Source organism: Oxyura jamaicensis, chromosome 17 (assembly GCF_011077185.1).
Source record: "Oxyura jamaicensis isolate SHBP4307 breed ruddy duck chromosome 17, BPBGC_Ojam_1.0, whole genome shotgun sequence".
Classification (NCBI taxonomy): Eukaryota; Metazoa; Chordata; class Aves; order Anseriformes; family Anatidae; genus Oxyura; species Oxyura jamaicensis.
Window position 1 is genome coordinate 7,529,983 of NC_048909.1, and position 128,774 is coordinate 7,658,756.

General features: G+C 48.1%; 12 protein-coding genes and 4 non-coding genes across 31 annotated transcripts in view; 9 read left to right on the forward strand and 7 right to left on the reverse strand.

Moving 5' to 3' along the window:
• The window catches only part of CCDC180 (coiled-coil domain containing 180), a 22,575-nt gene extending 18,547 nt beyond the window's left edge, over positions 1-4,028 (reverse strand). For 2 of the 3 annotated variants that reach the window (XM_035341699.1, XM_035341698.1), the window contains exons 1-8: positions 3,940-4,028; positions 3,215-3,399; positions 2,133-2,215; positions 1,480-1,589; positions 1,255-1,383; positions 977-1,087; positions 350-445; positions 1-92 (exon numbers count right to left, since the gene is read on the reverse strand). The exon at positions 1-92 is cut by the window's left edge and continues 72 nt beyond it. In XM_035341699.1, the coding sequence (XP_035197590.1) occupies positions 1-92; positions 350-445; positions 977-1,087; positions 1,255-1,383; positions 1,480-1,589; positions 2,133-2,215; positions 3,215-3,399; positions 3,940-4,008 (875 nt within the window). In that variant the 5' untranslated portion in view covers positions 4,009-4,028. Of the gene's footprint in view, positions 93-349; positions 446-976; positions 1,088-1,254; positions 1,384-1,479; positions 1,590-2,132; positions 2,216-3,214; positions 3,400-3,939 lie in introns of those variants that run through there. The other variant, XM_035341700.1, reaches the window with a different exon arrangement.
• Positions 4,029-4,361: 333 nt separating this feature from the next.
• SURF6 (surfeit 6) lies at positions 4,362-7,171 on the reverse strand. The gene is made up of 4 exons (XM_035341884.1): positions 7,008-7,171; positions 6,390-6,602; positions 5,694-5,785; positions 4,362-5,253 (listed from the first exon to the last, which is right to left on the reverse strand). The coding sequence occupies exons 1-4, from the start codon at positions 7,099-7,101 to the stop codon at positions 4,585-4,587; spliced, it is 1,068 nt and encodes a 355-aa protein (XP_035197775.1). The 5' UTR covers positions 7,102-7,171; the 3' UTR covers positions 4,362-4,584.
• Positions 7,172-13,955: 6,784 nt separating this feature from the next.
• RPL7A (ribosomal protein L7a) lies at positions 13,956-18,302 on the forward strand. The gene is made up of 8 exons (XM_035341901.1): positions 13,956-14,199; positions 14,618-14,738; positions 15,196-15,345; positions 16,162-16,302; positions 16,621-16,700; positions 17,035-17,165; positions 17,582-17,651; positions 18,135-18,302. The coding sequence occupies exons 1-8, from the start codon at positions 13,963-13,965 to the stop codon at positions 18,237-18,239; spliced, it is 1,035 nt and encodes a 344-aa protein (XP_035197792.1). The 5' UTR covers positions 13,956-13,962; the 3' UTR covers positions 18,240-18,302.
• LOC118175645 lies at positions 15,055-15,129 on the forward strand. The gene has a single exon (XR_004755056.1). It is a non-coding gene; the product is annotated as a small nucleolar RNA SNORD24 (small nucleolar RNA).
• LOC118175646 lies at positions 16,030-16,092 on the forward strand. The gene has a single exon (XR_004755057.1). It is a non-coding gene; the product is annotated as a small nucleolar RNA SNORD24 (small nucleolar RNA).
• On the forward strand, positions 16,381-16,457 carry LOC118175644. The gene has a single exon (XR_004755055.1). It is a non-coding gene; the product is annotated as a small nucleolar RNA SNORD36 (small nucleolar RNA).
• LOC118175643 lies at positions 16,887-16,960 on the forward strand. The gene has a single exon (XR_004755054.1). It is a non-coding gene; the product is annotated as a small nucleolar RNA SNORD36 (small nucleolar RNA).
• A 637-nt stretch (positions 18,303-18,939) lies between the features above and the next one.
• On the reverse strand, positions 18,940-23,465 carry LOC118175548 (surfeit locus protein 1). Its single transcript, XM_035341900.1, has 9 exons — positions 23,387-23,465; positions 22,852-22,933; positions 22,603-22,730; positions 22,145-22,227; positions 21,176-21,367; positions 20,603-20,675; positions 20,260-20,422; positions 19,778-19,859; positions 18,940-19,507 (listed from the first exon to the last, which is right to left on the reverse strand). Exons 1-9 carry the CDS (start codon positions 23,447-23,449, stop codon positions 19,441-19,443), a joined length of 933 nt encoding a protein of 310 aa, XP_035197791.1. The 5' UTR covers positions 23,450-23,465; the 3' UTR covers positions 18,940-19,440.
• A 29-nt stretch (positions 23,466-23,494) lies between these two features.
• SURF2 (surfeit 2) lies at positions 23,495-26,611 on the forward strand. The gene is made up of 6 exons (XM_035341902.1): positions 23,495-23,665; positions 23,923-24,077; positions 24,236-24,339; positions 24,789-24,986; positions 25,581-25,753; positions 26,511-26,611. The coding sequence occupies exons 1-6, from the start codon at positions 23,504-23,506 to the stop codon at positions 26,592-26,594; spliced, it is 876 nt and encodes a 291-aa protein (XP_035197793.1). The 5' UTR covers positions 23,495-23,503; the 3' UTR covers positions 26,595-26,611.
• Positions 26,612-26,925: 314 nt separating this feature from the next.
• On the reverse strand, positions 26,926-40,615 carry SURF4 (surfeit 4). The gene is made up of 6 exons (XM_035341903.1): positions 40,568-40,615; positions 33,153-33,339; positions 31,926-32,002; positions 31,267-31,310; positions 30,139-30,325; positions 26,926-29,845 (listed from the first exon to the last, which is right to left on the reverse strand). The coding sequence occupies exons 1-6, from the start codon at positions 40,613-40,615 to the stop codon at positions 29,579-29,581; spliced, it is 810 nt and encodes a 269-aa protein (XP_035197794.1). The 3' UTR covers positions 26,926-29,578.
• A 572-nt stretch (positions 40,616-41,187) lies between these two features.
• STKLD1 (serine/threonine kinase like domain containing 1) lies at positions 41,188-55,363 on the forward strand. 8 transcript variants are annotated; one of them, XM_035341890.1, is made up of 20 exons: positions 41,188-41,326; positions 41,748-41,843; positions 42,315-42,359; positions 43,681-43,755; positions 44,199-44,303; positions 44,737-44,810; positions 45,376-45,491; positions 45,975-46,087; positions 46,189-46,349; positions 46,876-47,006; positions 47,637-47,720; positions 48,548-48,664; positions 49,241-49,375; positions 50,096-50,224; positions 50,918-51,046; positions 51,453-51,581; positions 52,079-52,216; positions 52,547-52,626; positions 53,710-53,753; positions 54,455-55,363. In XM_035341890.1, exons 1-20 carry the CDS (start codon positions 41,312-41,314, stop codon positions 54,468-54,470), a joined length of 1,932 nt encoding a protein of 643 aa, XP_035197781.1. In that variant the 5' UTR covers positions 41,188-41,311; the 3' UTR covers positions 54,471-55,363. The 8 variants fall into 8 exon arrangements, with proteins under 8 accessions (XP_035197781.1, XP_035197782.1, XP_035197786.1 ...); XM_035341891.1 differs by having other exon boundaries at positions 44,740-44,810; XM_035341892.1 differs by having other exon boundaries at positions 41,206-41,329; positions 44,232-44,303.
• On the reverse strand, positions 53,615-58,814 carry REXO4 (REX4 homolog, 3'-5' exonuclease). Of its 3 annotated transcripts, none has more exons than XM_035341899.1 (8): positions 58,441-58,812; positions 57,717-58,171; positions 57,277-57,432; positions 56,880-57,073; positions 56,375-56,463; positions 55,938-56,012; positions 55,228-55,318; positions 53,615-54,489 (listed from the first exon to the last, which is right to left on the reverse strand). In XM_035341899.1, exons 1-7 carry the CDS (start codon positions 58,624-58,626, stop codon positions 55,271-55,273), a joined length of 1,203 nt encoding a protein of 400 aa, XP_035197790.1. In that variant the 5' UTR covers positions 58,627-58,812; the 3' UTR covers positions 53,615-54,489; positions 55,228-55,270. The 3 variants fall into 3 exon arrangements, with proteins under 3 accessions (XP_035197790.1, XP_035197787.1, XP_035197789.1); XM_035341896.1 differs by having other exon boundaries at positions 55,228-55,302; positions 58,441-58,810; XM_035341898.1 differs by lacking the exon at positions 53,615-54,489 and having other exon boundaries at positions 55,309-55,386; positions 58,441-58,814.
• Positions 58,815-59,170: 356 nt separating this feature from the next.
• On the forward strand, positions 59,171-79,738 carry ADAMTS13 (ADAM metallopeptidase with thrombospondin type 1 motif 13). 4 transcript variants are annotated; one of them, XM_035341675.1, is made up of 30 exons: positions 59,171-59,527; positions 59,853-59,919; positions 60,744-61,024; positions 61,219-61,360; positions 61,734-61,873; positions 62,466-62,549; positions 62,635-62,759; positions 63,513-63,659; positions 63,990-64,124; positions 64,660-64,810; positions 65,138-65,242; positions 65,716-65,867; positions 65,995-66,058; positions 66,616-66,742; positions 66,962-67,110; positions 68,442-68,562; positions 69,066-69,146; positions 69,415-69,596; positions 70,073-70,208; positions 71,890-72,019; positions 72,713-72,902; positions 73,593-73,707; positions 74,069-74,198; positions 74,808-74,987; positions 75,559-75,763; positions 76,385-76,694; positions 77,005-77,151; positions 77,618-77,794; positions 78,140-78,324; positions 78,597-79,738. In XM_035341675.1, exons 1-30 carry the CDS (start codon positions 59,453-59,455, stop codon positions 78,753-78,755), a joined length of 4,392 nt encoding a protein of 1,463 aa, XP_035197566.1. In that variant the 5' UTR covers positions 59,171-59,452; the 3' UTR covers positions 78,756-79,738. The 4 variants fall into 4 exon arrangements, with proteins under 4 accessions (XP_035197566.1, XP_035197567.1, XP_035197564.1 ...); XM_035341673.1 differs by having other exon boundaries at positions 59,173-59,527; positions 73,590-73,707; XM_035341674.1 differs by having other exon boundaries at positions 59,173-59,527; positions 61,737-61,873; positions 73,590-73,707.
• Positions 79,739-81,182: 1,444 nt separating this feature from the next.
• CACFD1 (calcium channel flower domain containing 1) lies at positions 81,183-92,367 on the forward strand. 2 transcript variants are annotated; one of them, XM_035341680.1, is made up of 5 exons: positions 81,186-81,614; positions 86,485-86,557; positions 86,868-86,993; positions 87,079-87,186; positions 87,295-92,367. In XM_035341680.1, exons 1-5 carry the CDS (start codon positions 81,491-81,493, stop codon positions 87,386-87,388), a joined length of 525 nt encoding a protein of 174 aa, XP_035197571.1. In that variant the 5' UTR covers positions 81,186-81,490; the 3' UTR covers positions 87,389-92,367. The 2 variants fall into 2 exon arrangements, with proteins under 2 accessions (XP_035197572.1, XP_035197571.1); XM_035341681.1 differs by lacking the exon at positions 86,868-86,993 and having other exon boundaries at positions 81,183-81,614.
• A 158-nt stretch (positions 92,368-92,525) lies between these two features.
• SLC2A6 (solute carrier family 2 member 6) lies at positions 92,526-97,305 on the reverse strand. Its single transcript, XM_035341677.1, has 12 exons — positions 97,174-97,305; positions 96,795-97,039; positions 96,042-96,204; positions 95,749-95,955; positions 95,081-95,180; positions 94,569-94,780; positions 94,259-94,411; positions 94,064-94,172; positions 93,675-93,848; positions 93,229-93,374; positions 92,985-93,142; positions 92,526-92,921 (listed from the first exon to the last, which is right to left on the reverse strand). The coding sequence occupies exons 2-11, from the start codon at positions 96,893-96,895 to the stop codon at positions 92,987-92,989; spliced, it is 1,521 nt and encodes a 506-aa protein (XP_035197568.1). The 5' UTR covers positions 96,896-97,039; positions 97,174-97,305; the 3' UTR covers positions 92,526-92,921; positions 92,985-92,986.
• Positions 97,306-113,585: 16,280 nt separating this feature from the next.
• MYMK (myomaker, myoblast fusion factor) lies at positions 113,586-121,691 on the reverse strand. Its single transcript, XM_035341694.1, has 5 exons — positions 121,233-121,691; positions 118,849-118,963; positions 116,812-116,960; positions 116,340-116,456; positions 113,586-115,345 (listed from the first exon to the last, which is right to left on the reverse strand). Exons 1-5 carry the CDS (start codon positions 121,365-121,367, stop codon positions 115,199-115,201), a joined length of 663 nt encoding a protein of 220 aa, XP_035197585.1. The 5' UTR covers positions 121,368-121,691; the 3' UTR covers positions 113,586-115,198.
• Between the last annotated feature and the right edge of the window lie 7,083 nt (positions 121,692-128,774).

The window sequence follows — 128,774 nt, forward strand, 5'->3', positions numbered from 1 at the left end:
AGTGATAATTCCCTTTTCATCTCTGATTTCATTAGATTAAAGAACAGCTTGGAAATTGCTCTCTGGTTAGCCAACAGTGCTCTGTTAATCAGCTGCGTATTAAAAAATAAAAATAAAAAAGTAGCATGTGACAGGAAAAAAACTGCCAGCTCTATGTCAAACTAAGGAAAAAAATACAGATGACAAAGAATACCCTGCAAAATAGAAAACACTCTCCTATAAGGCAGTAATTGATTAGTAAAAATGATGAATTTCAGTTTGAAAATGAAGAAACAAAAAAGGACTCTCAGGTAAATTTCAGATTACTGTCTTCTTACAGGTAAAACTGACTCAATATAAAAAGACTTACCATGGCCTCATTGTTCATGAACCTGTAAATATCAGCTGATAAGAAGAAGGAAATTTCCTCCAGCATCACAGTGTACTTCCTTAGTACATCTGTTATCTGCATAATAAAAGAATAAAGAACACACACACACACACTTTGTAATTGCTTACCTTCGGGAACTGACATTTCAATTTCACCAGTCAATTTTTTTTCCTGGAAATAATTTCAATTGGCTGATACTTTTTAAAAGTGATTATTGTTACTGAAACCTAGCTTACCCAAACTAAAATTAACTAAGGCGCATGTGCACATTCTCACCTTCAGAACAGAATCCCAGCAAAATAACGTTAAGCCTGATGACAATTCAACCTAAATAACCCTGCAGAAGCACAAAAGCAACTCAGGCATTCCTTGCATCTTTACTGCAGGTATTTATGGAAAATAACACTTTGTAACTGGAAAATAATTATATTTTCCTGAATATTGAGAGAATGACATATTGTTAAAAAGGCAGTAATCGCCTATACATCAGAACCTGGAGGGCATCCTTGACTCCTGTGAAAATAAGCTACTCTTTGCTTTGTGTCCAGTATTATAAATAAATAATAATCTTATGCTTAGTTAACAGCTATTAAAACTACACCTCACTTTGTCAGTTCGACTCCATTCAACCTTTTTTAGGGTTTCATCCAATTCCCTTACGCACTTCTTTCTGGCCAAGGATTCCTGCTGAATGATAGTCCACAGCTCTTCCAAACCCTGCAAGAAGGATTTACTCTCAATCGCACTGAAAAACTCAATGTGAAAAAATGCTTTCTTACCTTAAAACTACAGCAAGACATAGGAAGGTATGTTACACTGACAAGTAGACAGCAGACAACAGGTACAAATAATTGAAGATGAGATAATGGCAAGAGCTGCCTTACTTCAATTGGGAAGCCTTCCACAGTAGCGTCAAGCTCAATCTTTGTAAACAGAATTTCAATTTTTCTATCAGATTCCATCAGTTTTGTCAAAAACAATTTTCCAGGCTCCAAAATCATGGGTTCTATTTCCTAAAAAAGGAAGGAAGTCAGTCCCATCTTTTGAACATTACACCTGAACCTTAGTATAGTATTCTAGACAGCCTAGATGGCAAAATCTTGCCTTACCCTTGCAATGCAAGCAAGCTCATGATACATTAAGGTTACTGCTTCATCATGACGGCCTTGCCTGCGTTCTGACAGGAGTTCCAAGATATTGCTCCGGGTTTCCTCTGGAACTGCCAAGAAAGAAATTATGAGGATGAAGTTGAAAACTGTTGCTGCATAAAAAGCTCAATACATACACAACAAATCACTAAATCAACACTTTGACCTCTACGGTTGGTGCAGCAATTACCACATGTGAAAGCTCTTCATAGGAAGGGAAACCTATGCAAATCTAGGTTAAAAATAATATAGCATATTCCTAAGTTTCCTTTGACTTTATTGATTTGTGGGTTTCAGAAGGATAAAAGCATGGAACCTATGAACCAAGTTCTGGCATGATGCAAAAAAAAGTGCAATTTCCAAGAAATAAATCTGCTTGTATCATAAATACAATTTACCTTCTAAACAATAATAGTGATTGATTGACAATTTCACTATTTTTTTTTCTTCTGTGAGTAGCCTCTTTGTCTTCAAAATTACATACAAATCATTGAAAAGATGTCAGGTCATTCCTGAGCTTGATTTTTTACCTTATTCAGCTCAAATCACTATACATATAGTGGCTCCTAAAAATGCAAATTAAAATATCTGACATTAAGGAAAATAAACTTTACCAACAAAATCAGGTAGGGCTCTGACTTCCTCAGCTGCAATTACATCTTTGCTTTTCCAAGCCTTTTGAAATGTCGTAGCTTCCCTGAAACAGAGAATAAAACTTGGATTCGTACAAAGTCAGAGTACAGATTTGCAATTCGTCTAATATTCTATTCAATTGTCTTAATGTAACATTCCTAAATGTTCCATTCCAAGCTCCATTCAAACTTCAAAGAACACAGTGCAAAGAATTAACGTTGCTGTCTCTCCAATGATTTGGACCAAGAAATCATCAGTCCTGGGTTCATCACATTAGATCTCATACGTTGGCATAGAAGCAATAAATGGTAGATTTAATTCACGTAAACTACAAAGACATATGTTATCTCTAAAAGGTATAATATATATGAACTGTTATGTAAGAAACAGCAAGAAATGTAGAAACAGACTTTATCTGCCCACTGATCTTCCCATCAGTTAGGGCACTGTGCTTCTTGACAGAAGTGGGAATAAAGGTGTCATCATTCAGCAGAAGAGTTAGGGTGCAAAGGATGGAGGCACTGATTTACTTTTCTTTGCTTATAAATGCAGATCAGAGCAGAGCATTATTAAATGCCAGTAGCAATTCCACTAATACAAGACTCAGGCCAACTAAATTTAGGAAAACTATTCAAACATACAGGAAAAGAATCTACTTAACAGTAAGAAGATCATTACATAATCATTACAGTGCAATCACGTAAGCTATTAACATAGCTTAAAAATATAGTTCAGTAATATGTAATTGGCTGTATCAGATAAACAGTATAATAATATATATAGGTTTATATCCAGATTGATTTGAACAAAAAACTCTATAAAATAGCTTTTAAAAAGAAAAGCCATATAATATGTAGGCCATTACAAATATTAGCATGCTAATCTGTATTTTAACAGGCAGCAACTCAGAAAATTCATTTTACAACTGGCAGAAAGGAGACAAGCTACTACGAGCAGTTAGTGCTGTGACCAAGAATTAGGAAGCATCTAGTTCCCAGGGCGAACCTCAAAACTTCTGACAGTCGTGAACACACGATCAGGTATTTCTGCTTCTGTTCCATACCTGCATGGCAGTGGCTTTTCTGTGAAGTCTTGGTAGGGCACTCCTTCAGCCCCCTTCTGCTGGTTACACGGTAATGACCCTGCCTCAGTAGAAGTTTCTGAATCCCTAACCAGAGAGACACTTTTGCTCTTTATAGAACACCTAGACTTCTTCCTTGCTTCATCCAAAGAGCGTACTAATTGAACCTTCAAAAAACCATGATCAGAACGGTTAGAATTCTTTCCAAAGCTACTGAACAGAGAATAATAAGAAAATAATTGATAAAAACAGTGGGGTAAAGGTGGCAGAAGAGAATGTTAAAATAATAAACGCTATTTAGCACATGCAAAAAAAATTTCCATTCAATACTATTTTCAAAATGAGGAAAAAAAAACAACCTGTCCCTCTCCGGGGAAGATTGGAGCAAACTGAATTGTGTGGCTGGGGAATGGTTAAAACGAAAGCCAGTCACAGACTCAGAAAAACCCATCTTGCTTACTAGGCCTTGTCTTTTAATGTTGCTATGACTATGATTCTGCCTTTAGTTAATGTCCTGATATCCAGTGAAGACACACACTCAGATGCACCAGGACGTGCTGAATATAACAACTATTTTCTGCTAAAGCAAACAAAACCAGCAAGGCTGACATTCACCTCTGGTTCCCCACCAACACTTTACAAGCCAACAAATTGAGCAACACAACTAACTCAGCTTTTGCCAGTTTCTTCCTTTGGCTGTTCTTTACCTCATCTTCAAAGATCTGCGTGTAGACTTCACCGTGGGGAACGAGGCGCACGGCCCCCACCGGCTGCATGGGGTTGGTACTCGGATTTATGCAGAACAACCCTCTCAGCAGCAGATCCTCCTGCCTGTCCCGCTGTCCCAGCCCTTGCTCATGGAGCAGCCCGGCTCCTTGCTCCTTCCCTGGCCGCTCCGTGCACTGGCAGTAGGAGGGAAGGAGCGTCAGGCCCCGTTGTCATGGCAGTGCAGCAACATGGCCGCCAGCCCAGTCAGGAGGAGGCCGCAGCCCCTCACAGGGCACCTCTCCTGAAAAGGAAGAGAGGCTGACAGGTTTCTTCAGGAAAATAATGAAATCAAACCCATTCTGAAAGTGTCTCTGCAGGACAGGACAACTAATTAACAGACACACACGAGTTTGTTTGTTTGTTTTTATTTGACTTGGGTAGCCATGGCACTGACTGGCACGCAGGCTGGTTCCTCAGACACCGCCTCCTCCAGCCCCCAGCTCTGGTTCAGGCACCCACAGCCCAACCAGCATCCGGCAGACACACCAAAACCATTCTATAAAAGTTCGTTATGAAAACCCCACAAGCAGCCCTTCGCCACAACTCCCATGGCCAGGCTGCAAGCGCTAGCTGCCTCTTGCCCACTACAGGCCAGCTTTTTTCAAGTCCTCTGGCAGAACACGGCCTTTCTTCCGAGCCTTCGCTTTTTTGTGCTCTATCTTCTCTTTCTTCTTCTTCTGAATGTTCTTGCGGCGCTTTTCCTGCTGCTGTTGCATCCTTTCTACCACTTTTTCTGTCCGCTTCTGCCACTGCTTTTGGCGTTGTGCTTTACGCTTCTCCTTACGCTTCAGAGCTTCCTTCAGACGCTCCTCGTCGTCACGAATCTTGACACCTTCCGCCTTATAGAGAAGGTTTGTCCATCTCATCTTCTTCTCTAGCTCCTGAGCTTTCTTCTGGTCCTTATCCTTGAGCTCCTCCAACTTATTCTTCCTAGCCTCCAGCCTGGTCAGCAGCTGCTTGTAGTTTTTGCCTGTCAGGGGAGTGATTTTACCTTTCACTCCTTTCCTCTTCTCTTTCTTCTTCTGGATCTTGTTCAAATCACTCTCTTCATGGACTTCAACCCTGTTGAAGACAATCTCAGCTGTACTCTCCTCCTTTTTGCTCTGTGGCTCTACAGGTACATCCTCAGTTTCCTTCTTCTCCATTTTTGCCTTCATCTTCAACTCCTTTCTTCGGCGCTTCTTTCTCTCCTTCTCATACTTTCTTCGCCGCCTCTTCTCCAGAACCGAAGGGGGTAATTCTTTGGCATCATCCTAAGAAGAAGGATGGACATGAATCAGGAGCCTTACAGGAATAATACAAAGCTAAAAGTGGGATGTATTTTAAACCTCTCACTAGAAAAGCAGTACTTAAGAAGCTGTGGGCTCAGCTTTTAGAGATAATAAACACAGTAAATGCATTTCAAAAACCTTTACTCCGTCTGAGCATCCTATAGCTATGTTCCTTGCAGACTTAGTGCCTTTTCTTCCTCAAATATCACCAGAGGCACGCGCTGCTCCAAGCTAAGTGCTACCTTTTCATGTGTTTTTCAGGACCCCAGAACATAAGCAGGACTCCCAGCAACGCTTACAGGCACTTCCTTAAGGAAGGGAATTATCTCAAACCCTAAACCTCATCCCCATGTGCCATGGTAGCCCAGGGAGAATTCACACTGCACACACGCACGTAAGGGTACATATTAGAGTTCTCATACTCGTCCTGAAACTTCTTTAATCTTCTCATGTAGTCTCTGACGCAAGAGATTTATTGCAGAAAAAGAAGTGGAATCGAGTTCACTTTTGCCACCTGAAAGTAAGAGACAGAAAATAAAAATACTTGAAGTACAGCACAAGCTAAACAAAACTATTTTCTATGGCTATGGGAAAAAGCTATGAGAACTCTTTAGAATTTCCTTTCTTCCATTCACAGAGTCTAATGAGAACAAGAGTGTCCACCTTATTGGTTTATTTAGAATTGCCCTTTTTCTATCCACATCATCACTCAGTGCTGCCAGCCCAGAGTAGCTTGGCATGCCCTGTAGGTCCCAAACAAGAAGGGATAAAAATACCAAGTTAATGAAAACAAAGATGCTGAATGCATCTCTCCATTCAGCTGTTTCAGATTCATAATGGAAAGCAGGCATAGGATGATGGAGACTGTATCCATGCGATAATACCCAGAAGCTACTAAATATATAAAAACCCTGCAATTCCTAGGAAGTGCTCATAATTCTAGAGAGCCACCCAGCGGCCACACTACAAGTTTACGCACACAGAAAAAGCTAAAACGCTTTCAATGCAGCTGCATTTCTTAAATGCTTTCCAAGCTATACACATATGAAGCAAGTGAAATGCAGCCACCTCAGCTCAGGTATCTTTAAGCTGACTACAGACTGCTCTGCTATTCTTACCTGTATCTGAACTCTCATTTTTGTTCTGTGTAACACCTGGTGGAGCTGGTTTCTTGGCTTGAGGGGCTGCTTTCTGTCCTGGAGCAAGTTTATTGGCGTTAGAGGCTCCCTGTTTAGCTGAAGGAGCATTTGTCTTCTCTGCTTGCTTCTTGGACTTCCTTCTCTTTTTTTTGGGTGGTCTGCTACCATTCTCTGCCTGGCCTGGCTTAGATACTAGAAGGCAAAGGAAAAAAAGAAAGAAAAGACTGATGGTTGGACCAGGTGATCTTGAAGGTCTTTTCCAACCTTAATGATTATATGATTAAGGAAGACTGCAGTTTCAGCCATGCTGTAAAACATGGTAGCGGCCTATTTCAGTCACGAAAAATGATGCATTTTAGGATTTATTTACACAGAACCATCCACGTTGACCACTTTAGGAGTAACCCCGTTTTCCCACATCGCAGCACCACGTGTAAGGATGAACGGAGACCAACGACGCCGAGAGCAGCGCATTCCAGTAAATCGGTTCTGCTTAAAAACCAGCCCCAAGCCAGCTCCCCCGGCCCGCGCAGCGCCTGACAGCCGAGCCCTGCTCCCCACAACCCGCCCCGAGGCGCCGCCACGTCCCTCCCTCACCCAGCTTCCTCTTCCGCGGCTCGGGGCTGTGCCGCACGCCGACCTTCCTGGCCAGGCCCTGCAGGTAGCAGTCCTGGGCGGCCAGGCTGGCCATGCCGCCGCCGGCCCGCAGCTCCCGCAGCGTGCCCCTTCCTCCGCCGCCCCGCCGGAAGTGACGCCACCACGCACAGCAGGAAGTGCCGGCAGCAAGGCGCGGTTGCCACGGCAACGGCGGACTTCCGGGTTGTGGCTGCCCTCAGGGCCTACTCCCACCCCCTCCCACCTCAGACCCCCTTAAGCCCAGGGCTGGCGGCTCCCTCACGGAGCTGGGGGCGGCTGGGACACAGGGGGCACCGCTGGAGCCCTTCTAGGTCCAAGTTTTGGCACGCATAAAGCAGAGCGCCCGCAGAAAGCTGCTCCTCCATTAGCTCACAGAATTTGGGATGCTTCTGGCAGGGACGGGGCTGCAGCTGGAGGGTGGAGGGGTTTGCTTCAGAACGCTAGTCCTAACGAATGCTTAACGCTGTCATGTTGTCACAGAAGGTGGTGGCTGAAAACACACACTTTTAAAAAAAAAGTATACAAAAGAGTTATTTTATTAAACCACCTGGTTACAAAAAATAAATGGAATGGAAGAGAACAGAAAGTAAACCAAAACTCGCAACCAAAGAATCACGACGGTACAGCGGGATGCTGGGGAAGCTCTGCTACCCTGTGCTGAATGCATCAGCTCCGCAGCCATCACAGCAGTTTTGCAGTGCAACTCATCCCCCTTCGACTGCGCAGTCAGAGCCACCTCACAACAACCACAGGGCAGAAGGAGCTGCCCAGCAGCTGCAGACAGCACCAAAACTGTTTCTTTGGAAGGAAACTGTAACTGAGTCACCCTCTCCACTCCATACGCCTCAGCTGGCTCAAGATTTAATTAAAGAAGCTATCACCACCATAAATGCTAGCTGTACGCTAGCTCACGCTACATTAATTGAAAGCTGCTGTGTAAATAGTGGAACAAGGAATCAGTCTAACAGGAGTGTGCTCCTGCTTCTATCTACAGCCTTAAGCGAGTCCCATCATTTAATACCTCGGTCTGATTCTCAGTTTGCCCTTTTCTTTCCAAAAGGCAGAATACTGCTCGTCAACATAGGCCTCCCAGAGAGCCTCCTCCTAAAGGATTCCTAGCAAAAAGTTCAAGTTTGTGAAGCATTTTGACACTGAAGAATGCTGAGTAAAAATACTATAAGATTCTTAAGGTTCTGTTCTAAGCAGAACAGAAGTTGTCTGATGGCATCCTGAGAAAGCTTTAAATCAGCCAGAATGTTAATAATATTGGGAACGGCGTAAAGCCCCTGAAACACTCACTACTCCCAGATTTGGCTCAAGTTTCCTAGCCCTAACAAGTTCAGCTCCCAGCACTCTAACATGTATTTACTGTGAGATTCACATGGAAATAACTTCTGGATTTCTAACGAACTCTACACATAACTGTCAAGGAAAAGCAAACCTAACTCTAATTTGTTAGAACAATCAGCTTGGTATTTACTTATCACTTCCTCTTAAGCGCGAGGAACACCCATGGCAGTGTCCCAGGCATGGAGAAAGCACTGTGGCTGTCCAGTGAGCAGAATCCTGCAGAGACAGCCGCAGTGCATTCTCCTGACAGCAGGAGATGCTCGCTCAGTACAGCAGTTGGAAGACTTCCAGCAGCTCAGTGCCACCAGGAAGAACGTGGTCAGCAGCAGAGAATCCTCTTCAGGAGTGCTCCGTCGGGCCCGCCCCGTGCCCGTTCACATGAGGGTGCGATGGGGTCGAGCTCTGAGAGGTAGCAACGCTCTGCTCTGCTGTGGCAGTTGTCAGAGGCATGGAGAGGCTTTCGGGGGACAGCGCGGCAAAATCTTGTCTCCAGTAGGCTTCGCACAGCGGTAGATCATTGCTGTCACAGAGACTGTAGCTTTCCAGAACAAACAACCCCAGTAAGGAGAGGCAGCAGGTGCAATAAGAAAGGAGGGGAGGGAGGAAAAGCAAGACAGAAGCAAAGCATTAAGAAAATGGCAAAAAAATGTTCATGGATGTAAGGTCTGTGTTCACAAATTCATCACAAGTCTTGTGGCACTGGCCTTTCCTAAGACACCCCTCAGGAGCTGGTGTTGAATCTCATGGGCCTGGGAAGGATCAGGGAAATTTCAGAGAAAGCTGTTGCTACAAACTGAAGCAGTGGCTCAGTTCTAATCCAGATACTACGAGTCCTTAGAATGATCTGGGCTGAAGTTCTGGCACCCCAAAGATGGGAGTTCTTGAGCGAGGCAAAGACCTCATCCATACTCATTTCTCTTGGAGTCTGATTACAGCCTGTGTGAGGGAGGAAAATCTCAACCCTGCCCTAAACTTAAGTCTATTTCCCTCCTTGTCCCTTCAGTAAAGTACTCCACAGGTCTGCATCTTCTTTTGAAACTTCCCAGCCTATAAAGTGCTGTCAGCTTCTACAGGTTTCAGCAGTACCAGTTAACAGTTCTTGCAAAGCAGCTTGCGGGGTTTAACCACTAGGCTACAGAGTCAGATCAATCGGCAGCATGGGAAAGTAAACAACCGGCTAATTCTTGCCTGTGCTACAAGGCAAACACGACGTGGAAGGGCAAAACCAAAAAATAAAGTGATGGAAGAAACTGGAACAAAAACAAAAAATTCCAAAGAGAGGAAGGAGCTGCACACACAAGAGACACCCAAGACAAAGTGAGTGCTGGAGCAAAAAGCAGCTTGCGATCAGAGTAAAACAAACCCAGTGGGTCCAGTGATTTTGTCGTTGTAGCTTTATTTACATTTTTAATGTATGGACTTGAATAGATGCTTTGGGAAATAGTTTAAGTGCAGAAATATGAGACACTTCAAATTGCACAAACATGAAACATGTTGAGGTCTAAGTCCACGCTCAAGACAGCTCCTGTGATCTCAGAGGAGGGAGCAATGGAACATAAACACAAGTTTTAGGTTTAGGATGAGAGAAGGCAAGCTGGACTTGGAGTTACTGCTTCGAAGAATAAGCACACAAAGCACTAGTTGCAAGCACCTAACGTTTGAGCTTATCTGGCAGCATCGCCCAGCTGGTGGTGCAGTACAAGTGGGAAGGCAGTGGACAGGTTTTATACCCAGGGCCTTTGTTAAACCCCTCGAAAAATTCCTATTGCTGGAGCAGGATCACCCTGCCCTCGAGTCCCCAACACAAAGCAGCTCTGGGTTCACTTAGTGAAAACCTTTGGGACCGACCCAGAGCTACGGTCCCTTTTCTGTCAGTCTTAAACCTCAAGCCATGGTTTCCAAGGAGAATCTGACCATGGCATCCACCACGTCTGTCCTGGCAGGTCAGTTACTAGGAAAATTTTAGCTGCATCAATGCGTAGCTGCTTCTCCTACTGCCCCAGTTAGAACAGCTCCAAAAACCTAACGTTTACCTCTCATGTCCCACTCCCTGAAAGGCTGAGTGGATGAGCAGCAGCTGCATGGCCCACAGCAGCACCACCCAAAGTCCTATCCTGTCCTTTGGCTGAAGGCTTCTTAGTACGTGAAAGAGACTTCGCTGCTCCCCCCAGGGCACACAGCCAGGTCTGTGCACAAAGGAACAGGTCCAGGAGACTGCTCAAACACAGGGACTGAAAGCAGAGAGCCCCTCAGAGCCATCTTCTCAGCTTTAGTCTCATCACCTTGCTTTCAGGTCCCCTCATCAAATCCCCACGTGCACATGAAAAGCTTCACAAGGAAGCCCAACCCTACAGCCAAGGCACATCCTACTGGGTACTGGCAGTGGTGCAAGGGGCTGCCTCCCAGTGCTATTAGCATAAAATAAAGGCAGTGACAATTGCTGGGCAGGACATGCTCCCTCTTACAGGCTTTTCACAGCTGTTAGGAAGCTCACTTTTCTACAGCCTCCCTGCAGGGACAACCTAAAACAAACTCGCCACTGAACTTCAGGAAAACTAGGGTAGTAGAGAACAGTTTGACAGGACAGCTGTATGGAACCCACATCCTGTCCTCAGAGGACTGAGCGCCTCTTTATAAATCCTGGGGGATCAAGCCCCAGGAGAAAGTAACGGAGTACAGACGGGAAACAAACCCCAGCTGGGCTCCCAGGTGAGCACAGAACAACGTCCTAGTGGTGGGCAGGCCAGCTTTTACATTCACAGCCATTTAAACATGATTATAACGCTCTAAGGCTATGTGACATAACAGAAATGCTTTCCCACAGTAGACAATAAAATTTCATTAAAAATATCTTAATATTATAATTATAAAAGGTCTTTGAATAAATCACTACTTCTGTATTTACACACACAATTTCTTTGGTGCAGAAAAAGGCAGGAAAGAGCACAAGAAGGGAGTTAAGTGCTAAAAGCAATGATTAAGTGCTATATGATATGAGGTTTCAGTGGAGGGATCATAGCTCTGTACACTATTCCTCACCTCATGACCACTCTTACAAGAAAGAACGTGAAGGCAGATCCATTTAGTGTACCAGGAAAGAAAAGCATTTGTGTTTAGATGTTAGCTCTGTTACAAAGGCTTGCTTTACACGGCATGTTGTGCCAGGCAGGTAAGAGACCACGCCAGCATGGTCAGAACCCCCCAGCCCAAGAGGGAAAACGACTGACACACAGCCATGGCAGCCCGGTGACAGCGTGAGAGAAGCACCTCTGGCACATGTGAGGCACTGCTGCCCCACACTGGGTCACCCTTATACAGCCCATGCTGTGCTGTGTGCAGTCTACGTAGTGGATACATGCCTGACCCAGTAGGGCCAGGAGTAGTGCTTAGGTTTGTGATCATCGCTCTTCCTTTCTGAGACGTTTCTAGGACCCCTTGCCACCACTCCCCAAAACTGCGTAAAGTTTGAAAAACAACTCTAAACTTTACCTCGAGTTTTCTTAAAGCATCGTAGCAGTTTCTAAACTACGTCGTATCATTTTAGTGTTAAAATATTTATATTACCCATAAACAATGGCCTAACTTCCAAAGATACTGAGCAATTATGGTTTTAGTTAACTTATCTGGGGTTATAGACACTCAGAATTTTCAGAAAGAGGGAAGAGACAAAAATGGAAAACCTGGTCATGAAAATTTTGTGTAAGGTTTAGAAAAGTTTTTGTTCAGAATTCGCACCATTATTGCACTGACTTCACTTAGTTTGGACAGTGCAGCCAACATAATCAGGTTCTCATCTGTTTTTAACTGCTTTCATTTACAAGTGCTGGAGTGCATGACAAAAAAATAAAATTAAAAAAATAAAGTGCCTAAATTCTCTAAAACCTGTTTTCTAAGTAAAAGTTTTTAAAATCTTAAAAATTCCACAAATAAATGAGTTATAAATCTTCCATTAAAAAATCCTATCACAATACTTCATAATTCAATGAAACTGAGCATGTCTTTTTTGCTCATTTCAGATGTTCACCTCGACAGGACTCCAGGCAACTGGAGCAGTGACTACAAGAGAAAAGGCACATTGTGTTACCAGGTCACTTGTGAAAGAACTCACCACAAGGATGGGGGACATAATCATCTCATCTAACATTAGGACCCAGCTCAGCAAGGTAGGCTCTCTAGGGAGAGATAAAGGTTCCTACAGGGGGATATTGAGACATGTCCTCTGTCCCCCAAGGAAATTCATCTCCTTTTTACAATGATTGCAAAGGATCCTATGCAAATTATCTGTCAAATCTAGCCAACTGAAGCAGGCATCTAGATGCTGTGAATATCTCCTTCATCACGACATTTATACCCTGTAGGATATCCGCAAGGAAGTGGCAGTTGTTTTAAGTTGCTGAGAGTCTGACCGAATTATAAATAGAAATAAAATTTTGTTGGGAACATTCTCAAGACCTATAGGCTAAAAACTACTTGTTTGTCTGGACTAACTCCCCCAGAAGGGGTGGAGTCACTAAGGAGAAGTCCACTGCCCTATTTGTACCTGGAAGAGTAATATTCTTCTTCTAGCTCGTACAGGTCGATGGAGATCTCATCCCGTAGTGCAATCAACTTCTTGTCACATTCCTCCTGCAAGCTTCTCAGCTGCTGGTTGCGCTGGTTGATAGCTTCATTCACAGAGGGGAAATCATTGAGGATCAAGAACTGCTTCAAGTCAGACACAAGTTTCATCAGGGACTCACCAGCTCGTACCTCGTAGCAGGGAGAAAAATCATGCAGCATTAGTATATTAAAACAGTGCTTCGCTCCAATTCTAAAACAAGGTCTCCCAAGTTGCTCTGGCAGCTCAAGCCCCAGTTAAGATGAAGCTTCCACACTAGGTGAGGATTCTGACAGAAGCTTGTTGCTGACAACCCAGGCTACCAAGCTAGGGAAGGACTTTATGCCACAGCCACCCCAAATACCAAGTTACTCTTTCAGCAGCAGTCCTTGTGAGTGCTATGAAGGCTGCTCTGAATACACTAATGAACCAAACCTCTCCTGAAGGATGCGCTGCCCAATGATTTGAGCGTGAGAGTGCTACTTACAATGTTTGCAGCTCTGACATGCATCTCATAGTTATCTTGTTCACCCTGCGTTGCTCGAGAGACTTGAGTTTCATCCTCAATCTAAGCAAAAAAAAAAAAAAAGCACACAATGCCACCTTCACACACCAAAACCCTGACACGACTGCCACGCTAGAAGGAATTTCGTTTCAGCCCAGCTCAGCGTACACCCGCAACCCCTGGGGCTGCCTTTGGGTCGCCCACTGCCCGCTTCTGTCAGCCTGCCCCATCCCCTCAGTGGCTGCCCTCACTCAGCAGGCCCTTTAGGCTGCCCCAGGGCAGGAGGGGGAACTGAGAGCCACCCACCCTGAGAGGGGACCCTGCTCCCTCAGGGAAAAGGGGCCCCCGGGGGGGGGGGGGAAAGGGGGTTCCTCAGGGGAAAAAGGGGTCTCTCGGGGGGGAAAGGGATCCCTCGGGGCCACCCCCCGGGCTCTCCCCTCTCCCCTCCCACCTTAGCAGTCTTGATGATCTCGGTGAAGTTGTCCATGATGGATTTGACATCGTCCTTGAGGCGCTTGTTGTACGACTGCAGCAGGGTCTCCTTGCTCTGCGGCAGCACCCGCTGCTGCGCCATGACAGAACGTCGCTCCTGCCCCCCCCCCCCCCGTTCCCTCCCCCCTCCCCTCCTCTCGCGAGACTTCGCAGGGCGCAGAAATCCCGCGGCGCGCCCCGCCCTCCCCTCTCCTCCTGCCTCCAAGATGGTGAGCGGCGGCCGGCGCGGGGATGGCGAGGGGGGGGGGTCGCCGTTATCCGCCGCCATCCGCCCGCTGAGGAGGCGCCGCGGGTGCTCGGCAGCTCGAGGGGGGTGTGGAAAGGGCTCGGGATGGGCTTGTGGTGGCGGATGGCGGGCCGCGGGGCCGAGGAGCTGGATGGCGGAGCGGGGCGGCCCGGCTAGGCCGCAGCGTTTCTATGGTCGGAGGAGGCCGCTCCTGGTTGGGGGGGAGCCCCGATAACGTTTTTTAAGCCTTATCAAAAGGTTTTGGGCTTCCGAAGAGCGAGGCTTCTTGCCTGGCTGGATAAATATCTGGTAATAGGTATTTTGGAGGTGGGCTGTAAGCTCTTAAAGTGCACCAAGTAATCTAGGCAAAAAAGAAGAACGTGCTTATTTTCTGTTTGCAGCCGAAGGGAAAGAAGGCCAAGGGTAAGAAGGTGGCACCTGCCCCTGCTGTAGTCAAGAAGCAGGAAGCTAAGAAGGTCGTCAATCCCCTCTTTGAGAAGAGGCCCAAGAACTTTGGCATCGGTGAGTAACGGGATATTTTTTGGCTACTTAAAAAAAAAAAAAGGTTTTTGTTTTTTATAAACTGGCATGTAAATAATACAGAATTGTATTGTAATAAAACTGTAGAGTGGAGGAGGAAATACAGGCAGTTGTTTTACCACCATCAGTGGTACAGCTGTATTTTACTAGATGTTTGAAGGTGTCTATGGATAACTTGCTAGATTTTCCATGCTGCAAAGATGGATTACATCTTTCTGTTGTGGTGAATCTTGTCTTTTTGTATGGGATGCAAAAAGTCGTCTAAGTCAAGTTTATGTAGTACCATTTTTATATGGTGTGCAGATGATGTAAAAAAATACTTGTTATCTGAATGGTTGTGCTGACGTACATAACCACCAAGATCGCTGATGCACTGCTGCTGGTTCCACGCTGCTGCTGTGTGGTCTGGAACAGCTGTGAGCAAAGTCTGTATTTCTAGGACAGGATATCCAGCCTAAGCGCGATCTCACACGTTTTGTGAAATGGCCCCGCTACATCAGACTCCAGCGCCAGAGGTCCATTCTGTACAAGCGCTTGAAGGTGCCTCCTGCAATTAACCAGTTCACTCAGGCTTTGGACCGCCAAACAGGTAAGGGTGTGCCCCACAAAATTCTCTCGACTTGGGGCTTCAGTGGGTTGTGTGTCAGGAAAGAAGCCAAAATAAGACTTGAAAAAGGTAAGCTGCAGCATTGCTGGAAGCACTTTAGGGAGGCTTTAATAATGACTGTGATAATGGGAACAACAAGCTGTCTTATGAATTTGCTGACTAAAATGTTGTGGCTGCTATGTGCTTTGAAAAGGGAGTAGAGAATACCAGAGCTCCTACTTCTGGATGCAAATCCAGAATTGTTGTAATTGTGTTTCCATCAGAGTCTATTATTCCAGCTTGATGTAGAACATGGAGGTTTCTTCAACTGCATCAGAGAAGTTGAGAAATCTTTCTCAGTGCAGGCTTTGAAGGGAAAGTTAACATCCTGCAAGCTGACACTGATATATATGGGGGGAAAAAGGTATTTCAGGGGCTTCTTGCATGAGTGAATAGTCTTTTTCAGGTGTCAGTCTTTGCAAGAAACTTTAAACCTAAACAAGTAACCTCTGTAGATGTTGCCAAACAAATTGTTTGCTTTACTGGGAGAAGTGCACCACCTTTACCTGTAGTTGTGAGTTGCAGGCAGTTCCTCACACAGACAGTAAAGGAACTCCTGTTGCCAATAAGGGTGCACAGAGGTAAATATGGGCTCTGGAGGCACTCTGCTAGCTCTGCCCCGCGTTGTGCACATGATGCTAACTTGCTATCTAAATACACTTGATGACAACCACCAAGATCGCTGATGCACTTGAGTCCTTTGAATGTAATGCCGAAATTTTCAGGTTACACAGCTAACTAGTCTGTGTTCTCTTCCAGCTACGCAGCTTCTGAAGCTGGCGCACAAATACAGGCCAGAAACTAAGCAAGAGAAGAAGCAGAGGCTGCTGGCTCGTGCTGAGCAGAAAGCTGCGGGAAAGGGAGATACTCCCACTAAGAGGCCACCAGTTCTCCGGGCAGGTCAGTGTACACGAACTTGCCTGTCTGCATATGTGGGAATGGGGTGCCTTCTCCAGCCATACAGAATTGGACATGCTATGGCAATGATGTGTGAATTTCTTCACCTGAACTCAAAGTGAAGAGCAAAATAGACAAGCTTTTTAACCCTGAGCTTTAGCAAATTGTCCATGGAACAGCTTCTCTGTGGTACTGAAAGGATGCGGAAGTGTTCACAATTTTCATAATGGTGTGCTATGGAAACAGCAGGTTGTATGAAGCTTATGTGAAAGCTCTGAAAAAAGACTGACCTAAAACAAATGTTTCTGACATGTTTTTCAGGTGTTAACACTGTCACAACTCTGGTAGAAAACAAGAAGGCACAGCTTGTAGTGATTGCCCATGATGTGGACCCCATTGAGGTAAGCATCCTCAGCAGTACAAGGTAGAGCCTGCCTGTGTAATTTAAGCTGAGGTCAGAACTGGATTTGTGGTGAGAGTGCATTTTGAGACAAACATATTTTGTGTTAAAACACATCAAAACTTAAGACAGCTGGAGTGCTTATGCACATTCTTAGTTGTCATGTTATTAAGCTGAGGCTTGGCCCTTGCAATGATGTATGAATTTCTTCACCTGAATCTTTGCTGAAGAGCAAAACCGAGCTTTTTAACACTGAGCAATTGCCACAGCCCAGGCCAACTGAGAGGATAAAAAGCTGTTCCCCCTCAGTGATAAAGCACTCTGTCTCTTTTCAGCTGGTGGTCTTCTTGCCAGCTCTGTGCCGCAAGATGGGAGTGCCATACTGCATAATCAAGAGCAAGGCCAGACTGGGGCGACTGGTGCACAGGAAAACTTGTACCTGTGTTGCTTTCACCCAAGTTAACCCGTAAGTATTCTGTGTGCTGACTTGCTGCACTGTAGTGGAGAAAAACTGCCCATAAGCACAGACTATAGGGCAGACAGATATCAAACTTGAGCTTCTCTAGTTTAAAGAAGAAAAACTGAAAAACAGCTTACACGAACTACCTCTCTAATGTAGAGGACACTTGTACGTAGCAGTCTGTCAGATCCTGCAGCTATACATTACTTTGGTTTGCTAAAATGGATGGCTTACTCTTAACTGAAATCTGTAAATAGAATTACCATCTAAGCATTGAGAGTTCTTACAGCTTTGATGGTTTGAGTGATTAACCTTTTGTAAATGATGATGTGCTTAACCTGAAAAATGTTGGTATTCTGAGACAAAAGACTTGAGAGGATGTTAAATTGATGCTGCATAGGAATTTAACCTGTCACCAACAGGGAGGATAAGGGAGCCCTTGCAAAGCTGGTTGAGGCTGTCAAGACCAACTACAATGACAGATACGATGAGGTAAGATTCCCTGTTGCTGGCCTTGTCTTTCAGTTCATACTGTTAACATCCCCAGCAGCTTCCCAGTGAAATGCAAATCACTGTTTCTGAGTGAGATCAGCATAAAGCCTGTTGGGTGTGTTGTATCTAGATTTTTTTATGATGTATCTAGATTCCCACTTGAGGGTGGGGTAGAAGGCGAACACTGTCACCAAGTTAAAAGCAAATGCAACTAACACAGGGTGAGGAGTATTGAGAGGTCAACAACTTCAGCTAGACTCAATTCCATTCCTGAAGCCCAGAAGTTAAGTGATGGTGGGGAAAAACTTTTAAACTGTCACATCTCGTGCTGCCCCATGGTGTAGTTCACTGCTTTATATTTGTAAGAGTCCCTAATCATGGGAGCTCTTCCCCTTGTGCATAAAGGAGTGGGATGGAGCAAGTCAGTTGAGTGATGAAGTATGAGATTGTATGAGGTACTAACTTGTTTTCCCTTCTTTCCAGATCCGTCGTCACTGGGGTGGTAATGTCTTGGGTCCAAAGTCAGTGGCTCGCATTGCCAAGCTTGAAAAAGCAAAGGCCAAAGAACTGGCTACTAAGCTGGGCTGAAGATGTACTGGACTGCTACCATGGTTTCTGTACATAAAAAGAATAAACCCCCAGACAAAGTTTTGGTGGTCTCTATTAATGAGAGGGTTTGAGACAGTGGGTTGCACATGATCACTGCCTGACTTCTCCATTTGCCTTCAAGCAGATGATTGAATGCCACTGCACAGAGTGGCATGGAGCAGGTTATTTGCTTAGAACTGCCCTTAACTGTCCCCTGTGGTAATTCCTCTCCTTTAAAAATGTGTATCAACAACCCTTCTGGTCCATGTGCTGTGGTGATCAGAAAAATTAAATGGGCTGGGCTAGTTCTGGCTTAAGCCTAGCTTAATTATGTAAATATCTGAGTTGGAAATAGATCTAGATCATCATTACTGCCTAGACGGGGTTACTGTATGGATTTTGTAAAGGCATGTTTATGCTGGGAGTTACAGCACTCTACCAGGCCAAGCAGATTATTAAGACCTCTAGGAGGTCTGTAATGCCTCTTGCAGTGCAACACTGGTCAGTGAAGGCGTGCCGAAGTGGTGGGGGCAAGCATCTGAACAAACTTGTCTTTCTGTTCTTTCCTGACTGACCTGGTTCTGTGGCTTTCTTGGAGCTTACCGAGCTTGGCAAGGCTCCAGCCCAATCTGAGGGAGCTTCTTGTTATTTCTGCTAGCTCTCATGTTCTTGTTGCTGTTAAGATGTAAGATACACAATGCACGTCAAAAGAGAAACACCTGTAGGCCCTTTTATTTATACTGATGCAGCTGCAGTGCATCAGTCCTGACTTCACCCATGACTACTCAATGCAAAGAAAGCATAAGTTACAAACAAATTATAAAATCCCTGGCCATCATTTGTTTGCACGGAATGTGGCAAATATGGCAGTGGAGAAGAAAGTTTAGTAGCTTGTGACCAACCACTGCCAGACCCCCATAGAAAAATAAATCCTTGAGATTTCTAGAACACAGATTCAAGCAGGAGACTCAACAGCCACTTCCAAGTCTGAAGTTCAATGCTTCTGAACTGCAGCCAGGATCAAGCTGGTAGGAGCACAGAATTTGCATCAGCTGCTTAAAGGCTCTTTGCAGCTCAATAACTGCACAAACTTACTGAACACGGTGTCCTGAGACTGGCTTCTTCAGGACTGATCAGGCTGCAGTCTTTTGTAAAAGTCTGGTTTTGACTGTGGTAGAGGAGTAGCAGTTAGCCCTTCCCCTCAGAGAGCTATTTTTTGTATAAATTTTCTGTACCACAAGAATGAAGTTGCAGCGCATAAGCCATACCTGTGACAAAATAAAAAAGCACATTATTTTTAAGATTGATGACACCTCCCTAAAAGTCATCTGCAGTTCAATAAAGGGCAGTTACTTCAAACCCCCTTGCAAATACTACTTAGGTTAAAACTAGGTCTGCAGCTGAAGGGCTCACCCAGTTTCACTGATGCAGAAGCAAGAACACCAAACAAAAATTACTCCCTTGCTTTCAACAGAGACCAGTTGAAAGCTTTACATTAAAAAAAAAAAAAGGGTCAAACTGCTGGCTGAGCAACTTACCAAGTAACGATGTACTGCATGTGCTCGTTTCTTAGGCTCACTCTTGTCTGGCCTCCAATGGGTCCCCCTGGGACTGTGCTTTCTGTAGGTGTAACAGCGCACAGGTCAGATCTTTAGTCTGTGTGGTGTAGAACAGCCCTTGCTGTGAGCAACTCAGAGCGGTAAGTCAACGGATACCCTACTTCCTCCAGCCCTGGTGTTCCCAAGGTCCCAGCAAAGCCCGAGGTGATAGGCACTCTGCCCCAGAGCATGTCGCTGATGTCTCAGGGCATCAGCCACCACCTCCCCTCAACTGGGGCCTGAGACCGCTTCTCTTCGGAGCGTGCTACTGCTCACCTGTGATGGCTGGCTACCTACCGCCTTCAAAACTGAACTAGAAAGGTGCAGTACCTCTGGAAATGTCTCAGGGAAATATCTAACTGAACTGAAAAGGGAGAGTCTGGTGTAAATTGGACACGGGGTTGGGTTCCTCTGTGACTTACTGAAATCTGCATCAATAAAGATGGGCTCAGCGCCAGTCACTTTTGCCATAGCCTCCAGGTCACGATAATGCCAGCGGTTCTTCTCAATGTTATTTTCAGGCACAAAAGGTTTCCGGGTTTCTGATAACCTCACTACCCCAGTGAGATCAATTTCATCTTCAATCTGAAGAAAAGTGCAGGGGAGAAAAAAAAATCTTTCAAGATTTATTTCACGTTTCAGCATGCTAGGTCCTGGTAGAAATGTCACTTTTCTGGTGACTGGGGTCTGGTCATAAATAAGAAGGTTGTGCTATACAGTGGGGAGTGGAAGGTGTCATGCAAGACTTCCCTGCATCCCTCTTACCTGTCCCTTCAGCCTGGTCTCTGGCTTCAACTTCTTTTTGGGCACGAATCCTCGGTTGACTAAAATTGTGACCCTAGAGTTACACGGACAGGACAAATGCACCTCATGAATTAAAGCAAATTCATTCTTGCTGCTGTCTACAACTAAGTACCAAAGAAGGAAACATCTGAGTGCGTATTCTAAGGGAATTTAAATACAATTTGGAATCGAGCCTCAAGCACCTAACAGACTGAGGACATGCCTTTTAAGGGAGAGGGAGAACTTTATATAAATCCAATCATTATCATCATTCTCTGCAACTACCTGAAAGGACACTGCAGTGAGGAGGGTGTCGGTCTTTTCTCAGGTGCCAAGTGATAAGGCACAAGAAAAGTCTCAAATTGCACCAGGGGAAGTTTAGAGTGGATATTAGGAAGAATTTCTTCATGGAGAGGGTGATGGAGCATTGGAACAGGCTGCCCAGGGGAGTGATGGAGTCCCCATCCCCAGAGGTACTTAAGAAAGGTAATGATTCTACAATTCAGCTTTTCAAAACAGAAATGAGTTGTTCATAAAAAACATCACTTAACTTACCCTAGTTCTGTGCAGTAGAAAGGAGTAATGACATTTGCTCCATTTTCTGGGTGGGATGTCAGCTGCCTGGCTTCTCTGGCTTCTCGCTCAGGGTCCACAAGTGATCGTGGCAAAATATAGAGCTCCTTGGAGTGGTCAAAATGCCCTCGGACCTTTACAGGCCTGTACTCTAATTCCTTCAACTCCATAGGGCTGCACAGAACAAGATAAAAACAAAATCACAGCTGTGATAGGCAAAGCACATTTGGGGATTTTATTGTGTGATTTGCCTTTTACCCCTAGGACCAGCTGCCAAGTAGAAAGAGAAGACAGACGCCTCATGGAATAAGCAGCTATTTTATTACTTTCACAGTGAATCAAATCAAGATGATCATGAGTATCCAAAGAGCAGTTCTCTTCCATGGGATCTGTAACCCAGTATCACTTCAATGACACACACAGCTGATCAGCAGGTGGATACACTGCATGTACATCAACAGCGAGAGCTTCTTTCCCATCCCAGGCCATGAAATTGAACAACTGAACTATTTTGACTGTTATGCCATGTGGCCAAGTGACCCAAAAATTCTCTCATGCCTAACATAACTGCTCCACCCATGGGGAAGGGCTTGCTTTTGATCTAAGAATCCTTCCTACAGGATTAATCCCTCCTCTGGGACATCACAGGCACCAGCTACCAAGCCCTCCTTCTTCAGCCTGAATTACATTCCACATTCTCCCAGTGATTCTACCTTTTAGCATGGCTTTAGAGTACCCCAAAAGGAAAAATTCACTTACTCTGTTATCTAAAATAAGAGAATGAACATCTTGCCTGTCTTTCTCATTTGCTTGCACATCCCGATTCCCACTGCATTCCTTCGTTTTCATGCAGTTTAGTTTAGCATGAACCCATCAGTGCAGAGACCATATCTGATACCCCCAGCATGCTGTCAGTGCTTGGTAGATAATAAACTATCTTGGCTTCCTTACTCTAATGTCAGAGGGATGGGCTCTGATGAAATTCTTGATGCCAGCTGTGCAATCAAATCTAATTTCCATTTTCGCCGCTGAACCTGAAAGCACACAAAACCAAAAGTAACTCCTATTGGCAGAACAGAGCAATGTAATGACCCCAGCAAGCTTTCAAATCTGTTTCTTTATCATAAGTTTCTCCTCAGACCCGACCTGAAACAGGATAATTTGTGATATGAAAATGGAGGCTACAATCTTCATTTGGGGGAAATATTTATACTGGAAGTGTGAAAAACATAAATCTCTCTTTTAAGGACTTGCATTAACCTCACTCGTAGACACTCGGAAAACAGAAAAGTAAAATATCAGCAAATCTTTACCCTGCCTATGGTTTGAGCTGGATTAAAGAGTCAAAGATGGAAAACCCTGACAGCCCTAAAGTGCTTTTATCTTGAAAAAAAAATGTTTATTTGTACCTGCCACGTGCCAAGACAGAATGTAGTCAGAGGCACAAGGAAAAGGCCCCATTTGAGTATGATGTCCTCTCCAGATGCATCAGCAGCTGTTGTAGAACTACGAGGCCTGGTGAACCTCAAGCAAACATCTGAAGAAAGCCAGAATGAGGAATTAGACGTGTACAGGAGGAGAGATACTAAATTCCTGAGGAAATGTCACCTCTTGGTATAAGGCTGAAAAATGACAGTCCCAAACAAATCCCTCCTTACCTTTAGTTTGCCGAATCCGACCAGAACCCGCTTTAGTTAGAGTATATCCAAAAAATGTTCTTCTGATCAAGCAATTTGATACCTACATGAAATAAAAAAGATCCATTGTTGCATTTCTACTTCGGAAAAGTTACATCTAGATGATACCAGCTGTCCCAATGACGGCACGGGGATTTGGTTTGCTATTTGAGCAACAGCCAGTGAAACACTAAAGGTTGGGCTACAAGTTAAAAAGAAAGACAAAAAAGTATTTCAGTAACAGAGCAAAATAAAATACGACGGGGTCTGTACAGCACCGAGCACCGCCGGGGCCGGGCCTCGCCTTGCCTGGTGCGGCTCCTCTCGGGGCCCCCGGGCTCCCCTCAGAGACCCCCCGGCTCCCCTCAGCACCCTCCTGGGCCCTCCCGGTTCCTCTCGGCACCCACCCGGCTCCCCTCAACAACCCTCGCGGACCCCCCCCCGGCGCCCCGCGCCCCCCGCCGCCCGCCCCCCGCCCCCCCCCGCCCCCCCCCCCCCCATCTCCCCCATCTCCCACCGGTGCCCGCCGCTCCCCCAGCAGCCGCCGCCCGGCTCTCAGCAGCCCCCCTCCCGCCGCCATGGCGGCACCGCCTCCGGCCCGGCTCGTCCTCGTTCCCCCCCCCTCCGCTCTCTGATGGGAGCCGCCTTCTTCCCCGGCTCGGCCGGCCCCGGAAGAGAGGCGGGCTCCTGCTTGGCAGCGCCTCTCTGTGGCGGCGCGGCCATGGCGGAGGTGCCGGAGGAGGTGCGGCTGTTCCTGAAGCAGCATCCGCTGCTCGGCGTGGCCGAGCCGGGCAAGGTGGGCCGGGCAGGGCCCCGAGGGGCTGCGGGGGAGGCCTCGGGAGGGCTGTGAGGAGGAGAAGGGGGTCGTGAGGGGGCAGCAGGGCGGGTGAGGAGCCCGGAGCCTGGCTGCGGCCTCAAGGAGCCCCCGGGCCTTCAGGGGTTTGTGCTGCGGGCAGAGATGAGGGCAGGGGGCGAGGACGCGGCAAGAGATGGAGTTTTCTCCTCTCCCCAGCCCTGCGGATGCTGCCCTGACCAGCCCCTGCTTTCCGCCAGGTGAGGTGCAGGCTGACCGGCCACGAGCTGCCGTGCCGGCTGGCGGAGCTGCAGGCGTACACCGAGGGCAAGAAGTACCAGCGGCTGGCGAGGACCGCCCGGGAGTTTGACTATGAGAAGTTTGAGCCCCACATAGTGCCCAGCACAAAGAACCTGTGCGTATTCTTCTTCTGGTGTGTTACGCATCACGCTTTGATCAATCTCAGACCAAGTGGCTGAGCTTTAGGAAGTTCTTGAGCATTTATAATTTTGGGGAACCTGGGAAAATCTTTTTAAAGTATTCCTTCCTTCGTTCCTTGCCTCTTTCTCTCAGGCATCAGCTGTTCTGCAAGCTCACCCTCAGACACATCAACAAGTTTCCAGAGCACGTGCTCCGTCATGTCCAAGGGAAGCGCTATCAGAAGGCCCTGAGAGCATGTAAGTAGGCTGACTGCACCTTCAGAAAAGCTACTTGTTTCCTTGACCTGTTAAAATTCCAGTATCTTTCTGTGAAGAGAGGGTGTAAATTTTCTCTAGATTGACAGTAATTTACTGCAGGCGCTCCTCAGCTGGGAAGGAAGAGCCCAGCTGTAGGGAGCAGTTGGCATCTTTACCAATACTTTGAAACATCTATACTTGAAAGGTAAAGTGAGTGGTTCAAAAGATTCCCCCAGTGGGGGTGCACATGTCCAGCAGAGACTGCGTTAACATCTTTCCCATCTTTAGTGCTCCATGGTATCATCACTATCAATTGTATGAATGTGTCTTAGAGCTGGAGCTTAACATACTTTTGAGTTGTTTTTAATATAAAGTGGAGCTGGAAATAATCAGGACACAGGTGGCTGGGTAGCCTTGCTAAGTGCTGCTCAATTCCCCCGCACCGTTAGATGAGGAGTGCCAGAAGAAAGGGGTGGAATATGTCCCAGCCTGCTTGCGACAGAAGCAGCAACGGAGGCAGCGCTCTGACGACCAAACAAACGGGAGCAGGCAGCCTCAGAGAGAGGAAGAACTCTGGGAACCAAAGTCTCCCGGGACAGATGAGGACGGAGAGGAGACGGATGACAGCATGAGTGATCTGTACCCACGTGAGTAAGAACACCGGTACTACCCATGTCCTAAAGGGAGCTTCCCAGCTCATCTTCTCACACCTTTATTCTGCTCCTGTCTGCTAGAGATGTGACTTTCATCCAGTTTGGGGGTCTTGGATTTGGGAAAAGCTTGCTGCCACTGAACGTGAAATAGTGGTTCTCACAAAGTAATACCAGCGTTGGGTCACGTAAGGTGTGAGGGGAGGGATATAAGATCTGCTGGGCTTTGCTTTAGGTCTCTTTGCTTGCTGTGTTTCTCAGCAAGGCTCCTGCAGCCTGGCAGGAGTTGGTAAGGATGTCCCACTGATTTATGGCTGGAAGATGCTGCCTTGCCATAGGAGAGCAGAGACCCCAAAACTGCCTGTGTGGCCCAGTTTCAAGAACTGGGCTAGTGAGAGCTCTAATCTCATTCCTAATAGAACATCAGGGTGTTTATTTCTGAAGTATTTCAGCAGTGACACGCAAACAACAGGGGCTAATCCTAGGAAGCTGGAATCAGCTTGGCAAATCACCTTTGAGATGTGCTGAAAGCTAGTAGGCAGAGCCTACCTGTACAAGGAACTGATCCCAAGCTAAATCTTTGTATTTAAGCTGAGCTCTTCACTGAAAAAAGCCCAGCAGCTCCACAAAACGCAGAGGCCAGCGATGACTTTGCAATAGACAGCGAAGAAGATGAGGCCAAGCTGACTGGGGAGAACGGTGTTGTGAACGGTGAGGATGGTGGAAGAACAGACGTGAACAGAGCAGCTGGCAAGAGGGGAAAGGTGGGAGTCACTTTGCTGCATGCCACAGATGGGGAGCGTGAACAGGCATTCTGTCCTGTAGGTGTCTGTCTGAGCTATTCCTGTCTAAGAACCAGCAGAAGGTGTAAAGCTAGTTGGGAGAATACTTTCCCCGAGTGCCAGCCACTGGCTTGCGTTCTGAGGTGTGAATTACTAGCAGGAAATGTTTATCCTGCCTCTCTGAGTAGGGATGTCACTGCCTGCATAAATAGCTCATCTGTGATTGAATCCTGCTGCACAGTCGTAACAGGGAAACTGAAGTGGGTCCTGTAATCTTCCTTTCCACACACACGCTATCTAAACGCTTCTGACATCACAGGGTCCACATTTCAGAACTTTTTCTGCCTCCTGTGAGGAGGTGGCCACATCTTGCCTTGGGGTGTGCTAACAGGGGGGCATACCCTGATCCTTCTGTGTGAGAAGCAGAAAGAAGTCACGTAAAGGTGGATAAAGGCTGAGGGAAGCCTGAGAGAGGTGCTGGAGCCCTTGTAATGGTATTAAGCTGGGAAGCCCAGCCTGGGGGAAGAATGAGCTCATTTTTGTGGGGAGACTGTCACTTTGAGTTGTTTGCCTGTCAGGGATGCTAACTTGCAGAATAGGGCCAGAAACCATCCTGGCTAGCCCTGTGTCCCCAGTGACTTGGACTGTGCTTGTTCAAGGAGCACACTTGATTTCTCTTTAATCTATCTTGTGGGGGTTTAACATTCAGAAAAAGCTGATCAATTTCTTCTCTCTACAGAAACAGTCAGGCCCTTCAAGGAAAAAGTTCAAGCGTTGTCATCAGAAACCCAAAAACTTCAGGAAAGCAACCAATGGCAAATAAACTTTAATGATAAAAAACGTGGCTTGAAACCTCTTGTGTAACAATTCCAGAGGGTGCAGAAGACTGAAGTGTTTGCCCTTACACCTTGCTGCCCATTCCAGTTAACCAATACAGCAGGGGGAAAAGAGTGGGGTGGAATTAAATTATATTCTAACAGTCTCTAGCCATCCCCTGGTACCAAACCAAGAATGGTTACTACAGTGAAGTACAAGCAGCCCACTGCTTGGACCTCTTTATGAGAAAAGAGCTTCCGTTAGGTGGGAGAAGAGCATGCAAGGCTACTAACCAGCATTTTCAGATAGCTTAAGTGTCACCACTCATACACTCTAAGTGGATACAAAGATGCCATTGTTTTTATTTTGATTGTTTCAAAAAAATCAAAACATTTTCAAACACAACTAAGGTACAAAATACAGCATAAAATGAGAATTTATACTTTTTTTTTCCACATAGAAAGCAAAAATATATTCAGAATTAATTCCAGAACACTTTACAGAGCCAATTGATAGCTGACATCCTGTTTCTCAGCTACTGGGGGAGGTCACTGTATTTCTGGGAGATGCACAAATACAGCAGTGTATGTACGAAACCAGAATCTTCTGCATCAGGACTCACAGTAAGTCCAGATACTGCGCTGCTTAGAAATACCTTATAATGCCCTCCACCTAACTGGGCCCCTTTAGTACTAAAATATTTCTGCTGCAAGGGACAGTATCAAGTCCCTTCTCTGGGCTCTTTTGTTGGAAAGGGAACTCTTTATTTTCACAGACAGAGGAAACTGGTTAATATTTCAGATAGTCCATCATCCAGCTCCTTAGTTAGACGGGACACAAAGAACAAGCTGAGGAAGCTAACTAAGGGCTACGTACAGGAATTGTTTTCTACCATTCAATTTATAAATACTATGAACATCAACAGCAGTTAAGATATCTGAGAATGGCTGCCTTGATGTCTAAGACAGTTACAGGACCTGCAGTGAAGTTGAGCAAGAACATCCTGTGCTGAACACCTGGAATTGAAAGGAACAGTTTGGTTTGCTATGAAGAGCTATGAAGAGACAGGCACAATTAACACTTGAGGCAAAAACCTCTCCTGCAAAATCTGTTTAGAAGAAAGCCTTCAAAGTGACCAGAACTTAAATGCTGGTTTCCTCTCATCTACCCCCCATACTGATCAGTTTTCTTCAGCAGCAGCACATCTCACTATTACATGGGCTACTTTTCCCTTAAAGATGAAATCACTAGTTTAACATTAAGCAGTGCTCTTCTATTTGCCATCAGTTCTCAACCTAGTTTTCTCACCTAAAAAGCAACCATTTAACGGAAGCGTCCAGGCTAGTGTCCTCACCTGGTAAATAGTTCCTGCTGGCAAAGTTCAGCCGAATTACTTTTTGAACAGATAGCTGAGCAGCCTTCTCAAGGGAGACAGCAGTGCAAGAAATCCATGTAATGTTAGCAAGTTGGTAGGGCTCATGCTTGCTGAAAGTCTAGGATGCTCTCATGATCTTGTGAAACAGGTTCACCTAGTTCACCAGCAGAGGACAGAACGCCTCCTCTGAGCAGCATTAACTAAACGTGTTCATGGCACAGAGGCTGTGGCACTGAGAGGTGAAAACAGGACCTTCCTCTCTCCTCGCTATTAAGCTGAGGAGTTCCTTCCTCTGAATATGCAAGTTACATCCCTGGCTGCTTATTCACTGCACAGGCTTTGCGCTTGCATTCTTCAGCTATAACTGTTTGTAATACAGCATTGAGAACTGGGACTGTACGCAGCACACAGCTGCCTTCCCACACCCCTTCCCTGCACATCTCAAGTGTGGTCCAAGATGTCAGAGAGAAGGGTTTTACTCACTTCAACATCCCAGCTCTTCCACTGTTCAGTCAACTTGGGCTTTTGCAGCTGAGACTGACAGAAGTGAATCTAGGAAGCAAAGACTATAGTTTAGAAGATTGACTGCTCTCATTTTGCATGTACTGAGTACAGGGAAAAGGGGAATTTCCATGATTCTAGAGACACTTTCACCAGTAACCTGCAATTCAGATACGAGTTCGCAGCACATGTGGATGGAAGCTGGTTTAATAGCAGAAAGGAGCTTTTATTATGGAACCTGCAGCAAAGCCCAGCTCCTTTTCTTGGAAATTCAGGAAGGGGCAACTCTGGGGAAAGAATGCTGAATGAAGGAGTTCTTTTGGCACAGAATTTTATCAGAATCTAACATTTGCTCTCTTTGGGAATACCTTGCCCCTTCCTTCTTGAAATAGCATAAGCAATACAGAATTTCACCTCAGTCCCCTCAAGAACAGAACCGTAATGAGTTAGAAAACCCTCTCTTTTTTTTTTTTTTTTACCTAGAAGAGGATATAGCTACTTTCAGTGTTTTATTTTTGCCATCTATTTGGGTGCAAGAAAGACCTCCCCCCCTCTTTTTTTAAAGTAAAAAGAAAAAAGAGTTACCGGCCCTCTGAGCAGCAAAATGAGTGAGTTCTTTTGATGCTGCTTTCCACCTTGATAAGCAATGCTATAACCAGCAGTGGAACTCCTTATACACAAGACAGAGTTCTGATGAGGGTGAGAAAGGGGATCCACTTTTCCAGTTATAGCTAAAACCCAACAGCACACCAAATGATACAGCTGTATCTGCTCACAGTACTTCAAATTTTAAAACACTGCTGACATTGAAGACAGCAACCGTTCTATTGCAACTCACTGAAGCCTCAGCAAAATGCAGGTTCATTGGGTTAGTTCCAAATCTATAAAGTTAGAACGATAAGCCTAGGCAACATTCCTTGAAGAAATAGGGTTTTATCTATTGTATTACTGGTGCCACTGTAAATCAAATTCAAAACATCTGTGCCTTTAAATAGGAAGGGGGCATGAATGTGTAAAATGCTGGCAGTTTTTGTTGAATCCATACTTTGAATCCGTATTTTGAGAATCAGTTCTGGACTTAATATGTTATGTCCCAAAAAGTGTTGCTACTCCTGTTACCACTCTTTCTTTTTCTCATCCATGGAGACTCCGCCAGGACCCAGTGCAACCACGAGGAGGAGCCCTCCAATTACAGACATGGTCTGGAAGAAGTCGTATTTGAGGAAGTCGTGCATGGGCTTGTAGGCTGGAATGGTCCAGAAGGCATTGAAGTAGATGTTTATGCCAAAGAGCCAGATGACTAGAGTCAAGGCAGCCAGCTTAGTCTTGAAGCCAATTGCCACCAAGATAATCAGGGCTGTGCCCACGATGTTCTGCAGAATCTGCAGGGAAGAAAAAAAAGTAAACTAACAAAACACCAAAAAAACAGAACACCCACCAACAAACCAAGCAAGCTTACATGTGGTTCTTAAATGGATACACAGACAACAGAACAGAGTACCAGTAAACAGTTAAGGTCATCATAACAAGTTGTGAGATGATCTACTGACAACTTTCTAAAATATTAATTCAACTAAAAAAATAGACAAATGAGCAACAAGTAAGCCCTACAGCTAACTTGGGATTTGGTATTCTATTTCAATTCCTTAACCTACACTTTTCTAAAGATACTTACAGAAAAGAAGTTCATATCAAAATGCAGCAGCGTCATGAACATGAGGACCAGCAGCACACGGCCCCCGAGCTGCATGTATTGTTTAGGAGAGCTTTCCCGCATGGTGGGGACACCAGCAAACATGCTCTTCCCCTCTGAGCGTGACTCAGCCAAAAGCAGCAGCAAGCCTCCCCCAAGGGCAAGGTTCCTATGGAAAGATAGGAATGGAAGATGTTTTTAAGCTATCATTTGCTCTGAACTATACACTTAGTCCTACCTGACAATTTCAGCTCAGTAAGAGTCTGCATGTTAGTGAGAAGTGACCTCCTCTGTACCCTGCACTGTCTGCATTAGAATTCCCAGCTTAAACAGCAGCACTGTACACAACACTGGTTTACACAAGTCTGTGTAGAGACACACACAGCCTGCCAGAGAAGTCTGGCACCCACAGCTCAGACAGTTGCTTAGCATCTGTTACATCATGAATTTTGTCATACTGAAGTTATTCTGTACCTCCGATTTAGCCATATGTGCCAAAGTAGTCCAGAGGTTGCTTTGAGAAAACAGACCAGCAGTGCTGCTAGAAGTTACACATTTACAGGGTTGTAGTAAGCCCAGAGTACAGATCCTGTGCTGCCCCCTGCCCTCCACTCAGAGGAGAGGGGTGAAAAGGTAACAGCCACTCAGGATTTGACAAGGAAGTTCATTTTCAATAGCCCCATCCTCTACTTCAGAGAGATGATAGGGATTTAAATCCCAGAAACCATTCCAATATCTAAATGTTTCAGTTCCCTCAGAAAATGGTTTCAGTCACACAGAAGCACAGTTGCTATTTTAACCATTTAGGAAGTAATAGCAACTCACTGATTCATTCCAGACAGTTGTTCCTGAGCTCTCACCAAGGAGGTAAGTAGCAGCACTTAGATCTTAGTGGGTTAGGATTAGTCTTTTCCTTCTACAGTACTGAACCTGCTGTCTGTGGTTTAACTCACTGTACCTTTTTTTTTAGGTGCTGATATTTAATACAAGTGCATCATTGGTAAAATCTTTCTAGTAAATACTCTGTACAAAGATAACTTCCCTCTGTAAAGGGGGGGCTATGACAGACAAAAGCTTTTGTTCTGTTTTGAAAAAACTAAGTAGGCATACCTCATCAAGAACTTCAGGTCCCATAGAATGCTATACGCAATAGTCTAGGCAAAGAACAAGAGAAGTTAATTATCATGCAAGTCGTAATGAAGTTCAGAATGTTATGGTCTCAAACCTCACTATCCATAGCAGAAGTCAATTACAAGTACATTATACTGAAAGAAACAAGCTAAGTTACACCAGCATGGTCCTATGAGTCAGCGTCAAACAGGGAACAGAAGCCAGAATTTCGCTTGTGTTTCAGCCCCCACAAAAACGTATCTGTTTTAGACAGGAAGTATTCTATTTAGTCAGGCTTTGTGATGGGGACAGGAAAAGGCTTTTAGAAGAGTCCCCAGGCTTTGGCCTTCAGCACACAGCTATAAGCCCCACATGTAGTAAGTTACTGACATATAGGTAAATTGCAAGTTACTTCTGCTAGATTCATCAAGGTCAAATACTGAATCAATGTCTCCAGCTGACTAACTGCAATTACATCCAAGGATCTATCGGGCACATCAAAAGAACAGAAACAGCAAAATAGCTCAATGTCATCGAGGACTGGCATTAGGCCAGGGCAGAAAGAAATTCTGGGTATTTAAACATGCTGGTCATACTGGGGCTAAGACAGAAGATTTGAAAGATATGGTTTAGAAGGTCTGAAGACTTAAGCCTCCTACCTGTAATGCTATAATTCCAAACAGTCCAAAGCAGGCATATTGCACAAAGTTCCTACTCAGCACCAGGATACAGCCGCCTGAGTTGGGGAAATTGAACACAGTTACACTTCTGGCTTGGACAGGAAAAGATGCTGCAGGAATTCTAACACGTTCTGAACTGAGCAAAATCAGATTTCTTTTAACTGTGCTACAGAGAGTCAGGCAGGAAATTTTAATGGCACACTGGCACAAATCAGTTTGGGAACCGAGAAGTTTTAGTACATGTTTGAGAAAATTTGTAATTCCAGAAGTATCTTTTATTTCACAAAGAGTGAGCATACACTGGATGTAGTCCCCAGCACACAGCACTGTAGAGCAGCTGATAGCATTAAAGTATTAAGAGAAGTTGCAAAGAAACTCAAGTAATCATGGAGGGATGTTTTGTGTTTTTTTTTTTTTTTAAAAAAATATTTTATTAGTGATAAAGTGCTAGGGCAAACATACTGTACTCTTTCCTCAAAAGCTTTTGTTTTTGATTCTTCCTCAAGTGTTCCATCAAGAAACATTGACAGCTCTTGCCACTTTGACATAAGGACTGGTAATTACATTAAGTTAAGCTGTCTCTCTACACAAGAAATACAAGTTAAAGCTAAACCCAGCCACAAGAAATGAAGCTTGAGGAGCAAACAATAGATCTGGGACTTAATATAAGTTTACCTCTCCATTTTTGATACTCTAACTTCACTTAGCACTTACACTGGGATTACTTTGATTTCTGGGCTCTGACTCTCTCTGAGACAAATACCTCTCTTGTGGCTGCAGCACACCAACTCCAGGGTAAAGCTTTGCCATTGAGATTAATCCTCACAAAAACAGCAGGCTGAGAAAGTCTTAGCTCTGCCACATTTAAGAAAATATGAGTATTTTCTTTAGAGAACTCGGGGGTTGTGGGTATGTTTATGTATGTACGGAACTGAAAACAGATTGCCCTAATGGACTCCTGGCATCTCTGACTCAGGGTGTCACCAGAAGTTCTCAAAGACTATTTCCAAGAAAGACTGAGGCAGGTCACTTAAGAGTTCTTTTCATTCAGCCCACAAAGTACTATCAGTTCAAAGCTATCAAAGGCTATTGAGAAATCAGTGAAGCGTCCCATGCTTACATGATTCACAGTGCTTACATGAGCCAGGGGTGGCAGACACACTGGAGTGCTCTGGCATCCACCTGAACAGCCTTAGAGCCACTTACTCAGCTGTCCGAAGAGATTTATGAACACAAAGATGGAGGCCAGGAAATAGCCACAGTTCCATGTTCCATCAATGTAGTCCCTCTGTTCACTCCACTGGAACCACATGCGGATGCCATCCTCCAGGAAGGTGCTGATCAGGCACAGGCGGGCCACGTGGGGGAGGTACTGCTTCGTCACCCTCAGGAACTACAGGGGCAGACAGCACAATTAGCAGGGAAGGCAGGACAGAGGGCAAGGGGAAACTCAAGGCATAAGGAATCCATGCACTCCACAGACTGAGGTCACCAGCTCTCACGCACACAGGGTCAACACTATCTACAGAGAAACAAGGATTTAATGAAGTTCTCCTTCATTCCGGTTTCAGAACACTTGGGAGAGGTGGAGGAAGCCAGTTTTCATGCTCTACCTGAAGAGCTTTTTGGACAAGGACTTGGAAAGCAGAATCCTGCAGCACCTTTCTGTGTAACAGGAACTGTGTTTTGATGGAGCTCTTACTAGATGAAGGCTGACCTTGGTTTTAGTTTGTCTCAGTTTCATGTTACAGCTCAACTGATCCATCTGATAGCCGGGAGCTGAAAGGGCAATCCTACTCCCACCCACATGCTCAGGCACTCAACACCCTGTAACAAACTGATTCAGGGAGTGAGGCTGACAGAAGGTTAACTCTAGAAAGATTAAAAAACTTTAATAAGCTTTCTGACAAGCTAGTTCCCTCTAGCAGCTCCTAAAAGCACCAATGCAAGGCATGTGTCTGTGTGCAGAACCTCACTTTTGAGCAACAGCTATTAGCTCAGTGCAGCTGGTACACGAAATTGCACCTTGTGTACATACAGTTCCTACTTTCATTAAAAACAGCCTCCTGTGCAGAAATAAATTAGGCATTTACATATTCTATTCAATATAGTAGTTAAAAAGAAATTATGTTGTAGAACAAATGTCGAGCCTTAGTTCTTGGGAACACAAGTTGCATCTGGTTCCCCCAGATTCTAAAGAACAAATACATCATTGCCAAATAGCGCCCAGACCAGCACACCCTGTAAGACTGAGGGGTGCACAGTAAGACACGCCGCATCTGGACTGTAACGAGCGCTCAGCTCTGCCAGTTTCCTGAATGGCATTGGTTATTATTTCATGGGAACTCCCTCTAGGATTCCCATTGTCACAGAGCGGCCCACCACACACACTGGTTTGGCTTAGCCAGATCACCAGAAAGCCACATTTAGAGCCATGGGGGCTGCTGCGTAGGCAAGTGCAATCTACTGATAAACAAATTTAATCTAAGACTTTAGAAGATTAAACAGCAGGGTTCTACCATCTAACGATGGCAGGCTGACACTTGTAAAAGTAAATGCCCATGTTACAAGCCTTCAAGCAGCACAAACGGACTTCTAATTCTAAAGGAGGAATATTTGCAGCCATTTAATAAACCCCCACTATCCCACAGTGTAAAGCACACTGTTTCATGCAGTTTTTGTGATATTAGATACTTAAGCATGAAAAGGGGGGGGGTGGGAAAAGCCACATGAGCACAGGCATATGCCAGACAATGCTGAACAAGATCAAATCAAATGGTCAGAAACACCACAAACTTTTATGTCATAACTTTGTATTTCTGTCCTTCGGGTTAGCAAATACAGCTAACAAGCTTATTTCTGGGCAGATTTTTTGTGGCTCTGGAAGTGTTCGGTCTATATGGGAGTATAGGGAAGGGACACGAAAGCCATTTCTGGAAGTGTTTTCTTGTCACAGTAATCAGTAAGTACTAAAGGCTGTTTCAAATCCTATGCAAATGAAAAGCCTTGCTTACTGTGTAACTGAAGATTATCACAAGAAAATAATGTGGCAAACATGCTTAACAGTTAATAGCAGAACAAACTACACCAGTTGCACTGCATGCATACAGAGTCTAAGGGTCAAGATTCAAGTCAATCAAGTGCATATTAAGTGCAGCTGTACTCTGACTCAGGGCTGCCACTTCAGGTTTTTAAATCCATGTTAATAGTTGGATGAATGACTCAGAAGAAAATTTGTGATCTTTGTCACTGAAGGAGATATGCATCTTGCTTTACAGCTTTTTCTCCCTTATTTCACTGTGTTTGGACAGCTTGAGGCTAGGAATGCTACAGATAGTTTGGAAATAGTACAAAAAAAGAGGTAATAGTCTGCCCTTGTCAAGATGTAAAACAGGCAACTTTAGTCTAGACTGGTGAAGGATAGAGAGGAAATGCAAGAGGACAGGGGCTGAGCATCTGTAGGAAAAAGTAAGAAAAAAGATAATGCTGCAGAAAGCCAGAAAAAAGCAGAAAGCATTATAGATGATATCTCCTTCCAAGCCTCATCTCTGTGGCTTTTGAAGATGAGATCGGCTTACATGACCCACTTCCCTTTCCCTGAAAGGAAGGGGCTGCCAACAGCCTAGGTGAGGAGCCAAAAGAGGCATTTAACATTTACCTGTTCTCATGGCTTACAGAGGGAATGTAATGCCATCTATTAAACGTGTGTGAGCATCCAATCAGCTGGCGACAAGTCAGAACGGCCAAGGCCTACGGCAGCTGCAGTGCTCAGCAACCTCATCAGGACACAGACCATCTCTGGACATCTATAACTCACATAGCTGCCTTTGTTTAGCTACACACAAGTCAAAACCTTTAAGCCTCAGCAAGCATAAAGCAAGTTAATTTCAGAAACACTGCATGAATGAGAGAAGACCAAAAGAGACTGGTCAGAGATCAGAAAGAGAGGAAGCAGTTACACAATAACATAACAGACACCAAGCGATTTTTCAGGTTAAAGAATTTAGGCACTAAATCACCCAAATAATTAAGGCTTAGGGCAGAGTAACCAAAAAGGAACAGGAGGTCCCTGGAAGTGGGACTGAACTGATAGGATCAGAACTGCTGGTTCAGTCCCTACACATCATCAGCAACGTGTGGCTCAAAACATTGCACTTTGAACCTACTTCCTGCATTTATGATTCACAGAGGTAAAAGCAGCACATATGTGAAGCATTGCAGCTGGTAAACACGTCCAGCTAATCCCCAGGACTCGAGGTGCACGCTCTGCTACCCACAGTGCACTTAAGCCAAAATGAAGTATGGAGATGGACGGAGGTGACTGCGTTAAACTCATGACGTGAAGTAATCGGACAGCTCATTCTGTTCTGGGCTCTGCATCAATTCTTGGTGCATGCTGCCTCCTCGCAAGAGGAAAGGTAACAAAATACCAAAGTAAAGCTATCTGAAAGAAGATCAGCTGGTTCTGCACTGGCAGTCAAGTCATTAACAAACACTAGAGGGGCTTTGTGTTGCCACTTCCCCTCTAATGGGATTAGGAGGGCAAAGATAGATTTAAATGCTCCTCTTAGTTTAATAGGTAAAGAGGCACAAGAGGATCTGGGGATACCTAAATAGCCTCTGCTCAAAATCTTTTTTGAAAAGCAGTTTTGAAATATTCAAACATAGAAAAGAAGTCCACCCAAAGAGACAGGATAGGGATCCTGTTTTGACAATTTACCATCTTACAATTTCTGAAGTATCCCACCTACAACAGTCCCAAATTTGTAAGGAACTCAGCCTATTTCGATGGAAGTGTACATCATAGGGCACCTACAGACACTGCCCAAGTTGGGAAACTTCACTGTCCCCCAGGTGTATTCTATAAATGAAACAAACACATGCACTGGGGAGGTAGAGCTGCATGCAAGATCTCCTTTTCCTACAGATTTCATTTATAAGTGTGATTTGACCAAACTTAGAAGTACTCTGAAGATCAGAATCACAGAATGCTTTGGGCTGGAAGGGACCTTACAAATTATTTAATTCCAGCCCCCCGCCACAGGCAAGGCCACCTCCTGCTAGAGCAGGTTGCCCAGAGCCCCATCCAACCTGACTTTAAACACTTCCAGGCATGGGGCATCCACAGCTTTTCTGGTCATTAAGACCGGGCCAAAGTCCAAACAGAGAAGCCTTTTTCCTCATGTGTCTATGTTCCTGAATCAGTGAAATTATGATCATAGTAATGAACAGCTGTCCGCTAAAATACATAGAAAACTCTTCTACAGAACTTTGTGTGTTTAGAGCCTCTGATAAGGTTCTGTTTGAAGTACCTAGCTTTTATTTGGTTAAGGGATTGCTTTGCTCTTGGAAGAGCAGAGAGCTCTAGCAGACACCAGTGATTCTCTGGAGCAGGATGCTCAAATCCTCCAGCTGAGAGCTTATTTTTCCTTTTGCTGGCCTGTATATATCCACCTAAGGAGAACCCACCCAGTGACCACAAGGACAGCAGCACCCATCACACCAGGCTAATTGATGTCTGCAAGTTGTCTGTGTAGCCTCAATACTGAGAGCAAGGCTCTCACGATTATTTCAAAAACAAAAGAGAGCCCTGACCCCCCCAGAACATTTCTGGCAGTCCCAATCAGGTTTTTAATTGCACTAAGATTTCTCACAAGAAATCTTTTCACTTCTCAACCATGCTTTATAACAGTTTCATTTTCAAAAAAAAAAAAAAAAAATATTCGATCAAATCTTAGAATGGGATTTCTTAGTCATGTATTGAATTTTGCAATCACTCTTCATAGTAAGAGTGTTTCCCAGCCTAAGAGGAGTAGGCTGTATTCAGTTTGTAATGATACAGGACCACGTATTGACATGACTTTAAACTACAGTTTCCAAATTCAGTTCCTTAATATTAAAGGCAAAGGCCAGGCTAGAAATGAAATGTTTTCTTCACCCTTCTGTTATCTGCAAAATAGGATACAGAGATGTTAGAATTGGCTTAACAACATGCACCAGCATTTGTGTTGGGAAGATTAAATAAAACCCCCAGAGTCTGGTTTTTCCCTTACAATCCTTTCACTGCAGTACAATGACTCAATGTCTCATTGCATTTTTGTCCATTTTTTTTTTTAGAATGGCAGAAATACCAGGCACCCACATTCCTTAAGATTACAGACATTAGAAAAGTTGCTTGAGATTTCCTCCCTCTTATGGGGATTACAGAAGGGAGGCAGACAGTTCTCTAACTGAAACAATCACTACAGCCGTAGATGCAGCTGTTTTCAGTACGATAATGTCAGCACTATACCATGACTGCACTGAACAGCTTTCCATGTAATGTTTTAGCAAGAATCACTGAATAACGTGCCTAACCTCTAGGTATACAAGATATTTAATTGATAATATTGGGCTGGCATTACGGGGGAGCGTTTAAAAACAAAGCAAGTAGTGGGGCATCACTCTGAACCAAGATCATTATTTCTTTGCACTGTACATCACCCACATTTTTAAAGAACTTAGCTTTTTTCCACCCCTTTTAATATATAGTAAGCCGCCTCCTCCCAAACCTGCAAGACCACCCCACAACATCCTTTGCTGCGATCCTCAGGAACTGCCAACAGCAGCTCAGAGCAGAGCAGCTCGCCAGCCCCACTGTGAACCTGCAAGCTGCAAACAGATGTTTTAGCCCAGCTAAATTACTTGCTTGTGGTGAAAACTAGCCATCTCATCACCTTGGTGTCACCCCCAGTCCTGTACTCCAACCGTTCCCTTGCACCAGGGCTGGTGCCCATTTGGCCTAAACAATGAGAGAAGCGAACCAACTGCAAATTAGCCTCCACGTTCTCTCAACCAGTTCAGCTTCCCAGTCTGGTGATAGGTGAGTGCTTGTGTGAGAGAAGGAAAGTGGAACATAGCCTTGGGAAAAGTAGAACAGCCCCTGTCAGTGACAGCCGGCTGTCAGGCACGCTTAGCTGCCGTGTAAGGCCAGGTCCCGGTGCACTACTTCACCCGGCTGGATAGTTCACCTCTGGATTAACAGGTGCTCATCCCTACCTCACGGCAGACTTAATGTATTTCCCCACAGAGCTTTTATGTTACAGAAAGCACTATTTTTCAGGTCTTGAATACTAGCACAAGGAACAGAGAGCAAGGTGACTGATGAGAACACATTCAGGTCACGTAACAGCAGTTGTCCAGCTTCACCATCTCCAACTTCATCAAGGGGAGTTGCAGTTCAACTTCAGTTCAGATGTTCTAAGTGTTTTTTTATCTGATGTGAACTAAGTTTCCATAATGCTAAGCGTTAACTTTGCAATATATACCAAAGGTAATGGTTTGGTAAGTCCCTTTACTCCTACACTGGTAGGATACTGAGTTTTAGCAACAGACACAGCACTGAAAGCATCTGATTGAGCAAGGAGGCAGCCATTTGGAGCCAGAATTATCTGAGGAATATCTTAGTTACTTGAGGAGCCACAGAAGTTGTTTTGCAATCTGATGAATAAGTGTATGCAAATACCCCCGATTTTGTGACTAAGGTAAAGACACATCTTTAAATAGCATGTGGTTGAGCACAAATAAACCCATACCACTTAAAATTCATCTCATGAGGAAGCAACTGTATTTTTGCTAGACAAAAGACCTTTCACTACTATGGAAAAAAAATGGGGTTTTAGAGACATCTAGAAATAGTCACACAGGAATAAATAGAGGGGTGTTATAAAAAGGTCAGGACAAACAGTGTAATTTTTGGCATGTAGCTTGAACACTATATTGATAGCTTAGTTTCTCATTTAAAATGAGAGAGGACAAAGTAAATAGAGGATGACAAAAATGATCAGGACACTCCTTAAACTGATTACCACATGCCACAAGAAGCTGTGGCTCTAGAGTGAGTTGCCCATCTGGGAGTAGGCAGGGAGCACCGAACAGGGTTTCCCAGTGAAATCTGCAGCGGCAGCACAGCCCCCTCAGGGTGTTGCTGTGCACCAGGCCACTCGCTCTGCTTCAGGACTCGAAATGGCAAAACCAGGCAGAACACGGTTTTTCTAAAAAGCTTGATGAAGCATGATTAGATGTTACCTCTGGTTTTCGATGATATGAATCACCATGACAATGAAGATCTTCCTAACACCACCACCACATTAACTACTTATAATCACAATATTCCTGCTCTGATACGTGATGATAACGCATTAGAAGCTTTTATTTCTCAGTAAAACCCACAACGGCCTCTAGCAAAATAACCACACAGAGGAATAAAACAACCCCAGCTTGTTTGCTCTCCTTTTGCCCCGATTTTCAGCACACCCCTCCGGTGCTGGCGAGCCTCTTCCACCTCAGGCCTGGGCTTCCCACAGGAAGGGCCGGGCCTTTTTCCCTCCCTCTCTGCCCCCCACCCAGGCCACTCTCAGCCCCCCACCTCCTTACCACAGCCCCCCGGCCATGGGGCGAGGAGACGAGCGGGACTCACCCCCCTTTTTCCCCTTTCCCTCTCACCACGCAGCCCCCAGCCCCTCAGGGAGCCCTCCCCAGAACCCAAGCGTGCCTCAGGAGCCCGGGGGCGCCGGGGCCCACCCCGGCCGCCATCTCCGGGCCCAGCCGCTCCCTGAGGGCGCACACAAAGGCCCCCCCACCTGGTCCGCGAAGTCCTCGGCGGTGTTCATGATGTCGTTCTGGCCCATGGCGGCGGCGGAGGAAGGCGGGCAGGGGCCGGTTGCTACGCGCCTGGGGGCCCGGCCTGGCAGAGGGGAGGGAGCGGGGCAGAGGGAGGGGGGGGGAAGCTGAGGGCCGGGCCCGGCCGCACCGCGCCGCTCGGCTGCTGCTGCTGCCACGTAGGCCAGCCCTTAAAGGCGCCGCGCGGGCGGCAGCGCCGGCGCACGCCGGGCGAATGGGAGAGGGTGGCGGGAGGGGCCCCGCCCTTCCCGTGCCGCGCGGGCTTAAAGGGGCCGCGCCGGGGCGCTGAGGGGAAAGCTCTCGGGGTTGGGTTTGGGTTAGAAATGTGAGGTTTTGGGGTCATAAAGCACGGATGGGTCTGAGCTGTGTCTGCCCTCGCCTCAGGGGTGCGTGCCCCGCCGGTAGTGAGGCCGTACCAAGTCCTATCACACCCCCCAGTGGTGCCCTTGCTGCTGCTTCACTACCACCGCTTTTTTTTTTTTTCCTTATTTTTTATGATTTTTCCCCTGTTTCAACCGAAATCCCCCATCCAGGAAACGGTGGGGGCGGTGCGATGCGGCCCTGCTGCCCTCAGTAGGCACTGCCGAGGTTTTCTGAGAGGCTCGTCGCCCGTCCCCCAATTCCCTGAGGGGAAGCGGGGGCCAACGGCTGCCCGGCCGCCCCCGGGGGGGCTGGAGGGGCCCGGCCCGGTCCCTCAGAGGCTGATGGAGGGATACGAGGTGGTGCTGGAGGTCTCTGCCCTTTGGGAGAGGCTGTGGTGGTTCGGGGGGTGGGGGGGAATGGGGGTCGTCTGGGTCCTGTAGGGGGTGGGTGGTGGGGGTGTGAGCAGCCCCTTGGGGAAGGGAAGGGGAAGGAGGTGCTGAGGTGTAATGAAACAACGACTGTAAATTATAAAATACATTACACAGTAAGCTGAAGAGATTATGAGGCCCTAGGGAGTGAGGTAGGGTGATTCCCTCTTCAGCAGGAGGTAGGGGGAAAATGTGAGGAGGGGAGAGGAGACCTGAGGGGTGCGTGTTGTCCTGCGGGGAGCAGGAGGAGTGCTCTGTGTGGAGGGTCTCGGGGGCTTGAAGGGGGTTTCTCCCTGGTTGTGTCACCACTTGGAGCAAGATGCATTAATATCTCTTCTCTGCCCGGCAGGTAGTGGAGCAGCTGCGGCCCGGGGCGCTGGGCACAATGCTGGTAGTTGAATCAAAAGGAAAAAGGAGTGAGAGGAAGAAATATGTAATAAAGCAGGTGAGAAGGTGGTTGCTAGGAAAACGAGAGTTCGTCAACACTGTGGGCCCTTTTGATAGTAAAAGAGGCAAACATGGCCCGTAGCTTGGCCCCTGGGTAAGAGTAGGTTTGCATCTTACATTGTGCTGCTCTTATGGAAATCTGAGGAATTGAATCAGTTTACCAGAATATTGAGATAGAACTGGGGGGAACACTCTATTTAGGTCTATCCAGTGTGCTTTCACCAAAGCTTTCTGCTGCTTTGACAGTGCAGGAGGAGTGACTAGCTGTTGTGGAGTCACTTAAAGCTTTCTGTTCATCTCCCAAAACCAAGACTGTTCCAAGCATTACAGATTGGAGCTATCACTTAAAGTTTATGCCAATTCATACACAATTGCCAATTCTAATCCTCTTGGCAAGTTTGTACTTCCTTAAAAAATTGGCAGTTTCTATATTACAATCTCATCTTTGTCTTCTGTTTGTTTGGTACAGGTTGAATGCACTGAAGTAATACAAGCAAACACGGCCTTGAAGGAGGTATCAGTGCAGGTTTTCTTTACTAGCTTCATTTATAGAGACCAAAGACTTTAAGAGAACGAAGTGTTTATCTACAAAGATTGGCTGTGTAAATAGCCAACATACAGATTGGGTAGGACTGTCTGAAGGGTGTTATCCCTGCCCTCTGCTTGAGTTGAGGCCAGGATTTTTTATTAGTTCTTCCTATATTTGAATATGTAGATTCAAGTGGACAGCTGTTCTCAGAAGATAGTTCATTTTTTCAGAGCTTGTATTTGTTTTGTGCTGAGGACAAAGAGCAAAGCTCATCATTTTGGCCTTTAATCTGAAGGAGAAATATATTTTTATTTATTATTATTAACTTAATTTCTGTCAGACATGTTTCATTACATGTTCATTTCTCAGAGTTGGGTATTTCATGATGTGAATGTTTTGTCTAGTTTTCTTCCTCTGTTTTACCTTATTTTTGTGCAAACTTTTTTCAATGCCACACATAAGAAGGAACATCAGAAATACTGTTAAATTACCAACATCTGTTTAAACAAAATATGTGAAATAATATCAGATGAATTAGTCTCACAGTGTCCAGTATGCATGCTATGTGCAGTGGAAAATGAGGGAGAATATATATCTGTAAAAATGCTTCATCCTGTTCAAGATAAGTGACCTCTTTATATACTGAGACTGTCTTTCCTGATACAGTTTGATCCAAATTGTCTGCTGATGTGTCTATGGAGATAATAGCTGTGCGAGCTGGAAGCGTGGCTCTTCTTACATTTCTTTTCTTTTTTTAATGTCTGCACAGCCACAAACCAAACTAGGACAGTGAGCTGAATTCCTGTTACATTTTTCATCATCAGCAAATTTGTTAAAGTCACTGGTAGTTGTTAGTTCCTTACACTGAAACCAATGTAAAGGAGATAAACATCTCACTAGTGCCATCATACTTTTTGTGGTTTGAGCTTGCATAGGGGTTATTTGAAATAACGCCTATGCTAGAAAAAACATCTTGACTTTCACATCCTAAGATATGTTGTCAAGTTCAGATGTTAGGAATTGGGGAAGGGGATTATTTACATACCGCGTCCCTTAGGATCTGTTTGTACCTTGAGTCTCACAGTGTTGTGTTGTTACAGCATTACACCGAGCAGACTCTTACTGAAGTATTTTCTTACACTTGTACATGCAAATATATAACAGAGCTTACACACAGAAAGGATTTGATCAGACATGCAACATGAACATGTCAGGAACTGGCTTAAGATATTATTTAAGGTCATTTTCAGTGGGAAGGAGTATCTAGCTATAGACTGCTTTCTCTCAGTATTTTTCTTCTATGCAGGCAATGGATTTGCTAAAACTTCATCATTCAAACATCTGTACTTACAAGGAGTTGTTTGTGACTTGGAATAATGAGGTGAGAATTAACTAGGATTCATTGCGTAAAATGTATAATTTTAAGCTGCTTTTGTTCTGTCTTCAGCATGCCTGCATTTAAACAAACAGAACTTTCATAGGAGGCCATAGGAAACCAAAAGTCCTGACTTGTTGATTTTCAGTTTTGATTCGGCAATCAGGTGAAATTCATGTTGGTTTTTATGGGTGTATATTTGACTTGGATTGTCCCACATCACTTCATTGGTAATGTTTTTGAAAAAAAAAAAAACAAACAGGTGCTCTACTTTTAATATAAGAAAGTAAATATTGTATGCTCTATGAGAGATTAAACATCTCCGAACACCTGCGTTTTGGTGAACATCATACCCAGTGGTTTGGCCAAGTCCTTGTTTTTATCTATCTTACTGGATATGTTATTACCTGCAAACAATTAGACAATCTTGGTGTAATGTTTTATTACAGATACCATCTCTGTTCCTTTGTCTGGTAATGCAGCACTCAGGCCAAGAAGATCTTTCATCTCTGATCAACACAAAAAGGCAGAAGTCAGAGAAAATAGCAGACATGGTAAAATGTACAAAAGAGGCATTTATTGAGCTGATGGAGTCTTGCTGTTTTTATATTTCTTCCTCTGTATTCACTCTTTCTCAAAAGGTTTTCCTCAAATCTTCAAAGCAGACTGTTTTGCTGAAGGGTGCTTTAGGAATTTATCTACTTTTTGCCCTGAATCACTATGAAATTTCCGCATCGACAATTAATTCTTTGTGTATCTTGCGCTCAAGCAATTAAATCTTTCCCTGTTTTACTTTTTTATCCATGGAAAATACAGATAATAGCAATTGTCTAATACAGAGATTAGCATATTTATCTGTTTGGGGAAACCAGTATTTCCTTTTACTCTGGGCCTTACTTCAAATACAGGCATTCTCTCTTGTTAAGTGTTGAATTTCTCTGTTACGTTATTGTGTTTGTGTTATATTTTCATGTAAGTACTTGTCAACAGGTGATGGTGAAGTTCCTGGGACAGATGGCGGATGCTTTGTTTTATATACACAACCAAAACATTTTGCATAGGTGAGTAGAAATCCTGTTCTCATTGTCTGATAGGTCATTGCTTTTTGCAGTGACTTTTGGTACAGTGCAGCTCTTCATTTGATAAGTGATGAATTTTACTGGACAAAAAGGGGGGACTAGGAGATAGAAATTCTGCGTTTCACGTGTAGATTAATTTTTTTGTGACTTCTGAAGTCATCTGTTCCTTGAATTTTGTCTCTAATTAGCTGTTTGAAATAGGTGTTCTCTGTTGTTTTGAATGTGAGGTATGATTATTAATATAAACATCAGAATATTGTCTGCTCAGCGATGCTTACATTCTGGTGGCTGTGATGGACAAGTTATACTTTGTGTGACTAAAGTAAAGTCAGCCATTGCATTCCATGTTCAGATACATTTTGTTGTAATCGCAATTTCCAAGGCATTTCACAGTAAAGGAAGAAAATTATTTTCAGTTGAATACCCCTTGTATTTCAAAACAAAAAACAAACCCCAAACTTCCTAATGTGTAGAGATGCTGGGGACCTGTAGTTACATATCATTAGATTCTGATTTCATGTGCTGACAGAAAATATTTGTGTTGCAGAAATCTCAAGCCATCAAACATTCTTGTGACTGGTGAAGATTCCTTCATGCTTTGCGACTTCAGTACAGAAACACTTATGACTGATGAAGCAAAATGGAAAATAAGAGTGGAAGAAAGTAGATATTTCTTTTATTTTTACTATATTTATAAGAGATTAATTTATGGTGGATATTGTTTAATCTCCAGAGAAAAATCAGCCGAAGAAAGAAATGTTATCTCCCTCCCCCTTCTCAGCATTATCCTTCTAAAATATGAATAGCATATTCACAGACAGTTGCCTGGAGCATTAATTGTGTTCACAGTTGAAAGCTGTCTATAAGTCTCAGAACTTCGCTGTAACAAATACAGTTGGAATCCTTCTTAGCTTGATGTATATGCAGTTACATCTTGAAAAATGATTTACTAGTTGTAGTGTTTCTTACTCTTTTGTAGCATATTGCCAGTAAAACAAACAAACAAAAAACAACAAAAAACACTAATCTCTGCTGAATATCTCTATTTTTAGACATAAAACTATTGCCTGCAGTTCATGTCTGTGCAATCAACACTGTGTATAATACAGTGTCAGCAATGTTACCATGGGGTTCTTATTTCAACAGATAGCAAGGCTTGGATGGCTCCGGAAACATTCAATTTTTGTTTCAGTGAGAAATCAGACATCTGGTCTCTAGGCTGTATTCTACTTGACATGATCACCTGCTTCATTCTGAATGTATGTAATAATGTTTCTTTATAGATTTAAAATGTCATGAGCCCACCAGGATATCTGTAAATTTGCGTGCGTAACCTCTACTGTTACTCTGCTCTTTACAGACGGAAGAGATCACTTCATTGCTGCAGGATCTCAGGCGCAATACCAGCCGTCTTGAGGGAGTTCTGCCACTGATGGAAAATGGAGATAACAGCTCTTTGCCTTTATTCCCAATTCTATTTATGATGCTACAGATTCAGCCCAGCATGAGACCCACAGCAAAGTAAGTTCTAGATGCTTTGCCTTTATTGTTATTTCTTGTCCTAAACCCCACATACGTTCAAAAGATAGGGAACGTTAGCTACTGCTTGAAAGGGATTGAATCAAGGTTGCTGATCTTACCGCCTTGACAAACTGAGTTACTACAAAAAGTCAAAGACTTGTTTTTCTTTTAGAAACAGGCATTCTGATTTGTGTAGTTGACCTGTTTTGAAGAGTTACATTATAAAAGCATGTTGCACACAATTTTTTGCATCTTGAGAATGCATCAGCTTCAGGATGCAATGTCATATTTCAGTATTGTATCCACTTTACAAACAATTAAATCGAAGCCTAAGTCTGGCTTGTTTACAGTAAGCTTTTTCATCAGCAGTTTTGAAGTAAACTGTGTAAGTTTTGTCAAAAATAATCTAGTCTTCAAAAAGCATTGTTTATTGTTTTATATCAAAATGAAATGAAACCTGCAGAGATATTTCTGCAACTTACCAGTTCTAATTTATTGGTACTACTTTTGTCTCTCATAATTCTAGGGATCTGACTGAAGTTCCATTTGTTGGGGAATGCCTGATTGTTGCTGGTTCCTCATTAATAAAACAGAAAAAGTCTTTGTCTCCCTGTATAATAGATGTGCTCCTTGAGGGAGGAATCGAAAATGTTCTAGGTAATAAGGAAAATAAGATGAATTTGATGAATTCATGGTGATTTTTGTAGAAGACAAACCAATGTGTTTTCCAGTCAGCATGTATTCTACTTGAAAAATAATTATTGGGTTCCCATTTTATTTGAAATGGAATGGGATTCTCTTTGGAGCAAGAATCACTGCATAGCCTTTTCTAGAACCTCCTAAGTTTACCAACCATGGCTACTGTGTAATGGGGTCAGAGATCATTCCTCAGAAAATTGGGAACCACACTTACTTTGTCTGCATTCTAACCTGTTTGCCAATTTATGCCAACAAAAGGTCTACTCTGCCTTTTTTCTTGTAAGGATGAGGTTGTCCTAATATGAAAATGTTGTCCAAATAATGCATTTAAAGCCCCTAGCCCTGCTTTAATTCAATACTTCAACAGTTCCACAAAATATGTGTGAAATACAGAGATCATAGAGATGAATCATAATGCTCTAATATTTAATGATTGATACTTAGGGAGAAAGAGTTTCTCTTTCAACAGTCACAAATTTGTTATTTTCATTTATGTGAATTCACATCTTGCACAAAAATAGATAAAATTTGAGTGATTTTTTTAAACTGTTTTGTATAAAATGATTTATTTATTTATTTTTAATGTAGAATTCATGCAGGCTTTCTGGGATGTAGAAGAAGCACAGGCTAGAGCCATGCAGCGCCTTGCCAGCTTTGTAGGAGATGGAAGTGGTAAGGTACTGCTTTATTCATTTATTTATTCTGCTCTTTCCTTACCTTTTGAGATAATGGGAAGAGGAAAAAAAGTCTCCTAACAATGAGAATGAAATTGCTGACTTCTATTTTTGACTTTTGGAACATACTGAAACAGACTGCTAGTTGATGTGATTGTGTTGGTACTTGTTTGTAAATGCTTTTGCTGAACAGCGACATGTTTTACTGGACAAGAACAGGCTCTGGAAAAAAAAACGGGATGTTTTAACTGACAACCAAGGGGAATGGGCAAACTGACGTTTGCTGAGGAAGGTAATTCATATCAGCATGGGGATAGATTGCGGGTAATGCCTAGGGCTGTGAGACTGAGTGCAAAAGCTAGCTCCATGTGTCTAGTTTCCGTGTGGCTAGTAAAGCTGTGTGAATGAACACTATTTTCTCTCGCTTTCTGCACGTTTTTTCAGATCTTTCAGATCAAGATTAATTTATTTAAAGCACTGGGTTAACTCAGTTTATCAAATAGCACTGCATTTTTGTGACAGCATTTTAAAACCGGCATTAGCATATACTATTAACACACAGGGATGTTCAATACCTGTAATCAATAAGGAAAGAGTAAATTTTTATTTTTTTTTCCCCTTAGAGTTGCCAACCTCTTCAGCACTGTTATTGAAGAAAACTTTACTGTTCTTTTCATTCAAGAATGTTGTTTTACTGTATCCCATCCTTTACAGGGACTCAAATTCATTTGAAACCAGAACTCTGGTGTTTTTGATGCATAAACATCTACTGAGCAATCGACTGCGTAACTGAATGTTGTTTCGAATCATTTCTCTTCCCCACAGCCTCGCCCTATCTGCCAAAATTCACAGAATTGATCACTTTTGCAATGAAGGCTCATATAGATTCCCTCAAGTTACAAGTACATGGTTGCAATTTATTGATGGAAATTCTTACTCAAGGTACAGTTACGACATTTCCAACTAATGCTGGATAATACAGCCTGTATCTTGTAATGTTAGATGTAGCAGGTAAGTTTTGAAATGGTTTCAGTAATAATTTTAGGGGATAAATTTAAGGTAATAGAGGAATTTAGCCAGCTTTAATAAGAGCCTAGATTCTTGGGGGCTTTCTTTAGGACTGGCATATGTGTATTCTGTGTCAAAGTGTAAATTTTAAATCCAGGCTACTGGTCTTAGTCTACCAAGTTTGTTTTCATGTTACAAATAAGAGATTTTCTGTGCTCTGGTATTTGACTTTCAAAGCATAAAAATACAGACGACATTTTGCTCTCTTGTGTTGTCCATTCTGTCAATTTCTTGGCATTTTACTCCAATAACGCCTGATAATGGTATAGGATTGGAAGTAATAAGAAACGTATTTTGGAAGCAAGAAAATTTGAAATAATTTTGGAGTTGTTATGTGAAGAAATAGTTGAGTAGCTGTTAGTTGAATGTTTACGTATGGAGAGAGCAGGAGTTTCAAACTGCATTCAAAGCCACTGAAATTTTTGTTGTTCTAATGTTTACTTTTGACAGCTCTAGAACAGGATGTGGTGATGACCCTGGATGAGAATGTGACCATTTCTCTGTTAGAGATAGTGAGAAAACACTCTGAAAATGAAGAGCTTCTTTCATTGATCTGCATGTTACTGATGATGATTTCAGCCAGCGGTGGGTCACTTTGTTCATTTTTGGAGGAATATTCTTATTTTTCCGCTTTGATAATCTAATCCAAGATACAATGCAGAACTCATGACTTCACTGAGATGTGGATGCCTGTAGATAATAGTTTGATAGGGGTAATAGATTTCATACACTTTCAGGTGTGTTATGAATAAGTTACACTGCTGAGGCTTCAGGCTCTTGCTGAATTGTATGTATTACAGAGCTGTGCTGTATGACTGTTTTGGAAACAAATATAAACTGTGCAAATAGTAGTGCTTGGGAAAATGAGGGCATAGAACCTGGATTCTATTTTCGGCTGTGCTGGTGAATTGAAACTTCTGCTTCTTTTTTTTTTTCTCCAGAGATTGTAATTGCTAAATATTTATAGTATTTTTTGTTTGCAGTGTCAATTCAACAGTCATCACAAGACCGTTTGGAAAATGGTCACAGAATTTCACAACAAGGGGATAATCTGAAAAGACTAGTTTGTACAAAGTGTTCTGAAATGTCTACATTTATACAAATAAAGTTACTAGCTAAGACCAAATTTTATACCTTATTTACTAACTGAATCCAATCTTTTTCTTTCTTTTGTCCTGCTCATGGTATCATATTACCTGTTTGGTATCACTGTTTAAATATGGTTGGTAGTGCAGTTTGTTGCAAGGACAATGAGAGGGGCACAAATGCTAGGTTTTATACGCTGTCTTTTTCTGTGCTTTTCAGAAATTGCAGCAGAGAATCTAAAGAAAGCTGGATTAATTTCAGACCTTCTGTCAATTTTAAAAAATTTTCTTCATAATGAACAGATCTGCCTCTCCACCTGTGCAGTTCTCTGGAGCTTGGCTGTGAGCGGTAAGTAGAACCCAGCAAGCATTGTGCCTGGACTCAGGTGATGGAAATGCAGCAGGTATTGTGCCTAATTGAGTTCAGACATTTGTGTTGCTGTGACTGGATTTTTCTTACTTCTCCATTCTGTAGAGATGTCTCCACAGCACTGCTAGAATAACTTTAAATGATCAAGAGCCGACCCCTTTTTATGGGATCACACTGGGAGTTTATGGAGATTTGTTTCTCCAATGTGTTCTTTTATAGGTGTTGTGTTCTAATGGTCAAGGAAGGCTGAAAGCATAGAGTGTGCATAATTGCACTTGGTGTGTTTTGTTTGCTTTGTGTGATAATCTGCCTATTTGATTTATGTGACCAGCTAAATACCCATCCTGTGAATGTTTTTCAGTCCAAAATATTGTTTTGTTTGGTTTCCTGCTGCGATGTCCAAGTGTATTTTAAATGGCAGAGGAAACTAGTTCCCAGAGAAGTTCAGCTTTCTGCAATAAACACTACTATTTAGTAGTCCTGTAAAATCTCATTTGCATGTTTTGGATTTCTTCCCTCACTGTTGACCATATTAAAATAATGCGGCTTTACTCCAGTGCCATCACCCATTAATCTTTTACTAATATAATTTGACTTATAATGAGCTTGTGATGTTGTTACTTGATTAAATAACCCTGCCTGTTGTGTTTCCTTTTTGTTGTGGTAATTCAGAGAATAACGTGGACCAAGCGTTGCTGAAAAGTGCTGTCCCCGTTACCACTGCGGTCATTCAGGAGCACCTCCAGAATGGAGCAGTTACAGAATCAGCTTGCTCAGCTCTGTGGGCATTGTCACTCCAAGGTGTGTTTTCCCAAGGTGTTTATCTTGTCCCTTGTGCATGGAAAAGGCTAGTGTAACACCGCTGTCAGTAGATTCATGAAATACAGGCTGCTTGGCCTTAGCAGACTCTGCAGATGGCAGCAGAGTTAGAAACATGCATCCTCTTAATAAACCCTCCCTGTATTTGCTCTCTGACACTGTAATGAAGCTATTTTTGATTATCCATAGTGATTATGTAACTAGATACTGCTGATGGATTCAGCTCACGATAAGGCTTTACCGGGTCTATGTTACTATAATGCAGGTTTTCACTTTCTTTCTTTATAACATTTGCTGCATAATTAAAAGAATACAACTTCAGAAACAGAAGTTGTGATGCAGGCATGTGTTTTAAATGTTTGTATTTTTATTTTATTTTATTTTAAAGGTTGCTTAACTGAAAATGACTATGAGCCCACAGCAGTGGTTCTGCTGGAGGCACTTAGGATGAACCTGAAAAGAGCTGTCCTGGTGAAGAATGCCTGCCTGGCATTAGCAAGCCTTCTAAGGCTATCTGGTAACATTCAGCAATTAATTTTTGTTAATTGCAAATCACCTTGAAGGTGCTTCTGCATAGTTCAAGAGTTCATAGTGGGATTGAGATTGTCTTCTGCTCTCCTGAGTTAATCTTTTCTTGCAGAACTGGAAGGAGAAATAGTGAAACTGGAAGTGCAGATTTTTTCTTCCCATGGAGCTGGCATGCATGTCTGAGTAGCAGTAGATCAGCACAGTCTCATTTATTAGTAACTTCAGAGTGTTTTCATATTTTATTTACAATGTAAAAGGGTGGAGCTGAAAGAAACAATAATTATGTCTGCCATGCGTGACAACATCTGCTGCATATATGGTTTTCTACTTGGCCAAATATGCTTCAGAATAGCTTTTAGGAAGGCTGAAAAGAATGGACATGATTTCCTGGAAAAATACGATGTGCTGACAAGGGCAGGGGACTGGAAAGCAAATAATGCAGTCTGCAACAACCGATTAGCCCAGATGCATTTGTCTCCCTTTCAGAATTATCAGCTTTCAGATTTATAACGGATTCAAAAGGCAGTGGAATAAACCTGATCAAAGAGGCCTACCACTTTCACTGTGATGATCCAGAAGTGGTGGAAAATATCTGTATGCTGATTAATGAGATGGTTCAGTATGGTAAGATGGTGGTGTTATTTATCCAGTCTCCTCCCCCACCCCTAAAAGAAGTAAAGAAAAAGCAGCTGCTCAGGCAAATGAAGTTATTCTCAGGAAAGACTCACTGTATATCTAAGAAAGGAGGAAGAATTGGAATTGTATATTCATCCGGTACTTTCTTGTCCTTGAATAATTATAAAAAGCCCCTGCAATTTATTAATTTTATAACTTCATTTTACCTTGGCTTCTGTTTGTATAGATCCATTCCCTTACTACTTTTCTTTAGCCCCTGCTAAAACCATTGGAAATTGTACCAGTAACTCTAAATTATGCTGTTCCTTTACATTATAGATGACATTGTGCTGGATATGGCGTCCCAGAAAATGAAAGAACTGCTGTCTGAAATCAAAAGCCGTTTTCCATCTAGCACGGTATGTAGAAGATACTGGGACAATAAGGGGTGTGTGCTTAATATGCTACACTATTTCTGGGTATGGATTTCATCATTCTCAAATAGGTGGAATTACATAGTATAGAAATTTACAGAAGAATTATGCATAGTGTGAAGAGTGAGTTGTAAGAATATTTCTATGTTGAAAACAACTACTGGAAGACACAGTTGACTTTTATGCTCTATTTTTTAAAACAATGTTTTGGTCTCTTGCAACACTACATTGCATTAACTTACTACAGTTTTCATACTAAACAGGCTGAAGTTTAAATGAATACGACATAATTATATAGCATTCAGTTACTTTCTCTTTATAAGAGACACTCTTGAAAAAACAAGAACCAAACAAAAAGTGATAGTTTGCTCGAAGGGTTAACTTAAGTTATATTCCAACACATAGTTATATTGAAAAAAAGATAACTATTGAAATACCAGAAATGGGAAAGTTATTCATGCTATTTAATGTGCTATGCTAGTATTTCCTTTGCAACAGCGTACTGTCAAGTAATCAGCAATAAAGTTTTTTTTTCAGTAAGCCTATGTCACTGGTTAGTCTTACAACCTTGCTCTTCTTAGTTAGGCATGTAGTCTGCTTATATAATTCCTCTCAGAGAGAGGCCTACAAACTTGTTCTCTGGTGTCTCTGCACCATTTTAATGAACAGTGCATCTATAAAGCAGTGCACGTAAAAAAAAAAATCACGAATTAGAAGAAAGCTCCCTCTTCTGTTGTAAATGCAATTTGTTGTTCCCCACGCCACCTGCTGACAGACAATACCAGAACTCATTCTGGCAATTCAGTGTGGGGCATGCCACTGCTAAATCTCTGAAACCCATTCCTTGCCACCTTCCACTATCCATTTAGATTATTTAAATCGCAACATTAGCGTCCAATCTGATAATTACAATTGCTTTGGATTTTGCAGAATCAGACCTTACATATGTTTAAAACATCAGTCGCTTTAACGGTCTATGTTAAACACGATGCTCTTTATTAATTTAGAAGTATAAAAATAATTGAAGCAACAAGGTACTTATTTGACAATTCTCGTATTTCTCTCCAGGAGATAATGACCCTTGTGGATACAGCACTTGTGAAACTGCAAAAGTAAAGTAAACATTTTTTGTATATAAGAACAAATCTTGTAGACTTCTGGTTCAGATATATAAGCCTGGATCCTTCTGAAATACTTTGAGAGGCTTTTCTCACCAGAAAGATTAATATTGGACCTTTAATAATACATAAACAAGTTTATGTTCCATTGGTTTAGTTACAACTGTGACACTAACAGCAGTAATTAAGAACTTGCCTTACTTTGTAGACTTTAGAAATATCTGAAATAAACATTTTAGCCTCGGGAATTTCAGTAAAGCAGTAACATTTTTTTTCCTACATTTATCATAATTTAAAAACTCTTTTTTCTTAAACTCAGTGTATATTTCCTTTGCAGAAATTGAACTGATGAAGTAAGTGACAAGTGCAGCCATTTGTTACAAGTGTTGTTGAAACACAGGAGTAGGCGTTAGGCATATATCCTATCCAGAAAGGGGATACTTCAGCAGTATTCTTGCATGGCAGAATTCATGTACCAGGTTGGAAGTGTCATCTGCTGTTTTTTTTGTTTGTTTTTGTATTATTTTATGAAATAGCTGCTGTTGGTTCTGAGTTGCTCTCTCTAAATTTGCCTGGAATCTGACAAGAAAACAGCAAATGCTGCAGATAAAAAACACAGTGTAGAATCATTCAAGTTTTACAGTTTGTCTTTAGATTTGTTCTTAATAGCAGCTTCCCATTGCTTTTTCTCAAGGGTGTACAGTCTCATAGCTGCTTGCGCATCCTGAACCTAAAAGAAAACAGAACATACAGAAGGCTTAACAAAACATGGCTGATATGGTTGAATAGCATTTATTGTTAATAAACAGCTACATCTCCCATCATCTTAATTAATAAATCCCTTCAAGTAACACTTCATAATCTCCTTCCAGATCTAGAAGCCCTAGTGTGACTAGTGGAGGGGAATGAACATGTATGGCCCACCATGATGCTATGCACTTCCTTCTCTGACCGTGACTTGGAAAACCATTATGGAAAAATGATCTTGGAAGTACCTTCAAAATTTGCTCTGCTTTTTCAGTTCATCCCTCTGTTGTACCTCCATTCTTTCAGTGGATAAGAGAATATCTACTGAGAATAGGCTCTTGCTCTTTTATCTAACCTGCCATCAGTGCAGAATGCTGCTTTTAAACTAAGCAGTTGATACTTGGGATTTTACTTTTTTTTTTTTCTTTTTTGTTACTAAGTATCTTAAATTAGTAAGAATTAGTATTTAAACAAAATACAGTTGACTTGTGCAAAAGAAGTTTATGAAAGTAAGGAAATAATCCAAATGGTATGAGGCACAAAACAGTACGCGAGCTTAGATGGCGGTCTTATTATGTGATGGTGTCCAAGCAGAGCTTGCTAACTTTCATTGAGAGGACAGAATGAAGCCACAGGATTCTCAGCTGAATCCTGATCCTAGAGCTGATGTGTACTATTTTACTGATCTACCCAAAAATGTATGTTCTGAAGAGATACATACCGAGCTGTGCTCTGATGTCTGCACTTGAACATCTAGCAGTCTTTCACAGAGCAGCTTCAATGATGGCCGTGCAGACTGGAAATAAAAAAGATTGAATCATGCTGTCTCACACGCTTGAAATGTATAGATGTGTGTATATATACAGCTTCTGTTGGCGAACTAGCAAGGAGAATTTACAAATTACAAGGATTATGCACATTTGCATGCACTGCTAAGAGGGTTTTCTATGTATAAGCATAACCCTAAAATTTACGTTTGGGGTGTTTTATTGTGAGAAACAAACTAAGTATACGGTTATGAAACTTAAAATATTGCCCTATAATCTGAACCATTACTCCTGCAGTCTAAGTAGAAATTTGAAACCATCGGGATTTTTTTATATCCTTGTACAAAATTATTAAGAGGGATCACATAAGCCTTAGTGTAATTAGAACTGTACCATCTTATGTTACTATCCAGAACAGTGTTAAGAAGACCATGCAAGTGGTAAAGAATGGGAGAGGCACTGAATTTTGTCTACAGGTATTACTGGTAATGTTTGTAATGAACTAAGTGACATTGCCATATTTCAAACACTAAGCAAGCATTCAAGTAGACTTGTTTCAGGTAGGAAAAAGAAACAGAAACAAGTGGGGCAAGCTAGAAGCTGGGAGTCAGCAGCCCAGGAGTCAGTTAATCAAGGTATTCATTCCTTCACATCAGTCTCTTACCTTGACTCTCTGTCTGAACGGTTTGTATTTTTGTGTGTCACGCATTTTCTTCTTAGGATGATCAAGAAATAGGACCTGAAAGAAATCGTATTTCTGGTCTAAGGAGTGCTGTTACATGGAAAGTAACCAAACTTGAACTTTGGAGGCTAAGCAAAGCCTGCAAAGGTTTCTTTCACTATGCTGTTTCTTCTCTGGTTCTTTAGTAACAAAATCAGTGTTATTAAGTCAGCGTGAAAGTTGAAGTGAATCATGCAAGTCAATAGGGCTATACTTGGTGCAGTGTATAAGGACATGAAATTGAGCTAACAATTATAAAGCTGTCGTTTCTAGGAGTTCAGAGAGTTCATCTGACTAATCCAGGAAGATATATTAGAAAGTTAATCGATTTTCAATGTTTGGAGCCTTGTCTTCAAAGTAAGGAATTTGCAGCCACGTACCTTTAGGTCATTCTGTAAAGCATGCCCAACTAAAATCCTTCCATTTATGATATCAGCAACCTCCTTCTGAACTGTTTTAAAATCTTCACCTAAAACCACCACACAATTAAACCACCTTCTGTTAGACACGTAAGACACTGTAAGAAAGCTACAATTAAAACACTGCATCTTTTTTTGTGAAGGCAATTGTATCTTTGGGACTGCAGTTATATGAATTTGTATTTGACACTGAAACTTCTTGCCATGAAGAGCACAACACTAAAAGGAAATCAGCTTACATATTATTCCCACAGCATAATTAACAAGTGAATTTCATCTGGGATATCAGTGACCATTCTGTAAAAAAGTACTTCTTCCCACATTTTTTCCTAGTGTTCAGACTAGATTTTATTTTCAATTTTTTTAACATAAGTCTAAAATTTTTTCAAGTTCAACCAATGAGGCTTTTGTGGTAGCCTATTAAAATTGCCTTCCTTAAAGAACATTTTTGGGAAAAAACTCCTACCTGTCTTTATGTTCTCGGGTCGTATGCCACTAACAGCAGTTCTGTAATCTGTCACCTCTTCGGTAGGCTTGACATACTTGTCATAAACACACTTTCCAAACTGGTTCACAATGGACACTCGGGCCACAATACTGTCTTCACCCTTTGGTCCCACTCCCACCATCTCACAGTCCATGGCTACTGTTCTTGTCAGACTGAAAAGAAAAAAGGACAGCTTGGTGACACACCTGTTACAAGGACTGCACAGTGAAGTTCAGAAGGTGCATGCATTTTCACAGGGAGAACTCAGCAGTATGACTGGGTCAGTAGACCCAGGGGGATGCCAGCTTACATGTTGCCTCTAAAAATTGAGACTTAGAAGAAGAATCTTGATGCTTCCCACTGGAATGCCACTCACCCATCAGAAGACTTTTCTTTAACCAGCACCCGTTCCACAGACTGTTTGGATTGGCCTGTTTCAAGTCCCAGTTTTCTTCTAGCAACTTCTGCTGCTTCAGGTCCTATTGCCGCTTCAATATCTTTTGGATCAACGTCATCAAACCAGATGTCAGCCCTGGTAAGTACAAATTTAATTACATTAAATAGTTTTAAAGTGGTTTTGCATCTTTGTAGTGTAAGAAAAGCAGATTTATTTTTTAATCAAGATATCAGCTCTGAAAAGTAGGCTAGTGCTGTCATCTATGCAAGTTTGTTGCCGAGGAGGGGCACTGTTTATCTTATTTCTCCTAAAGTACAGTCTGGAAGAGTGCAGCTATTTCAAATGTAATACTCTGTACTCCTTACATACACCTCCTCAAATAAACATTCAAATACATGCATGATGCCTGAAGTACTCACTCTTTGGGCTGCTGCTCCACATCTTCAGCTTTCCTCTTCTTATGTTTTACATCACCCTTCTCCTTTTCAATATTGCCATTCTTCCTTTTTACCTTGCAGCCTTTTCCATTGCTTTTGGTGCCATTTAAATTCTTGTCCGTTTCAACCTTCTTGGATTTTGGCTTAGCCAAAGGAGGATTGTCTTTAGCAGAACTGTTGTCCTTTTTATTTGTGGATTTGGGCTTCACATTCTTGTCCGTTGCAACCACCGTGGATTTTTTCTTATCCAAAGGAGGACCATCTTTAGCGGAACCATTTTCCTTTTTGTTTGCAGATTTGGGCTTTACCACGTTCTCATTCCCATTGCTTGCTGGAACTTGTTGGCTGTTCCCCTCTTTGAGCGGATGCTTCTTTTTGGTGTGTGTTTGATGTGCAGAGGTGGACTCATCCAAGTTCTTTGCCTTTTGTTTCAGTAGCTAAAATCACCAAAAGAAAAAAAAAAAAAAAAAAAGAAAACAAGATTATCTCCCTGCAATTCTACCTTGCTGTCATTTGTCAGAGTACTCCACACAACACCTCAGTGTGAAGCTGACCAAGACTCTCTACCTGGCTGAAGGAGCATTACTGCAACGGCACCTCCCAGACCCCTGCGCGTTATTTTAACGCAAATACATATTTTTTTAATTACTATACGCGGTGTGGAACTGCGCTAGCAAGGAAAACGACAGCATCACCTCGCCCTCACCTCCTGCAGCGCCTTCCAGTTGGCGGAGAACTCCTGGGGGCTGCGGGGCAGGGCCACCGCCATCTTAGGGCCCTGCGGCGCGGCCGGCTTCGCGGGGCGCCGCCAGAATTTCTTCTTCTTGCCCTTCCCGCGGGCCCCGGCGCTCGGCCCCGCCGCCCCGGGCTCCGCCGGGCCCCGTTTTGCCATGCGGGGACGAGGAACGGGAATCGAAGGGGCCGCGGCCGCCGTTTCCTCAGCGCCTCGCAGCAGCGGCCCGGCGGGGAACGAGGCCCCGCGCTGCGGTTCCGGGCGCCGGGGCCGGGTCTGCGCTGGCGGCCCCTGGCGGCTGCGGGAGCGCCGGGGCTGAGCCGCCCGTGGGGCGAGCCCTGAGGAGAGGGAAGCTTGGGGATGGAGTTTTAATACAGCTGGGGCTTCAATAAAGCTGGGGTTTTTACGAGAGTGTTGTCTGTGTGCTTGGGGGGCAGGAGCCGCGGGCTGGTGGCTCCATGAGGGCTGACCCGAGGCCTTGCTGTGGAAGTGGGTGGCAGCGCCCATTGTATGCACCCTGTGGAGCTGCCATCAGGGCCGGGCTTGTGGCTTTGAGGTGCTGGGTCTTGCCGTGCCTCTTCAGTCTGTCCGAGGCCACCTGTGAGGCTCCAGCATGGTCAAGGTGCAGGGAGCAGCAATGCACAGGTTGAACAAATTGGAGCCCGGTTCTCCCACCCTGCCCTGCAAATTGTGCCTTGTTTATTTGGCTGCTAAAGCTGGCCCAAAGCTGCTCTTACGGCTGTGCTCTCTGGCTGTAATAAAGCTGCAAACGTTGCGCAAAAGCTCTGCCCCTACAGCTGTTCCTGTAAAACCTCCCGCAGCAGTTCAATTCCCCCTCGACTGTCCCTCTCTGCAGAAGATCAACTCTCCTGTTTGTTTAAACTGTGTATTCTTCACTTCCGTTCCACGTGATGCCTCGGGCTAAACATTTTAATCACCCCTGGGCCAGAGTTTACTCTGCAGCACTGGTTGCAATTCTTCCAGCATGATCATCAGCTTGATGATCCGAGCTCTCATGATGTTCCCTCTGGGATTTTGTTGGCCATCCATTCTCCAAGAGGTAAGTTTGACCTCCAGAAAATGCAGTTTCCAGGAAGCCTTTTTTATTTCTAGGAAAAAAAAAAAAAGGAGAGAAAACACAACGTGTTCTAAGCCAAAATGCATCAAACCTCACTAATCAAGAAGATAAAGTTATTTCCTCTGGGTGGCCATTGTGCAGCATATGCTTAGTGCAAAATAAAACCATTAGAACTTGGCATCGATGCTTGTTGAATTGTTTGCTGATGTTCCTTCTAGGTTAGGTTCAGTTAAATAATAGTCTTGTATCCATTTGTTTTTCTTTTTAAAAAATAAATAATAAAGCAAAGCCATTCTTCTTCTTGCAGAAATTTCTCAGAGCTTTGGATCCAGAAGATATTTTCTCTTATTTTGGAACCAGCTCAGTGTCTGATGGTATGCAGAGCTCCTTCCTTCTTGATGTTGGAACACATTTGTCAGTTTATTTCTAATCCCGTACATTTGATAATGCTAAGAACACTTATTAACTAACTCTGTTCTGACAAGCATTTAGCATTTCTGAGTTGCATTACTCGGTGAGGTAATCCATGTCTCAGTGTGTTGAAGAACTGGGTCAGTCTTTAAAATCTCCTAAAGGAGATATGATGAATCTTTTTACTCATTTCTGTTACAGTCCTTATTCTCTGTATTGGTATTTTTCTACAAGATTAACGCATCCAATTCATCTGAATGGGAAGCTATAAACTAAGAATAACTTTAAATGCACTTGTTATTTTTTTAAAATAAACAGATGGAGAGACTAGCACTATAGGTCTGGATTGGTGGTAGTTCAGAATAAAGATACATTTAGAAATCCCAAATTCTTGAAGCAAGGATGTTGTTGACTTGTGAGTTCATCTAGTGCATTTTCCAGTGTTTCTGTTTGGGTTATGATTATTCTCACTCAGTAATGCTTAACATCTGAGGAAGTAAAATTGTCTCAGCCTTTGTCAAATGAACCATTCTCCTTAACAAGGGAGCGGAAGCACAGATAAGTCAGGAGCTAGTTTCAGAGCTGCTGTCTGTTCCCAGTCAGAGTACCCCGCTCTGGAATAGCTGAAAGCACAGTTCTTTGACTATTGGCAAAATGACCTCCAAAGGCACAGCTGTAATTTGGAGAATAATTTTTCAGAAGGATACAAATTATTTTATTTGTTTTCCATGTATCATCAGTTCTTATAACTGTTCCACTTGTTCTGGTTTTGTTTCATTTCTTTCAGTACCCGAGTTTGTGGTTGCTCAGCCAATTTGCCCTTGTAAAGAAGAGCACGTTGGCCTGACATGTCGAATTCAACATTGCTCCATTAAGGCTTGGGGAGAAGTCTATGCCTTTGAATTTCTAGAGGACCATGCCCTCATTTCTTCTTCCTTTGTGATCAGTCAAGTGGTGAACTCTTCCTTTAACTTACTGAAGCAATTCTCAGGCAACTGCTTTGCTGGTGGAAAACCATCACTACCTCCTGGGGCTGAGTGTAGAGTCACTTACTGTGAAGGGCAGCTGGTGAGTATGCACTGAACTTATCAGCTTGTCTTACAAGTATTTACAGCCTTTGCAGGTTCTTGGTGCCCCACACGTGTGAACCATCCATTTAATAAATCTGAGCATTACAAATGAGAAGCAGGAAGTATATGATACAGTTCTCAATTGTAGCTAATGTCTGGAATAACTCAGAGATGGAATTTCATTTCCTTTAGCAAGGAGTCATCATTACAGATGAAGAAAAGATTCATATCAGGCCTGTCAGAAGCAAAGATATGCCCCTGCTGAAGGATCTAGGCTTCTCCAGTCCCCACATTCTCTTCAGAAGTGCCAGAGTAGGATCAAATACAGCAAGAGGTAACATACTTGGAGAGGAAGCCCTGGTTGTTCTGCTCTGAAAAACTGCCTTCTGGTAGTGGGGCTGCTTGAATGAGCTAAGTGGAAAGATTTGTATCTGCAAGTATATGATTGTACTTGGTAAATGACTCTCACCTCATTGAGATGTAAATAATGTTTTTTTTTTCATTTAGGTATATTTGGATAATATAAATATGTTACCAAGGGTGCAGACAGGTGAAGAAAACCAAAAAAAAGTGTGAAACTTAGGCAAGTGACTGTGAAAGTAGTCTTCTAGCAGGAGTATTTTAGTCTTTCAGGAAGAGGGAGTGGATTTGTAGGATCTTCTGTGCTGTCTTGGATTTTAAACTCTGTGTCCCTTTTTGCTGCCCAGCAGGGCGGTTTCTTTCTCGCCTGCAGAAGAGGGCTGAGGGAGCTGTTAAACATCTGGAGCTGATGGTCGTAGCAGGTCCTGATGTCTACTTGCACCACAAAGAGGACACGGAGCGATATATTCTTGCAAACCTGAACATTGTGAGTAGTTTTCTGTTTGGATTGCTGTTCTAGTGTTCACAGTGTTGCAGGTAGATTTAGCTCTGTGGATGCACATTCAGAGGTGTTTTTGGTTACCTGCTCTTACTACAGAGCACTGCTTACGTGCAGGGTGTTCCTTTGTGTTTCATTGGGACTGCACATCAAGCTTACCCTTGTTGAAAGAGCTGCACAAGCAAAAGTGAATGTTAAAAGCTCTTCATTCCATTACTAATCTAATTACACAGATAATGTAAGATACAGTAGCAAGCGTTTTATCACCAGAGACTTGATTCAGTCCCTCTTGATTTCAGTGAGATTAAGCCAGATCCACTGAATTTACTCTCCTACCCTATGAAATTTGTTTTCTGTGCGGATGTTTCAGAGTAGCTGATGAGTCTAACAAGTTATTGTCAATTGGCAGATTTTATTTTTTTTACATTTATGTTGCTTACTTCATTGTACTTCCTGGTGTTTGTATGTTTGCCCTTATAGTTACCAGGTGTGTTAGCTTTGCAATGAGTGCACCCCTGCAATTTGGAACTGGAAGTCACCAAGATGACTTTTTTATGGAATCTTTTCTGTATCTTAACAGGGAGCAGAGCTGCTGCGAGATGCCTCTCTGGGTGGTCATTTCAGGGTTCATTTGATGCAAATGCTTGTTTTGAGAGAACCAGAGGTAAGCAGGGAGGGCTCTGTTCAAATGTTGTCTAGGGCTTTGCTAAAAGCTGTATGAAATGTGCAAATGTATGACCTTACTTCAGGTGGATGTAAACATCACAACAAATATCACCTCTTCGCTAATCAGTGTTTGTGAGTGGAGCAAGAAGGTCAATCCCCAGAATGACTCTGATCCTCGGCATGCTGACATTGTACTCTATGTGACCAGGTACTGAAGCTCCCCTGTCCTGGCAGGAGACTGGAAATCAGTCCATTGGTGTCCAGCTACCAGCACAGTGACACGGATTTTCCCAGAACCTTTGAAGATGGGTTGGTTCTCCTGCTCTTGGTGTGGTTTGTCAGAGGTGCTGTTCCATCATTTTCTGGAAGAAACTGGAATATTTCCCAAACGCTGACCAGGCAGACTCAGTGAACATTGTGTACTTCCAGTGCAGCACAGTCAAATCCACTGCAGCTTTTTGTGGGCAGAAATACTGAATGATAGCTGGACAGGAAAACCCACAGGTGTTTAGAGAAGTTTTCTAGTGCTACAGAGATTTTCTCGGAATCAGACATTTTGTCTGACTTACAGACTCCCTGTTCTAAATTGCCCTGACTAAACGTGCTGAAGGCAAGCTTTTCTTGAATGTCACAGCTTTGGTTTGGTGCTCTTTCTTCAAAAAGAGGATGATTCTGCTCTGTCTTTGGCAAATAGGTTAGGTTGTTTCATTCTGTTCTGCTTGTCTGGGGATATGAGGATTTTTCAAATGTAGAATCACCATGAATTTTGAACAATAGGGGTTTGTGGGACACTTCTACTACCATCTTGCCCCGTGGAGCTTCATATGACAAAAGAAATGTTAGCTAGCTGTCTAAGTTAGATCAGGAAGGTGCAAATACATTTGTATGAATATCTAGTCCTGACTTTGTTAGTTGCAATGGTTCTTTGCTCATTCCTCTGGATCTGTCTCCCTTACTTTAGGTTTGATCTGGAGTTACCTGACGGGAACAAGGAGCTACGTGGAGTGACTCAGTTAGGGGGAGTCTGCTCCTCCTCCTGGAGTTGCATTATTACTCAGGACACCGGCTTTGACCTGGGAGTCACCATAGCCCATGAGATTGGGCACAGGTCAGTGAGCAAAGTCAGGGAGCAGCACAGTCGGGGGAAAACACTACCTGGTTTAAAGGATTCAGGAGAAAGTAAAGGATCTCTTGTCATAACAGTGGGTTTCCTATAGATTAATCAAAACTTTTGGAAAGAGTTCCTTGCCTTTCTTGCATTCCTGCAAGTTCTGCAACACTTAAAAGCTGCAGAGAGAAAACTTTTGTGACAACCGTAGGAGGAAAGGCTGCATGCAGAGGGAGCTCAGCCCTTGCTTTGAGACCAGAGATAATAAAGGTGCTAAGGGAATGAAACCTCTGGGTTTCTTCTCAGGGCTCGGTGCTTTTTCTGTTACAGCCTTGGAATCCCCCATGATGGTGAGGGGAATCAGTGCAGCAGCAATGGTTACATCATGGGTTCAGCAGGAAACCACAGTAGCATTGACCTTGCCTGGTCCCAGTGTAGCCGAGAAGAATTCCTGGCCTTCGTCAGGTAAGGGAGTGGTTGAGTTTTGTGTGCATGTGTTGGAGCACAGCCCTGTGGGGGAGAGACAAGGAATAAATTAGGACTTTCTTAGAAAATGAGGAACTGTGATGTATGTGGGGTTTGTTTATTTCTTATCACTTGAGTCTGTTGCTGAGGTTAAACCCAGTCTTCGCTTCAAGTAGCTGGAAATTGCTTTGGTTAGTGACTAACATGCCTGGGCTGCGTTGGACTCCTCAGACACTAGCTCACCCTGGAAATTTTATGTAAAATGTCAAAGCGCCTAGGTCTAAACATACATTGTGGGCTGTGAACTGGCTGGGTGAGGAACAGGCTTGGGTTTTTGTTTTAACCTCAGCGGTGGAGAACTGTGAGTGTCTCCAGGCAGCTGCTGCAGCTAAATCCATCACAGCCCACAGTCAGCATGTGTTGTCTGGGAAAGCAACAGCCAACTCTCAGAATGAAACTCAGCAGAAGTTTGCAAACATGTCATTGTCCTTACTACCCACAGCTGGGAAAGTGATATTTCTTATGTCTGTATCAGCACAGGCCAAACAAACTGCTTAAATGACCTGCCGGACATGGACGGCAGCATCCCTGGATGGAAGCCTGGCTTATACTATGGAGCAGATGAGCAGTGTAAAATAGCCTTTGGGAGCGTTGCAACCGCATGCACCTTTGCTGACAGCAATGTTGTAGGTAGAAAGTTTCTGTCTCGCTGGGGACATCAGGGAAATGTTCTGGAGCTAAGATGCAGGGAAAGGGAGCTAGAGACTTTGTTATTACAAAGGGACTGAAGGTACTTCTCTGCCTCAGGTTTCTTGTCAAAGAGCAAACCTTAAAAGGTTTTTAAAATGCTTTTCTTCTCTCCATCGCTGGCCTTCATCCTTGTTGGGTAGCTGTGGGGACATCTGGGACATTCACCATTTAAACTGAGCAGCTTTTGTGATGATGTTGAATGTTGATGTGCCTAAGTGACTACTTGAACTCCTTGTTTTGTTTTTTTTTTTTTGTCACCCCAGGACATATGTAAAGTTCTCTCATGCCATATACAACCAGGAGACAAATCCAGCTGTACTCGGCTTCTTGTTCCCCTTTTGGATGGTACTGAGTGTGGAATCAATAAGGTAAGGTAGCTGCTGATTCTTGGATGATGAGAAATGAGGGGGTGCTATGGAGCTTGCTAGATAGCAAGACACTGTCTGTGCCTGGATATTACATGGGACTTACCTTGTCTCAGATAAGGAGCTAAGGCCACACATTCGAGTCACAAACTGGTACAAGCTGATCTTGGTGTTTCCATGTTGTATGTATCCCTGGAGTTGTTTTGCAGTCCTATAGCCTGTATCTGAGCTCTTCTCCAAGGCTTTGTTCTACTTGAAATGACATCAGCTCTTTATTTAAATCTCAGTCTCATGTTATTCTATAATTAGAAGGGGACTTTTCTTTTCTAACCTTGTGAGAAGGTGCCTTGTTCATCTTGGGATTCTCTGTGACAGTCTAGCTTGCCATAAGAGGGATTTATTGCCACCTTTGTAGAAGCTAGCTCTGCTGGGTTCACTGTGGTGCTGCTGCCAATTTTGTGTATTCTTGGTTTCAGTGGTGCTTCAAGGGACAGTGCAGCTCTCTGGAAGAACTGAACCCCATGGCTGTAGTCCATGGGCAGTGGTCCAGCTGGAGCCCCTTTTCCTCCTGCTCCCGCAGCTGTGGAGGTGGAGTTGTGATAAGGCAGAGGTTCTGTAACAGCCCCAGGTAAGAGGGGTGGGTCTGGGGAGTTTGCCAGGTCTCTTGGCCTTTTCAGGGCCAAGGTGTCTGTGTTTTGCTTTTTGCTTGGGATGAACCTGCCTCTGTAGAGGAGCTATTTTCCTGTCATTTTCAGGCCGGCTTTTGGGGGACAGGAGTGCCAGGGCAGCAGCATCCAAATGGAGATGTGCAATACTCAGGTAATGCAGCTGATTGCATCTTAGGAGCTTTTTTTCTTAATGCTGTTTAACCCTTTGAAAGCTGTATGGTTTGGAACCTCTCAAAGCTGATTGCTGTGGGAAGAGGAGCTAAAGATCTGGCATATTGTCTCCATCTATTTGACAACATGTGAGGTGTTTGTTCCACTGCCTGAAGACAACAGTGTTATTTATTAGCATTGTTCATATGTAATGAGGTACTTTCTCTACACCTTTATAGGAGGACAGACACCAAGAAAACAGTGACTTGTAATGCTAGTTTTCTTCAGAGGGGCGTTTTTATATAGTTCCTATTTTACTTATCACCTCTCCCCCCTCTTTTTTTTTTTTTGGATAAACAGCAAAGATCAGCTTCTGAACACAATTCTCTGCATATCCTGTAGCCTCACTTCAAAGTGGTATTCTTTACTTGTAGTTGTTCTGATGTTTTACTTAACCAGCCACTGTTTTCTTCCTGTAGCTAGTTAGTGAAATGCTGCTTGGGATTCTGCGCTCAATAACTTCTTTTCATTACCTGTACAATTCTCTCTGGGATGCAGGCCTGTTTGACAACCCAGCAAGACTTTATGGCTGAGCAGTGTGCAGCAACAAATTTAAAGCCGCTGTATCTCACCAAAGAAGCGCCATCCTTTTATACCTGGACTTCTGCTGTTGGCTTTGCCAAAGGTAAGGAAAGGCTGAGAAGCCACAGTTTCTTTGTGAACAGGAGTTCTGATGCGCATAACTCTACTTCCAAATCTAAAGGCCATTTCACAGATGGTTTTAGTTTCCAGGTGAAATCTGGATGCTGTTTCTATCAGATTCTTTTGAGTTCTTCCCATTGTTTGATGACCAGTTGGGTTTTTCTGATAGAGTAACTCCTTGTTCCTCCTGTACCTCCTCCAGGTGACATGCAGTGCAAGCACATGTGCAGGGCCATTGAAAACGAATTCATGGTAAGCCGTGAAGACAGTTTCATAGATGGAACCAGATGTGAGCAGGATAACTCTGAGCACCATGGAGCTTTCAGTCTGTGTGTAACGGGAAGCTGCAGAGTAAGTGACGAGAATCCAGGTGAACCTCTGACATGTAATCTGCACTAAGTCAGTTGAGTAGGAACCAGGGGAAGAAACACTCTGTGTCCCAAACAACAGAGGGAGTCCTTCTCAAAAGAAGAGAGTTGTTGTAAGCTTGTTGGATGTATTCCAACTAATCTAGTGTTGTCTGTGCATCCCCTGCCCTCTAGATAAGACATTTTGCTAATTATGCAGTAATTAAATAAGGATATTCATCCCTAATCCCTGCAGCAATTGGGTTATACCCTCTTTGAAGACATGTTGTTAGTTGTGTAGTTTACATGGTATAAATAGCCCTAGAAAATGCTGACTCTGGAGAGATGTTACAAGATTTGAACATATCTGGTCAGCAGAAAAGTAAGGAGGAAAACCTAGGAATCGTAGCTCTGCAAATTGTTTGTTGTGTCAACAGTAATTGAAATTCAAGTGTAACTTTTTTTTTCTTTCTGGATCGGAAGTGAGAAAGGCATTCTTTCCCCCCAATGTCTGTGTATTAGTAACTGTGCCCAGTGCTGACCCTGATGTTTTGTTGTCTGTTGTTTCTTTATGTTTCAAATATATACTTTGTAAATTTTATGTTTTTCTGATTCTCCTGGTGTTCTGAATGCTTTGTAATGCATTTCCAGCTAATGAACGGCAGAGGGCATAGGCATAATCTGTTCTGGTTTCTGCTCTTCTGTTGGCAATAGTGATACATACGTATGTTACAGCAGCATCCAAAGCCTGGTATTGGTGCCTCTAGCATAAATTCAGCAGTTGCACATGTTTTGCTGCTAAGCCTGCTGAGATCCTCCTGTAGCTTTGTGTAAATTTGTCTTGTTCATAGGAATGGGGATAGAATCTCTGTTCTGAGCTCCATGGGATTGAGGGACAGGCTGAAAGATGTGAGCTGGGTGTGTATTTGGGGAGCTAAAGGTTACTTTAGAACCTGATGTTCATGTTTAATGTTTTCCTGGGTGCTTTTCTATTTTATTTTATTTTTTTGCCTCCAGAAAAAGACCATAGAGGAGAGAGTAAAGAGCTTTAGATTTAGGTCACAGGATAAATCTTTCTGGTCTGCTTTTTATGGGAAAAATGAATTCACACAATTAATGCAACTTTGTGCTCTCAGCTAAGGCTTTCCAATCCCTAGCTTTGTAAGCTGCTGCACAGGGATAGACCTGGGTATAAACACATCTTTGCCTGTTTGTCTTCTTAAATTCAAATTACAGATGAAAAAGGCAGTTTGAAGAATTCAGGCGATGTTGCTTTCGTTTGCTTGTTTTCTTCACAGAATAGGCCAATCTTGACAGATTCTCCTCTTTGCTCAGGCATTCGGATGTGATGGCCGGATGGACTCCAAGAAGATAATGGACTCCTGCAAGGTCTGTGGGGGCGATAACTCCACTTGCACCAAAGTGAGCGGATCTTACACAGAAGGAAAAGCTAAAGGTGTGTAGCCCTCAGCCTCAGCATTATGGTACTGTAGGAGATGCACAGCATATTATGTGTTCTTAATTTTCTTTATGTGACTTCTTGTTTCTGCTTCTGCTTGTTCTTTTTTTTAATGGAGGATATGGTTTTGGAGTATGAGTAGTCGAGAGAAGGGAGCTAAGATCTGTGGCAGTCATGTAGCCGTTGTGTGGGCACAGTGAGAACAGAACACAGAATTCAGTTGTTTTGTTGTCTGTATTCACCATTACTGTGTTCAAGCCAAGCTGATAGAGCTAAGGTCAGTGTGAATTTAAGCCTGCTGGCCATCACTGTTGTATCTTGATTTTTTTAGTATTAGCTATATAACCTCCATCTCCAGTAAGTTCTGTTGCTGTCTGCAAGGCTCGTCCTGCAATGGGTATTGAGCTAATAAGGTGAAGTGGGACTGTAATCCCTTGGCTTCTTAAAACAGGTACAGCAGGGGAAGGTGACCTTATGTTCTTTTTTTTCCATCCTTTCAGAGTATGTTACATTTTTGTCCCTGCCTTATAACACCACCTTGGTCCATGTTATCAATCAGAGACCACTCTTCACACATTTGGGTGAGTTGAATGAAAAGGAGAGGAGGGAATACAGGCAGGGCTCAAACAAGCTTGTAAAAACAAGCAACACAATCTGGGAGGAAAGTTCTTGATGATGCACTTTTTGTGGGATGCTCTCTGATGGGAAGTGGTAGAAGCCATGCTCTTTGAGATGTCTGATTTAGATCAAACTGGTTTCTAACAAATGGGCAGTGTGTAGCTGCCAGCACCAGGGGATTCCGTGTCTGCATCATGTCACTTAACCTCACTGCTACTTTTGCTCCTCTAGCCCTGAAGGTTAAAGGTGAGTATGTGATTGCTGGAAAGGGAAAAATCTCATTGAATGTCACCTATCCGTCGGTTCTGGAGGACAGACAGATCAAATACAAAGTGTTTCTCACCGAGAACAACCTGCCAAGCCTGGAGGAAGTCCATGTGGACGGGCCAACCCAAGAAGAAATTGAAATACAGGTAAATAAACATAGAGTTGGAAAGGGGCCAGACAGAACTGACCAGGCTGAATTTGTGTGGTTCGGCTGCAGTGCAGGGTCCAGGTGTGGTAGGCTTTGTGCCCAAAGCTGCTGCAACTGCTGTTCTCTAAGTGTGATGGTCTTCCTCTTTTTGGGAAGGGCTGAGGGTGTACTGAGCCTGTACAGGCTTTCTGTAGGCCTGGGGGATGGGTGTTTGGGGAAAAGGTATATTGAGTTAAATGTTTGCTTGGCTTAATCTTTTATTATTATTATTATTATAAATTTAATTTTATTTTTTTTTCACTGCCCTCTGCACAGAATTCACAGTCTAAGTATTCTGAGTGCATCTGGCAAGAACTGAATGTCATAGTTTTAAGGCTCAGGACTGGATGGAAAGGGGGAGAATATTGTCTTGTCTGTCCTGAGAAATGACCCTGAACTGATCTACATATTGACCACAACCTTTTCTTTCATTAGGTTTATAGAAGGTATGGGAAAGAATATGGCAATGCCACCAACCCAGACATCACCTACAGCTACTTTGTGCCAAAAGAGAATCAGACATATATGTGGATTCCTCAACAGGGGTCATGTTCAGTGACTTGTGGGGAAGGTGAGGCAGGAGTACTTAGTCCTTACTTCTTACAGAGGTCTGGACAGACTTAATTTGGCTGGCTGATATTCACCCAGATCTTCAGAAATAAGTGTGACTTATCAGTGGTAGATACTTGGCTATCAAACAACAGAAATTAATTTAAAAGTAAATTTCTGGAAGTGAGCTACAGTTGCCAGTGCTAAGCTGAACCAAGGAAAAGAGCCGTACAGCTTTTGAATTAAATTAGCAAATCAGTGAATGAGCTGAATCATCAAAATGATATTGAAAGTGTTTTGTCCTGAAGAGGATTTTTAAATTGGCTTTAGCCTACCTTCTGGCTTTAAGGCTCGATAATTTCCTCAGATTTTTCAAAGTTATTGAAGACTGTAATTTGAAGTATGTTAAACATCAAAAATCTGAGACCAAAGTATCCAGTGTCTAAGTAAGGCCTTAGAGCTAATTATGAAGATTCCTTCTTAGAATTCTATTCCTGTGTTGTGGTAATCCTTTCTGTCTCCCTGTAGAAATCATAATGCAGATTGTAACAGAACACTCTGGTAGATGGTTTGACATCTTGTTTACCACATAATACAGATGACACTGGCAAGCTTTTTGAGACTTCTATGACAAGTCAATCTTTAGGACTGGTTATGCCTGGAGAGCTTTTCTCCAGTAGATTCTGTAGGTGAACTGATTGCTGAAACCCTGAAATAGAGAACTCAAAATGCTGTAAAGCCTCCCAGCTAATACAGTCACTAACAGAAAATTGAGAAAGCTGGTTCTTAAAACAACAGGGAAATTGTGTCTTGAGAGCTGAAACTTGTGGTCAGGTCCCCCTTATCAATAAATGTTACTTGAAAACAAGATGGGTATTGAAAAGATAATGTTGCTGACTTACTCTTGACATTTTGCTTCTCAGTGTCGTGCTCTTTGAGATGCAGGAATGCCTTGTTGGTAACTCATTCACTGCAAAGAAGGCTCTCTACAGTTTTGCTCATAACTTTTTTTGAGTTTGTATCTTCACCCAGTTTACCTGTTGAGCTCCTTTCTGTAATGTCTTTCCACAAATTTGGAGCAAGTTTATTTTGAACTGGGTACCTTGTTAGGTTCAGTAATGTTAAAGATTTTTAGCTGTAATTTATGAATATTCCATGTCTTGCATGGCACAGGAACTGCAAGTCTGTGATTTCTCTCCAGCTACCCCTGATCTGGTTCTGAATATTGATGATTACTGAGGACATTGGCATGATGTTGTCTGGGTACAGGCGCTGTGTGACGATATTACATGATAAGTTCTACAGGAAGTCAAATGGCTGACTTTAGGGCTCATTTTCAGCAACCTGTCTCATCAGTCAGACATAAGGATCGTTTGAAGTAATTTGGACCAAATTATGATTGATATCCTTGTTCTTGCAAATGGCCAGTTTAGAGTGATCTTTCCATTTTGACAGTGGATTATGCATTAAATTTTTAATCTTCTGGGGTGTTCGTCTTGGAAAGTCACTTTAAAACTTTTGAGGAAAAGTTACATCAGAAATACGAATTTTGTATTTTTACAGAAGGTCTGCAGCCCCAAATATACATTTTTTTCCTACACAGATAAGTTAGATAAAGCAAAATTACAGGATCTTCCTAAAATCATAGAGGTGGTCTGTTCACTTTGTTTATAACTTCCTTTCCTTTTCCTTTTGTACCGCAGGGACACGACCAGTGAATCACGTGTGTTTTGACCAGACAAAGAATGAAACAACAGAGGATCAGTTGTGCCTGGAATCCCCACAACCCCTTTCAAGGCACGAACCCTGTGCCATGGAACCATGCCTGTACAGGTTGGTGTTTCTGGAAGTTAATCTGAATTCTCACTTTGCTTGTCCTTTCTTGATGCTAACCCAGTCTCTGCAGTTTCTTTTGCATCGCACAAGGTGAAAAAATGAGAGGTGTGATGTAGTTTCTTCCTAATTGTAAAGACAGAGCTGATTCTGAACCATGTTCTGTCTTTCCTGGTTCCGTGTGATAACTGAGATGCCAATTGAAGGAATGGGAAATAGCCCTTCCATTTATTTATTTATTTATTTATTTTTTTACAGCAGTCCACTAAGTAAAAATAAAGCTCATGACTTTGGGGTCATGGCCAGTGGAAGATGTCTGATCACATCCTTTCCAAGATTGTGCAAACAAAGATTTGATCTTATTGTGGAGTACATCCTTGTGTTAATTAGACTCAAAAGAGAACCGAGAGCCAAGCCTGCCCAGACATGGATCTCATGGACATTTTAATGTTTAATAAAAGGGGATTACACTGTGAACACTGTGTTCTTTGGCTTGGGTGCTTTTAGCCCTAGAGAGGTGTCTGTGCAAGGACTTAAATTTCTGGCAGTCATTCTCTCAATCATATCATGAACAGGCTCTTGAAATAGAGAAGCTGAGTACTTTGTATGACCCATTTCTGCAATCAGTGGCATGAGTAATAAACCTCTGTGATTCAGACGAGAAATAGGGTGATACAATTACTTCCCATTTAGGTGGAAGATATCTCAGACAGATGAATGCTCTGCTATCTGTGGAACCGGCATTGCACAGCAGAATCTGACCTGTGTTCAGCTTCATAATGGGTTGGAGACTGTTGTGGATGACAGCTTATGTCCAGCAGAAGAAAAACCCCTCTCCGTTGTGCCGTGTGTGGTTAACGTCTGCCCTTTGGGCTGGGACAAAGTGAGTTTATTGGCTTGGCTTTCAGGAGTCTTACTGAGAGAGACATTTAGGCTTGTAACCCACAGGAGGCTACCGGTTGGAAAGCACTGCATTATTACACTAGGCTGGGATGGTGGTTTATAGCAAGGATGTCCATCTAATTAAAGGTTAAACTTCTGTCTTGAAGCTCTGTCCCTTTTAATTTATGCTGCAGGGTTCAACAATTATTAGTGGTGGTTTGTTTATGACAACTGTTAACTTGATTCCTTCTTTGTTTCTCCTCAGAGTCCAAAAAAATATCAGAAACAGAAATAACCGTTGTTGCTCTGATAAACACTTCACTGTCAGAGAGGTTCTGACATGGGAGGGAAGAATACTAACAGGGAAGAGGACTTCTCAGCACTGGACCCCTGGTCCAAACCCGTACTGGGGAGCCACTGCCAGGTTTATGTTTACCAGTGAGGAAGAGACTGCTGTAGGCATCTCTGTTCAGCCTCAAGTAGTGTGAATTAGGATGGCTCTTGGCTGTTGGAAGTCTTTATTTCTGGGACTTACAAATGTATGCTCTGCAAAAATGGAAAAACTGCTTAAATGTGCCTCATATTTGTTGTGGGTTTGATCTGGAGGGTACCCCCTGGCTTTGTTAGATCAGGACCTGTGGGAAAGCAGGTACCAGTGTTGGTTGGGTTCTTTTTGTTCTGTTCTGAGGAGGAAGACACACACTTGCTTCAGACTCCGGAGTCATTTGGACATATCCAACTGGAAAATCAGACTGTGTATGTCTGGAGCCCTCTAGCTGGAGAGTGTTCAGTGTCCTGTGGTCGAGGTGAGATCTTTCAATGCTGCAGAAAAATGTTACTTGGCTGTATGTGTGAGCTCAGACCTAGGAACATCAGGGACCTGGTCATTTCCCCTCAACAGGTCAAAGTGGATGTGTAGCTGTGGTCACAAATTTTTTGAGTCTGGAAGAGACAAGGGGGTCTGGCGCAAGACATGGAATAGTTTAGAGGGCTGTCTGGCTGTTGTTGTGTTCCAGAGTTGGGAAAATGAGTGGAATGAGCATGCCTGGGGCTTGAGCAGTTTGCTTGTTTTGTACACGCAGACATGGTTGGCACTGCTTTTGTTACTCTGTGTTTATTTTCAAACCTTGCATGCATGCCATGGAGTAAACTTGGTTCCTTTTCTAGGTGAGACTCAGATACAGTATGTATGTGTAGTGTTTGACACCAAAGAAAAAATCCAAGAAGAAAATTGTCATCCAGTGCCAAAGCCAGAGAGCAGGGTGGAAGTCTGCAATCGCGGTCCCTGCCCACCAAGGTAAAGCAGTTACCGAGGGACAATGAGCCAGTTTTTCCTTCCTGTGTGTATGCCCAGTGACATAGCAAGTAAGGGCTGAGCTACTCTGGAGATGTTATCTTCATCTCCTCAGCTTTGAAAGCAAGAGAATGCCCTGGCTAGTCAGCTGCAAAAACAGTAGCAGTGGTCCTTCCTCACCAAACTGAGAGTCTTTCCTGGGCTGGTATATTCTCAAGTAGAACTAAGTGAAGTCTTTGGAGTTTAAGTCCAGGAGAAAACTGAAAACCTCTGAGGAAGTGGGAACAAATAATCCATGACTGCAAAAAGTGGCGACATGTTTGCCAGCAACGTGGCATCAAAGAACATAGCTAGTATGAAATGCTCTAAGGATCTGGGATAGCTGCTCGGAGAACTAGAGGAAATTGATTGCACTTTCTTAGGATTTGTAGCATTTCAGGCTATATAGCATTCACATTTCAGTGAGGTGACTGGTGATCTCTCAAGTATTACTAAGTGTGTATGTGTGCATTAACAGAATTCCAGGTGTACTTCCATAGACTGGCTGGGTTTAAAATCCGGGGAGGATGGGTAGCAGCAGGGGGTACTCACTGATGGCTGCGTTGTTCCCAGGTGGCATTACAAAATGGGCTCATGCAGTGCAAGCTGTGGAGGAGGTGTGATGCACAAGGTCCTCTACTGTGCAAGGGAAACCGGGGAGAAGGCAGAAGAAATTGTGGCAGACACCCAGTGTGATGGTTTGCCTCGCCCAAAGGAGCAGGAGCCATGTAATTTGGAGCCATGCCCCCCAAGGTCGAAATGGTCACATGGACCACACGAGTGGTTGTTTGTAAATGTGTGTGGTGTGATCTAGGGTATGGCTTAGGGTTGAGAAATGGGGCAGAGCTTGCCTTGGCCTGTTTGCTGCGTGACTGGACTGTACTGGGTTCTGAACTTTTTTTACATGCTACAGGATGCCACTCCCAGGATGAAATAACCCTGGGCTGGTTTTTAATCTGACTGTTCAGAGCGCTGTGCATTTTGGAGGGAGATACAATTAAGCCTCTGTACGTCACCCTGAGGAGAACTGTGATGGACATAGAGCAAGACTCAATGTATATTTGGAGTCTGTGTGCTTCCTGTAAAATGTGAATGCCCTTCCCTTGGGTCCAACACCAAACCTGTTCCAGAATGCCTAACCTTGTTTCAGAGGCTGCTGTAAGCACCGCATGCAGCAAAGTGTGTGAGGTGGAGGGGTGAAGGGAGCTGCTGAGGAGCAGAAAGGGGAGAAGGATGAGGGAGCTGCATTATGGTCTCTATGGTGAGAAATAATAGAGGGTAGGAATTCATTTCTAACTTATTTTTTCTCCTTGTCATTTGTCAGATGGAAGACAATCCCAGCTGGCCCGTGTTCCTCCAGCTGTGGGCTTGGCTTAGCTGTTCAGCTGGTCACCTGTGTGCAGGTTCACCAAGGCAAAGAGATTTTGCTGGAGGAGCATTCGTGTCCTGTGTCAGAGAAGCCCCTTACCAGCATCCCCTGTGTCATCCGAAGGTGCTCTTACGAATGGAGCTTCAGTGAATGGACAGAGGTATCAGCTCCTGTTCAGATGCAGTCCTTGGTTTCGAGTGCAGCAGTTTTATAGCCATTCACTTTCATAAAGGAAACAGGAGAGAAATACCACTTCTGCCTTGTGTATTTACTTCCCACAGAAATGCTAAACTGTTTCTATGTTTTTCTTTTTTTGTGTTTTCCATCCATTCCCCTGTCCTTTATTCCGCAGCTGTAGGTGTGCTTCCTGCATTTTTCAGCTCAGGCTTTGGCTGCTGTAAAAATCTTTGGCATGCATTCTTCTGGAATGCAGATCTTCTTGGATCTCTTGAGGAAGTGGTTCTGTAGTTCAAAGTTTTAGAGGTTTAGAGGATCCCCTGGGAGGTGGGCCAGCTTTGCTATTCCCACCTTATAGCTGGTGAAACTAGAGAACTAAAAGGCCAAGTGGCAGAACAGCATCAGTGAACAACTGATCAGAGCCCTAGATCGTGCCTGAGCAAATTAATGTATCTATTTCTGAATACCAGTTGAAATGTATGTATAAAGGCCTGTGGGTTTCTTCCTCTGCAGTGTTCAACTTCATGTGGGAATGGTGTTGTATCTATTTCTGAATACCAGTTGAAATGTATGTATAAAGGCCTGTGGGTTTCTTCCTCTGCAGTGTTCAACTTCATGTGGGAATGGTGTTCAGACACGGCAGGATTTCTGCCTCAACCCGCTAACCCGTAAGCACGTGAACCCCATCTTCTGCAGGCACTTCCCCAAGGCCATCGTGCTACGTGGCTGCTTCGCAGGGCCCTGTCCTGAGCAGCTGGTGGGGACCAGGTCCCCTGGAGCAGAACTGCAGGCAGTGACACCAGCCATGCATCCCACGACAGCTGCAACTGCTGAAAGGGCAAGATATAAGGACCTGGATCTTCCTCCTTCTGCTGTGCCAGCTGTCCCTCAGGAACAGACAGAGACCATTGGAGGTGAGACGCCTACTTACTGTGTGTGGCTGGGTTCCAGTGACCCTATTGCCATACACATACAGGAGCATGGGAGGGAATGCGCCTGCTTAGGAGGGACAGTATGCCATGAGCTGTCCATGCTGTCTGAGCCAGGAACAATTACTTCCTTTCCTCTACTGACTTGAGACTCTTTTGGGCAGCAACTGACTCTTCCTGTGCTTTACCTAGAAGGTGGGCACACTGTTGGCGCTTGTCTGTTTACTGTGCTGTGAAAGGACTGAGTGCTGTTACCAGCAGCTGGATGTGTTTCTTATTTGTGTCTGTTTCACAGGTGTCTGTGGAAAGCTCTTTCTTAATGCCACTGGGGTCATCAACATGACAGGTGTAGGGAGAAGTGACTGCACTGTGGCCATTGGACGTCCTCTAGGGGAGGAGATAACACTCAGCGTTCTGGAGAGCTCCCTTAACTGCAGTGCAGGTACTGCCCAGGGCTAACGGGGAACTAGCCTGGCCCTTTGGGAAATCTGCACATCATTTACCTGCATGCTTTGGTGCCCTCAATGGTTTTTGCTGCCTTGTGCAATCTCTGAAACCATTTTTTAAGTTTTTCTGTTCCACCAAATCTTTGCTAGATGGGACTAAACTAAGATGATGCCTTTCCTCCCCCTACATGATGATTTTTTTTGATAGACATGGGATTAAAGGAATTTACGGAGTTAAAGAAGCTTCCTACTTTGGCCTGTTAAAAACTATGTAATGTACCCTCTTGTTGGAATCAATAAGGTTAGATTAGTTAACTGGACTGTTTCATGAAAGATTTCGATAAGATACGGGCAAGAAGCAGAAACTACTTCTGACCTATGTAATATAGGAAGCTGAACTGCATTCAGACCTATCTCACATAAAGTAAAAGTGTTTCTAGTCCCTGTGCTCATCCATTCCAGGTGAAGTTGTGTTGTTTTCTGGCCGAATGATGTGGCGGACAGGCTGCAGGAAGCTCCCTTTGTCACTGATAAATTCCAGAACAAATACATTGATTGTGAAACAGCGTGTTTTGCTGCCAGGAAACGGTGTTGTTCTTCAGTACAACAGCAGAAATGCAACGAAAAAATATTACCAAGGTACCTCACTGAAAGCTTCGCAAGTGCTTTAAATTAGGGGACCCATGGCAAGGCCTGCAGAGTTCCACAGGTCGTGGCTGTCTATGGAAATCCATGGAAACCTTGCTCCATCTCTAAGAGCTAATAAGCCCCTTTTGAAGGAGTGTCAGAATGGATATTATTTGTGGACTGCCCCTCTGTTTTAAAGGCAAGCCCCCTGCAGGTGTTTGCTTATGCTTGGAGGTTCCCAGATGAAAATCCTCAGAGAAACTTTCCCGTCTGTGTTTAATTTAAGCCATTTTTTTCTTGGAGATACCAGACACATCTCTAAATCATTTTCTTTTCTGCTCCCCTTCCCCCTCTCAGACTGTGACAAGCAGCTGTTTGGTCCCCGGGGTGAAATAGTGAATCCTGTGCAGTCACCTGGTCAAAGGCATGAAGCAGTGTGTCGGACCTTCATTAATGTGGCTCCTCAGCATCGCATAGCTATCCGAGCCCTGTATATTGACCTGGGCAGCGAGAACAACCAAACCCTGTTTAATTACATCCTGGTGAGTCAGAAGCCCAGAGGGGGTGGTTTAGATGGGCAAGGACCCATCCGTTAGAGATTTACATCCAGATGCAAAGCTCAATCAAGATCTGAGAGGGTCAGACTGTTATGTAAATGTAGATGTGGGTGAGCACTACTTACGTCTATCATATTTCTTCGAACATTTATATAGCGTAGCTTTTCCCGAGTGACCAATTGGCAAGACCCCAGTATTTTGTGGGTGCTTGACTTGTAGGCTGCTATAATATAATGGTTTGGTCTTTCTTTGTCCAGATCCGTGATGTAAGCACCATGAAGACGATGGTGTTTCATGGGAGACAGCAATTCTTCTGGCAATCAACAGGAAGCCAAGCTGAAATTGAATTTCATGAAAATGTTAAGGAACACCGAACCAGTTTCTGGGCTGAATATCATGCTGCTGAACCCAAATAAAAAGGGGAAGAAAATGCCGTGCTCGAGCTAGTCGCTGCTGCCTGCTCACTGCTCGAGGTCACACAAGTCATTTAACCTTTTTGCAATTGCTTCCCCATCTACTGAGTGAGAACAGTAATATCTACTGACTCTGCTGGGATCTCAGTTAACACATACAGAGTTTATGCAAACGACACGTAACTACCAAATATTTAGCAAATAGTCCTCATACAGACCGATCTGTATTAATGCAGTGTCTGCAATTAGTGACTTGGACATCGAGGTCTCAGGGTCCTTTTTCTGTTATATGCTGTGACCTTTTAGGATGATCATTTTATTTCTCAGTGTCCCTTTAGAAACCTCTATATAGCACAAGTAGCTAAGATTGGGGTTTAACAAATAAATTCACTCCCCTGCAGTGGAAAAGCCCGTTAAAGTGAGGCCCATTGAAATTCTGGGAAATTATAAAGCAAGCAAAGATGCGTAAGGCAACAGGCTTTAAGAACAAGAGGACTAGACAAATGTATGAGGGCAAGATGGTTTCTTGGCCCAGAAGGGTAGCGCAACACCAGGACAGGTCACCTGGAATGCTGATGGAATTGCCATCCTCAGATGTCTTCAGGACTTTGCTAGACCAACGTGTGGCTGGACTGGTCAAGCACTGGTGACAGTTGGCTTTGTAGGGAGGAATAAATGACTTCCTGAGGTCCCTCCCCAGCCGTCAGAGCTGCGGTTCTGTTACTGCATGTCTGATGGTGATACCAGTGCTTCTTTTCTATGGGAAAAATACAAGAATTCTGTCTCTTAATGATGGGTTTGGTGCCAAGGGATGTTTACTCAGATAACAGTAGCTGTGCTAATAATCTGCTTGTATCTGCATCTCAAAGGAACTGTGCACTGCGAGATTGTTGAGACTGCGTGATACAAGTTGTAGCAGGAAGAGGTATTTTAGAACAGTGACAAATATTCACTCAAGTTTGACCTAAATATATTTCTAAAGTTGTGTGGTTTGTTTGTTTGTTTTATTTAATGTCTTGAACATTTTGAAGGGTTCTCCTACTTCGGTACAATCCTCATCAAAATCTCAGTGTTCTGCTGAAGGGATCTTTTCCAGACCTGAAGCCTGGCTGGACACAGCTGCCCCTACCCTTCACGCTGGATACAATAAATGGTTCTGCCTGGGCAGTTTTAATCCTACCTCTGCTTTCTTTCAGCTGAATTCCCTGACATCTTTTTGCAACCACAAAATCTTATTTTCTTCAGTCTTCTTAGTAATGGTTTTTGCTGGTTCCGCCTGGATTTTTTTGCTTGCCAGCCTCCAGATTTACGTTCCGTTCCTGGAAGAGCTAGAAAGTAGATTCTTGAAGCAAGATCCTTGAGGAACTGAATATATCAGCTGTCCCACTGCAGTGCGTGGGTGATACAGGCACTGGGCCTTCATTTCCTGTCTAACAGGAGACGTAACAGTAATGAAAAAAAATAATCCTTAATTCTTTTTTGTAACCTTTTAGCAGATGGGATCTGTCTTCCCACTCAGCTCTGGATCCCAGTCTCACTGCTATTTTTTGTTCCAGATCAGCTATGCAGAGTCTCTGGTCTGCAGAGATGGGCTCTGATTACTGACCGTATGCTCCACGTTCATTTGCAAAATGTGCAGCTGCTGCCTTTGTAATTTAAGAGAATTAAGGGTGTTTCACTGTACCAGTTGTTTGGATACCAACAGGTTGCCAGCTGGGACATTTCTGATATGCAAAGTCCCGCTTCAACTCCCTCCTAAAAACCTGATTCCATTCAGATTAAGGGGAGTGGTTTGCTCTTATCTTGAGGGCACAATTTTTGTAACAATTTTCACATTCAACTCATATCCATTCAAAAATTCATGTTTCTCTTTCCTCTTACCACACACAGGGATAACAGCAGCTAGTGGTTAGGGGAAGCAGGACCCAGGGCTTCTGCTTTACCTCTGACTTTTCTGCCTAACGTTAGACAAATCACTTCACCTTCCGCTGAAGCAAAAGCTCGGTCCTCAGAGAGATAAAAGGAGTGAAGACAGAGGTAAGAGCAGAGTGCAGGCTGCTGTGTGCTTGTGTTGTTGGTACAACTGAGGCACGGGGGCTGTGGACACGCATGGCTTTAAGAGCTGAGGCACCCACAACACCTCCCCCTGTGATCTGAGGCAAGAAGCTGTTATCAGCCTGGCCAAAACTTCCGAACATTGAGGTTTGTGCGTCCAGAGCTCAGCCGGGAGGAGAGGCTGGGGCTCAGTCCTAGTCCCCATGAGACGACGGTGCGTTTTGGGGCAGACGCGTGCCCTCGCTCAGAGCGGAGCCAGCCGCCCTGTGCACCCTAGGGCCCGCCATGGGCTGCATGCCTCCCCGCCTGCTGCCGCCTACGAATATGCACGCAGGGCTCTGCCCACTGGCTTTTTAATGAGCGTGACATCAAAGCCCTCCCTGCTGGAGGAGGGGACCCACAATGCAATAGGCAAGGAGACGTGGAGGCTGCTCCCCCCCCCGGCCGCTGGCATCGCTGCTGCAGGCAGAGCCCCTCCATTGTCAGCCCTGGGGGGCCCGGCCGTGCATGGGGGTGCGGGGAGAGGCCCACCAGCAGCAGGGCTGGGTTTAGGGGGTTTAGGGGCTGTCTCCAGGCCTTGCTGGAGGGGGGGGGGGAGTGTCACCTGGAGGGACATCCCGCACTGCTGGGGCTCAGGTGGGGAGCGGGGAGCTGCCCCCTGACCCCCCAGGAGCAGGGGGGCCATGAGTTCTCAGGATGACCAGTTCCAAGCAGCAGCCCCTGAGCCAGCGGCTCCCTCCGCCGATGATGGCATGACCTGGTGGTACAGGTGGCTCTGCAGGATTGCCGGGGTCATCGGGGGCGTGTGTAAGTATCCCCTCCCTCGCAGCCAAGGGTTCCCCATCGGCTCTGCTCGTGCATGCAAAAGCGTGTGGCAGGAGTCGTGCCTGCCCATCCCTGGGTCGTGTTTGTGTAGGGGGAGGCGGGCCGTGGAACAATAGTTTGGGGTTGCAGGTTTGTGTCTCTTCTACACATGTAGTTGGCTGAGTTTTGGGCAGGAGGACGAGCCACAACGAGCCTGAAGCGGGGTGATTTTAGCTTGCACGTGAGAGGTGTGCTGCGTGGTTGCTGAACTCGCTGAACTTTGGCACCTGGGAGAAGGGGTGTCTCGGGGGGGATCTGCAAATCCTCGAGTTTTGTCTTGGATAAAGCTCATCTCCCATCACTGGGAGAGTTGGGAGCAGCAGCCAAGCCCCCGGTCCTGCAGGAGGGCTGCGGGCAGATAAACTAGACAATGGTTTTATTGGGTTTTTAAACTAGACAATGGTTTTTATTGGGAGCACCAGGCTCAGGGCGCTCGGCGGGGTCAGGTGCGGGGTGTGAACAGGGGCCCTGGGGTTTGATTCTTCCATCCTATCTGACCGTCAGGTGTTTGTGTTCCTGCAACTTTCCTGTTCTGAACGTCAGAGCATGTTTCCTCTTACTCCTGCCGTTTATCACGGAGGGCCTGGCTGTGTTTTCTGAAGGCGAATAACGACCTTGGTTAGTGTTGTGTGTTTTTTAAGTGGTTTAGTCTTGGACACGCAGAAGATGGGAGACAGCGTACAGCGAAGTGAGTTGGCTGCGCTGTGAATTACCTGCTGCCGAAAAAAATTTTCCCAGGGAAAGAGTCTTTGCACCTTTGCCAGAAATCAGCTTGTCCCGTAGTGCTGTTTTGCTACATTCTGTGGGGAGATTAATAGCTCTTAAAAGCAGGAGGGACTGTTATGACCGCTTAGTCTGATCTCCTGCAGAGCACAGGATGGAGAATTCCTTCTGCTTCAGGTCCACGACTTCTAGTAAAACAAGAGTGTTTCTCAGCCAGTACAGTCAGCCCTGATTTATTCCCTCTGCTGTAGTGTTTCGTCTGATCCCTCTCTCTTCCTGCCCCCTTTCCATGCCTGTTCCTGCCTCAGGACTTGACTGTACAAGGCCATGGTGTTTTTGCAGCCGACCTCGTGTGCTGTGGCATCACTGGGCAGCACCTTTAAAACCCTTTTTGGCTATGCTGATAAAACATAACACTGCTCTTGCTTTTACATCTTAGGTGCTGAAATTTCAGAGGTGTGAAAAGATTCCACAGGGCTGCTCTTACGGGGCAACACGTACCGGAGGCCTCTGGTGGAGGTGGGAGGCCTGGAGGCTGGCCGGGCTGCATCCCCGGGGCAGCACCCACGAGGGGGCCGTGGGGTGATGTCGGTCCCACGGGCTGCGTCCTCAGCACCCTTCATGTGGCTTTGGCCCACACACGGCTCGGGGGATGTGGATGGAGGGCAAAGAGCCGGAGGTGGCTGCGCTGCCTGCCTCGTGTGCCAGAGCAGCTTGTGAGGGGCTTGAAAGCAGCACGAGTCTTTGAAAGCAGATTTTTCCCCTCTGTCTTTAGCTTTCAAAGCAGCTGAGTTGTGCTTGGATTCTCAGTCTTTTCTTCACAGCTTGGAGAACTCATGACTTGTTTTTAAAGGAAAGCTGAGAGTTTTACGTGTTTGGGTGAAGCCGGGAGAAGAAACAGACGAGAGGATTGCCGATGACTCGGGGAGTCAGACAGCTTGCCCTGTGGCCCAGGCAGTCTCCCTTCGTGAGGGCTGTGAGGCAGAGAACAAGGCAGCTGGGGTCACAGGCAGGGAAATGGGAGGCCATGGAAGGAGGCAAACCTCCGTGCTCCATGCTGGTGACAGGCCTCCTCAAAACGCTCCTTGTTCAGCATCGCCTTGTTGAAGGTGGCCTGTTAGGACAAGGGCTGACTGATAACTAGGCAAGGCCGGAGTGTGCCTCTGATTTCAGAGCTCTCTGTGAAGGAACAGAACTCGTTTATAAGGATTTTGGACATCTGGGTTGTGGCTGCTACATGGCTGGGTTATTTTGTGCAGAGGGAAAAATTCCCTGTAGGATGGATGAGAAACTTTGTCAGTGGAGGTGAGGCTGGGAGGTGACACATACCACATGCCAACACCTGTAACCAGCAAGATCAAGTCAGAAAGGGCTGGGAGGTGGAGCACAAGCAAGACAAACAAGGCTCGGGATCTGTTTCAGGCTCCTGCATAGCCTGGCTTGGTGACCTCGGCTGAGTCCCCTCTCCCGGTTGTGTTCCCATTTGTAAAAGGACGATGGGAGTCTGTGGCTTTTGTAAAATGCTCTAGGAGCAAAAATAGGGTTGCATTGAGGACAGTGACCAGCTGCTTGGAATGAATAGAGGCTTTGTGGGGGGTGGTGATGGTTTTTTTTTTTTTTTTTTTTTTTTTTTTACTTCCTCGTTTTAGCTCCCAGTTATTTGTGCTTCCCCAGGGCCTCAGGATGGAACAGCAGTTAAACAAATGGCAGGACTGTCTTCCATAGCTGACGTGCCATCGAGCATTATCTGAATTTCAAGCCTCTTGTGAGGCTTTGTTGTGCAAAAAGAAGCCTCTGGGTTGGCTCCGTGTCCCTTTTGGCTGCAGAGGCAGGAGCTGATCCTGCCCCAGCGGGACCAGGATGTGCCAGGCTGCTGCAGGATGCATTGCACTGGAAAGGAGACCGAAGGTCACCGAATCATTATCTCCGTGGCTGTTGGCAACCACCACTGAGTGCAGTGCTCCTGCGACTGTAAACCTTTGACTCCTTTCCTCCTGGTTGGTGCTTGTGCTGACGTAGGGCCTCGCTCAGCTCAGGCCTGCTGGGTCATTAGTCCGTTGGCAACCCGGGTGATCGCTTCGCTGAGGCTGCTGCGAGGATGTTTAGTGCTCAAGGGTTGTTACGGGATGAAAACAAAACTTGAAAAACTGAACCAAAGCCCTGACAAAACGAAACCCTGGTTGACTAGTGTAAAAAGAAATAAAAAAATAATAATAGTAGGGCCAAAGTCCTGCTTGGAAAATAACATTCTGCCTCCCTAGGTTTGCTCTGTGGTTGAGGCTGATTTTGTAGCTCTCTGAACCTCTTGCACTGCTCTGCTCCACTGTGCTGTTAGCTGGGACAGGGCTCTGCCCTGACCCTTTCAGTGGTACTCAAAGTGCTGCTGGGTTTTGTTGTTTGCTAATAATAAGATGCTTGAAAGTCATTTAACATTATTTTCAGAAGTGTGCTTTTCTGTGAAGAAAAAGTGTCACAAGCCCATGGTGCGGACTTGTGCCACAAGTACCCTGAGCTCCTCTTCTGTGAGCCTCCAAGGGTTTTTTGGTCACAGAGTTAGAAACCTCCCTGCCTGCTGCTGCTTACAGTCCTGTGTGATGTTCCTTTACCAGCTCTCTGGCTGTTTGCACGTGTGTATCATCCCACCCCGGTGCCTCAGTTTCCCCTACAGTGCCCGGACACTGACACCGATCCCTTTGTGATGGGATGATGAGAAGTGCCCTTGGAGTGTGGCTGGTAGCGTGTTCTCTGGTATTTCTGCTCTGTTGGGATCTTGTTCTTGCAGGAATCTCCAGGAGATTTTGGGTCCTACAGGACAGTCCTAGGAAGCCTCTAAAAATAAACTTTTTTGGTTGTTTTCTAAAATCAGGAGGCAGTTTACTCGTGGGGTGAACTTAGCCTGGTTCTATCATAGGCCTGCAGCTCTGTTTCCCAGTCTGGTAAATAAGGGCAAATATTCTTGAGGAAACCTTGAGGATTCAGCAGGGGATGCCTGAAGGAAACCTTGCAAACGCGAGCCAAGCTTTTGAAGGTCAGGACTGCTCACAGCAGCCCTGCTCAGGGATTCCCTTAGCAAAACATGAGCAGACTGCAGAAATACCTGGACCCGGGCTGATTCTCAGGTTCACACTGCTCTCTTCATTATTCAGCTGCACATCCCAGGCCAGCCTTTAAGGGCTGTATAATTTCAGCTGCGGTTTTGCACTGTGTAGTTGTTCACTGGGGACGCAGCCCCTGCCTTGCCACCCTCCCTCCCGTGGGCTCGGGTTCCCAGGTGAGCAGCAGCAGCCTCTCGGTGTCAGCGGGGGAAAGGGGCCGTATCGAGTGCAGGGAGCGCTTTGCAAGTTTAATGAGGCCGGAGCTGGGTGCCTGCAGCCTGGCTGCTGGCTGCTTCCTCTCCTGGATTACGAATTCAGGAGAGCAGGAGCTATTCTGGGCCTTGCTTTAGCCATCATCCACTTCCATTTGTATTAGCAGAGACCCCAAATTGGCTGTTTTCTGCCCCTCTCTAGCAGAGTTGCACAGAACTAGCAGCGTGTCACTGGGTTCACCTCTCCTCTATTTTCATCCTGAAAGGGCTGCAAGTATTTTTTTTGCTGAACTTCTCCCTTCTCCTCTGAGATAGGTGCCTGCAGGGTCCTCTTCGTTCAGTCCTGGGACAAACCAGTGATTCCTTTGCAAATAAAACCCGTGTGCCACATATGTGAGCGCACATAAAAGCAAACACTGCTGTGTGCAAGCATCACAGTGAGGCACCAAGTGTTCAGAGCAAAAGGATACCTGGATGCTGGGCCAGGTGGAATGGGAACAAACCCTCCGCCTGCATCCTGGTCTCCTCGGGCCATCAGCCCTTCCACACCGCTCTGTGCATGCTGCTCTGCAGTGCCTGGAGGTGCCAGCCAAGGCAAGGACCCTTCTGAGCAGCTCCAGCGGTGTCTGTCCAGACAGATGAGCCCAAAGCACAGGAGGGCACAACCTGCTGGTGTGGCTGCAGGGCAGGCTGGAGCTGGGTGAAGCTAACCCTGCTGGCCAGCCTCTGGCCCCGCTGTCCTGTGGGTCGTTGTGGTCACTGAAAGCCTCTTTTGCCTTCCAGCCTGTGCCTTTGCTGGTCTCTGGAACTGCGTCACCATCAACCCCCTGAACATAGCAGCTGGCGTGTGGATGATGTGAGTGGAGTTTCTGTTCTTTTTTTTTTTTTTTTTTTTTTCTTCTGCCGGGATGGAGGTGTGATCCTTAGGGGTTGCTTCCAGCTCAGGATACTCTGTGATTCTGTTCCTTACCCCCTTTTCTACTGCTTTTTAGGTAAATACTGCAGTAACCTTACCAAAAATCTGGGGTCTGGGGTTGGGAATTATCAAGAAGGGGGGTGAGGGAAGCGGGGTCCAGCCTCGCTGCATGCTTCTGCTTTGGTATGGCTGGGGGCATGGCTGACCCTTGCTCTGGGGCAGTGTTAACTCTCGTGTGCTCTACCTGGAGGCTCAACGCCTTCGTCCTGTTCCTGTGTGAAGCCCCTTTCTGCTGCCAGTTCATCGAGTTCGCCAACGCCGTGTCTGTGAGGGCGGACAAGCTGCGGCCCTGGCAGAAAGCTGCTTTCTACTGCGGGTGAGGATGCTCCCGGGGCTGGGCACTGGGTGTTTTGGGTGTCCCGTTCCTCAAACCAGCCCGGGGCTGCCTCTCTCTCTTTCAGGATGGCAGTGTTCCCCGTCATGCTCAGCCTGACGCTGACCACACTCTTTGGAAATGCCATCGCATTTGCAACCGGGGTGCTTTATGGCCTATCGGCGCTCGGCAAGAAGTAAGAGATCTGCCTGCTGGTGGAGGGCAGGGGAGGGGAAGGTGGACCTCCAGCCCGCACCCCGTCCATTCCCAGCTCACATCCCCGTGCTGTCCCTTCTCTCTGCAGGGGAGATGCCATTTCCTACGCCCGGATCCACCAGCAGCAGAAGCAAATGGATGAAGAGAAGCTCACGGGGTCCCTGGAGGGACAGGCCCTCTGAAGCGCCTGAGCTCAGGGGAACCTCACATGGACACTGAGGTGTTGGTGAAGATACGGAAATCCACTCTGCCCTTCCTTCTGCCTGCTCCCTTCTCTGTTACTCCGCTATTTCCCTGGACACTGCAGCAACTGGAAATCTCAGGGGCTGGGGCGGGCTGTGCCCTCCTCTCACACCAGCAGCCAGACCTCAGCGCATTGGCCACTCTCTCCTCGCCCTCTCAGAGTTTTAACACTGAACCAAATATCTCACAGTCCCCTTTCTTCTTTTTTTTTTTTTTTATTTTACTTTTTTCCCTGCAGAGGTGCTGGCCCTTTGAGTGCTGCTGCACAAGCCTAAACATGTAGCCTTTCTGTTTTGATGCCTGGTTAATGAGCCTGCTCCGTTTTGCTGGGGACTGAGTGTGGGCAACATGCTCACTGGGAACTGCTCTTGGAGCTGCCTGGCTCCACTGGTTGCATGCCCAGGGGTTGGTTACACACTATACCTCTTAAAGTAACGCACTCTGGTGTGGCACTTCCCAGGCACAAAACACTAATCCAGCATTCAGCAAAACCTGGTGATGCTCACGCTTGGTTTTCTTCCACCGAGCAGGTTTTAGTATGGGTCCAGTTAGGCTGGGCATCAGACATCCCTGCGCACTGAAGGACTTCCAGCAAAAATCCCACATGAAGACAATGACCACTCTGCAGAGAAGCTGCGAGAGATGCTGGGGCAGATCCTGGGAACTAAAGTACAGTCTCTCCTTCCTCTGGATACAGCTTCAGGCAGTTACGACCATTAACTTGAATTATACGCATTAATTACTTAGTCTGAACAAGGGTACTTGTCTTAAACTTCACCTTTTTACTGGGGAGGATGTGAAGGGTGGTTTGCTTTACCTCAGCTGAAAAAGGATAGTATTGCTTGAGCCAACTGTTTGGTTTTTTTTGCTGGTGTGATGGTTGCTGATGTGCGTGAGCATCCTTTTCTTGTGACCCCGGGACTGTGCTCTGTTACCTCTCACTTCCCGTGTCTGCTCCTGCAGCCCGTTCTTCTGCGTGTGGGACCTGCTTTTTGCTTCTGTCTGGTACAGTCGTTCTCATTGGGCTCATGCTTTTTTGCATCAGTCCTGGGCTGGTTTTGCATGGGGAGATGGCAAATCCTTCCTTTGCAAACAGAGAAATCTGTACCAGTTCGGTGTGGATGGCAGGTTATTGTCCTGGGCACTTTGCTGCTTTGTTCCAAGCTCTGTCATGTTCTCTGCGTCGTGTCAGGCAGAACAGAACTGCTCACTAGGTCCAGGTCCCACACTTCTCAACACAGTTTCTTCTTGGGGGGAGGGGTGTTAATTTATTAGTTTTTACACAGTTGCTTTTTGTTTTACTTAGGAAAAGGGAAAATAACTTATTTCTACATATTTATGTGTTTTGATGGGCTTTGCTTTCTCTGGGTGTAGGAGAAAGGAGCGCTCCTTTCCCTGTCATTCAAAGGAAAGCATCGTCTCATTTTGGGGGTCTCTCTGGACCAGGGAGAACCCTGGCTGCTGTAACAGGGGTACTGGGAAATCCCATTTCAGCCTTCAGAGTGTTTCTCAGACTTTTGGAAAGTGTGCTGCCCTTCGATCCCTTTGTCTTATGGGTGCCGATGTGACTGGAGTTGCTTTTCCCTGCTGGGCTGGAGGGTTTGTGCTCGGTGAAGGCAGGGGGCAGCTCTGGCGAGCAGTGGCAGCCTCTTGTCACCGTCCTGCGCTGGGAGCTGGGCTCCTGCTGCCTCCTGACCCTTTGTGGTCCCATTCAAATTAGCGGGGTGCCAGAGGGGTCGTGTTGCTGGTGGCTGGGTGCTGTTCATCGTCAGAAGCTGCAGGAGAGGATGGCCAGGAACTGGTGCAGCTGGTCACTGCAGCGGGAGCAGCGCAGCCCCTGGGGACCGGGGGGCTAAGCTGCCAGCTAATGGCATTTCTTGTTTCTTCCGTGGCGTTCAGGGAGGTGTGAAGATTTGCACCAGGCAGGAATGCGGCCTGGCTTTATTTGCACACCCAGGCCCTCGCAGCTGGATGCTGGGCAGCCGCTTCGTGCTAAGCCCCTTTTCCCCCGGGCCTCTGAGCTGTAATTGCTCTGACACCAGCTTGTCTGGGGCGCAGAATAGGCACCGCCAGCCCAGATGCAGCTTGTTTCAATAAAGCCTCTGCCGTTTTGCAGCCCCCAGCTCCGGGCTGGTCCTGTGGCTGTGTGCAATATGTGGGGCATTGGCTTTCCTTGTGCATGCGTGCACAGGGACCCAAGCCCGCGGCTGTGGGGTGGCGCAGGGGGATGCACCCCAGAACACCTCCGAGTGAAGCCTCAGTGATCATAGCCTCTCTGCTCCGCTACCTTCATGGGGTGGCTGCGTTGTGGAGTCCTGCCTGGCGAGCAGGACATCCGACTTGATTTCAAGGGGCTGGGGAGTTAAGTAGTGTTTAGTAGAGGACTGATGCACGTAGAGACCCACATGTCTTTGGTAGTGACTGCTTTGCTCTGCGAGTAGTTCCGCAGGTGGAAGGCGAAGCAGAGGCAATAGGTAACCCTTGCGGTCTGATCTATGCCCACAGGGATGAACCAGGAGAACGGCAGGGTCCTCGCTGGCTTTGGCTGCCTGCTGGCTCACCTCTGCTCCGTTGGCTCCAGTGGCAGAAGTCCCTGGGGTGCCAGCAGTGCCATCACGCTGCGAATCGCAGCCCCTGGCTTTGACCAGGCAAGCTAGTAACGTGCATTGCTCTGCCACCATTAGCAGGATGCAAAGCCCAGCTCCGAGCTGTGGGCATGCTTTTGTTGAAAATGAGCCTCAGGGACTCTTCTGCAAGAGCTGAGCTGGATCCCGTGGCCACAATGCTTAACGCCTCTGGTTCTGCTCAGCATCTCCGTGCCTGCCTGAACAGGAGGTGTCTGGGATCCGTGCTCCGAGAGAGCTGACTCTACAGATGCAGCAATATTGGGGTGAGCACATCTGGAGCGGGTGCTCTGGGGAATGCTGGCTGGCTGTGATGCAGCAGGACCCAAGCCAGATGTGGCTGCTGTTGGTCTGGTGAAGTCTGCGTGTGGGGCCTGCAGCACCCATGGCTTTCAGGGGTGGTGCTGAGTTAGTGGCTGGTCTCACCTCGGTGTGAGGCTATTTTTGTGGAGATAGAAAAGACCTTTAGAGTAGTAGTATCACAGTAGTAAAGGTGCCCATTCACAGTGCATGGTGGTTGTTAGTTGTGTTTAGAGGCAGGGTGCTAGGAGCTGTGCAAGAATAATGAAGTTAAAGTCCTGCTGTAGAGATTTTACAGGATCAGCCCAGTCCCAGCTGGCGGTGTGCAGGCTGGAGGGCTAATCTAATGGGTCTCTGTGGAAGAGGTTCTGGGTCTCTTGGGAGAGAAGGGGGCAGAAATTCTGTTATGTGAGACCTCGATAGCGGGTGGTGCATTGACTACAGCGAGTATGGAAAATCAGCTGGAAACCAGCAGTAATTGTGTACTTGGGAGTGGACTGTTACACCATTCACTCTCTGAGCTGTGCACTTCTCTTACCCAAGTGCATTTATACAACACGCAACTCCTCCGTGTCCCATTCAGTCTCAAAAATTACTGCACTTGTGCGTATAAACTCCCCGTTCCCCTGGGGTTCTCCACTGGGCACGCAGAGAAGGGCAGAAGCTCACTTTCTGCTGCGTACCCAGACCTTGCTGCTCTAAGCAGGAGCTGGTTTTGTAACACCAATTGATTTTTCTGTGTGTGCAGTGAATAAAAAGACCATTCTACCTCTGGAAAGAGCCCCTGTGATTTCTCAGACTCTAAATGTTGTAGCAAAACCCCTCACGCTTTCTCTGTGGAATAAAGATCACTCAGAAAATACTTCTCCAATGTGGTTCGGGCATTTGCTCCTTAGGCCAAGCCCTGAGAAGCTCAATTCATCTTTGTCATTTTTTTTTTTCTCAGGAAAAAACATCCACTGTCTGCAGGGAAGGGTTTAACTGAAGTGAAGATATCAAGACCTGATACATAGCCATGTGCGAAAGAGAATGCTCTAGGACAGGGCTGCCAGAGATCCTGATCTTCTGAAGGTCAGTGGAAAGCAGAGGCTCTTGAGAGCTCTTGTAATCTGGCCATGCTTAGAAACAGTCATATTCCAGCCAGGGCTGGACATCTTTCTGGAAACAGGTCTCGGCTGCAGAGGTTTGGTCTAATACTGAAATTTCTCTGTGGTTTTCATTTTGGCCCATCTCTCTTCCTCTGTCCTAGGCTGCTTTAAATTAATCCTCTGATAAAGCACATCTTCTCCGAGGTGAGGTGCACCTTCTGCTGCAGGGGAACTAAAATGCAGTTAGTGTTTCCTGAGATTTAGGTCAAATATGCAGTGTTGCCCCCCAGTTCCTTGTCACAGCAGGCTGAAGTGTACCAGGAACGGGAGGCCACAAGCATAGCCACAGGCCCTCAGGTTGCCAAGTGCATTTCAGCAGGCTGGCAAATGCTCAGGCAAATCATCTCCAAGCCCAGCCTGTGCTGTTCTGCCCCTTTGGGAAGAGTTATGTGGGACGCAATACTCAGCAAGGCCAGTCATTCCTCGCAGCCATAACCACCTCCTGCAGCCGTGCTTTACCCAGGGTTAGGTTCTTAAAAATGAAAATAAAAACAGAGACCTTAATTTTGCAGGACATCAGGAAAAGGGTGAGAGCAATTTGCTACTTACTATGCAGCTGAAATCTCAGTGATGGAGGTGGAGGCTCTACACACAGGTGTGATGGGGCACATCCACCTTCCTGGATGTGTAAAAACCCCAGGGTGGGAAGGACCTGCCCCACTACGATGTAGTCTGTACCTACTGTGTCTTTCCTCCAGGGAATCACTTGCACTACAGCTGAATGTCTGTCTATTCCCACCCTGTGTGTTGTGTCTTGAATTTTCTTTGTGAACTGTAGTTGGTCTTGCTCATCAGGCTCCTAGTGTAATGTGTGTTTTTAGAGCAATAAAATGTGGCAGCTTTTTTTATACAAAAATATCTGGCTCTGCCTTTTTTCAAGTCTTCAAGTACACGAGCCTCACATGGGAGGCTGCAGGGTGCTGTGATCCCCAGTCACAGCCACTGCTTGCCTCTCCCCCTCCCACCCCCCTTAAGCTTTCCTCTCTGCAAACCAAGGCAACATCTTGCACTTGGAGGCCAAACTGCTTTATTCTTGCAACTACATCCTGAATGGGTGCCAGCACGGCTACAGCTGTTAACTCTGCTCCAGCCAAAGCCTGGGGGCTCTGGGGCTGCTTGGGTGGCTGCTGCGCTAAGGACGTGCGAGGTCTCTTGTCCACAGCCACACATTTTAGTTTCCAGGACACTTTTAGTCCCAGCCTGGCGCTGGTTACGCGGTCCCATGCCTCGGGCTGACATGGTGCCCAGAGAACACCGGGTAGTGCTGAGTGACTTGGGAAGAGAAGGTAGAGTTTGGTTTGGCAACATCCATGTCCAAAGCAATACAGTCATTGCCGCCTGTTCCTCTCCCTCGGGGGGGGAAGCACCATCTTCGGAGACCTCCAGCTTCCACCTCCAGCACCACAGGCATTTTCTCTCTAGCCCTCGAGCACGTGGGCAGGCAGCCCGGTGCAGCCAGCAGCTCCTACCTCATGAACGACCTCCGCCCAGTCCTGAAGAAGGCTTCGATCTGTTCCAGGGACCTGCCCTTGGTTTCTGGGACACAGCAGCCTGTAAATAAGATGTTCCCAGCGCAGATGATGGCGAAGAACAGGAATGGCACCTCGAGGCCGAAGGCTTCCTGCAAAGCAGGGCAGAAAGCAGATGTGAGCCAGCACCGGGGGCTCCGAGGAAGAGCTCTTGGACACCCCCCGGGACAGTACCCACCACAACCCGGAGGAAGAACTGGGTGAGGGTGAAGGCTGTCAGCCAGCTCACGACAACACAGAGGCCTGAGGCCACCCCCCGGGCTTTCAGAGGGAGGATCTCCGACATCAGCAGCCAGGTGATGGGGCCCCAGCCCATGGCATAGCCTGCAGGAGAGGAGAAGGTAAGGTGAGGCTGCTGAGGCTTCAGAGCCCCTTAGGGTAGGGCAGGAAAGCCCGGTACAATCCTACCCTGCTCCCCTGTCAGTCAGTCGTTATTTTCTCCCCATGCAAACTGTGAGTCCTGAAAAGTGACTTCAGATGCCATCTTTCTCAGTCTCCCAGGGAGATCTGCCTTTCAATCCCAAACCTCCTTGCCCTGTATCACCCTGCCTCGGAGGAGAAATATCCCCCAGGCTGGTTCCCTGCTCTGTGCTGTGGTCCCGGGCTCTCGCCCCCTGCACCTACCCATTATGAAGAACATGGTAGCCAGGAGGGGGATGAGGGTGATGTAGTTGATGGACTCCGCAGGAGGGCTGGCAGAGCTCGCCAGGGTCCTGTTGGCGATGGTGCCGTTCTGAGAAGAGGGCATGAAGTGGATGTAGAGCCCCATGGTCAGGTTGGAGGCCAACATGACACCAGCTGTGGAGAGATGCAACAGCACCGTGGGACAAAGCGGTGAGCGATCCCTTCTGTGCAAAGGCCCAAGTCCCTGGGGTCACCTCTGCTCAGGAGCTGAGCCACCACCAGAGACCCATCCTGAGTCCTGTGTGGTTTAAATTCCCACTCCTGCACATTTGCAGAGCTCCTGGAAGGAGTCAACAATTTCCTTTGCATGTCGTGGCAGAGAGACTTACCCGACACAAAGAGAAGAATCTTCCTGCCAGCTTTATCCATCGACACAGCAGCAATCACCACCGAGAACAGACGCACCAGGCCGACAAGAGCTGCATCGTACTCCGGTTTCTGCAACAGCAAGAGCCGGGAGGAAGCTGAGAGGGGAGACCCAGGAAAGGGCAGACACCCATGGTGACAGGGCAACCTGAGCTCACCAGGATGACAGCCGTTTTCTTGAATATCGACTGCAGGTACACGAGGACACAGGTGACCCCGGAGAGCTGCTGCAGGAACCTCATCCCCACGGCAATCAGGATGGGCTTGTAGATGAAGGGGTCTTTGATCTCAGCACAGGAAACCCGCCGGCTCTGGGGGGGACACAGCCAGAAAGACAAGATATTAGTCCCTTGGGCACAACCACAGCACCCAGGAAGCAGCTCGGGAGATGTCCAGAGGATGCTGGACTTTCAGCACATGGGAGATGTGATATGAAAGCGGTGGAGGTGAGCCTCGCCCTCTCCTCACCTGCTTCCTCACACTGTCTTTAATCTGCTCGTACTCCCGGGCATAGTCCGTGTCCTTGCCCCGCAGCCAGCACAGCGACTGCAGGGCCTCATCCTCCTTCCCCTGGGAGAGCAGGAACCGGGGAGAGTTGGGCATGAAGCAGAGCAGGAGGATCATGGCCAGCACCGGCACCTCCCCTGCCACGGCCAGCCAGCGCCAGTCCAGGAGCAGTCCTGCGGGAGGCAGCCAGGTTAGGAAGGGAAAGCACAGGGAAAAGCATCCTGGCCTTGCTTGAGTGCCGGCACCCCAACAGCAGAGATTTAACAAAGCCAGACAGGTAAAAACCAGAACAACAGTTCATGGTGTTCTGCTCTTCAGCCCTGACAAAACCTTGGCCGAGCCCCTCGCATGCCTGTGCTGGTGGCTGTGAGGGGAACGGATCCATCAGCTCGCTAGGAAAGTTGTTCAAAATAAACCCGTCTTCCCTAGGGTCCCCTGGGGCTTTCCTGCCTGCCGAACACCGAGATACTTGCCCAGCGCGTAGAGGATGAGGGAGCCCAGCACTGCCATGATCTGAGGACAAGCGCCCAGCATGCCTCGGACACCGGGGTGGGAGATCTCTGAGATGTAGACCTGCAGCAGGACAGGGCGCTTAGCGGAGCTGCAGCACGCAGCCAGCACCAATGAAACCCATCCTGCCATGCCTCACAGCCAGGGAAACCCAAAGTGCTGGGAAACCTGTCCTCCGGGAGGGGAAACCTGCAGGAGCTGGTCCTGCAGCAGGGCAGGAGAGCCTTGTGGCACCCATCCCTCCCACACCCATCCTCGCCTGGTGCAGGAGAAGCACATGCTCAGACCTGAGTTACTGTAAAGATGTGCCCGAGGGTTGCACAATCCTTGCCTTCCTCTGTGTCATTCAATAAATGGAGGAAACAGCGCTGGGGAGGAACAGGGCAGGGAACAGGGACCCGTCTTCCACTTTCGGTTGGCAGAAAAATCCCAGTAGCGTGGGGTCAGCTCAGGCTGGCTGTGCGGGGAGCCACTAACCTGGTGCATCCATCCCATCCCCTACAACCCAGCCGCAGCCCCGAAGCTCTGCTGATGCCTCCAAAGGAGCAGGAGACCCCGGGCTCAACTCCAGTTCCCCCCTCACCTCCCATCCTGCAACCCCCTTGACAAAATCCCTCCCGGGCTGTATTACCGGGATGGATGCGGACGTCACGCCGCCGGCGTAGCCCGTCAGCACGCGGCCCAGCAGCAGCATCTCGATGCCCTGGGCTCCAGCCAGCAGCGCGTATCCCACGGCAGAAGGCACCGCCGAGAACATGATGCTCAGCTTGCGGCCCAGGCGGTCGTTGAGGAGCATGGCACTGAGCCCCCCTGCCGCAGCCCCCAGCGTGAACACCGACTGCGGGGACACAAAGAGAGAGGGGCTTGGGTGGGTCCCTGCTGTCCCTGCGTGCATCCCCCAGCAGGGACGATCCCGCTCCTCACCCCAAACCAGGACGCTTTGTGCTGGTCCAGCCTCAGCGCAGGGTTGGGGTGAGCCTCCAGGGCGGGGATCACGGGCGAGGTGTAAACCAGGGCGAAGCCGAAGCTGAAATTCCCGAGGACGGCGGCGAACACGGCCAGGTAGAGCCGCTTGTTGTGGAGGCTTCTGAAAGGACAGAACGAGAAGGACGTGTCGGACACCGTGACGGCACCCGATGGGAAGTTTAGCTCACCCTTTTTGCAGCTTTCCCCCCGTGCAGCCCAGCCCTGCCCTTCGCCGAGGCTCCCAGCCAGCCACGGAGGGGTTTTCCTGGGGAAGGTCCCTGGCTGGTGGGGTTTTTCTGAGCCGAGGAGCAACCGCTTCTGCCGTGCTGTGTCTGCCCATCGTGCCAGGGCTGTACAGCCCCTGGGGTGGGTGAGAGCAGGACCCAGCTCCGCGGGCACTGCTGATGCTTTCCAGGTAGCTGGGCGGTTGTCAGATGAGAAACGAACTGAGAAAAGCAGAAGCTCGCAACAGAGAGAAGGGGGCTTCCCCCAGGGACCCCTAGCCATGTCAAACACCCCAAAGCCCACCTGCACAAGGCTCTCCCAGGCAGGCACACGCAGCACCGTGAGCCCCAGGCAGGATGAGACCCCCCCTCAACACAACCAGGGAGCAGCAGCGGTGGGCAGCAGCTCTCCCACCCGCTCCCCAACCCCAAAACGGGGCACACAACCACCCCACCACCAGCCCCACGGCCCCAGCCCGGCTCTCACCGCAGGTACTCCTTGTCCAGCCTCTTGCTGATGCCCTCGGGGAAAGTTCGGTACGAGGAGCTCGGTTTCCTCACCAGGGGCTCCCGCGCGCTCGGCTCCATGGCGGTGGCACGGCTGGTGCCGGATGCTCGAGGCAGGTTCTGGGGCCTGGGAGGAAGAGGCAGCTGAAAATGAAAGGGGAGAGGCCGTCTGGCGTTGCTTAATCAGAGAAATCTGCGCCTTGTGGGCTCACGCACGGCCAGCTTCTGGAGAGGAAACTGGTGGGGCCGGAAAGTCAGCAGATGGGGAGCCACGGGGAGATGAGGGCGCTCCGCAGGCCCTCCCCGCGCACCCGGCCAGCCCTGCTGATCCCCCCCAGCACCACCACAGCGGCACTTACGGGGCCGATCCTCACCAAAACCCTTCTACCCCAGCAGAAAAGTCCTTTCGCTAAGGTCACGTCTCTCCCCGTGGGGAACCAGAAGCAGCTAGGTTGAAAAAGAGGTTGTTTCTTTCTACTGGGGTAAATTACGGTGTTGTGGCCTGCCGAAGGTTTTTCAGTGCAGAGCGGAGGAAGAGGAAGGGAAGGAAACGAGAGAGGGGCGAGCACGGAGGGGGCACAAGGGAGCAGGTGGGAGCAATGATGAGCACTGATGAGGATGGACGAGGGGAGGGTGGCAGTGCTGCCACGTCGGGAGCTGCTGGGGGCTGGCTTTGCCCCTGCCATGCCCTGGTAGCATTGTGGTGGGTATGTGCAGCTCCTGGGGGCTGCGTGGTCCAAGCTTGCTCTGTAGGAAAGAGGTGGGACTGCTGGATTGGCATTCAGATTTAATTGCTGTCTTCCCTCAGTCACTCGTTTCCATGATTCACCTCAATCCATGGTGCTTTCGGGACCACCTGTGTGGTTTCTGCACCCCAAGTCTGTGTGGGAGCCCCAGCAATGCTTCGGTGCTGCCGTGGCTCGCAGCCTCTTCCCTCCGTGCCGAGCCTCGAGCAGCCTGCTTCCCCTTCTGCGGCTCCGTGTTCAGTGCCTGATCCATGCTGGGGATTTACAGCTGACTCAGCCGCTCGGGGCTGGGATTTCTCTGTGGGAAGAAAGGTCACGGAGCAAAGGGATGTCAGGGCAGCAGCAGGCCAGCTCATCCAAAAAATTCCCAGAGCTGAGTTGGTCCGTGTGGGGGTGTCACAACAGCCTCCAGCCGGGTGCAGGGAGCTGCTGCCTCCCCCGGAGCTGGTACCTGCACCCTGGGTGTCCCCTCTGCTTGCAAACACCACGGGTCACCTCCATGGCACGCTCTGTGCCGTGTGTCTGGGCCCATGGTGGCACTGCCCCGTGCCAGGTCGTGGTCCTGCACGGGGTGCTGGTGGCCAGGAGGTGTTGGTGCTGGGTGCATCTTGCAGACTGTGGAAAATCTGCAAGGACAGCTGATACAGGGGGAATTCGAGGAGGAAGGGTGCTGTGAATTCACTGCTGTGTGAATTCGTAGCATCCTTCCTCTTCAAATTCCCTGAGGCCACTGTTGGAGACAATTACTCTTTGTCCTCTCTGCCCCTCCCAGGCCTCAGCCTTTTCCCCAAATCAGTAATACCGAGTCTCTGCAATGCAAAATTTACCGTGTTCCACCCCAAAGCAGCTGTCCGTCAGCCCTGTGAGGAGTAAAATCCCCTCCATGAGCCTTTCTGGATGAAGATTGCCTGCAGGTGCTGAGCCCAGGGGTGGTCGCTGCAGGGTCTCTGGGGGCTGATACAAGGTAAGGCTTTTCTCTTTTTTTCTTTTTTTTTTTCCCCTCTTGATCCTCATGCGTGCTACGAAGATCCCAGCTGAATTTGGCTATTTGTGGCTTTTTCCACAGTTATCTTGTTGCTGGAGGAGCTGCTCAGTGGCAGCTCTTTGGTGCTGAGCGTGTGGCCCTGTGTGGGGTCGCTCCAGCCCTGTGCTCCCAGGGGGGGTTCTGCGCCTGGCTGTGGACCCTGCTGGGACCAATGCTGCTTACAGCAAGGGTGCAAAACATCCATTGCTTGTCCGTGGTGTGCTTGGGGATGGTTGGAAGAAAGGTTTTTGTGCTGTGTTCGTGGGTTTGTTGCTCGGTTGTCTGTGCGTCGGTTGGCCTTGCGTGTCTCCCAGGGGCTGGGAGCTTTCCCTTGCACAGCCAGGAGCTGAAGCAGGAGCAGGTGATGGGTCCTGGTGGTGTGCGGGGCAGTGCTGGCAGTGCTGGGCCCTGACCCAGTCGGGGCGTTTAGATGGGGAGAGGATGGCTGTGAGCCAGCCACCACAAAAAGGCATTCTGCGTGCAATATCACCTCTTGCTTTGGGACCCCTGGGGCAATCCAGGGCAGTGGGGACTGGGAGCACTGGTAGGATGGGGATGGGACCCCCACTGGGCTGAGGGGGTCCTGAGGCACCTCCTGGGCATGTGGCTGCTGCACATGCTTGCCGCAGACCTCATGGGAGGATGCGGCATTTGTCCTAAACCTGAAGCCGCTTGGACATAGGATAGAGAGGAATGCTTAACCCAACCTCTTCCCTTATATTTGGGGAAAGCGGTGCGTTGGAGAGGAGCCCTGAGCAGTCGGATCTCTGAAACACGAAGCCTTATCCAGTTTCTGCGCAGATTTGTCAACCGCTTTGGGCAGGAAATTGCTGCGTGTCTTGAAAACCCTCCAAGCACCTGTAACGCTGGGAGCGTGGGGGAGCCGTGTCTGCGGGTCTGCGCTCAGCGAGCCGGGGCTGAGCCACCGGGCAGGTCCCATCCCACGTCCCCAGAGCCACCACCCTGCCTCCCGGCAGCTCTCCATGGCTTTCTGTAGGTCCAAATGTACAAGGGGTGAAAGAAGATGCTCTGCATCTCTGCTGGGCCATGGTTACGGGACGGGGCTCCTGCCTGCTCCTGCGGTGTGGGACAGGGCTCCAGGTCCCCGTGGGTGACACAGGGGGGACAAGGCACCCGTGTTGTGCAGGCAGCAGCCTGGTGGACGGGCAGCCTGGTCCTGCTGTGAGCTGCTGGCTGCCTTGGCTGGCGTGGAGCATCGCTCCGGCTCTGCGGGATCTTCCTCCTCCTCCGACAGCTGTGCAATCGCTCACCAGCACTTGCAAAAAAAAAACCAAACAAACAAAAAAAAACACATAAAGTGCATCAAAGCCGCTTGGCAACCCGACTAACCCAATTCATAAACTAATTTCTGTCCCCCTTGTCCGGGAGAGATCGTTCACTCCTCAAGGCGGATTGTCTCCATCGCTCATCTGGCCGTATCCTCCCTGTGTGTCTGACCTGCTCCCTGAGCCACTCTGTTGGGCTCTGAAGTGGTGCCTGTTGTGGGGCCGCTGTCTGGGGTTTTTGGAGACCCCTTCCCTTGCCCATGGGCATCTGTGCTGAGTATTTTGAAACAAGGATGCTTTTTTTTTTTTTCTTTTGATGGCAAGGGCTGGATTTCTTTATTCCTTGGGACACAAATCTCCCCCTAAATTCCTGAGAGCTGCCGCCTGCTCCTTCCTTGGCCACGCGCATTTTTTTCCTGTTTAATATGACTTTTTTTTGTTGTTTTTCTTTCTTCTTGTTAAAAAAAGGGCAAAACAAAACATATCGTTTCCTTGATTTAATGCGAGCCAATTACGGCTCACAGGCTGTTAACTTCATCACCGCTTCGTCCAAGAAAGACCTTGGTAAAATAAACCAGCGCGGCGGCGGAGCGGAGCTGGCAGCCTCGACGCTGCGCCGGGACCTGCCGCCGGGCTCCGCGTGCGCCCGGCGAAGCCTCGGCCCCGCGGGTGGAAAAAAGCTAAAGCCTCCTCCGTCGCACACATGCCCTCCGAAATATCCGACCACTTGTTGTACATCTGCTGACGGATACCAACTGGAAAGGAGATTAGCGCTCAGACTCCTGCGCTGGGCTGTCTGCCCCTCCTAACGAGGAGCAGATGGCAGCCCTCGTGAGCGTGGTGCTGCGCCTCCGGCACGCGGCAAATGGCGAAATCAGGAGGGCTGGGGCGGAGGAACGCGGGTGCCAGGGTGCGTGCCAGCGGCCTCGAGCTGTGCCGGCATCCAGGGGTGGCTGATGAAGGGGTGCCGGGGTCTGTGGTGGGGTTTTGGGGGATGCAGGCACCTGGGTTGATGCGGCGAGGGCTGGCACGGAGTGTTGGGGATGCTCCAAGGGGTGCTGGATGCTCTGCTCCCCCCATGGCGTCCTCGGTGCTCTCTTGCCCTGCCCATCACAACCAGATCACTCTGTGGGCAGGATCAGACCCCTCCGACCCAGGCACCGCCGATGTGGGTTCCTGAAGCCTGATGGCATCCACTCAGCGAGAAACCCCGTGTGGGACACGTCACCTCTCGCGTGGCATTTCCCACCCCAATCACCTTAGGATGAAAAAAACTCTTTGTGGCCCTCAAAGCAGCAGGGGGCTGAGCCCATGGGCAGGGTGCCTGGGGCCATCCTGCACCCGAGGCCTTTGCCATTTGCTCGGGGGCTTCGCAAGCACCGGCAGTGCCGAGCCCATGGCTGCGCGGCCGTCTCCTGAAGTGCTCCGTCTCTTGGCCGGGGGCCAGCGCAGGAATGTTAACATTTCTTTTTCTGCAGCTAATTCGGGGCCGTGGGCAGGCCCCGGCGGCTGGCGCTTGTTTTTATTTTACGTTTCTTTTTCAGCGGCGGTTGAATTGAAAATTAAGATGTGCTGGGACCTAATCCCAAATAAAAATGCCAGCGCGCTCCCTGCGGGGCCCTTGGGTTAACCTCTGAGGCGGGCAGCGTGCGGCCCCGCGCGCGCCTCGGCCCCCGGGACGCCATCCCCATGGCGGGGCCGAGGAAAAGCGGCTCCCTGCGCTGCCAGAGCGCCTTCCACCTGTGGAGGGGTGGGGACTGCACATAAATGATTTGCCAGGCAGGCGTCCTGGCCCCGAGGTTTCCTTATTTCCTACTTTTTTTTTTTTTTTTTTTTTTTTACTCTCCTGGATTTGAGACTTTGGGGATTTTCCTATGGGCTGATGTGGCACGGGGAATTGCTGTCCTTCGTTTGGCTGCCAGATGCCCGTGCTCAGGGTCCAGGGACTGTGCACCATGGCAGTCGAAGGGATGTCTACATACAGGGGACGGGAGATGTCTGTGTCCTCGAAGCAGGGGAATAAAGAGCTTTTTCTAAGCCTGTTTTTGCAGGAACCTTTTAACCCCTTTATCCTTTGGTCAGAAAATCTTGTCGATGAAATCTGGAGTGAAAGCAGAGATCTGAAGACACGTTTCTGCTCCGCTGGCCGTCTGTTACCAGGATAATCTCGTTACGGTCACCTGCTCGGCCCTGAGTGCATCTTGAATATTCCTGGGCAGATATTCACTTATTTTATCGGCATAGCAGCACTCTGCCCCATAATCCTGGCGTGCCCTCCAGTGCCCTGTGGATGCTTTATCATTCAAGGTCATTGGAAGCGGCACAAATGAATTTCAACAAGAGTAGCTTTGGGTTTTTGATGACCGAGACGCATCAGGATTTTATCTGGGGCCTTTGGGCCAAGCTCCGTGTGCAATGAAACATCCTCACCTCTGAGATTTGGGGAAGTCAGCAGGTAGGGGTGGCTCGGGGGCTCCCGAAATTCATTTCCTCTGGGAAAACCTCCTAAGCCACCTACACGCCCCGAACGCATGCCACGCAAGCCAGGCCTCGCAAGATGAGACGGTGAAATTTGGGCGAGAGAGGGAGCAGCGTCCGTGCGGGAGAGGGCCGGGAGGTGCAGCCCTGCTGCCGGGGCCGTCCGTTTTGGGGAGCCCTCGGTGCCCTGCCCGCCCCGCAGGAGCTCATGTGAAAAGCATTAAAAGCGTAAGGAAAGGGAGCACGACGGTTGGGAATCGTTTTGTTTGGGTTTCTAAAACGTGCGCATGAAAACACTGTGTGGTTTTCTGACAAATTTGAAACAGTGCTATTCAATTCACTCCAGCATTGCTACTGTTGATCTAGCAGACTGTAAAGCATTTATTGGAGTTGCTTGAGGCGAACTTAAGCATCTGTGGAATAACAAGTCCAGGAAGTAATTGCATCCACAAGGAAAATATTTTTATGTATAATTCAGTGACCCATTTTATAAACATTGCGGTTCCACCTTGGACTTTTTTTTCTCCCCCCCCCCCCCCCCCCCCGGTTGGGGGGGGTTTTTTTTTTTTCTCTTTTCACCCACAGCCTCTGCTATCCAAGTGTCTGAGGTTAGCGAAGTATGCGGGATCGGGTTTGGTGGCTCGCGTTTGGGGCGGAGGCAGGAGGAAAACCCCGGGGTGCCCGGCTGTGCCGCGGGCGGTGGTCCCGCGGCGGGGGGACGCCGGTGCTGGGGGCGGTGGGGGCGCAGCGCCGATGGGTCCCACAGAGCTTGGCAGGAATGGAGGAATTGTTTTGGGGTGAAGGCTTCAGTTTATTCCTTAAAGCTGGCTCGATGGGGAGCTGAGTCACTTACAGCCTGTGTGGCATCGTGCTCGGGTGGCTGATGGGGTCGCTTGGGTGGTTATGGGGATCACTCGTGCCCAGGACGGGGGTTGTGCCCCATGCACCCGTGTCCCTGGCACTGGTGGTGAGGACATCACGCAGGGCTTGGCTCTGATGGGAAATGGGGCTTTCAGGAGGGCTGGCCCTGCCCTGTGGGGCTGTCTGCTGGAGGATGAGCTGATGAGAGCATTATATTGATGTTTTCCTTTGAATTGTTTGTCTTTGGGCGAGGGGAAGTGGGCTAATAACAAAAAGGCAACCAACTGCCCCTCTGAGGATCTGTGTTCCTCGTAGAAATGCTTTTAGCAGCCGAAAACCGTGTAAGATTTTTTCAATCTCACAATATCCATTTTTGGGGAGCTTTCATTTCCATGCAATGCGGATGCATCTCCCCACGCACGATCCTCAAAGCAGGGGCTTTTTCACTCGCATGAAGCCTTGGTTGTCTGGTGGTGCCCCCCTCTGTGCCACCGAACCCCCAGTGCTGGGATGGATCCTATATACCCAGCTGGGTCCAGGATGGACCCACCATACCCTGCTTAAACCTCTCTAAGCCAGGCAGTGCCTAAAACCGAGGGGCAAAGCCCAAGCTCTGGGTGCCAGGCAGGGGCTCCCCCCCCCTTTCCCCGGTGCTGTTGTCCCCCTGCCACGCTCCCTGTGCCGTCCCCTGCCCCGCCGCCTGGCCCCGGTCCAGCGGGGAGGACAAAACAAAACAAAGCCGGCCTGGGAGTAAATATTATCTGGATATAAAGGAACGCTATGTTTCTTTGTATGGGTCTAGAATTTCTGCCTTTTAACAGCTAACCTTGACTCAGCCAATATCCACAACATGCAGCCCTGGCCAAAATATGCTGGGCCTTAAAGTACCACAACAGCTGTTTTTCTTGCTAAAATATGACATTAAATTTTTTGGACGGCTGGGTGCTTCCTTGATGAAAGTAGAATAACGGGCTATTTTTCCTCCCTCTCCTCCTCTTTCTCCCCCCATCCTGTCGTTCCTCCTCCTCCTGTGCCCTGGCAGGGCTGGAGCCCCACAAAGCGCCCGACCCCGGCTGCGAGGTGAGGGTCGGGGTTGCTGGTTTTTAATGCCCCCCCCCCCTTGCTCTTGGATCCCTCCCAGCACCCGGCAGGGCCCCGGCCAGCAGCGGCTGCAGCCCTGACATCTCGTTTTGCTGGTGGCTCGTGGGATGTCGGAAATGTTCCTCCCTTAAAACGGGGGCACCAGCAGGAGGCCGGGTCTGCGGCGATGCTCCCGGCATTTGCCCAAGGGGACCGTGCGGTGTCCCTGGTGTCAGCGGTTCCCCCGGTGGCTTTTGTGCTTTGGACACCCCATCTGTGCAAACGAGGAGGTTTTGGGGTTTTTGAAGAGCTCTGGCTGCAGCTGGTGATGCGGTGTGAGAGCCCAGTGGCCTCATCCAGCCCTGAGAACCAGCGGAGGTCCCTCTCCCCAGCCCGAGCCCTGTTCTGAGAAATCTCAGCCAGCTTTGGGCAGGATTGGCCCCTCTTCACCCTGCGCTGCCCACAAGGAACTCAGCCTCGGGCTGGGTTTGCTGGCGGTGGCACCACCTCAGTGTCACCCCCCAGGACGGCAGCTGCCGGGGGTGGATGCGGTGTGTCTGGGGGCAGGACAGGCATCTTCCTGGGCAGCGTGCTTCACCACAGGGGCTTTTCTTGGATAAAATGTGGCAGGCAGAGCATGCTGCTTGGCGCTAGGGTGCAGATTTACAGGAGCCACTGCTGTGGGTCTGGAAACACAGGAACAGCTGCAGCAGAAGCGGGGATGATGCTGCGATGCCTGAGCAGCGTTGGTCTGTGGCACCGGGTGTGGGGGCAGTCATGGGGGGGATGGCAGCTCCCTTGTCCAGCCCCTCCCCGGCTGCAACGCTCCTCACATGAGAGCTGTGGACCTTGGCGCTTGGCAAACCAAAGCCCCTTCCCTCTGCTCCTCTTTCTTTCCTTTTTTTTTTTTTCTTTTTTTTTTTTTTTTCCTTTTTGTTAAAGATCAGCTTGATTTTTTTAATGGGAGACAGAAGAATTTTTAAAAGGGGGCAGATGGGAACCGAACCAGGGCTGGGTTTTCATTGCCCAGAGCCTCCCGGGCGTGTTTATTTTGACTGGGGCCGAAAAACCAGGAGTGACGGAGAGGTGCCGCACGGCCGTGGGCAGCGATAGCATCACAGCCAAGACTCCAGGTCTGGATCCCCAGCACCGTGCCACCCTTACCCATCACTCCTAGTCCCCTACTTGTGCTGCAGCACCTATTTACACCTATTTTACCTGCTGAGCTGCCGGGGCCGGATCCCCGAGCATCTCCTGCCTGCAGGCGATGGGGACGCGGCGCGGGTGTGCGTGGCCGCGTGCGCCCGGCGCAGACACAGCGATATTTCTCTGTGTGTAATGTATGTGTTCCCCTTTCCCCGGACAGCTACCATGTGTTTGGAATTAGCGCCGCGGTTGCAGGGGGAGAAGGCAGCTGGGTTTCTCCGGAGCATTTCAGTGCTTAATCTCTGAAGAATGCAGAATGTCTGTCTGGATGCCCCGGCCAAGATCAACTCCGCGGCACGGGGAGGCCAATATAAACGTTCATGTTTTGTGTCACCGAGATTTCATTAGATGTTTTTTATGTAATTGCATAAGTCGGACTACTGTGATGAAAATGCCACAGCGAACAAATGAGATGAATTGTGAAACCTCTCCTTCGAGGAGACGCTGGCCTCCGCCGGACCGTGGGGATCCAGCTCCAGCCTCTTCCAAGGCGCGGGTGACCTTTTTGGATAAAGAAGAGGCTGTTTGCCCGTCCTCCCCCCTTGCTCCTGGTGTCAGAGTGAGCTCAGGCTGTGGCTGGGCAGGAGGTGTCCCCGTGCTGGACCGGGGGTGCGGGGGGCTGCCGGTGCCTCTCCCATGGGCGCTCATCCCTCCTCTTCCCAACCTGGGGGGAGACAGAAAAAGCTCCCCCGCTTCTTGGCTGCCCGATGTCCGAGCGCCCCGCGGCCTCTGAATGATATCACCGTGCTCTTTGTGTCTCGCCTTAAACCTCCTCGAGAGGAGGTGAGAGCGAGCTGCGGGGCTCGGGGCTGAGCCCAAATTCGCAGTGCTGCCGTGCGTGAGCCCTGCCGCTGCCCCCCTGCCGCCAACCAGAATGACTTGGGTAACGTGCCCCTTCGAGGCCTGGCATATTTCCTCGATTATACAGATTAATGCAAATTTAATGAGGCCTTAATCACTGCCTGCTGGGTTCAGACACAGACAGGCTGCCGGGGCCGGGAGCTTGGTGGGGTGGTGGGTGCCAGGACAGGACGGTGCCGTTCCTTCCTGGGGGCACGGTGACACCCGGGAACCCGGTGTCTCCCCGTCCAGCCTGGGCCTCGGTGGTGGCCTGGTGGCATGCAGGTCTCCGAGGGACACGAGGCTGGACCTGCAGCGACAGGCAGCGGCTTCTGCGAGACGGGCTGGAACGGTCGCCCTCGCCGCAGACACATCTGCTGGGCGGGAGGGCCTGGAATTTGGGATATTGTTTTTCTGGCGGGGAGCGGTGGGTGCCAAAAGCCTGATAAATTAATCACCTCGGACATGGGTCAGTCCAGCTTCTGGCGTGTGCAGGCTGGGCCCCCCCCGAGCCACTGAGCGGAGACGGGGCCGCTGCGCCACGGGAGCTCATCGCGAGGCACTGGGGGTGGCGAGGCACGGGGAGGGGGCTTTGGCCGTGCCCCCACCTGCCCCTCCTGTGGCCATTTGCAGAGCAGGGCCCTTCGGACACCGCCCTGGGGCAGCTCCCTGTGGCTGGGCTCTGTCATTCCCCACCCAGGCTGCTGGGTGCCTTTAACCCGTGGGAGATGGGGACGTGTTTGGGATTTGTGCAGCTCCTGGGAGCGTGTCAAGCCTGGGGAAGGCTTCGTGGGATGGAGATGTGCAGGGTGCAGCTGCTGGGGGCTGTGGGCAGCTTCTTGTGGCCGTTCAGCCCTATCCCTGTGATATCCCTGTGGGTCAGTGCCCGTGCCGTGTGTCCCATCCCTGCTGGGTGACATCCTCGACCCCTCTGGGGCTCAGAAGAATCCCCGCTGCTCCTGGTGCTGCCCAGAGGGGAGACCACGAAGGGCTTCACTCGCCCACTGCTGGGGTTTCTGCACCAACGGGGAACAAAGGGGATTTTTCTGTTTTTAATTAATCCATTCCAATGGATCCATTAAAATATTTTAACGAATTTACCTCCTCCATGGTTCATTTACTCTCCCTTCTTGTTTGCTACTTCCATTGCCCCTAAACACCAGAATTCCATCCCCGGCCAGCAGCAGCACTTGCGTTACCTTTCCCAGCCTTTCTTGTGACGAAGTGGAGAGTAAAGCTTGGAGGAAAGATCCCGCTGGAGCCTTTGACACGTTTTGGGCCGTGCCTGTGTCTCGCAAAGGCATTTACAGGAGCTGCGTGGGGCTGGGGCGCGCCGCTTGGGACACCAGGAGCTGCTTGGAGCAAGAGGTGTTAAGACACAAGGCATGCGCCGTAATCTGCGTTTGGGATCTGAGCAGATCTTATCAGGATGATGCAAAAGCCTCCCTCCATCCCTCCTGCCTTCTCGCCTTTCTCTCCTTCTCTCTCTCTCTCTTTTTTTTTTCTTTTGGTCCAGACATAATTAATGTAAACCAAATGCTTTGTGCACAGCTGCTGGCATCCTGAAACCATTTTGTGTGTGGTCTTTCCTTTAGCCCGGACAGAGATGGAGCAAAACTCTGAGCACTATCCCAGACCTGCCTAGGTAGAGAGCTTCGTCTCTTGCCCCAGGAGGCACCTTCGGTTCCTGCATGTCCCTGGTGGGATGAGGTTGTGCGATGGCTGGTTGGACTGGTTTAAATAAAACCACGGAGCTGCCCAGAAACTTCATCTTCCAAATGCAGCCAAACCTAAGCTGAACTTCTCTCGCTGGTTGGAGGAAATTTGCTTAACTGAAACCCCAAATGTCTGTCTCATTTTCGTGGCAGCCTCTGCGTGCCTCGGTTCCACCGGGGCGGGATGCGAACGTGCCAGCGCTGCTGCAGGGCGGATTTCCTCGTGCTGCCTCTGGCACCTCTGCACCCCTGCAGCAGGGAGACCTTGTGATGTGTTTTATTTTATATTTTCCAGCCAAAGGGCCAATTTCTGATCACTGCTCTCACTTGGTGTTTCCACTGGGTCTTTAAGGCTTGAGGTGTGAGGGAAAGAAGCAGCCTCCGGCCCTACCTGGTACGGCCCCAAAGGCTCGAGCAGAGGCGCAGCTGCCTGCAGCTCTGGCTGGCTGTGCTGCGGCTGCATCCCCGGGCTTCCCTCTGCTGTTCTGCCAGGGCTGAGGCTCCCCAGCCTTGTGCCTTGCTGCCAGCTTTGCCCCTGCCTCCAGCCCCCCTCAGATGGTGCTTTTCCCCTCCGTTTGTCCGATTGCTCAGATTATAGCGTGGCACCTGGGCTGTTTGGCACAAGAAATCATCTTTGTGGTCCCATCCTGTTCACTCACTGGTAGCACTTAGGGTGTGCTGAGAGAGGTGCAAAGTACCAAGGGATGCTTTGCTTTGGCAGGAATCCCCTTTTAGTGCCAGATGCCTTGCTGAAGCGATCCTGCATCGCCAGTGCCGCCTCGCCCAGGGCCCGGCACTGAGTCAGTGGCTGAGCGTCTTGCAAACGTGTGAGCTAAATGAGAAGCATCTGAGGGCTGTGCCGTGGACGTGCTTTGGATTCCAGGGTGATTGGGATGCTGCAGATGCCTGGATAGAAGGTGGGCCGGGTGGTGCTTACGGGATCGTGAGCTGCTGCGTGCAAGCTGCCTGCTGGAGGCAGAGAGCGGGTCGCCAGCGATCGCTCCCACGTTTCTGCTCCAAAATAATCCCAGTGCTGAGGCTGGGACATGAGGGGTGACAGCTCTTGAATTTCTCTTCTGTGCGGAGACTGGAGCACGTCTTGAGGTGGCTCCTCCTGGGGCAGAAATGAGCCTAGGGCCGAGCAGTGAGCCTATGTGCAGCGGGGCACTCACGTCTGGGGGCAATATTTGTGATTTACTTTTCCTTTCTTCAGACAAGGACACCAGTCAGGACAAAGCAGAAGAGTTTGCATTCAGGTGTTGGGCATTTCGACCAAAAAATAAAAATAAAAAAGCAACCTTGGAGAGCACATGCATGCGTCCCCACAATAGCTTGGTTAAAAAAAAAAAAGCTTTCTGTGGAAGAAGAATTTCCATGGAAAACTTTCAAGCAGCCCGTGATGGGTGCCTGAGGGGGCTCAGGCATCCAGGAGGGGTGATTTCTGCTCTCAGCCTGTGATCGGGTGATGCTCACAGGAGAGGGAAAGAGCCCGAATATGCAGAGAAATGCCCCCCACCCCCTCAGCACCCAGCCCCGTCTCCGCACAAGCAGGCTCGGGGCCGTGCGCCTGGGGAGCCCCAGTGAAACAATTCCCTCTGCAGGCTGCCCCGGGGCTCCCGAGTGATGACAATTTTAAATGAGTGAGAGGCTGAAAAATAGTGAGTGAGATTTTTTAAAAGGTCACCTTGGCCAAGGAGGCAAAAATTCTTCCCTGTGTGAGTGAGATGCTTTAGGAACTGCCTTAAAATTAATCCAAAACATGAGCCCGGCTCCAAATGAGTGGGACTTGGCAAGACGGCTGGACACATTATCTTTAAATATAGGCAGGCATCCCGGAGGGTTTCTGGTGGTTTTTCTGGTCACTTCTTATTCTTCCGTCTCCCCCTCCGCTCCCCCCTCCTTGCATAATTCTGTCTATTTTAATGCTTGGTTCCACATTTCGGGCAGTCATTTGTTTCTTGCTCCGAAGCCTCCCCAAACCAGGCAGGGTTGCGACACCGCGGGCGCTGTCGCCTTGGGGTGGGTTGCTTGCAGCGGCGCTTTTCTGCGGGAAGAAGAAGCCCCCTTACCACCAAAGCAGGGAGGCAGCAGCCAGGCTGCTGGACACGTCTGGACGCATGAAGACACATCTGTCTTTAATACTTCCCTCTGAAGGCCGGGTCCGGCCAGAGCCGCGACGAGCCCGCGCTCCGTGCCGCATGTATGCGTGTGCACGCTCTCGGGAAGGCCTTGGCAGTGCAGCGGTGCTAGAACGGTTAGAGCCACATGTTCTAGCAAGCGCAGCTTCCTATTGACTTGTTAAACATTTGCTATTTATCAGATTTTGCTTTTAAACTGTCTGTAACAGTCTGGGAGAACTTGTGTCAAAATCCCTTCCAGATGTGGAGGTGCTACCCGATACTGTGGTTATAACCTGGGCCCTCGCTGCTGCTCAGTTCCGATTAGCTCCACTACTGTGAAAATGAAAATGCAAATAAAGGCACGTAACGAGAGGGAGAAGAGGCGCGTGTAAAGCTTCTCCCAGACCTTCCCTTTTCACAGGCAGAACAGACCCTTCCTTTATAATGAGATCATGAGTTTTATCACTAAACATTCACTTTGCTGGAAAGATGCAGGTAAGCGGGGGAAATCAGCCACCAGCCCTGCATGTGCACGAGGCTGTTTTTAAGGCAGCATCGACTTTTTTTTCCCCCGTTTAAATAATGCTTCTTCGGGTCTGGGGCTTCCAGACACATCAGCTCTTTTTATGAGCATCAGATGATGTGTACAGTTGGAAACCCGGCCGGCTCCCTCGCGTTTGGAGCACATGGATCAGATAAAGACGATCAGTTAAGCGCTTATTGAAAGGCTGTTGCGAGCCCGGGCCTTTTTTTTTTTTTTTTTTTTAGCAGCACATGCTCCGCAGACATGCTGCCCTGTCAGTCTGCAGGAGAAGCTCTGGGGCCACAAGATATTCCCAGATTAAAACAGCTCCTCTCGCTCCTTGGTATCTGTCAGATCATATAAGGGCCGAGCCAGCTCCCATTGTAGCGAGGGAGGGTTTTTCCACTGACTTTAAGAGGCGCTGGACCAGGGCCATCCTCTCTGTAATGCGGATCCGGGAGTGTGCGTGATGCTCTGCATGATGACAGAATTTCTGGGAGATTGGCCTAAACCAAAACCTTGGACCGCCACTCCTTGGGACCGCTCTGCTGCAGGAGCAGGGAGGCTCGAGGCACCGGACCTGGGTTTGGAGCGAGCTTCTTGCAGCTGCGAGAGCGTCGCGGCAGGAGCCAGGCGAGCCCTGCTGCTCCCCGTCTGCCCCTCCAAGGGCCGAGGGGCTCGGATTTGGGATTTGGGGCTGTGCCCATAGCCCATGTCCATCCCCAGCTCTGCTCGGTGGGCCGGACACCTGTGGGTGTGTGAAGGGCTCTCAGCCAGGGTCTTCCCTACCAGGATGTAGAGTTTTGAGGTGGGGTGTCCCAGGACTGCACCCCCTCGCTCAGCTGTGTGTTACATCTGCTCTAACTCCGTCGTGTGCTGCTGCAGAGGGGTTATTCCTGCAGAGCCATAGTGAATCCCACCCTGCTCCTCCTGGGTGCACCCTGAGGCTCCTGCAGCACAGCAGACCTGCTTTGTGCTCCGCAAGGAAACGTTCAGCGGGGCTGGGATGGCTGGGAGATACCGAGTGGGTCTGGATGGGGGCTGTGGTTTCTCCACCTCCCTTTTTTTCCAGGCTGATGGATGGGCCTGGTGTCGTATAGTGCATCTGTGCTGTGTCCCAGAGCCACGGAGCCCTCCCTGGTGCTGTGTAGGACATTGGTGGTGGTTCCCCTTTGCCCCTTCAGGCCTGATTTACCCCTGAGCCGTGCCCTTTTACAGGGCATGGACATCTTCTGGACGTCCGAACTGGATGGGGGAGCCCAAGGCAAGAGCTCTCCTGGGCTCCCTGCAGTGCTCCTGGCTCTACCTGCACAAAACATCACCATTCCCGACCTCCCAGGGAAATCAGATTCCTCTGTCCCTCCCCTGGATGGGGCAGGACTTCTCTGGAGGTCCTGGTGGATGCCTCTCCTGAGGCTGACCATCACCACCACCCAGGAGCTGCGTGTGCTCAGGCTGGAGCCGTGATGCTTTCTGGAGAGGAGTAGCATCTCCATGGCCCGGCGGTGGCTACGAAGCTAGATGGCTAGTAACACGGCTAGAAGATGGAGCCAGGGCCCCGTTAAGCCGGCGGGTCTGGCTGGGTCAGCTCGCAACTGGAACGTGCACGGAGAAGCGGCAGGGAGAGGGTGAGCGGCGCGTGGAAAAAGCCGAAAGCCGCCTTGCAAAATCACATGGTGATAAGGCGTTTTCTGGAGTGCCCCATGCAGCTGGCAGCAGAAACCAGGCTTTTATGTTTCGGTCTGGCCAGTTTTTCACTTTACGCAGCCAAAGGGATCTGGATAAGGTTTGCCTGGAAGATTAGCTGGCACTGAGCCCCACTAGACATCTCTGGAAGCCTCCCCTCAAGCAGCAGCGGGTCCTAACTCCCCTCTTATCCCGGCCCCACGGCAGGCGAGCTCAGGGCAGCGGGTGTCACCTGGAGGGGACAGGGACAGGGACACTTCAACCATAGGTACTGGAAAGGGCTTCAAGAGGGCAGTGCCAAACCCTCCTGCAGGTTGGTGCCCACCTCTCCCTCGCAGGAAGGTGCTCTGCCTCGGTGCTGGTAGCAGATGCCGCTGCTCTGGAGCGGAAAGCCCAGTCCCTCCCCTCTCATTCTTTTTTTTTTTTTTTTTTTTCATTTTTTTCCTTTTTTCCCCCGCCCCCCCCCCCCCCCCCCATGCTGATGCTAAAAAAGCCCGGGCGGTTTCGGCTCCGTGAAACCCAAATGCCTTTTGCAGCATCAAACTCTGATCCCATAAGTAATATCCCAGTGTTCGAGAATAAGACAGTATATGAAGTAGACGGGGAGCTATAAAGACGCTTTAAAAGGGGCAATAAAAGTTTTGGGTTTCATATCGTCTTACCAAAGAAGAGAATAACAGAGAAGCAGGAAATTTCAGTAGCAGACATGACAAAGGTCACAGCACTCAGACTGCACCTTAGACGAAAACACCTACTCTTATGAAAACAGCAAGAATTTTTGGCAGGGGCTCAAGAGCTCTTACAGGCAAAGCTCTCGGCAGCGCTAAAAGGTTACAAGAGACTGTTTTGTCTACGTTGCTGTAAATGTTTATAATATTTCCCTGCATTTGTACTGCATGGGATATCCTGCCCGGGCGATAGCGAGCTCAGCCCCTGAAGCCACCTCCCGGGTGCAGGGTGCCCGCTCCCACCTGGCTGCACCCATGGGTGCTGCCCCGGGGCTGATCCCACGGCGGGGCTGGCTGCGATTCAGCTCCTAGGATGGGTGCTGGTCCTGCTCGAGGTGTGTGCAAGGATGGGTGGTTTGCAGAGTGGGAGCAGGGCCTGGGGGCAGCAGCAGGGAGAGGGGGGAAAAGTTTGCTGCTCTTTTTTTGTGTGTGCGTTTTGGTGTGGATTTTTTTTTAAATTTATTTTTATTTTTTTTGGTGTAACACCTGAACATGCGGCAGGTGGGAGCAGGAGCTTTCATTTACTCAGCTGGACCTCAGCAACGTGCCCTCCTGGTTTGCGTGGGGTTTGCCAGCCTTCTTTCAGCTCGTGTTCAGTCTCCACTCTCGCTGAGTGCTGGGAAGGCGTGAGGCTCTCCCGTGCCCATGAAAGCTGGCACAGCCGGGCTTGCCATGGGGAATACTCATATCGTCGCCACCCTGGAGGGGCCAAACTCACAAAATGAGTCCTGGGGGCCGTGTGCCTCTGGTCTGTGGCTGCAGCAAGTGGTAAAGGATATGCATAGGTGGCTGCGTGAGTATTTGAACGTGGGGTAGTGCACCCCAGCCTGGTGTGCTCAGGGACGCAGAGACTTGCTCAGCAAGCAATGGGGAAAGCATTGCCTGCATTCCCTCGCAGCACCTTGCAAATTTTCCTGGGGGCTGGCTGCTCACACACACTGGAGCTGGGTTGGTTTTGGTGCCTGGCGAGCCCCCTGGACCCCCTCGCTAGCGCTGCCCCTGTGCACAGCCGTGCTGGCCGTGCCACCGCAGCGCCAGCTTGCCAGTGACTCCTGGACGCTCGGGGCTTTGTGATTCATTTATATTTTTGTTGGAAACCCGTTCGGCTTTGGTTGTTGCCCCGTCGCAGGAAGTGGCTCTGATGAATGACTGGGGTGGATTTCTCTTCCAGAGGAGCCCAGGCTTAATGTGGGCTTTCTGTGGACATCACTGTATATCAATACCGCTCTAATTGTCCATGACATATAGTCCTGGCATTTTTCCCAGACAGTCTAAATAAATCATACACTTCTGCTATAGTAAATAGTCTGTTATAGGAGATGTTAGAGGCTTACAGCCCCCCCCCCCCCCCAGCTCCAGGAGCTTCTTTGCTGTGCCTCTCGTTTTCCATGTGCTTTCCAGACTAACGCGGCTCGCTGCGAGCACACCTGCTGCCTGCGCCACCCCAGCAGGTTGGTGGGGACAAAGTGACCGATGCTGCAGCCACCTCCGGGGCAGGGAAGGTGATGGCTGTGCCTGGGGCTGTGCTCTGGGGCTGGTGTCTGCCCTCGCCTGAGCTGGGACGAGCAGCAGCTGGGCTGGAAGGGTTTTTGTGACGCTTAAGGAAAGCTGGTATTGCATGCTTGCAAAGAGTCTTTGCTGTTAAGTATTATTTACATCAAGAGAATGCATAAATAAAATAGGAAATATCTCACAAAAAGACAGGCTCTGTTAACCGGGCATTACAAACAGAGCCTTGTGCACTCAGGCTGGGAAAACCCACAGGAGGGGACATCTCGGGTCCTCCTGGGCCAGTACGGGGTACATCGGGGAGGTGATGTGGCCAAGAGCGCACAGAGGGACACCAAGGTCCCCAGCCCCTGCTGCTGGGCCACGGGACAGGGGCACATCCCTAACAAGGGCTTCTCCAGGGAGAAGTACAGGAATTTAGCAAACTGGAAACGCATAAGGCGCTATGATGGTGGAAGGATGAAGCCCAGGCTGTGCGCAGAGCTGGTGGGAGAAGGTCCCCAGGAGAGCACGGCGGGCAGCACCTTGCTCGTGGTCGGAGCCCTCCAGCGCTCAGGTGCAGGAGGAGCAGGTGCCGGGGGCTCAGACGCAGCAGCAGAGCGTGGAGCAGTCCAGCCTGGCAGGGGTGCCGGCACCCCCGGCCTTCTTGTTCTCCTTGGGCAGCAGCAGCACGAAGGCCATGGCCAGGGCGCAGTGGTAGAAGCTGTGCACGTAGGTGTAGTCCCACTCCTGAAACAGGAGAGCGTTAGTGGGAGCCACCGGGCTCGGCAGTGGGTGCAAAACAGGGGGGTTCTGCAAGGAGCCAAATGGAAAGGAATAATAATAATAAAAAATCCTGAGCCTTCTGCCCCTTTTTGCTGACAGAGAAGAAAGGATTTCCAGCCTTAAAAAAATAGGCAAAGTGGATTTAACACATTCCAATTTGCACGTTTCCCAATTCATGAATGAAGTGTTTCATTACCCTGCAAAGGACGAGGCCGGGAGGCTGGGAGGGGACGATGGGGCGCGGTGGGGGGGATGGACTTTCTGCTAAGTGACATTTTTATGTTCTGCTAGAATTTGCAATTACTAAATGCTTTGAAAAATAATCCTTGGGGACGACGGCGAGGTTGTATCTCGCAGCTCCCAATGCACGGAGCAGCCGTAACGGCGGGGCTGAGCGCAGGCAGCTGTGGCAGGGGGGTCACCACCTCCCCCCCCCCTTGCCCCAGGACGGACGGACCCCTTATGCAGGACAGGAGGACTGGCCAGCGGCAAGAGCAAAAGGTTAAATGTGGGATTGAGTGCCCTGGGGAGCCCACGGAGTCTTTTCCTTGGCGTGAGCAAGGTTTGGATCTGGCCATGCCTGGGTCATATCCAGTCCCTGCGGCGGATACGTGAGGTGTCCTCAAGTCACCCATGCCCCGGGTCCAAATGCGTCCGCTCCTGCTTGACAAAAGCACTTCAAGGACCACGTGTGGCTGAAGAAAATGTGGACGGTGTTCTTGGAACTCATTCATAGGGAAAAAGAGGACAAAACCCTACTGCCCCATCCAGACCACAGTGCCCGGAGCAGGGGCTGGGTGGGCATGGGGATGGAGGGTTCCTGCAGAGCCCGGCACACGAACCTGTGCTGACATTTGTCTGAGGCTGGATGCAGACCTGTGGCTCAAGGGGGGAACCTCCTGGCTTGGTAATGCCCACTGTACCTTGGGAAGTCTGGGGTTCAGTGTGCAAACATTACCTCAAAGAAGAACCTCAGCATCAGCGCTAATGCCCCGAAGCAGAAGCCAGGACCGATCTGCTGGGTGTAGACGCTCTTGTCTGGATACAGCCCCTTCTTCTCCTTCATCTTTTGTAGCTGGAAGCACAGAGAAAGCACACCAAAGAGCTTCAGCTGGCTGCTCCAGATCCCATTAATAAAACCCCATGAAGCCGGCAGCCCACTACCAGCTTTCTGTTTGGGGCAAGCCCTCTGCCTACCTGCTGCTTTGGCTTCTCCTCCCTCAGTTCACAATACTGATTTCTTGACATTCAACCCCAAAACTAGCTAAGGACATGCATTCCCTTGCAAACCCAGTCTCTGTCTCAGGACTGGAAGAGCAGAGCCTGGCTCAGTCTCCTTGCTGGAGGAGCTGGACCTTGGGAAGAAACCTCCTGTGGGCAGGGAAAGCACCAGCATCCCACAGAGCCCCGCCGTGCCCTTCCCGACGTACCCACTTCACAGTGATCGCCAGGACAGCGGTCCCGATGGGTCCCGAGTAGACGCCGTAGCCCCAGCGGTCGTGGTAGATCCTCACAGCGATGGTGAGCACGCCGAACATGACGAAGGTCGATCTCTTCGGCTCGTCGAACTCAGCCAGGGCTGTGGAGCACAAAGCACAGGGAGCTCCTCCTGTTGTGGGGTGAGCGGCTCAGGGCTCTGCTGCACCCCCAGACCTCCCCGGGGTCTGCCCTGGGGGTACCCAGGGACGGATCTGGGCTCGACTTTCCCTTCTTACATCTCCCAGCTGGGGAAACTGAGGCAGGCAGGAAGCAAAGCGAGCTGGCTCTGGGTATCTGAGCTGTGGCTTCAGGAGCTGATTTTAGAAATACGCTGAGTGTTGTGACAGCGTGTGACTGGGCTCCGGGGTGGCAGCCGGGGACCCCTGGGGACCCCTGGGGACACTGAGTGGCTCTGGGCTTGGCAGAGCCTGATCTGTGGTCCTGGCACCCTGAAGCTGCACGAGGGTGGCATCGAGGCCGTGCTTGGAGGAGCTGAACCTCTGGGGGGCTGCTCAGAGCACAGCCCACCACCACCTGCGGCTGCTGTCGGTGGGAGACGCGCGTCCAGCTCTGCCCAAACCTTCCGGGCTGACCTCCAGCAGAGCCTGCTGCCTCCGCGACCGAAAATTCAGGGACAAACACAAGGGTGCTTGCAGCCGTGCTCGGCTCCTGGGCTCGTTCCTGCTTCCCCAGCCCTCCCAGATTTGCCGGCTGCGGTGGGGACGGGGCTCCGGGCTGACGGGCGACGCCGGCACCTGCCTGGGCTTTGCAAGCGGGAAGTCGCCAGCGCAAGTGAATTATTAGAGGCTTTTGTTTAGCACAGAATGGGGTAATAACTGATAAAAGTTATGGATCCCAGTGGGCTCCATGCTTTTCCAGCTCGCACAGCTGTGTTATGGCTGTCCTGGATTTGCATTCCGGGAAGCGTGCCCGAGGGTCTGCGTCCGCACATGTGCGCTCGGGCTTTACAAGCCACAGCGAGAGGCTTCCCTGGGCTTCAGTCACCACACCTTCCATGTCCTTGGATCGTGTTTTTATAGGGAGTTTGGCTAAGGGATAATGTCCGCATTTTAATCTCTGTTGTTTCCCTGCGGGTCAATATTTTAAACATCTTAGTCCGGGGTTTTTATTTTTTTGGTGAGGTTTTGAATGCAGTAATGAAGCAATCAAGTCGAATTTTGCTGCAAGGAGCCAGAGCGTCTGGATCGGCTCTGACCTACCCTGGCACGGCCGTTATCTGCTTAAGGATGTCCTTTGGGGATGGTTCCTGTCCTTGCCCTTTCTGACCGAGCCTGGGGAGCACGGAGGTGCCGTGGGTGATGTGGTGATGCCATGGGGGCACTGCTCCATCCCCAGGGCTTGGAGGGAACGGGAAGGTCCTGCGGGCCCTTCGGGCTGGTTGCTTTTGGTGGCCTCGGTTTGTTGAGGAAAGGAAGGAGACTCATCCTGCCCCTTGCCCTACCCTCTTCTGTCAGAAATGCTCCCGTCCTTCCCTCAAACTTGCCGATAAAATAGGGAAATAACAGGTTTGAAGGCCTCATCCTTCTCTAGGTCCTTCATTTTGTTCATCTCTGTTATATTTTGTTTGAGTGGCAAATGAGGAACAAAAGGGGAAAAACAGAGAATGGGAAAAGGAAAACTGAATAAAGTCAGAGTCAGGACTTTTTATGAAAGCCAGTGAAATATCTTTCTGCCTTTTCTAATCAGATCTAATATTTCCTGTCAGCCCAGACCTGATAAACCGGGGAGATATGTTTGTTTTGGCTAAATCACCCGGATTTGCCTGCTACCGAGGGAAGTGGCAGGCCCTGCACTTCTTAATGCCCCCACATCAGGACGGGATGTCCCTTGGGAAGCAGGCCTTCAGCAGAGAAGCTGATGGACCTAGCACAGGGAAAACGAGGAGAAATGGGTCATTTTCTGACCCACGACACCCAGCGCCCACCGTCGATGCCCTCAGACCCCCCCTGCAGATGCTGGGTGCTTACCCATCAGGGACACCCAGATGGACAGAGCTGTCCCGTAGATGCTGAAGTACTCCAGGATATCGTAGCGCATGAAGCACAGCACTGATAAGCCGGGGCCATCACATGCATGGTAAATCTATGAAAAAATAAAAGGCATTAGAAAGCTAGATGCTTGCCCGCAGACCAGGAAGATAAAATAAAACACGTCTGCTCTTATCGGTTTGAAACGGTCTTTGCGTGGCTGCTGAAATGATGGCACTGAGCAGTGTCAAATCCACCAGGGTCACCAACCAGCAGTAATGAATCTATTTGAGAGATAACGTTGCTCTCAGTCGCAAATTACCTGAGAATCAGCATTCTTCTGCCTTATTACAAGTTACCTGTGGACTGGTTTTGGTTTGCCTGCCGGGCTGTGCCATAATTTGTGGTTTGCAGACCGAGCTGCTCAGCCCGAGACCCAGACTATGAGGGACAGTCCTGCCTCCAGCAGCAGGAGGGGCGCTGGGGGTTTTCGTTCTAATTGCGAAAGATTCTTGTAAAAGAATTCCAAATAAGTTTCCCGATGAAATGTGCATGGATGCCAGGTCACTGTCCGGGCTAATTGGGGTTTTTGTGGCCAGAGTCTGAACAACGGGGAATTCACTCGGTGCATCCCCTGCAAACCCGCCGGTCCCTGTCCGTTGGATGCTGCTGCCCGACGGCTCATCGATGGGGATATTTGCAAAAAGACATTGTCATGCAACACAGATGCAGACCAAGCCAAGAGAAATTTTCCAGTGCAATCAAAGGAATGCTCCTGCCTGGCGCTCGCCTTTTCCTCCCAGCTCCCGGCCCCGCTCGTTTCCTACTGGTAGCACCAGCCCTGCTCTTTCTGAAGAAGTCCCTGCACCGCTGGGCAAGGTGCCCCTGGCGCAATCCTCGCTGTCATGCCCCGCTGGGGATGCTGATATTATTTATAATGGGAATCACTGCGAGTCCTTTGGCTCGCTGTGGTTTCTAGAAACAATTGCACCGGGGCCATTGCTCTGCTCTCTGCTCGAGGTTGGGTTCGGGGAGCCAGGAGACGAGGGATAAAGGCTGGGGGACAAAGAGCGTGTTTCTGGCCGGCATCACAACACTTGTCGGGGATGGACGCGTGCTTCCCCTGCAACTCGGGGAGGGGGATGCTGTAAAAAGGGTGACAGCAGCTGCAGCCCCCCTGTCCCCGGCTGGGCAGCAGCTGCCGCCCCTTCCCCACGCACAGAGACTTCTCCTCCTCAGGCTCCTCGGTGAGGACCTGTCCCGCCTCCCCTCGCCGCGTGTGCCAACTTTCCGATTGACTTCTCGGGGAGGTGGAGCAGACGCGAGCCCAGCGCAGAATGAAATCGTAGCTGTCTGGCTTCCCTGGGGAGCTGGGGGGGGAGCGGCGAGGGGGGGCTCGGCTGGGACGGTTTTATTAACTACTGTAGTTTTTATGGAACTGGCAGAAATTTTCCCCCTGCATTGTGCTTTAAGTGGAGGTTTGAACAGCGGATCCTCAGGAACCTGGTTGTATCCTCGGTTTCGCTGTGGACCTTTTCCCTGTCTGCTCCCTGCCTCAGTTTCTCCGTGTCCACGCAAGGGACACGATGAGCCTCATAAAATACCTTGAGAGCGGTGCTGGGCAGAGGCGAATGCAATGCTAATTGTGCTGCTGGGCTATTTTCCTTCATGTTTTTTTTTAACAGATTGCTGCTCTGGTGTCGAACAGGGACCTTCTGCAGCAGAGATGCTGCTTTGGGCGCTCAGCCCGTGTGAGTGCGGCACTTAGCAGCCTTGCTGCTGGGAGCAGGAGCAGGAATTGCTCGGTGTGCATACGGCCGCGGGACTTTCTCCACTCGTAATTCCCTTGATGAGGGAGGCAGGTGGGGTCTGTGTCTTTCTGGCACTTTCAAACCTCTCCGTCAGGGCAGAGGGTTAAAAATTGTTTTTCTTGATAGCTCAGCAGCATGTTTTAGCCTTGCCTGTCCTGGTGTAGAAACTCCCCAACTCCAGAATTACTCACACCACCATTTGGCAATTACAAAATCAAGAATCTGACTACGTGCTTTCAGCTAAAAATGACAGAACCATAGCAAGATACTCCAGATACAATTTAAACCCCAAATCTAGCACGGGCACTTACCAGCTGTAAAACAGGGAAAACCATCTCCAGAACACCGTGATGAACCCAGACCCTCTGCCACAAACACCACCACAAACACCACTAAATCTGTGCGAGGACACCCTCAGCACACCCGAACTGGGGAATTCACCACTCAGCACCACGCAGGGTGGGAGATAACCAGCAGTGGATATCCTGGGGGTCACTCACTGCTTCTGAGAGACCCCCCAACCCTCCCCAGCAGGGACCTGATGCAGGGGGGAGGAAACCCGGGGTCCCTTACCGCCACGAAGAACATGGTGAAGAAGTAGACCATGGCTTCCATGTGGAAGCGCCGCTTGGCCGCGATGCTGATGGTGGGGAGGAAGACCAAGGTGCTGATGGTGGGCAGGAGGAGCTTGGCCACCAGCGAGCCCATGGGTGCCTCGGGGACCAGCAGATCCCGGGGACGGGGTCTGTGTGAGCCGGTGGAGACAGAGGAGAAAACAGCCGGGTGGAGTGTGCTTTAAAATTTAAATGCCCTGCGTGGCTGGGAGGGCTGCGGGCAGGGAACAGCTGCGGGTGCAGGAGCCCCACGTGTTCCCTTCTCCCCCAAACAGCGAAATTCTTGGCACAGCTGGTGGCTCCATGCAGCAAATGCTCTGTGCCCAGCATTGCCCCGGCTGTTTGTGCAGGGGAATGTGTCCTTGCACGCCTTTTGCTGGCTATGACCAGTGTGTGCCTTCACTTCTTGGGGGCTGTAACGTGGCTGTGGTTCCTGCACAAGCAAGGTTTGGGCTGCTAATCCACTCAGTGGCTTCCCTCTTTTATAACGGCTTTTGATTATAGCACCGCTGCTCCCCTCCTGGGTTAATATCTTTTCCCTGGAGCCTCGCAGGGATTCTCGGCATCTTTTTGGTACAGCTGTTCCTGCAGAGCAGGGAGCAGGAACGCCGCCTTGAGCCGTTGTGCTCCGGGTTTGGGGGGAGGCCGCAGGCTGCCGTAGGAGCCACCGAGGATTTCTGAGGCCAATAGGACGGGCTTGCCTGTGCCCCGGGAGAGGGTCCAAGGGAAAGGCAGGCATGAGTGGAGAAAAAGGCTCTTTGAGACCCTCCAGCCAAGTGGGAAAGGGCCTGGGGAGGAGGAGTGTGTGGGCGCTGGGTGCGGTGAGGATGGCCCAGCAGCATTAAAGCGCTGTCCCAGGGGGGTTTTCTGGCAGCCTGCCTCCAGGCACAGCTGAGATGAGCAGGGCAGGGCTCCTATTTTACCTGATATCTCAGGAACCGGCCACGTTTGTTGCAGGCCAGCATCCCTTCGCAGAGCAGGGTGGCTCCATGCTGCCCACAACGCATCTTCAGCCACCCCGGACAAGCCTTCAGCTTACCACAAATCCTTGTAAAGCTGTAAATAAATAGTGAAAAGTTCTAACATCCCTTTTTGCCATGAAAATAAATCGCCCCAATACAGCACAGAAAAACCTTGCCTCTCCCCATGCATCCAGCCCCGAGCGGCAACCAGAGCAAAGTGCCAGCGTACTCTGAAATACCCTGCTCCTCTTTGGTGTTTGTTCCTTTTCTGTTGTTGTTCCTTTTTTGGTGATTCTGAGCTGTTCCTGCACGAGCTGTGGGGCTGAGATCGGTGCTGGGGGCTGCTGGGGCCTTGCCTCCAGGGGGTCTGGAGCAGGGTTAGGGTTAGTTGGTTGAACAAAACGCTCCAGATCACTGGACAAGCAACCCATGTGCTCCCTGCTTTTGTGGTTGTGGTATTGGTGTCAGAGTGGTGAAAATGCAGCTCAGAACTCGCTGGTGGGGACAAAAATACACATCTGGGGGCAAGGCAGCCCTCCTGGGACCATTTGCAAGGCAGTTGTGCAACAGGCCAAATGGCATCAGTTTAAAACAAGATCAAACCTTTGTCAAATGCATCCCCCTCGCAACTTTGCTCCAGCTGGAGCCCAGAGGAAGGGAAACCCAGCTGGCTGCTGGACGCAGCGAGTGCCAGCCGTGGCACTGAGCAGTAAATGCTGGAGCTCCCAGGGGCAAGAAAACATTCCCCAGGTGCTTGGGCTTCATCTCTCCCAGCTGCACGCCCTGGGCTGGCATTTGGTTTGCAGCCAGCGCTGTCGGCATGGAGGAGAAAACCCACCCCAGTGTGCACACGTGTTCCAGCTCCTATTAAAAAAGAGAGCCCAAAGCAAAATGCGAGGCAAGGGGCAAGTGGCGAGCTCACCTCGGGAGCTGCTGCCTGAAAAGTCCTGGTTCAGGCTACAAGCAGCAGACCCAGAGCGCCAGGCACGGGCTTTGCACATCTTCCCGGGAAGGTGCCCAAGTAACAAAGGGCCAGGATTTTGTTCCTTCTCTCTTAAACAGGTAGGAAATCTAGAAAGAGCAAATTTTAGCTCCTGCACTTCAGTGCTTCTGGAAAGCAAATTTCGATTTCACATTCCTTAGGGCTAATTTTGTGTGGACCCGAGCGCACGCAGGAACGGTGATATATATGGCTGAAAAGTGGTTCCCAGATGCCAAAACCAGGTTCTGGTATGCCGTCCTGGATCCTTCCAGGGTAACACTAACCATGGCTTTCTGTAAGCACTTCTACTGTTTCAGCTCAGACCTTGCAGCGGAGGAAAGAGACACAGAGCGTTTTGTGTTCCTTTTTATAGGAGGGTGATAGTTTGGAAGTAGAATATACTGAAACGGGGGATCGATGCTAATTTAGAATATTTAGAGTATATTCTCCATGGGATGATCTTTTGTCTGTTTGGTGTAGGTTGTGTCAGAATTTAAACTGGGACTGTTGGGTGTCCTGGTGAGTGCCAGGCCCGAAATAATGGTGCTAACAACACTTAAATGGAGAATTGCTTGCAGCTTCTGCGTGAGCTCATGATTTTTCAGTGTTGCAGCGTGCAAGAGCAGTGTGCGCAGGAGGAAGGGCTGTGAAAATGTGGTTCTAACTTCTAGGTGTTTTTTGCCACCTCCGTTACTTCAGAGCCGGGTTCTTCCTCTCTGCAAGGCCTTGATGTGCGCAGTCTGGGCTCTGGGATGTGACCAAGAAACGCCCTGGCATGATGGGGCTGGTGCTGGGCAGCCCACCCTTGAGGCAGGAGGGTTCCAGGCAGCACCTGTGGGGTATTTTTGCTCCTTCTCTAAGCTGCTGGAGCAGGGGTGGCTGGATTATCTGAGTAAAATCCCTCTCATCACCTACTTTCCCTGCAGTCAGAGCTGCTGCAGAGCTTTTGGTATAGCCACAACCCAGAGGTGGGGGAGAAGAGCCCAGTAAATGTGGAGCCCCCGGGGGTGTCACAGCCCCAGCACGCTCCTGGCTGTGGTGCTGGTGCTGCTTTCACCCACGCACAGCCCAGCCAGAGCACCTGCAGCCTTCTCCTTTTATTAGAGGAATAAATTGCCACTTAAAATCTCCATTCTCCGTGAGGCCCGGCCCCGTTTAGCTGAATGCCTGCCCTTAAGAAAATTCCTGCTTCCTGCCTCCCCTGAATAACCTATTGTACATGTCCCCAGAGGTGCCCTCGCTTCTTTTTTCCCTTGGGTTTTTCACCCTGCCCCACTCCTCCGCTTGGTCACTGCCCCCCACAAGGCCACCGTGAGTGGTGGGGACATCTCCTTTGTTGTCACCAGCCTTACATGGCTCATACCCTGGCTGTCCTGGCTCATCGGGTGGTCTTCTTGGGTGCCAAAGGTGAAAATATAGGGGCTGCAGTGGGGCTGAAGGTGGTGTGGGGGCTGGCCAAGCCCAGGAGTTTATTGCTGGGGCTGTGGGATTTAATGGTTGTGTAAAGCAGTCACAGATGCTTTAGCCCGGTGACAGTGTCACGGTCTCAGCCCTGTTGGCCAAAAATCTCATTTTCTGAAGAGAAAAGCTCCAAGCTGGGATGTTTAAAGGCTCAAAAGCCAGAAGGGAATGAAACCAATCTTAGGATTTGGGGGAGTCTGACTCATGACTGTTGAATGCCTGTGGTTGGCAATGCTGCATAGCTTATGTCCCTCAACACAATGCTACACAACCTCCGTGCAAGACTCATTTCAGTAAAAGAAAAGGCTTTGTACTTGTTGGTTTTTAATCTTTGCATAGCCTAAATTTCCAACCAAGCGTGAACAGTCTGGACGCTCCTCCAGGTTCCTGCAGGAACCTACGCTCTTTGGGGACAGGTAAAATTAAAACAAAATAAATCTGCAGAAAAAAAAAAAAAAAAAAAAAAGCTTTTAATACCATTAAAACTCTACGGCCATGACCGTACCTGGGGACACTGTGGTCACTTGTGGCTTTCAGACTTCCCAGAGGCATTTTAATAGGAATCTGAAGGCAGCTTGGTGGCTTTGGCCTGTTCGGTTTGACTCGACATATTGCAAATAGCCACGGCTGAAACCCTCACGCTAACACGATATAAATCATTTTCCACACTTTGTGCAAGCACGCAGAGATTAAGTGCCTTGCCTAATACTGTGCCGTGGGTCACTCTGCAAGGGACTGGGAGTGTCTCGGAAGGACGCTCTTTTGGTCTCCTCTTGCTGTAGTTGCACAGTGGTAGGCCATAGCCACAGCTCTGGAGAAGGAGGTAGGGCTGGCTGCCAGGGGCCTTTTTTGGGGGGGCTTTGCCACATTTTGCTCCCCCCCTGGCAATGTCCTGGGCATGCAGGGACCTCACCCGCTCCGTGGCTGCTCACGCCGTGCCAGGCTCGCCCAAAAACGCCGCGTGGAGCTGGGCAGGACTGTTGAACAAACGGGCCACTTCTGCAGGAAACCTGAAAAAAAAAGAAGAAAATCTGTTATTCATCTCTCCCCAAGTGAACATGAAGCCGCTGGGGGTCCTGGACCAGCGGACTCTAGACCATCCTCCTCCTGCCTGGCTCTCCTGGCAGGGGTTTTGGAGGGGCTGGGTACAGCAGAGCTCTTCCATCTACTGCACCAGCACTGGGCTGGGTGAGAAAAGCGTGATTTTTGCCTGGAAATTTGTGCCCGATTGGTACAACTCATGGCTGAGAGGTGGCTCCAGCTCACCAGGAGCAGGTCCTGCCCCGTGCTCGTGCAGCCCTGCTTGGGGCTGCCCCTGGCAAAGCAACCCCCATGAAAGGGCCCGATCCTGCCGAGCACAGAGTGCCTCCGTGCCGTGGCGGCTCCTGTGGAGCAGAGACACTGCTCTGTCCAAAACTTCACTGAACTAATTTCAGTGGAGGAAACTCCTTTCCTCTGCAGGCACTTCTGCGGCCAAACAAGCAGTCAGCCGCCGGCGGCTCTCCCCAGGCTGGAGGGAGGATATTTTGGAGGGCCTGTCGCTCCTGTTATTTGGGCTGCGAATTATGCAGGGCACCGGTTCGGGGTGGAAAAGCTGGCAGCTGCCCTGCACAGGGGTGAGAGCCTCGGGGACGGTGGGGTGCAGCAGCATGGGATGCTCGGCCTGCTGGCTGGGTCCCCAGGGAGGGGAGGATCCCCTGGGAATGAGCCAAATCGGGGAGTTTGGGTTAGATTTGGAGCAAGCCCTCGTTCCTGGCTGAGGTATCTCAGAGCACTGACCCTGAACGTCTCGGCTTCAGCCTGGGAGTGAGCGTGCTCTGCCTGCTAGGGCTGAGGCTGTTTTCCTGCTGTGCTCGATTTTTGAGGGGCTTTGACAAGCTGCTGGCACACAGAGGGGCTGCACGGCACGCCCCGACCAGCGGCAGCAAGGGCAGCAGAGCTGAAATCAGCTTTTTGGGCAGATCCGGGCCATTTTGCACCATTTCAGCTTCATGCAGGCTGAGATTTTGCCCCTTGTACATCGTGCTGCGGGATGCACGGCTGGCTGGTGCAGAGCAGGGCTGGCGCAGGGGCTGCAGCACCCACTCCATCTCCCTCCCCATGGCTCGGCCCCTGCTCAAGTCCCAAATTTCCCTGGGAAAGTCCTGCGCGAGCACACCGCGACCATCCCCGGGTGGGGAGGGCTTTCTCCCCGTCCACGCAGGTGCATCTTGTCTCGATTTACTCCGAGCCCAAAACGCAGTAAATAACATCTGCAAATCATTTCTAGCTCTCATGCCAAAAAAAAAAAAAAAAAGGGGGGGAGATAAAAAACCCTGTCGTCTGAGACCGGCCGCTGGTGATTAATGCCGGACCTGCCGGCAGCCTCGGCAGCAGCAGCACCCGGGGCCTCAGGATTTGGGGTGGGGGGAGTGGGGTCTTTGGGGTGGGGGGCACGGAGTTTTGGCCCCTGGTGGTGAAGCAGGAGGGAGGCTCGAGCTTTGGGTCTGCTCTGCGGAGCGTTTTTGCTTTCAGGGCTGATTTTTGCTCCCACCGCCGCGATGGCATCGCTCCTGCTGATTTCACGCGGAGGGGCCGGGGCTGCGTAAGCCGCGCTGCCGTGGCCAGGGATAACACGGCGTGATTTATGGGAGCAATCAGTTGCCACTAGGAGCTGGTTAGGAATTTTCCGATGAAACGGGGATTGCGTCAGAAACCGCTGAGTCATCTCAACTGTTTCATAAAAAAAAAAAAGAAAAAAAACTCCCTTGGCTTTGATGGACTTTTGGTGAGGCACAGAGAGACTGAACGCGTCTCGCCTGCTGCTGGCTCCCCCAGTGCTTGCCCTGGGATGGCTGTCCCCAGCCCCTGGCTTACCTCTCCAGTGCTTCCCAGCCCCAGGTGTCCCTGCAGGGTGCGGGGTCACCCAGGGATGGGGTCCCCCGGGGTGCAGCCTCCTGCCAAACCTGGGGCAGGCTGGGGGACACGGGGGCTCACACGGACCCAGGCTGCTCTGGCGTTTTCAGTGTGAAATAGCTTGGTGCTTTTAAAATCTCTCGTGTTCAGACTTTTCCCTCCTGGTTGTTCCGAAACGGAAAGGGCTTTCTCCTGCATGTCTCGGGCTGGGATATTTTGAAACACAGGAGTTGGGTGAACTCGAGTGTTAAATTTTCCCGGTGTCCTGGTCACAGCCAACCGATGGAAAAGTCAAAGTTGCAAATCAACCTAGCTGGATAAATTAAAACAGGCTGGCAGACGTTTAGCCAAACAGAAAAGGAGACTTCATTTCCCATGTAAATTTTTTTGGGACGGAATCTCCGCTCGGCTCCTCACTGCCATCCCTGGGGTCCAAATTCTCCATGACCCAGAGGTGCAGCGGCCCCGGGAGCTGCATGGGGTCGGTGTCCCACAGCTGCTGGAGACACGCACGGAGGCTGGGTGGCAAATGGTGGTGGTGGAGCTGAGTGCTGCCACTGGGGGCCAAGCACTGCTTTGTCCCCAGGTACAGCTGTGTCCCCAGGCACTGCCATGTCCCCAGGCACTGCTGTGTCCCCAGCCTCACATCCCCGGCACCGCTGCTCCTTGATAACCGTGGTAGCAGCTGTCCTTGCCCGCATGGAGCATCCCTGGAGTGCTGGAGCTGGGAGATGGAGGCCACCGTGCAGGTGGGCTTGGTGGCACGCCAGGACATCCCCACTGCGTGTGATGTGCACAGAGACGTGTGGCACCGTGCAGGTGATCCACATCTTCGACTGCACAAAGCCCACGGGGAAGGGACCTCGTGGGACACCCGTGGGTTGCATGCGTGGTGTCATCACGTCCTGCTTGCCACCACGGGCTCGTCCCTGCCACATGCCATGACCGGAGGAGACACGTGCACAGCTGCCCCCCAGCCAGGGGCACCGTGGTCACCCCGTAGGGCAATTTGTGTGCACCAAGCCCCATTCCCCCCACCTCCCTTTTCCTCCTGCGTGGCAGAAAACTGCGCCAAGCAGCGTGCGTGACACCGACCCTTACCGAACGGCACTGACACCCCAGGATTACAGCAATTCCTCCCCCTTTTTACAGGAGCAAACACTGTTCCATCCAATACCGGCGGGGGGGGGGGGGGGGGCGG

Excerpts from the sequence above, each read along its gene's own strand:
- RPL7A (XM_035341901.1), top strand. The coding sequence starts at position 13,963 with ATGATCTCGGTGAAGTTGTCCATGATGGATTTGACATCGTCCTTGAGG. Across the intron at positions 16,701-17,034 it reads ATGATGTGGACCCCATTGAG|CTGGTGGTCTTCTTGCCAGC; the intron begins GTAAGCATCCTC and ends GTCTCTTTTCAG. Across the intron at positions 17,652-18,134 it reads ACAATGACAGATACGATGAG|ATCCGTCGTCACTGGGGTGG; the intron begins GTAAGATTCCCT and ends CCTTCTTTCCAG.
- MYMK (XM_035341694.1), bottom strand. The coding sequence starts at position 121,367 with ATGGGCTCGCTGGTGGCCAAGCTCCTCCTGCCCACCATCAGCACCTTG. Across the intron at positions 116,457-116,811 it reads TGGCGATCACTGTGAAGTGG|CTACAAAAGATGAAGGAGAA; the intron begins GTACGTCGGGAA and ends CTGTGCTTCCAG. Across the intron at positions 115,346-116,339 it reads TGCTGAGGTTCTTCTTTGAG|GAGTGGGACTACACCTACGT; the intron begins GTAATGTTTGCA and ends CTCCTGTTTCAG.
- SURF6 (XM_035341884.1), bottom strand. The coding sequence starts at position 7,101 with ATGGCCAGCCTGGCCGCCCAGGACTGCTACCTGCAGGGCCTGGCCAGG. Across the intron at positions 6,603-7,007 it reads GCCGCGGAAGAGGAAGCTGG|TATCTAAGCCAGGCCAGGCA; the intron begins GTGAGGGAGGGA and ends TTTGCCTTCTAG. Across the intron at positions 5,254-5,693 it reads TTAAAGAAGTTTCAGGACGA|GATGATGCCAAAGAATTACC; the intron begins GTATGAGAACTC and ends CCTTCTTCTTAG.
- LOC118175548 (XM_035341900.1), bottom strand. The coding sequence starts at position 23,449 with ATGGCGGCGGGAGGGGGGCTGCTGAGAGCCGGGCGGCGGCTGCTGGGG. Across the intron at positions 22,934-23,386 it reads TGGGGGAGCGGCGGGCACCG|GTATCAAATTGCTTGATCAG; the intron begins GTGGGAGATGGG and ends TATTTCATGTAG. Across the intron at positions 22,228-22,602 it reads TCTGTCTTGGCACGTGGCAG|GTTCAGCGGCGAAAATGGAA; the intron begins GTACAAATAAAC and ends GTGTGCTTTCAG.
- ADAMTS13 (XM_035341673.1), top strand. The coding sequence starts at position 59,453 with ATGATCATCAGCTTGATGATCCGAGCTCTCATGATGTTCCCTCTGGGA. Across the intron at positions 59,528-59,852 it reads GGCCATCCATTCTCCAAGAG|AAATTTCTCAGAGCTTTGGA; the intron begins GTAAGTTTGACC and ends TTCTTCTTGCAG. Across the intron at positions 66,059-66,615 it reads TGGAGATGTGCAATACTCAG|GCCTGTTTGACAACCCAGCA; the intron begins GTAATGCAGCTG and ends TCTGGGATGCAG.
- SURF2 (XM_035341902.1), top strand. The coding sequence starts at position 23,504 with ATGGGAGCCGCCTTCTTCCCCGGCTCGGCCGGCCCCGGAAGAGAGGCG. Across the intron at positions 24,078-24,235 it reads GTGCCCAGCACAAAGAACCT|GCATCAGCTGTTCTGCAAGC; the intron begins GTGCGTATTCTT and ends TCTTTCTCTCAG. Across the intron at positions 24,987-25,580 it reads CATGAGTGATCTGTACCCAC|CTGAGCTCTTCACTGAAAAA; the intron begins GTGAGTAAGAAC and ends TTTGTATTTAAG.
- CACFD1 (XM_035341680.1), top strand. The coding sequence starts at position 81,491 with ATGAGTTCTCAGGATGACCAGTTCCAAGCAGCAGCCCCTGAGCCAGCG. Across the intron at positions 81,615-86,484 it reads CGGGGTCATCGGGGGCGTGT|CCTGTGCCTTTGCTGGTCTC; the intron begins GTAAGTATCCCC and ends TTTGCCTTCCAG. Across the intron at positions 86,558-86,867 it reads GCAGCTGGCGTGTGGATGAT|GCTCAACGCCTTCGTCCTGT; the intron begins GTGAGTGGAGTT and ends CTCTACCTGGAG.
- REXO4 (XM_035341896.1), bottom strand. The coding sequence starts at position 58,626 with ATGGCAAAACGGGGCCCGGCGGAGCCCGGGGCGGCGGGGCCGAGCGCC. Across the intron at positions 56,464-56,879 it reads ACCCGAGAACATAAAGACAG|GTGAAGATTTTAAAACAGTT; the intron begins GTAGGAGTTTTT and ends TGGTGGTTTTAG. Across the intron at positions 54,490-55,227 it reads AGACATCAGAGCACAGCTCG|GTTCAGGATGCGCAAGCAGC; the intron begins GTATGTATCTCT and ends GTTTTCTTTTAG.
- STKLD1 (XM_035341888.1), top strand. Across the intron at positions 41,844-42,314 it reads AGAAATATGTAATAAAGCAG|GTTGAATGCACTGAAGTAAT; the intron begins GTGAGAAGGTGG and ends TGTTTGGTACAG. Across the intron at positions 47,721-48,547 it reads CTTTGTAGGAGATGGAAGTG|CCTCGCCCTATCTGCCAAAA; the intron begins GTAAGGTACTGC and ends TCTTCCCCACAG.
- SLC2A6 (XM_035341677.1), bottom strand. The coding sequence starts at position 96,895 with ATGGAGCCGAGCGCGCGGGAGCCCCTGGTGAGGAAACCGAGCTCCTCG. Across the intron at positions 96,205-96,794 it reads CTGGACAAGGAGTACCTGCG|AAGCCTCCACAACAAGCGGC; the intron begins GTGAGAGCCGGG and ends CTGTCCTTTCAG. Across the intron at positions 95,956-96,041 it reads ACAAAGCGTCCTGGTTTGGG|TCGGTGTTCACGCTGGGGGC; the intron begins GTGAGGAGCGGG and ends GTGTCCCCGCAG.
- SURF4 (XM_035341903.1), bottom strand. The coding sequence starts at position 40,615 with ATGGGCCAGAACGACATCATGAACACCGCCGAGGACTTCGCGGACCAG. Across the intron at positions 33,340-40,567 it reads CCGAGGACTTCGCGGACCAG|TTCCTGAGGGTGACGAAGCA; the intron begins GTGGGGGGGCCT and ends CTGCCCCTGTAG. Across the intron at positions 29,846-30,138 it reads TTGATATGAACTTCTTTTCT|ATTCTGCAGAACATCGTGGG; the intron begins GTAAGTATCTTT and ends TCTTCCCTGCAG.